The sequence below is a fragment of the Monodon monoceros genome, unplaced genomic scaffold, assembly GCF_005190385.1.
Source record: "Monodon monoceros isolate NGI ecotype Baffin Bay Population unplaced genomic scaffold, NGI_Narwhal_1 Super_Scaffold_7, whole genome shotgun sequence".
Lineage (NCBI taxonomy): Eukaryota > Metazoa > Chordata > Mammalia > Artiodactyla > Monodontidae > Monodon > Monodon monoceros.
In genome coordinates this window covers 30,496,274-30,618,169 of record NW_021703784.1, presented here as the reverse complement: position 1 = coordinate 30,618,169, position 121,896 = coordinate 30,496,274, and the positions used below count along the sequence as shown (strand labels likewise).

At 37.7% G+C, this 121,896-nt stretch overlaps 1 protein-coding gene across 8 annotated transcripts; it reads left to right on the top strand.

The window, feature by feature from the left end:
• The first annotated feature begins 2,002 nt into the window (after positions 1–2,002).
• YAP1 (Yes associated protein 1) lies at positions 2,003–107,129 on the top strand. Of its 8 annotated transcripts, none has more exons than XM_029207871.1 (9): positions 2,003–2,873; positions 5,699–5,949; positions 51,662–51,777; positions 72,336–72,455; positions 87,642–87,823; positions 90,701–90,748; positions 100,654–100,784; positions 104,182–104,294; positions 106,136–107,129. In XM_029207871.1, the coding sequence occupies exons 1-9, from the start codon at positions 2,550–2,552 to the stop codon at positions 106,372–106,374; spliced, it is 1,524 nt and encodes a 507-aa protein (XP_029063704.1). In that variant the 5' UTR covers positions 2,003–2,549; the 3' UTR covers positions 106,375–107,129. The 8 variants fall into 8 exon arrangements, with proteins under 8 accessions (XP_029063704.1, XP_029063702.1, XP_029063708.1 ...); XM_029207869.1 differs by having other exon boundaries at positions 87,642–87,835; XM_029207872.1 differs by having other exon boundaries at positions 2,244–2,873; positions 72,336–72,449; positions 106,136–106,886.
• Positions 107,130–121,896: the final 14,767 nt, after the last annotated feature.

The following is a 121,896-nucleotide window of genomic DNA, read 5'->3' as shown; positions in this document are numbered from 1 at the left end:
CTCTAGTGAAGGGACAGCTTCCATTACAATCCCAGGTTTTCAATAACTTTGGTTCTTAAAAAATTTTTTTTTCAGTTGGAAATTTTAATGCATAGTTTCTGCCCAAAGGCTTTGTGTGGATTGATTATTAGATGTGACAGGAAGGGACTGCCAACAGGGTCCCTGAGGGGGACTGCTGCAAAGGAGAGGCCATGTCACTACATGTGAAGTAATCTGTGAACACGGCAAAACAACGATAGCTGACGTTTATGTGGATCTCACCACACACCCAAAACTGCACTAAGTACTTGCTTTATGTCCACTGACTCATTTATCTCAACATATGAAGTAGGTGTCATTACCTGACCCCAATATTAAAGAAATTAAAGAATAGGAAATAAGTAACTTGTCCGATGTCACAGAGCTAGTAAATTGTGGAACTGGGATCTGAACTCAGATCTCTGGAACTCCAGAACCTATAAATTTGTGGTTAAACGCACTTGACATTTGGAGATGGGGGTGGGGATAAATATAAAAAGCAGTCATGGGCATCATGGAGGCAGATCCCTTTCTTCAGATGAAAGTGTAATCCAGAGCAGTTGATTAGAATCTTGCCGTAAAATCTTGAGGCTCTTTCCCTGGCCTGCCCCACCACACCGAGTGATACAGATACCTCTTCAGATTTATCCAGGGCATGTCCTGGCTGGAGGAAGAGTTTATTTTTTTGCTCAGGGGACCTTTCCTTGTTTAATCCTGTTTACACATCTGTTTCACTAGCGTTGCAGACAAAATCATTAAAACAGGAAGCTAGTTTTCTTTAGAATGAACTAGTGGATTTAAAATCAGAGTGATGTTGCATAACCCTTTTAATATACGAAAAATACTGGGTTGCGTGAATGGCCGCATTGTATGGTATGGAATTATATCTCAGTAAAGCTGCTTTTTAAAAAATCAGAATTAAATTAAAAAACAAATTTTGGGGAATTCCCTGGCGGTCCAGTGGTTAGGACTCCGTGCTTCCACTGCAGGGGGCACGGGTTCGCAAGAGGCGTCAAACAAATAAACAAAAAAAACCCCAACAAATTTTCATTGCTTTTGCGTGATTTCAAGTGAACTCCTTGCATATATGACACCACAAAGAGAACCAGGTGCCTGGGGTGAGCTCCTCACCCGTTCATTTCTTATTCGGTCAACTTTAAGAGAATCCACCCTTGTGCCAGGCACAGGGATAACAAAGGGAGGTAGGCTCCCATCCCCTCAAGGATGAAAGACAGGTACACCGAGGAATGCTTGCAACCGAAGATAAACACTGAGTTTTTCCGTTGAGATTTTCAAGACTGTGTTTCAAGTCTGAGCACTAAAAAAGTTTTCACTTTTAAAAAAGGCAGTTTTTGGTTATTTAGTAAATCACACTGAGTCACAGATCTAGTCTTAAAGCTTCAAATTACAGAAATCGTTTATCCCTTTCAAGTGGGTTTTGAATATTGAGTGGAAAAAAAATCAAGTTAATGTTAAGAAAAAATGGACCCTTATTAAAATCAATGTCTGTTACGGGTACCATTTTAAATCCAACCTAGTTTGAGGATTTGAGCCCACACTGACACTCCAGTTGGTCAAGTCGGGCTAACGCGGGGAGGGCTTAAGGGGATTTATACGTCCCCTCCCAACTTCTTTCGGCCTTGGCTGTTTCGCATCTCGGGGCGAGCTGGAAACCTTTCAGCCTTTCCCGAGAACTGGCGGGGAAGGGGCCGGGCTGGGAGGGAGGACTTCCTGCGGCCAAGGGCGGCTGCGTTCGCCGCAGAGATCAGAGCTCCGACCCAGACCAGACCCAACGTTGGTCGTCGGGCCGGCCGCCCTCCCGGCGCGGATTGCCGGGCGCGCTCCCCGCCGCGGCCGCCCCCAGGCCCCAGCCCCATGAAGCACTGTGGAGGCCCGGCCCGCTGGCGGGCTGGTCACGTGCGGCCGGGAGGGGCGTTGGAGGCCGGGAGTCTGCAGGAATGTAGTTAACTTGCAGGGGAAAGTTTCCCTCCGCGGCCGGCCGCGGATCCTGTGCGGGCGGGCGCGCAGAGGAAGGAAGAGCCGGGAGGAGGCGGAGCCGCAAGCGGCTCGGGCGGGCGGTTCTCTCAACTTTAGTTTTGGCGTCTGAGGCGAGTTTCTGTCTCAGTCGGGCGCAGCCGCCGCCGGGGAAAAGAAAGGGAGGAAGGAAGGAACAAGAAGAGGAAATAGAGAAAGGGGGAGGGGAAAGGCAACTAGCTGTCCGGCATCCGTCAAGGGCGTGAAGGAAAAAAGTTCTCGGGCGCGCAGGTCCGGGTCTCTCGCAGCCCCTCCCGAAGCGCAGCCGCCAGACCAGTGGAGCCGGGGCGCAGGGCGGGGGCGGAGGCGCCGGGGCGGGGATGCGGGGCCGCGGCGCAGCCCCCCGGCGCTGAGAGCAAGGCGAGCGCCGCTCCCGCCGCCCAGCGCCGCCGGCCCGCCACCCTCGCCGGTTCTCCCATCTCGGCCCGTCGAGCCGGGGCGCCCGGGCGGAGCCCTTGCCCGCCTGGTCGGGCTGCGCGTCGGGGGAGGGAGAAACCATGGATCCCGGGCAGCAGCAGCCGCCGCCTCAGCCAGCCCCCCAGGGCCAAGGGCAGCCGCCCGCGCAGCCCCCCCAGGGGCAGGGGCCGCCGTCCGGGCCCGGGCAGACGGCACCCCCGGGGTCCCAGGCGGCACCGCAGGCCCCCCCCGCCGGGCACCAGATCGTGCACGTCCGGGGGGACTCGGAGACCGACCTGGAGGCGCTTTTCAACGCCGTCATGAACCCCAAGACGGCCAACGTGCCCCAGACTGTGCCCATGAGGCTCCGGAAGCTGCCTGACTCATTCTTCAAGCCTCCAGAGCCCAAGTCCCACTCCCGACAGGTAACCTGGCCGCCCCTCTCCCCACTTTCCCGTCGGGCGGGCCCCAGGCCCGGGGGCGCTCGGGAGCGGCGGCCGCGAGCCCTGGCCGCGGAGGGGGGTTCCGGGAGCGCTAGAGAGGTGGGGATGGGGGCTCGCGGAGAGGCGGGGGGACTGGAGGCGCCCGCCGGCCGCGGCTACGGGCTCCCCACTCCTCCCGGAGTCCGGGGCCGAGATTTGTTTTTCCCCTTGTAGTTTCTCTCTGCGGTTGCAGCCCCGGGGGGCGTGCTTTTCCCTGCCCTTTCTTTCTTCCTGGGGTTCCCGGGAGGTTGGCGGGAGTGGCAGGGGAGGTGGGGAGGAAGGAAGGGGGTGGGGAGAGTCGGGCCCGGGCCGCGGTGGGCTTGCACAATGCGCGCGCCGCCGCGCTCCGCACCTTCGCTCCCTCCGCCGCCGCCGCCGCGGGGCCGGGGAGGGGGAGGGGGGCCTCTGGCATCTGTGTGTGGGTGAGCTGCCAGCGGCGGCCGAGTTTGTGAAGTTGAGCCCTGGGCCCCCTTTCCTTCGGGGCCTCTCGGTCCACTTCAGTCTCCTAGGGAGTCAAATAATTGTTCTCTTGTTTTCCAGTGTTGATTAGGGGTGGGGGTTGAACCAGTCCATTTAGTTTCTCGCTCTTTCTCCCCCTCCCCCTCCCAAAAGCATTTATTTTCTTCGCGGCCCCGGCGCTTTCTGAATACAGGATCCAGACTTTCCTGGAAGTTGTTTATGGAGTTAGTGCTTTCACCCCTGCCCTTACCTAGCGCCTTGGAAGTCGGGCAGGCTTACTCTTATCAAACTTAGTTGGTTCACGTGTTGGCTTCCCCGTTGGAGACTATTATTTACAGTTTGCCGAAATGCTTTTAAATTAGCCACATCTACACGTTGCGCAGGACCTGAGTTGAGCTTTACCGTGCTTTGGTTTTAACAGAAGCCTTTGATAACGCACTGCAGGTTGACTCATAGGCCGAGTCCTGCCTAGTTCAACTGTGATTAGAAGTTAATGTTTGGGAAGTGATGACTAATTCGAGGCTCGCCATTGCTCTTTAATTCTTATTGAGGATATGAACATGGCTGTTCTACATACACAACGTTCGATTACTTTGTCAACGTGATCCAACATTAAAGTGAAACTATTATGAAAGTGTTAACATTCTGACCTGTCCCAGAAGATTTGTTTAGTGTAGGTTTTTCTTCCTTTCCTTACTTTTTTAAAAAGAGCTTGCTTCAGGCTAAACTTCAGCATAGGAACTTTGTCCAGAAGTTAATTGGTTTTCCAAATACTGCGATGTAGTTAGTCCATTCGGCTGTAACTTGAGTGAGAAGAACAGTTATCGCCCTACTCCCATTGCCCCTCCTATTTGCAGCAGGCCTGTGGTGTGTTCTCCTGCCTCAGACCAAGGGGTTTTGGAACTCAGAAAAACTCACTTAACCTGCTGACAAAAACCTGGGTTAAGGAAGAGGAAGGAAAAACAATTTAGCAGCTTGCCCCAAATAACTTCAATTTGTAAGAAGTAGACTTAGGTATGCTTTTTTCTCTTACCCCTGGAAATGAGTTTCTGGACTCATTATGGGTAAAAATGTGTTGGCATTGCACCCCACAGTCTACACGAGTATGCTGTTAGTTAATATGTTTTGAAAGTATAATACCCATAGGAGACTGAATTCCCCATTTTGTGGCATCTATAAGCCGTAAAGAATTGCAACTAAAAGTTGCAATACTTATTTTTCTAGTAAATAATTGCACAGTAATTTATATCAGCAGTTTATGGATTCATACTATTCATAATCTATTGTAGTTTTGCTTGTTTTAATGCCTTTTTTAACCAAGTGTCGTGCATCTATAAATTTGACTTTTTATTTCTGCTAATGAGTCCTAATTCATTCTGATTGGAAACTCAGAATGTACATGATTTAACATCAAGGCATAGATGCATCTGCTGATTGCTTTTAGTCTTCCTTACTTGCCTATATGAATCTAGGAAATTCTAATTTTTTGATAATCAAACCCTAACTCTTCAGTTAAGGAATTTAAATGTACTAGATTATGAATACTACAAATGTGGGTTGTAAATACTATTGTTCACAAATTATTGGATATAAATTCATATACTCATTTTTCCATCATGAAAAAAAGCTATTTAACAAATGAGAAAACTTGAGGCTCAGAGATTATGATATTGTTCAGTGTCACACTAGACAGCTTGGACTGGGACCCAGAACTTTAGGGTCTGAGTTTAGGATTTTTTCTGCTACTACACAGTTGTAAATATGTTTGTAAATTCTTAAGTTATATTGTAATGGAATTGTTGGCATCTTTATCATCTAGGTACAAATATATGGCTGGGTTTTTATTTCATTCATTAGGAGGCTTTTAAGAATATTCGGATGTTTCTGGATCTTTTGTATTCCTTAAAAGTTGTATAAATTTTGATGGTTGCTTTATTGATGACATTTGTCCATGGTGAGAAAAAAATGACAACTGTTGTGTGTTTAGGGCTTGGCTTGGAAAAAACATTCACTATGTAAAACCTAGTTTAAAAAAAAGAAAGAAAAAGAATCCATAGCTATATTCCTTGGGTTTTGTTTATACCTAGAACATTTTAGAACTTGGAAAAGCACCCACACTGCCTTGGCCTTCACGTAAACATTTAAAAGTATCCATCTGCAAACCTGTATTCCTCTGTGTCAAATATTAAATGTTGAAATGTGCCTTTGGATTTAGAATTTCATTGCAACCAAATATCTATCTAAGAAATCTAAAGGGACTCTCTTTGAAAACAAATTTTAAGAAATCTTTGTTTTAATATTCCTAATAGGCCAGTACTGATGCAGGCACTGCAGGGGCCCTGACTCCACAGCATGTTCGAGCTCATTCCTCTCCAGCTTCCCTGCAGCTGGGAGCCGTATCTCCTGGGACATTGACACCCACGGGAGTAGTCTCTGGCCCAGCAGCTACACCCACTGCTCAACACCTTAGACAGTCTTCTTTTGAGATACCTGATGACGTACCTCTGCCAGCGGGCTGGGAGATGGCAAAGACATCTTCTGGTCAGAGATACTTCTTAAAGTAAGTGAAAATAATGGTAGGAGATAATTTTCTGGTACAAAGATATAAAACGTCATTTATTTTTATATTGTACTTAGTATTTATGTCAAGCTCAGTTATATCTTCCATAATTTTTTTTTCAGTTCAGTATGAGCTAAATACCCTCTTTAGGTAATGTTTTGAAAGCTTTATGGATTCCTGGTTCATAACCTTTTAATAATCTTTTATTTTGTGGCAATTTGGATGTTCTCCTTTTGAGTTTGTGCCAAACCTATTAACTAGCCTAGCTCAAAACTGAAAGGATACCATGAAGAATTTCAAATTGTGAGAGTTTTGGGGCTGGCATAGGTTTATGAATATGTGCAGTACTACTTACCTTTTTCTACCATTTTACTGGTAGAAAAGAACTATAAAAATAAGGAGGAATTCCCTAGGAGTCTAATATTATAGTACTTTAGGTTGTGAGATGACAGACCCTTTAGCTGCAGTTTGATGTGATTTATCAGTTTGTTTTTCCCTCAAAGGGTAAACAGAAATATGAATTTCCCCGCTTGATATACAAGCTCAGTGTCAAACTTCTTCGAGCTAGCAGGCCTTCAAAACAGAATCTCTCTTCTCTGGGAAAACAAAAACAAAGCCATTGGGTTATTTGTTTTTATCAGCCTTATTTTTTGTGTGTTTAAAAAAAGTGGCAAAATTTCATTGAAGCTGAAAAGATCAAAATAGAATTTCGTCCCTTCTTGTTTTGAAATTATAGGTAGGACCTTAATATTTTTATTTGGTGTGTTTGGAATAAGTATATACAAAATGTTTCCTAAAAGTAATTATTATAGACTGAAATTGATGTTTTCAAAAAGTTGCTTACTTAGTATTGTTTAATCATGTTGAGATAATAAAGTAAAAAACAGTCCAAGTTTTGATTGTGATCTGTCCTGACAGTCTTCTCCTAAGGGAAATGTAACATTTATTCATTAGATCAGATAATACAACAATGATATTGTTTTGCTGTGTGTCTTATTATTTTATATTGATTGTCTTTTGGGGCAGATTGTTACTTTGCAGTGTAAGATACAGTTTTGTGACAAGCTTATTTAGAAGAGCAGAGGAAAAAGTTTGATCTTAAAAAGTTTCTGCAGTTTTTTGCCCCTTTTCCTCCAACTTTTTTCTTATATTTTAAATTCGTTTTCTGGTGTCCTGGTATCCATTTCAAAGGGTCAGGTTTCAACCAGAACAATAAAGGGCCTGAGACTGGAAAGTACACACAAGTCTGGCAGACTCATCTGCATGAGCAAGATTATTTGTTCTCAAGCAGACATCCAGAGTAAATGATTGAAAGAGCTACTAGCTGTGAGGGATGTGTCTTGAAGGGAAAGGAGTGGAAACAAACCAGGTTGTTAGGAAAAAGAAAGGCTGTACTTTTTTGAACCTCTCCCTGCTGGGTCACATGCTGACCTGGGGAGATTTTTAAACAGCTTAATAGCTGGCTTGCCTCTCTTCTTTGGTTGATGTTATAGCTAAAAGTCTGTGATTAAAGAGCAACATTTATGCTCCTCTTTTAGTCTTTTGTATCTTGTAATAATTGCTTTTAGGTAACATGGGCCTACATTTTTATTATTTTGAATGATCTTTTTGTTTTGACCTGAAATGTTCTATACTTTATTTTTTAGTTTCCAATGGTTCTTCCTTTGAGAAGTGTTTCTCTCAAAGATGGATTAATGAAGGGTATACACACACACACCCCACACCACCCCAAGCACCCCGCTCAAGTGAGCCTGTAGCAAAGGTAAACCAGGACAAAATGATACGAAAATTATGCCATATGGGTAATGGTTACCATGGAAATGAAAAACTGGGAAGAAGAGAAATAAACATTATTCTTTAAGATTTTTGAGGGATTCTCACGTGGAAGTAAAAGTAGATTTATTATATGAGAAACATGAAGATTTTTGACACCATGGAATAATTTTCTCATATCAAACCTTCAGGAATAGAAATGTTTTCCCTGTTAGATGTGTCTTGGTCAGTAAAAGCAGGCAAAATCATTGATTATTTGGTACATGTCAGGAAATGTAGGGAAACAACTAGTTGTTGTCTTGCGACCTTAGATGAATGACTTTGAAGTCAGTTGGCCCATCCTATTGTTTCAAGGCAGCATAATTACTGAAGGATTATAGGTAGGCAACTATTGGGATTTTTAAAGCCCTGCCTAGGTCAGTGAGATTTTCCGAGGAAGACTTGTACCTTAGGTTGGCAAGTGATAAGGAGGAAGTATGGTACTGGCTACATTTATCAATGACACATATTCAAGTTCTGGTATGATTGTGAAGTATTTTTAAAAAGCTTAGTCTGTATATTGGGTATATTTGTTCTACTGAATTTACTGTTTAAAACTAATTTCTTCAACATTGTGTATTGAGCTTTATTTTAAAAGAATTCTTTTATTGCTCTGAGAATTATTGCTTTCTTCATCTGTCTTATAGTTTTCCTACAGGAAATAGTTCTTCAAGTAGTTGGTCAACAACTTCCTATTTCTTTATAAGCTGCTGAATAACTTCCTGAATTAGTATTCTATAATATTTCTTGTTACAAGGAATGCTCTTACTTCTCAGATTTATTTTATTGACGCCTTGCAACTATTACCACATACAAAGAACTTCTTGTGTAAAATGTACCATATAGGACCTTATAATTTGATTTTAGAAATCTCATCCAGTAATTTTAGAAGTGTGGAGATTTGCATTGTTTTAATAATCTTCTAATTTTTAAGAAGTCATTTTTGTTTCATTTCTACTATCTATCATTTTCTGAATAACTGGCCTCAGTGTTTTTAATCCTTGAAGATTCAAGGTTTCTTGTGGCTGGGACTTTATTAAAATTAATGAGTATCTTGATTCACAGTTTAAAAAGGTATTTTTTTCAGAGATTTTTTTGCATTCCGCAACATATAACTCAGCCAATATTCCAACATTAAATGAACTTACCTTGCAGGTGTTATTAATTGCTACAAATGGTTTGATTCTTTTTCTATTGACCATGTATCTTGTTTCAGAAGTGAATGCTCCACTGCCCTAATTAAAGCTACTTCAGACATGTATCAGTTAAAGGAGATGAATTAAACTGTTTCTTGTTATCGTAATTTGGTCTTGCTTCTTCTCCCAAACACTTGCCCAGCAGAAGACTATGAACACATACAGTGTATACATTGTTACCGTAATAAAGATTAGATGTTTTAAAAAGGAACAGTTTCATTGAGAGTAAGGCTGTTCTTTTTTTGGTTTCTTGTTATATCAAATGTAACCCAAATGATTTCCCTTTAAGAATGAAACGCTTGTAATATTGCCCTTAACTGTTGATTAAGCTGCCAAAAGAAAAAAATAACCATAAACAGTTGAAATTGCAATCACAAAACATTTCCCTAATATAATAAGTCAGTTATACTTCAGTTTTAAAAATCCGAAAGCAGAGTATTTCCCTATTTGAGGGAAGGACTGTCCCTGCCCATTTATCTTGCTGATTGAGGCTGAGTGGAGAAAGAAGATAAAAGTATGCCCTCAGCTCTCAGAAAAAATGCTTGCTTCTGCTCGGTGGGTGGGCACTCCGGGGAAGAATGGCCCATGGTGCCACAGTGATTTAGGTAGAAAAAACGCTGGTGAAACTGTTGGATACGGTGGTAGAAAAAAAACAAAACAAAACAGTTGGAAGATAGTGGATGTGACAGTAAATAGAACATAGAGATTAGTTTATTTACTGGGGGAAATAATGAGTATTTTTAGAGTGAACTAAAAAAGTACTTAACCTTTACCAAACTAGATGTTTAATTTCAGCAAACTCAATTAGCTGCAAGATGGTAGGCAAATTTTCTTTAAAAAGTAACATTGAAAGCATATTTCTCCCCCAAAGCTTCATGTTAACTATAAAGAAAAAAGCCTAGGTAATATTCAAATAGTTGAAACTTTAAAAAGTTTTTGAAACCCTGAGATCAGTCTTCATTAGTAATGTAGAAAAATGTTTTACATTATGGTTGGAAAAATAATGTAAATTAGCATCCCCAAATAGTAATGCTAGTATGACTCTGAAATGTATTTTACCTTAAGACTTTTGGGAAGAGGTAAACTCTAAATCTAACCTTTTAGTTGTCAAAATATTTAGTGAAGTTTAGGCTTAGGGCAAATCAAAGTGAAGTTGTTTTAAAAATCAGTTAAGATTATTCAAACTTAATTTGCTACCTTCAGTAATAGCATAATTTAGGCATTAATTATGACTTGAAAGTTTAATAGTAGTTGAGTAGCATTGTATAAAGGAGGGTCTTAAAGAGCTGTGTGGTTCAATAACTATGGTTACTAAGTGATGCACTTTTTACAAGAAAGGCTTCTGATTCGAGGATTGATCGGAACTTCAAGCCACGAAAGGGACGTTGCTGTTTTTATGAAGAATTGCTTCGTGGTTCTGCTCAAGTACTGTAGCACCAAGTTTCCTGGGAACAAGTACTGCTACTGTGGAAGCACTTCTATTTGCGTAGGGCTTCACCCCTTCTAAAAGCAAACAAAAGAAGTTTGGTATAAATCACAATGGTCTTTTTTTATTCCCTTCTCTTTAATATTTTACACAAAAGTGGTCAGTAGTTTAATCCTTATTTGGCTTTTAGCATGAGAAGCATCATAATCTTTAACACATCAAATAATAAGATGTTGTTTCTCTGAATAATGTTGCAAATTAACAAAATAATGCAAATAGGCGTATCTATTTAAAATATTGCTGTTTTCTTCCACCAGATATTTTCAGTGCTTTATTTGTGGTTAGTGCTGTTACTTACCTATTTTCACTTTAGTGTGCTTCTTTTTTTCTTCACAGGATAGTGTTAGTCAATAGACTTTTCAGATTTTTCAGCTGGGTCTTGCTTTGCGGGTGGTGAGGGTACATTTTGTTAAAAGCTCCTTTCTTCCTCTTGCAATTTCTTACTTAACCCAAGGTGAGGAGATTTTTGATTATTTTTAAAGTAAGGTCTTTCTTTATCCAGTAAATATACGTTTTAGAGAATGAGCTTTTTGATACATGCATGAAAACTTACTATAGACTAGTTGATCTGGGCTTCAGAGTAAAAATGGCTTTCTTCAGAGTGCTACTTTGTGCTTTCACACAATTGAATTTGGATTTACGAAGTTCTTTGAAATGTAACTTCTCACATATCCTGAAGTGACTGTAGTATGAAGCAGGGTTTTGGGAAGGAGCTAAACCCTATCTAGGAGGTGGGGGTAAGAGGTGGATTTTTTTTTCTGTACAAGCATGAATGTGGGGTTCTTCTGTTTTATATTTATAAAAGTTCTTCCTTCCTTCGCTTCTTTCCCCATGTATCTGATTTTGTGGATTTTTAATAAGGTGTATTTTTTTAATTACAAAAGTAACACATGTTCATTAGAGAGAATTGGAAAATTCAGGAAAGGAGAAAGTTTGGGAGGAAGCACCAGATTCTTCTGCCAAGGAGAGATGGTTGAATATACTTGTTTATATAGTCTTATCTATAAACATATATTTTGAAATTTAATTTTAGGGGAGTAACATATACATAGATTCAGAAAATCCCTTAGTGCTATTAGGGTTATAATGAAAAAGAGCAGTTTTAACTCACTTTTCTTTATCTATGGCTTGCATTCTCCAGAGGCAAACATTTCCAACTCCTTTGAGATTTTCCCCCCTTTTAAAAATTCCATATTTATAGAACATGTTACACTACCATTTAAATTTTTTTTTTTTTTTTTTTTTTTTTTTTTTTGCGGTACGCGGGCCTCTCACTGTTGTGGCCTCTCCCGTTGCGGAGCACAGGCTCCGGACGCACAGGCTCAGCGGCCATGGCTCACGGGCCCAGCCGCTCCGCGGCATGTGGGATCTTCCCAGACCGGGGCACGAACCTGTGTCCCCTGCATTGGCAGGCGGACTCTCAACCACTGCGCCACCAGGGAAGCCCTAAAATTCATTGTAAAGATTACATTGTTTGGAAACTCAGTCTTCAGTGTGAGTGGTGCCCTTTAAAGTTTTGCAGTATAGTTGCCCTAACTGTCCTTTGGTCCTAGGAAAGATTTCTTTTATTAGTTCCCAGATAATTTCTTCCAGTCTTTTTAATGTTTTCGCTGTTTCTGGAATTCCTGCTTGTAAGAATAACTCTTGAATTTTCTTATCTTTCCCGCCTTTTGTTATGCTTTCTGGGAGATTCCTTCAACTTTAGCTTTTAATTTTTCAGTTTTTTTCCACCCCAAAAAGGTATTTATCGTTCTTAATTTCCAGGGAATCTTTTCTGAGTTCATTGTTCCTTTGTTATTTTTAATAACATGCTGTTCTTATTTCATGGATGTAGTAATATAATATCTCTCTAAGGATATTATAGTGGGTGTTTCTTTTTAAATTTTTTCTGCTTTCAATGTCTTAAGTAGGCTTCACTGGAGAGTAATGTAACAGGAACCAACCAGGCCCTGAAGTTGTGGGAGGCCCTAAATGTCATTATCTTTGTTAGGTTCTCTTGTAGTGGTCAGTTTCTCCAGATAAAAATCTGTCAGTCCCCTCTCTAGAGAGCATTGCTGGTGGTAATGGGTGTTAAGATGGAGAGCCAGTGTTTTAGGGTTGGGAGTGTGGGGTTTCATCCTTGCTCTTGGCTGTGCCAGGTATGTGAATCCAGATCCTCTTAGTCTACTTCTCTGGAACATAAATTTCCCATTTCCTGCTTAGGCCAGGGAGGGGGTGTGCAATAGATTTTTAAAAGTTCTATGTAGGCTTGATTTTTGTGAATACAATTTTGCAATTAGGTTGACTCTACAAAGTTGCCAGTTTTCTAAGCCCCGAACAGTAACTACTGCCAATTTCGTATTCTTTGACTTAAATATTACAGGATCACTTTTTTTAACTAGTTTTTTTTTAAAAACATATTTATTCTTTGTTTGTTTATATATTTGGCTGCGCTGGGTCTTAGTTGTGGCGTGTGAACTCTTAGTTGCAGCGTGCCAACTCTTAGTAGAGGCATGTGGGATCTAGTTTCCTGACCAGGGATCAAACCCTGGGCCCCCTGCATTGGGGGAGCACAGAGTCTTAGCCAGTGGATCACCAGGGAAGTCCCTACAGGATCACTTTTAAATCAGTACTTAAATAAATGCTTTTACCAGGCAAATGATTACTTCAATGACATTGGTCTTCAGCATCGGTTTTGCTGCTTTAAATCTTCATATGTTAGATTTTCTTAAAGGGGGGAACTGTGTACTTTGACACCGGGGTGCTTGGCATCCAGCAGTGTATGAATTTGTTCAGAGGGTTTGGATTCTGAAATAGTGTGAAGGGGCAGAGAGACTGGAGACTTAATTCCTATTTGTACATAGAATAATGGAGCTGATCCTATCTGTTTTTATGTCATTTTCAAGTTTTTTGTCTAGTATACACAACTTAAAAAAGTTGGGCTTTAAAGTAAAATAGCCTTATGAAATCAGTGCATCTGTTTTCTTTCATTCCTTCCTTTCAGCTGGTTTTCATCAATATAGATGGTAGGATAAAGAAAATATTTATGCATATCTAAGTTCATTAAATAGTTATTGGTATACTTATGTAGGTTAGCCCCCAGAGGTGTATAACTTCGTTTTATCTTAGTTTAGGTTGTTGCTTTCCCTAGCAAGTGCTCTTTTGATTGCTCAGAAAAGTAGCCTGTGCTGTCTTCAGTAGGCCATTGTAGATGTCATAGAGTAATAGTAATAGAGTATTTTTTACATATAAACTAACCATGGAGATGTAAGTAGTTAGAATTTTATGAAAACTGGGTTTAGGTTAAAATGGATTCACTATAGGTAGTAACAGAGTTGTGTTAGGACCCTTTGTTGTTGATCTCAAGTGAAATTTCTTCAGATCCACTTTTCCAGCAATCTCTTCCTTGAGTAGTTAAAAAGCAGTTACATATGGACATTTTTTTATAGAAGAGGAGGAAGCAAACCTTTTAAAATCTGCATAAAATCTTAATTGACCAATGCAAAATCAGACCAGAACACTCTAACATCAGAGAAGAGTGCTAAATGATACTGAAAAGGCGGATACCTGGGGGTTGTAAAAGGTATTAAGTTGAATGGGGTAGAGGAATGGAACAGAATTAACACAACTTAGTTAAACAAGAAGTGTGTTAAAATAGCAAAGTACTAATGTTAGAAATGAGCTAAATGAGATTTCTGAGACCTTGCCTGGAACTAATCCTTACTAGTGATAGGGTCACAGTTAAAATTTACCAAGCTCTCCTGGCTAATTTTTTTTTTCTAAGGTGGAAAAAAAAAAATCTGTGGAAGAGTTGGCCAAAATACAGATGTTTCTGTTTTTCCTCTACACATGTTCGGACTGATACAGGTTATGTTTCTGAAATCGTGTAGTCTGGATGAGCTCCAGATGATGTAATAGGATCACTGTTAACCCCTCACAGCCGGAGGGTGTGCAGACTTTCCTGTTAAGACTGGTACAAATCTCTTCTTGTGGGTGATACAATAATCACTGTTTCTAGACAATGATATGTGAAATTAATATTATTGTCCTCAAACACAATATTGTCCTTCAAACACAGAAGACAAAGCATGCCCTTTGTGTACCTGTCTATTCTTCAGTTTTCAGGTAATACCCATCACACTACAGATAAGAATTTGCCCAGCTCCCTCTACTCCCTCAAACACAGGGTGATTTTGCTCAAAAAAGACCCACTTGGTTCTGGGTGGTGTGTGTTGGGTCACTTACATTAACGTGGCTGTGGTTTCTTTCACCCTGCTTATTCTTAGTTAGCTTCTTTGAATTCAGTATGTGTGCTTAGTGGTCTCTTCATTTCATAAACACTTAACCTCTTGGTTTTATGTAGCAGGCATTGTTTAAGGGTTCACTGAGTTCCCCTCTGTAGAGTTGGGACAATATTAATAATATATCAGTCTTGATAGACCAGGTGGGTCTCAAGACACCATTCATTGCAAGTCATCTTGTTTACCTTTTCATTGCTATCTCTCAATGGAGAAGCTGTGGAGGCTAACTAACTATAAGCTCAATAAAGATAGATTTTGTCTTCTCTGTTCAGCCTTGTGTATGTAGCTCTTGATATATTTATTGGTAGATGATGTCCCTTAGGCTGCTCATTTATTTCAGTCTATTGGTTGATAGTCACCCTGATTAATGCCTATAGTCCCTGCTTAATTATTATTGCTGTGTAACTCCATGCTAAAAAGATGCTAGAGTATTTACTTGTGTATTTTTAAAGTTAATTTTGTAAGTTTGAGATTATTCTTAAACTCAAATAACTACAACTATTAAAAAAGATAATTGTGGGACTTCCCTGGTGGCGCAGTGGTTAAGAATCCGCCTGCCAGTGCAGGGGACACGGGTTCGATCCCTGGTCGGAGAAGATCCCACATGCTGCAGAGCGACTAAGCCCGTGTGCCACAACTACTGAGCCTACACTCTGGAGCCAGTGAGCCACAACTACTTAGCCCGCGTGCTGCAACTACTGAAGCCCGCGTGCCTAGAGCCCGTGCTCCACAACAAGAGAAGCCACCGGAATGAGAAGCCCTCGCATCGCAACGAAGAGTAGCCCCCACTTGCCACAACTAGAGAAAGCCTGCACGCAGCAACAAAGACCCAATGCAGCCAAAAATAAATAAATTAATTAATTTTTAAAAAAAGAAAGATAATTGCTTATTTTCAGGGTATAAATGAATAATAGTTCTACTTTAGGGTTACAGATTTGTTCCATGGACAGGGAATATTTGACTGCTTTAGAATTAAATGAATAAGAAATAAAATTATGTACGTGTAAAAATGATACCAGTGAGTAGATTACTATGGGAATTCAGGGGAGAAGTAATGAGGTGGTGGCATTGGGACCTCGAAGAGACAGTACTCAAGTTATGCTTATAGAATTAGCATTTTCAGCTCAATGAATGTGGGGGCATAGGAGGTGGGGAAACAAAAGACAGCTGCAAAAAGATTTTCTGGTAACAGCCAAAGTGCTTGCCCTTCCCGCTTTGAATTATGTTTGCATCTAACATATTATGTAATGTTAATGTATTCTAATATAATATATTATACAGTATATAAATTATATTTGCATTTACTTTCATCAAAATTAAGTTATTAATTGTGGTTAAATCTGCACTCTGACCTTGGGCATTTAAAAAAAACAATTCTAATATCAAAACACTTGAAAAACCACTAAATGGCATGGTTTTATTCACTGCTTGGGAAAAAACAAAGTTTTAAAAGTGAAGACCATCTATTACAGACCATCATTACATGAACATTGTCAAATATAGTTGTATCCCGTATGCATTTTTTAACTTTATTTTCATGTTACAGCCTATTTAAGATTTTTTTTTTTTTTGCTAATTTTTGACTATTATTTGTCAGGAAATGCTAGTTAAAAGGGATTGTTTTCATTTTTCTGGTACTTTTAAGTTTAGCTTAATGTTTATCTGTTTACCAAGTAAACTTTATTAGAATTCGCAAAATGAATATAAACCCTTTTCATTCCTTGATATTATTGCTGGACAAATTGAATTAATAGTAAAATATGCTGTAAAAAGGTACAATTTTTACTTTTTAAAGTTGGTAGGAAAGCTGCTGACTGAAACATTTCAGAGATTTAAAGAATTTTTTAAATTAAGCTTTAGAATTTGTTTTAGACAGGCAGAATCAGATAATTTAGTCCATTGTACATTACCAAAACCAAATGAACATTTGAGTGCATATTAATTTTATTAAAATAAATTGTAAAACAAATCTAATATTCTGCCTATCACTATTATAAGCTAAATTGTGTCTTTTAAAACACTCCTATTTTAAATTTATTAATAAAACTTCTATGGGACACAGAGCAGCCAGAATTCTTTACCTAAAACTCAGTTTAACATGGTTTTGGAAGGATGTTGGGAGTTTCAGGAATGCTAGTAATTAAGAATTGAGTATATTTGACAGCAACATATTAGGCCATCAGGATTTCAGCTGTTTTATATTAAGCCACATGGAGGTCATTTGCTCTCGCTGGTTGACTTACTAAACTGGGCTGCCATACAAAAAACCACGGACTGGGTTGCTCAAACTACCACCTAGTGCTTCTCACAGTTGTGGAGGCTGTGGAGTCTAAGATCAAGGTAGGTTTCATTCTGAGGCTTGTCCTCTTGGCTTGTAGGTGGTTGCCCAGTTGGGCACAGAGGTTTCCTTACGTGTTGGTGGGAGCCTTCTAGGGGGATGAAGGCAGAAGCTGCAAAGCCTTCTGAGGCCATTACATAATGTCACTTCTCCTACATTCTGTTGGTTGAAGCTAGTGACAAGGTCAGGTCAGATTCAAGGGCTTGGGAAGTAGACTGCCTCTTGATGGGAGGTACTGCAAAATATGGTGGCCATGTTTTTCAGCCTACCACACTTGGATTGGAAGTTTTTAAAAAATAATGTTCAAGATTGGTGAGTTATCACCTGAGGCCTGAAAATCTCAGGGTAAAGCATGTCACCGGAAAACAGTTTATACCGTTAACATGTAAAATCTCATTTTTGGTGAATAATATAAGTTGGTAAGTGTTTCCTCTTGAGATGCCATCAAATCAGTCAAGTTATTTATAAACCATTCAGTAAGTTAGACAGAATATGGGCTTTTTGATTACATGTCAGCATTTATATTTAAGACCATGAATTCTAATTGACATCTAATTGTAACTCTCTTCTAAAACTTGACTCTGGTATTTTATTTTTAAAAACTGCCTTGTTTAAATTAACTTAGGCATGAACTCACATGGAAAATTGTAGCAGAAATGGAACCTGGATTTCCTGGTACCTACTTGTGTTTGATTTAAACACTACATTGCTGCTTTCTTTCCCTACCTGAATTCAAGTAAGAGCAATCTTCATTGTTATTGCAAATAGATTTGAGTTTGTTAATTGATCATTGAATTTTTGTTGATTTACAGACTAGTAAGTTATTTGAATTATCAAGTTACATATATGTAAATATCTATAAACATAAGTAGTGCAGGAGGTATGAGTGCTCACAGTTACCTTAGAAGTTTATATTTATGGGGTTGCTGCTTCCCCAAAGTGTTTTCTGTGACCACACCACAAGTGTCTAGGTTTCCAGGTTGCTTATGAATGGATATGAAAGAGCACTTCTCCGCTGGGAGTTAATAAAGACATTCTCAAACATTTAATTTCAAACTTAGTATATATCCCTTTTTCTAAAGGCCTATAAAAACAACAGTTCTTTTTCCTTTTCATGAAATTGCATGATTATAAAAACTGACTTAATCCCTTGTAATTTTTGTTACCTAAAAGTTGAATTTAAACAGTGGATCAGATTTCAGCACTGTGATTCATACTCCCAAAATGAGTAACCTGGTTAGCAGGATATTCCTACTTGTTCTCTTGAGGGTTGTTTTTTTTTTAAATGTCCATGGTTACTCCTCCATTTTTGGTAGTGGAGTTCTATTGGGTCTTTGAAGAGGCTTTACAAGAAAAAAGAGCAGCTATTTATGGAGCATTTCCTCAGGCCTGCAATTTGAAGCCATTACAGCAAAGTTGCTGAGCAAGTCAGTGATGACATGCCAGCAGTCACTAAGGCCCCCACCCTGCAGCCTGGGCAGAGTAAGAGTTCAGGACTGCTGCCGTGCGGAGTTTGCCCTCTTCAATTATTGTCAATTGCTTACTTTTTAAAGAGCAGGAAGGTTTCAAGCATTCTCAACCTACTTTCTTAACAGATTATTAAGGGACTATAGAACAGAAGCTAGTTTTTAAGTTTTCAGGAAATAGTTCAACATCCAAGAATAGAGTGACTCCTCCATCCCCCACTCCCTTTTAGTTAGTTAAAATCAGGTCACCTTATCAAATGCAGAACTTGTCCAGCAGTTTTGCTTAAGCTCACAGAAACAGATAACTATTACAGGAATTCCACGATAATGTATATAGCCTTTAGATCTGGAGTCTATGTTTGAGAGGAGTTTGATTTTCAAAGTTTAGGTAACTTTGTTGCCTACCTAACAACATTTCTCTATAGAGTTTTGTTTTTTTAATAGTGATAGAAAATAAAATGGTCTCATTGTGGGTTTTTGTCATCAAGGGATGAAATTGGATTGTCTAATTGTGGTTGGAAATTATGTTTGATTAGTTAACAGCAAATGATTAATTGAAAATCACTAAGCTTCAATCCACTCAGAGGAAAATTAGTAGCCATTTTATCTTAAACAGGACACTTCTAATATGTGAATTTTGCAAACTTTCCACTCTTTGATGTCAAACTTAAAACTTAGTAGCTTGTCTGTATTATAGTCTGATGTCTTAAAATATTTAGACGTTGTTACACAATTGTCTTCATCTTTTTAACAAAAAAAATGTATTTTCCACTGTTCTGGATTCAATTTCAGGAAAATTTTAAATGAGAAAAATCATTTTTAGCAATACCTATAATTTTAAGAAAGCATCAGTTGATAAAATCAGGAATTATGTTATAAGAATTGAAATCTGCTTTTAATTGAAATTCTTTAAAAGTACTGACATTTGGAACTATGATAATCTAGGACAGTGGACCCCAACCTTTTTGGCACCAGGGACCAGTTTCATGGAAGACAGTTTTTCCACGGATGGGGTTGGGGGGATGGTTCAGGCAGTAATGTGAGCGATGGGGAGCAATGAATGGGGAGCGGCAGATGAAGCTTCGCTTGCTCACTTGTCACTCGCCTCCTGCTGTGCGGCCTGGTTCATGACAGGCCACAGACCAGTACCAGTACCTAGAGATTGGGGACCCCTGATCTAGGATATTTGAAATGGTTTTCTAGTCACAGACATTATCTATAAAAGGTGAGTTATTTCCTAACTTACTATGTCTCTACAACTCCCCTCAACCCCAACCCCTCCGCAAAACAACCCATGATAGTCAACAACATAGACTAAAAGGAAAAAGAGAACAGTACCGTTATAAGGTGACCTCCAAATTACTAGGCCTTTTAAAAATGGCACCCTAATCGCTGAATAATCCTCTTGAATTTCACAATTAGATTGAGTGAAATAATGAGTTTCTTAATTGTGGTAGTTAAAATTGAGAGGAATTTCCTAGTTCTGTGACCTAAGTTGAGTTTTAGGACATTTCTATATTTTACTGAATGGTAGCTTTTGGGAAACTGCTTTCTGTATTTCTTTGCCCTCCGACCCCCTAGCCCTTTTCAAGGAATTTTATTTATTATTTATTTAAATATTGCCACACATTCCTTTTTATTGATTGATTGATTGATTGGCTGCATCAGGTCTTAGTTACCGCACACGGGATCTTCTGTTGCGGTGCGCGGGCTTCTCTCTAGCTGTGGCATGCAGGCTCAGTAGTTGCTGCATGCAGGCTTAGTTGCCCTGCGACATGCGGGATCTTAGTTCCCTGACCAGGGATCAAACTGGCATCCCCTGCATTGCAAGATGGATTCTTAACCAATGGACCACCAGGGAAGTCCCCCAAGAACTATTTAAATGAAATACAAATTCCTTCAAGGTTCAGCTCAAGATGTTAATTAATTCCCCTAGAGTGTCTTCCTAGATTTTTCCTAGCCCCAAGTCTGCCTTGGAGTCCCCTCTTCTGGCCTCCCATGAACCTTTTTGCATCAGGAGTATGTTTTCACTTACAACCTGTTGATATTGTATCCCCCTGCACCTAGCATAGTGCCAGCACATACATACTAACTGCTCACCAGAAAATGTTGAGAATTGCTTTTCAGTGTCGTTCCCAGTCATTTTGGAAGCACTGACTTATTTTCATCTGTTTTGATGCCTTCAGAAAGCTTCAGCACCGTGCTTGGAGCTACGGAACATACGGATTGAGAACCAATTGGTCCCTGTCTCATTTAGGAGGCAAGGTGTGTGAAATAAAAATGGTACAAGGAAATGTGTAGTTGACTGCTAAGCAATATGGTAGGCCCTGGGTAGTCTAGATTAGTAACCCAGAAAAAGAAGAGATTGTTGTGCTGAGTTGTTAGAGGTTTGTAGAAGAGTTTGGTCTTTGGTTGTATTTGAAGGATTGCATGGATAGGATTAGATAGAAGAGGATTTTATTCTGTACTGAATATTGAGTCATTTTTTGACTTTGCTTTATTTGTGAATGGTTTTGTAACTTGACAACATGTGGTTTTAGTAAAATCCTATGTCTGGTAAAAAAAATTTCCCTCTTGAATTTTAGTTACCTCGTTACTTGTCTCCCCCACTGGATATTACAAGGCCCAGTCGGTTCACCATTATGTCTCAAGCATTTAGCTTAGTGTCTGGCATATAATAAATGTTTAGTAATATGGCTGGGTGGCTAATTACCTACTCGGGAGCCTTGGTTTCCTCTGCTGTAAAATTACTGGATTGGAATATATGATTTCTAAGAACTTTTCCATTTCTAAGATGCTGTGAAAATCAATGAAAAAATTCCCATAAATTCCCAATCTATATATAAATGTCAAATTAACTTCCTGATGTGATGTTGTATTTACAGTGCTTTACATTTAGCATAAAGTATACTAAGTTTAATATATAAATACCACCATTAAGCAAAAACAGTAATGTTGGCAATAGGAGGGGTATATTTAAAGGAGGGATTTTTGTTATTGTGACTTAACTGTAAAGGAAAGTGAAAAGTAAAAGAGCTCTAACAGTGACGTTAAGGGATGTAGGTAGAAATTTAAGATGGAATTGGTATTTTGGGCCAAAGGAGTTAGAAAAGAATTAGAAAAGAGAGGGCTGACCTTTCTAGATAAAGAATCAGTGATTAGTTTGGGGGTATGGTTTTGTTAAGAACACAAACTGATTCTAAGAAATATTTTGTATGAGAAAATACTAACATATCACTAATTGTTTATTATCTATTAAACTTAAATATTAGAAAAAAATTCGAGATTTAAATCAGCTCTTTCTCATTTGTAACTACTCTGTAGCACAAAAACTGAGAGGCAGTCACTGTCTCTTAGAGCCAAAAAAAAAAAGGCTTTAGCCTCTGAGAGAAGAGCCAATTTGTTTGTCAGAGTCACAGCATAGTAGTCCCAGACACTTGCCATATTTTCAGAATCTTTTCTTTATGGTCACTTTTAATTTTCGACTTTTTTTTTTCAATTAATTAATTTTTTTTGGCTGTGTTGGGTCTTCGTTTCCGTGTGAGGGCTTTCTCTAGTTGCGGCGAGAGGGGGCCACTCTTCATCGCGGTGCGCGGGCCTCTCACTGTTGCGGCCTCTCTTGTTATGGAGCACAGGCTCCAGACGCGCAGGCTCAGTAGTTGTGGCTCACGGGCCTAGTTGCCCCGCGACATGTGGGGCCTTCCCAGACCAGGGCTCGAACCCGTGTCCCCTGCATTGGCAGGCAGACTCTCAACCGCTGCGCCACCAGGGAAGACCCGGACTGTCTTGATTGTCAAATACAACTTAAAAATTTTTTTTTTTAGCCCATCGTCAGCAGTGTTTTGATTTATTTGTTCCACTGTATGGAAGGATGTTAATATTTTGTGAGTAGGTTAGTGATCTATATTTATATTAAATTTCAAAGAAGAACAGTTACAGAAACTTCCTTTTGAGCATGCAAATATTTTTTATATACTACATTTGATATTAGTGCTTTAAAGTTACATGCCTTCAGTACTTGCTGTGTGAATACTTAACAATGAATACTTACCATACTTTATCTCATTTAGTCCTCTCCATAATCCTGTAGATGTTTCCTATTTTATAGATTGGGCCTATGCCTTGAAGAGGTGAATTAACTTACAGATTCACCTCTCGAGGCCTGTGTCATTCCATTGCGTGAGCTCTTTCTATTAAATCTCTTTACGATCATAAACTTTTTTTGTTTTTGTCCTACAATTTTATTTTTGTAGACTGAGCTAAATCTACACTGTATTTATCACAGAGTTTCATTCAATATTTTATACTCATTTGGTGATCAGTAAACAACACTTGTTGAATTAAACTAGGATGTTTTAATTTCTTTACCATGTTCCTTAAAAGAAATGACACCAGAATGGATGAATTATCTACTCTTTCAAAAGCTTCCAGAGCGATTCTGATATATGATTCTACTTATTAAATAGTTGTTGAATTAATTGAAAAGACTTTTCAGACTGAACGTATTCTTAAACACGTACAGTTGACCCTTCACATCCACAGGTTCCAGCATCCGAGGAATGAAAATTTTCAGAAAAAAATTTTCCAGAAAGTTGCAAAAACCAAATCTTGAATTTGCCATGCATCAGCAACTATTTACCTAGCATTTACATTGTGCTAGGTATTAATACGCAATCTAGAGATGACTTAAAGTATACAGGAGGATGTGTGTAGGTTATATGCAAATATGATGCCATTTTAAATGAGACTTGAGCCTCCTCAGATTTTGGTATCTGAGGGTGTTCTGGAACCAGTCTGCTGAGGATACTGAGGGAGACTGTACTCTTTCATATCATTAAATACATACATCAGTGTGTGAAATGAGTGGATCCTCATTTTACAGATGTTGAAGTTTAGCCACACTTCCCCCCCACCCCCCAGCTGCTGCTGATTTAAGGTCCCTTTATTAGTTTATGTGTTTGTGATAATGCATGCAAGAGTACTGCATAAACTGTAAAGGACCTTATAAATGTTGTCTTTTATTACCCAGCTTTGTTTATTGCTAAGAGCAGGTCACATGCTATAGATACTAAGGGAGAAGAGGTTACCTAGACACCTTGCGTTATCTGAAAAACAGTGTTTTAGTTGAACAAATTACATGTTAGTACTTACACATTGGATTAGAATTTGGTAAGGATTTGAGTTAGGCTCATGTTCCTTTGCCTTCATGTAATAACTGTGAAAAGAGTAGCAAATTCAAATTGACACTCATTTATTATAACTTTCTTAATGGAATTGTCCTAGTTGGAATTTCCCACATCTAGGGATGTTAAGCAATAGGATTCATTTCTTTTATAGTACCTGATTAAGATAAAGTGGCCTTTATTATAAAGACGTTTAAAGAATAAGCAAGTGTGTGATAGAGGGCATTCCAGCATTGGCAACCCAGTGTGAGAAGAGGCACGATGACCTTATGGATGCCTTTTGGCTCCAGACCTGTGATCAAGAGTTCATAACTAAAGCTGTTTGAATGCTGAAAATAATGATACCAGACAAACCTATTTAAATGAAAACTGAAAATTCATGGCATTATAAAAAATTATTTACACTCACACACATAGATAATTTTTTCCCAACTATGTGCAAAATTAGTTCAAGTTATATAGTTTTATCCTAGGGCTGAATTATTTACCTGGGAGTAAAATATTTGATTACATAATTTTAAGTAGGGGGAAAAATAGTTTTATTTAGGAAATTTACCTTGTGCCATATTAGGACCTCTAATCTTTAGATTAAGACACCTGGTGTATGAATTTTAAGTAAGGCTTATTGATTTTACTGGGATGCCTTTTTTTTTTTTTTTTTGCTGTACGTGGGCCTCTCCCGTTGCGGAGCAAAGGCTCCGGACGCGAAGGCTCAGCGGCCGTGGCTCATGGGCCCAGCCGCTCCGCCGCATGTGGAATCTTCCCGGACCGGGGCACGAACCCGCATCCCCGGCATCGGCACGCGGACTCTCAACCACTGCGCCACCAGGGAAGCCCTGGGATGCCTATTTTTAAAGTACAGAATAAGTTTCTGCTCTCAGGAATACAGCCTAGTGTTTCAAATGAGAGCTCATGTATTGCAACATTATTTATCTATTTTTGTAAAGGGCTGTTAATCACTTGGTGCCACCCTGTCTCAGTTGTGTGCTTGTGGATTGTCTACATGAAATAACTTGATACGGCCTCTCATTTCTGCAAAAGTTTTTCCTATATTTTTAGCCCACAACCCTAGTATAAATCTAAATTATTTAATAGAAATATTTAAAGACCAGAAGCTTACTTTTAATAAAATTTTTATTGCAGATGTTGCCCTACCCTTTTTGGAACAGGGCAGTGTTAAAAGCAAATGTCAATATAGTTATGAAATATAATTCATTTATCCTACCTTTGACCAAAACACACGTACACACTCCCTCCCTCCCGTCCTCCCTCCCTCTCTCTCCTTTCCCTTTCTACTATTTCTAAGTTACAGTCTTTTGCTTAAAAGAAAGATTAGTGTGTTCATTTTATTTCCATATTACATTTCTAGATTTGAAGTTTTACTGGATACTTGGTTTTTGATGGAACTGTCATTTTGTTTAATCCCTCTTGAATTATTCTGCAGTAGTGTTAGCACGAGTTGTAAACTGGAGTTCTTATTTGAAACGTGAGACTGTGACCTCTTGATCCAGAGGCCAGGAGTGTTGCCAACTGAACCAAACCCTGCTGTTTCCTAAGAATAGAAGTACTCTGCTTAATGATTGGAGTAGGACTCAGCGCTTACGGTGTTTTCCTATAATTGGTCAGAATCCCAGATACACATGTTGGTTTTGTATGTCTTTTGAGTGGACAAGCAAGTATTTCTTTGTAGGGAGGAGGAGAGGGAAAATGTGAGTAATTTCTTCAAAGAGTTCGGGAAGGAGTTCTAGTGTACCAGAAACATCACTGATACCTAAGACCTGTCTCAGCCGGGACCCCATAGAAGTTGTCTTCAAATGTGGAACAAAGTGTCCATTTTTATGTTAAATATAACCAACTTGAAAAGAAACATGTAATAGATGTATAATCTGAGTCTTTCACCTTGGAAAGTTAAGCCCTAGAAACCATAAATATTGAACTGAGAAAAAAAATTGAAGGTAAAGAAAGATTATTAGGAAGCATGAAGAAATAGGTTCATCTGTGAGTCATGAAATATTTGTAAACTGTTGACCATATTTGTTTGAACTGTTCAAAATCAAAGCACAGCAAGCCTTACAGGTCTTCAGTTGGTGGACAAGATTAATACTTCATAAATTCAGGGTTCTTACTCTCATGTCCAAGCTGCCTTATATGTATTTCTACTTTTCCTATTCTCCTGCTTACTCCTCTTGTTCTTTATGCTTTTCAAAATTTGTGGTGTTTTGATGCCTGAATATTTGGGAGTCTTTCAGGACAAAAGTGGTTGTGCAAAGCCATGGTCCACCAGAGAGACAGAGAAGAGAAGCCCTTTTCCCTGACCCAGGTAGTTAAGATAGGTCACTTAATCAAAAGTCAGTTAAGTTGAGTTAGTTGAGTCAGGTATGTCAAGGAATTAGTTTGGTTAGTTAAATTAGTTAAGTCACATATAAGTAATGCCCTTGTACAAATCAGTGGAACCACCAGCCTAGAGGTTAAGATTCATAGCCTGGCCCCAGATCTGCTTTCTAGACTCATCTCTACCTACCACCTCTTCTGCTCACCCTCTCCCCCACCCATCACGCACCACCAATCAGTAGCACTGCAGAGACCATGCTTGTTCATGCATTTGTAACTTTGCATGGCATGTTGCCACTATTTGGGCTACTTACCCTTCTGGTCTCCCCAGCTTCTCCTAATTACTATTTTATCATTTAAGACTCGGCTCCAGCTCAGATACTGGTGCAAATTTTTTGGTGTAGCTTGCATTGACAATATTTGAACCTTCCCATCTAAACTTCTGTAGCATTAACTTCACTCATTTTTATTCGTGTAGCATTCTTCAATTCTAGTATGTATATTTTTCACATTTTAACCTCTGAAATTAGGGTACTTCTTATAATTCATGGGATCCTAGGTTTGATTAAGTAAGGTGCTTGTGTTCTGTTACATATTACAGAGAATTGAGGTTCTGTGGTTGCCTCCGTTCTGAAACTTGTACCCTTTGTTGGGGCTGTATCTTTCATTTCTCTTCCAGTATAACACCCAATAGTTTATGTTCAAATATTGTTCAATGAAATTGGCTTTTATCCATTCATTTGGTTTTTAATGTATTTTGGTGAATTTCAAGGCCATGATTTGTTCTAAATTATATCAACAATAGTAACCGTAATGACTAGCATTTGTTGAGTGTTTATTATGTGCCAGGCATTGGTTGAAATCCTTTATATGGAGTAATTCAATGAATTCTCACAACAACTCTTATTATCCCCATTTTATTAATGAGGAAACTAAGGCACACTTCAAGCAAGATTATATAGCTAATGGCTGTGTCAGCATTATAGCTCTGTCAGTCTGACACCAAAGGCCATACTCTTAACCATTACCCTATACTGAAATATAATCGAGTATTTAGCCAGGCACTATATGCTACGTGCTTTAGCTGCATTTCTTATATAATCCTCAACACAGACCCGTGAGGATTTATAATGTAATATAGCAGAACACTCTGTCTAGTCATCTCTAGATGTAAATTCTAGTCCCTGTTTTGGCACTGTAGAGAGAGAAACAAGACAAAGTGATTTCTTACTGTTAAGGAGTGTACATACTAGAGTACTGGCGTTAATAAAATGATCTCTCTAGGTCTCTTCACCTTTTGAAATTATTAAATTGCTGAAATAAATCCAGACCTGAAAGGAAATGAACTAACATTGAACACCTGCTACACTTAAAGAAGGTGGGCAACATTCCTACTTTACAAATGAAGAAAATAAGGTTCAAAGAGATTAAGTAACTTGACCAACTGATTGAATAAGAAATACAGGCAGGGCTTCCCTGGTGGCGCAGTGGTTGAGAGTCCGCCTGCCGATGCAGGGGACACGGGTTCGTGCCCCGGTCTGGGAGGATCCCACGTGCCGCAGAGCGGCTGGGCCCGTGAGCCATGGCCACTGAGCCTGCGCATCCGGAGCCTGTGCTCTGCAATGGGAGAGGCCACGACAGTGAGAGGCCTGCGTACCGCAAAAAAAAAAGAAATACAGGCAGAATTCAATTTTAGCATTGGATCTCTGACTCTGAGAATGACTTCTGAACAGGCAGAACATCTGTGGTGGTGTTTTATTTTTATTTTTCAGGTTTTTAGGAAGCTCTTTTTTCTCCACCATCCTTTTATTCCACCAAAGAATTATCCTAAAACTCGCTTAACAGCTATTACCAAAAATTTTATAACCTGTATTTATATTTAATATTAGCCACATAGTATCTCTGCCAGCCATACCATGGACTTTAAAAACTGATTATTAAAAAAACAAAAAAACAACTTAGAATGATAGTCATGAAAAGGAGAAGGAAAACATTTATGTTTTAGAAATTACGTGAGAATATTGTGGAATTTCAGCAAAATAAAGCTTTAGAAAAGTCTTATAAAAGCTTTTAAAGCATTCTTGTGAATCTTATAAGTCTGTACTAACTTTGGCTACCCTTGATTATTTAGAATAATTAAAATACCGTTCAGTCTGTATTGGGAAAAAATGAATTTTGAATGTTTTTAGTGTGTTTTAAACTCTAGCCCATTTCATAACATCTGAAAATAATAGAGCATGCTTAAACTTGGGAATCTTAGTATTTCTTAGTTGACTCCTAAGAGAGTACAGCTTTGATCTCTAAAACTGCAAGTAATGTCTGACTTATCTGTAAATACCTGGTTTCAGGACTTTCTGGGGGCCTAAGAAGGCCGTTGGTTTCAAAGCTGACATAAGTGTACATTTATGACAGCCTGTGTTTCTGCAAAAGGAGAATAGGTTTAGATTTAATTTCTCTCTCTGAAAGAACTTGTATAATAGAAAAGAACTGAAAAAACAAGACCTGCAACTAAGACATGGTTTAGCAGTGGTTTATTCAGTTCAGTAAATCCCGTGCGCTCCCTGTGTACCACACACTGGCGATTTTAGGATGGCATTAATGTGCCAGGTTTAAGGATCCCATAAGAGTTAATGGTACCTACTCATTGTTGGTGTCAATTTTGGGATAGCTGTGCAACACTAGAACCATTTTAGAGTATTTAGTATTTGATATGCTTTTAAAAATACTATCTTACTAAATGTCTTTACTCATCTTCTGCCAGTTCCTGATCATTGTATAAATCCACTTTTAAAAACAAAAACAAATTACATTTTTTATTGCACAGGTAGTGGAGCTGTTTTGGAGTCAGAATTTGAAGGTGCTATAGGATGATAGAAAGAAGAGGCATGGTTTGTACAGAGAGATGGAATAAGACGAGCATGACCTGTGTGTGTGCTGGATAAGAAATTGACATTATATCTTCAAGAGAGAAAAGAAGCTGATGAAATATTGCCAGGGTGGGTTGTCAAATTAAGGGTTAAGCCAAGGGATAATGAAAGGGGAAGCCAGGTTTATTGTTGTAAAGGAAGGGGAGAGAACAGATATGAATTGTGTTTAAGGGAAGCTGGCCTAGCAACTTGTATGGAAGGTGACCTGTGAGGCAGGGAGTCAAGTCTAAGTCTTTTAATTAAGATGGATGTGAAATGATTGGCCAAACTTGTTATTGCTGAGTATAGGAGGTTAAAAAGGGGGGCGGGGGCATGTAAATATTTAATATTGCTTTTGAGATCATGGAAAAGTGGGAAGAATTTGTTCGGGGAAGTTAAAATGATTGCTTTTGTTTGCAGTTATATAAAACATTAAATTTATTTCCTTCCTAACCCTTATTCTGTTGAGTATTAGGACTCTGGTTGGGGACTGAATCTCCCTTGTTCTGTACCCTATGTCACTCCCACATGACGGCTTTGCCTGTAATTGGTGCTCAGGAACCTTCATTGTCTAATTGCACAAATGAAAGAATGTATTTTACTGGGAGATATTGCAACACCAGGACAATCCTGTGGAGGGACATGAGGCTATCACTGCATACAACTTCTCAAGGCTAAATAAATAGGAAAAGCTGTCAGAAATGATGTAAGAAAATGGCCACGGGGCCAGCTGATCAGTGCCAGGGAGAACTCATGAATCTTGACACAATGAGACTGGAGAACACAAACTAGCTTTCTTTACATTTCAGTTTTTTAACTCCTGCTATTATTTGCTAAGAAAGAGATTGCAAGCAGTGTGCTCACTTCTTTCCAGAGAAATTAGAAGTGTCATTTTAGTGTCTTTTGTCTGTCATACAAGAAGTCTCAGGATGTTTTGATCTTTGGCCAACTGAAGTATTGCCAACCAGTATTTTGGGAACTTTAAAAATGATGGCTTAGTGCTCAATTATCTGTGTTGCAAATTGTTGAGATATAAAATTTAATGACAGATAACTTTAGTTATCAAGTTAAGCCAGAGTTAAACAATGTATTTGGTTATTTAATAGTTTCATCCAACTCTCTTTCTTCCTTTAGATAACTCTTTCTCCCTTTAGATAACTCTTTCTCCCTTTAGATGACATCCTCAAGAGAGCAGAAGTTCTATCTTGTGGTATTTATTTTGTAGTTCCCACAGTGTCTATAGTTGTGCATGGCCTGCAGTAATTGAAAATACCTGTATACTGTATACTGGTCTGATGTATGCTTTAATCCTTGAAAAATTCTTACACATGCGTATTTTTTGTCCACGCTTCCTTATGAAAACATGTCTAAACAGTAGTTGTAATCATAGTGTGAAATTTTGTTTTCTTTATTTTGATGAAATTATCAAACCATTTTTTCAATCTACATAGAGTATATTTATCACTTTTAATGGCTTTAGGATTCTATTAAGAGATGCTTATTACTTGATTTTGATGATTGTGTGGGAGTGTCACAGAATTATGTACCCAGTCTTTCACCCTGTACAGCTTAATATTCTACTTTGTCTTGTGCCCAAATCCACTGTTTTCAGAGTCAATTAAAATTATGCCTCTTGGGTATGAAACGAGCCTGAAACCTTTACCTGAAGGGAGCATATCTCATTGTTGATTGTCCACAAGGCTGGTCTTTCTGGTTTTGTGTCTACTTTTCTATTTGTGTCTATTTTGTGGCTAGATAGAGCTCATTGTTTATAGCTCTACTTTAGTTCATCAAGAATTTCTGATGCCTTACTTGCTTGTCATACTTGTTTGTAGCTGTCAAAGGCTACTACCAATGCCAGTGGTATCGAGTGGATTTATGAAGTCAATAGAGATTGCATAGAGATCTTGTTTTTCATGAATTTTTCCCTGTTTGCAAGTTTACTGAACTTCCTTTGAGGCAGTTCTTGGTAGACAGGATTGGAACTGTGGTTCATTACTACATTTAGAAGAATTTCACCAGGCCTTAGGTTGTGAAGGAAAAAGAAACGGCAAATAGTCTGCATGATTAATTTTTTACCTTAAAAATGTTTTTTTATAATTGTGGTATGTAACATACATACCATAAAATTTACCATTTTTAAGTACACAGTTCAGTGGTGTTTAAGTGCATTCACAATGTTATGCAGCCATCATCAATATCCATTTCCAGAATTTGTTCATCATCCCAAATAGAAACTCTGTACCTATTATGTTAAACAGTAGCTCTCCATTCTCCCCATGGTGGGTGGGAGTGCAGGAACCTTTACTCTGCATTCTGTCTCTATGAACTTGCCTTATAAGTAGACTAATACAGTATTTGTCCTTTATTTTTTTTTGTATGTTATGGCTGAATAATATTCCACTGTACGCGTACATCACATTTTGTTTATCCATTCATGTGTTGATGGACACTTGGGTTGTTTCTACCTTTTGGCTGTTGTGAATAATGCTGCTTATGAACATTGATACACACATGTCTGCTTGAGTCCCTCCTTCAGTTCTTTTGGGTGTATATCCAGAAGTGGAACTGCTGGATCATACGGTAATTTTATGTTTAATTGTTTTTTGAGGAGCTGCCAAATGTTTTCACAGTGGTTGCACCAGTTTTACATTCACATCAGCAATGCACAAGGGTTCCTAATTGTTCCACATCCCTGCCAATACTTGTTTGCTGTTTTCTTGATAATAAGCATCATAATGGGTGTAAGGTAGTATTTCATTGTTGTTTGGGTTTGTATTTTCCTAATGGCTATGATAATGATGATGTTGAACATCTTTTCATGTGCTTATTGACCATTTGTATTTTTTCTTTGGAGAAATGTCTATTCATGTCCTTCCTTATCTTTTAAATTAAAGATAGTGTTCATAGTGAAAATTTTTGAACACTTATTTTATGTGTGTGTCATATGAGTTTAGAGCCCATAAAGATTCTTCAGGAAGTACATACTCTCATGTCTCAAACATCTGAATGGACATGTAGATACTAGCAGCGCTTTTTTGTATTTTGTATTGGGACAGGCTAGGTTATGCTGGGTAACGAATGACCCAAAAAATCTCAGTGTCTAAGGGCTTTATTTCTCACTCACAAGATATTTTTTGATTTGGTGCTTTCCAGGGTGCTTCCTTCTTAGCGGTGATTCAGGCATCCCAATATGTATCTCTCTTGTGACTGCCATTATGACGCATTGCCTTCATTGTTATCACACAAAGGGCAGAGAAACATGGAAAATTCATACATATTGCTCTATGCTTTGGCCTGAAACACGGAACTTAGCATAGCCTACTGGCAAGAACAAGTTACTAGATTGCTCCTCATTGTAAGGGGCATAGAAGTGTGGGGGAGCATTTGGGGATTTTTTTTGGTGATCAATAAATGTTTCTGCCACGTAGAGTTAATAGGGACTTATAAGTATTAAGATCATTAGTGTTTTCTAATAATCTCTCCTGCAGTAGAAATTGAACCATATCTGTTCTTATTAATAATATAGATGTTCTGTGTATATTCTAGAGGTATATAGCCATCCTTATCCTGGTGATTCATGTATTCCTAGATCTATTTTTAAAATTCTTCCATGTTTATGTATATATGTGTATATGTGTATATACATGCACATATATGTATATATTTATATCCATTAGCCTAGTATTTGTTAAATGATAACATTTTAATATAACGGGTACAAAAAAGCTTGGCTGAATCAACATTATTGAACATATAAGGGACTCTTAGGAACTAGAGGTACTACAAAGTTGAATTGAACATGATCTTTATTCTTAAGTCTAGAGCAGTACTTCTCAACCAGGATAGGTTTTATCCCCTCTCTCCCATGGGGCATTTAGTAATGTCTGGAGACATATTTGATTGCTAGAGTCATGTTAAATCTTTTTCAGCCAGAGCAGTTTAACCAAAATCTACTCCAGCTCTCTTATTTAAGTGGACAAAAACCACACTTATGTGATTTAGCCTGTGTTTCCCCCCTCTTTGTGGAATGCTTTTCCAGCCTCATCAACAAGCTAGTTTTATAGATTTTTCAGCACTCAGGTGAGAGGTTATCTCCTCTGTGTGTCCTCTGTATCCCTAGGTTGGACCAAGAACCTTTCCACAAACACCATGAGCCTCCCTTTCTATCATTTTTTATTAAAATTTTATCTTAGTGGATCTTCCCCACTGAAAGGAGACGTTTCCAGGTCAGGGACCATGTCCTGTTCATTTGATGTCAGCAGTACCTTGACTTAGTAGTGTTCAGTAGGTGTTTCAAATGAACTGTAGTCCAGGCAGTATTGTTTGGCTTGGGTTTAGGTTTTGTTTGTTTGTTTTTGTTTTGTTTTGTTTTGTGGTATGAGAGAGGGTTGGGGTTGTGGAGAGAAAAGTTGCTTGACAGGAGACTTGAATTCTAGTTCTGCCTTTACCACCCACTTAGTGCCATGATCTCAGGCAGGTGGTTGAATGACCATCAGGAGTCTCAATTTTGTCATTTACAAAGTGAGGGAAAATTGGACTTACAAGAAGATCAAGATAGTGCTCAACCTGTAAGCAGTGTATCACAGCCCACTTACCTGGAGGCCAGACAGCTGTGTGTCCAGGAGTAAACAGAAGAGGCCTTAGTGTAACTTCCAGACATTTTCCCTGTAATTTAAGGTAGGGGATTATAAATAGTAGTTAATAGTAAATTAATACCCAAAACTGAGAGTCCAAGTAAAGAGGGCCTTGCACTTATCTGTGAAGTAACTTTTAGGGTACGCTTTCTTCTTTATCACTGACCTGGATAAGGGAAGTGTATTATACTCAATCTGGTCACATTCAGTCTTCAGTAAGCACCTGGCTAATGAAGAACTCATAAGATGCTGTTGAAATGGCTTTGTCCTGAATTGTTTTTCATCTTCTGAGTCATAGGCACCAAAGCAGTTGTAGATGCTTCTGCCAGTGACCTGGATGTTAGCAGTTGTTTTACAGGTAAGGCAGTGCCCATGTACCTTTCCACTCTGGCCTCTCTAGGCCAAGCTCCTTGATTTAAGAGATCAGTCTGGGTGTTGCCAAAGGAAACTATACTACTCTGTGAGTTAGAAAATCTGTGTAATAGTGCCGTTGCACGCATTGAGTTAAATGACTCTTATCTGTCCATTTCCTCATCTATAAAATTAAACAAATTGGTCAGATGGGGCTTCCCTGGTGGCGCAGTGGTTGAGAGTCCGCCTGCCGATGCAGGGGACGCGGGTTCGTGCCCCGGTCCGGGAAGATCCCACATGCAGCGGAGCAGCTGGGCCCATGAGCCATGGCCGCTGAGCCTGCGTGTCCGGAGCCTGTGCTCCGCAACAGGAGAGGCCACAACAGTGAGAGGCCCGCGTACCGAAAAAAAAAAAAAAAATTGGTCAGATGGTCCTCAAGTTTCCTTTTAGTTCTAACATTGTCCTGTTCTATGTAAGTTTGCCCTTTGATTTCAGCAGTTCTTTTATTTGTATTGACTTAATCACCAATTTAGTGATTCAAAAGATTCTAGTTATGCCTAGAACATGACTGAATGATCTGAATATAAGTCAGGGTTTGCTTCAATAAGTAGAAGCAAGTTGTGCTGTCTTTGGGTAATTAAAAGGAAATTTTAGCCAGTCTTGGTGTGTGTGTGTGTGTGTGTGTGTGTGTGTGTGTGTGTGTATAAAATGAATATTCTGGATTTCTTTCCTCCCAATCAGTAACTTGAGTTTGTTATTCTCTGCCTTGCTGTAGTGTACAAGAAAGGAAAATAAATGATTTGTTTATGAACAATAAGCAAACAATTGTAAACATTTTAAACATCATCTAGTTGCTGAGTTAAAACATAACCAAACACACAACCTATAGTAGACATAGAATCCCTCAGAACCATGAAACATTTCTATTCATCTATGTTTACCCTGCACCTACTACCATGCTTAGTGTTAAGAAGTTGAATGTTTAAATGATTGGATGATAAGTAACACGCTATAACTACTGTAACAATTTTGGAAAATAAAATATCATTAAGAGCTGAAGTAATTAAGAAGGTTTTATGAGACAGAGCAGACCTAAACAGGTTATTGAAAGAACAAAAGATTTGGGATTTTCCTCCCCAGTTTTATTGAGATATAATTGACATGCAGCACTGTGTAAGTTTAAGGTGTCAGCATAATGATTGGACTTGTATATATTGTGAAATAATTACCACAATAAGTTTACTTAACGTCCATCATCTTATATAGATACGAAAAGAAAAAGAAAAACTTTTTTTCCTTATGATGAGAACTCTCAGGATTTACTCTCTTAACATTCATATGTGTCATCCAGTAGTGTTAACTGTAGTCACCATGTTGTACATTACGTCCCTAGTACTTATCTTATAACTGCAAGTTTGTACCTTTTGACCAACTTCATCCAATTCTCCCCCCCCACCTCTGATAACCACAAGCTGATGTAATTTTCTGTGACTTTTTTTTCCCCTTAAGATTCCACATATAAGTGAGATCATAACAATATTTGTTTTTCTCTGTCTGAGTTATTTCACTTAGCATTATGCTCTTAGGGTTCATCCATGTTGTTGCAAATGGCAGGATTTCCTTTCACACACACACACCACACCTTCTTTATTTGTTCACCCATCAGTGGACACCTAGGTTGTTTCCATATTTTGGTTATTATAAATAATGCTGCTATAAATATGGGAGTACATATATCTTTCTGAGTTAGCGTTTTTGCTTTCTTTGGATAAATACCCAGAAGTGGAATTGCCTGATCATATGGTAGTTATACTTTTAATGTTTTGAGGAACCTCCATAGTGTTCTGCATAGTGTCTGTATCAATTTACAATCCCACCAGCAGTGCACAAGGGTTCCCTTTTCTCCATATCCTCTCCAGCATTCTCTTGTCTTTTTAATGCTTGCCATTCTCACAGGCATGAGGTGATATCTCATCATGGTTTTGATTTGCATTTCCCTAATGTTTAGTGATGCTGAGCATCTTTTCATGTACCTTTGTATATCTTCTTTGGACAAATGTCTATTAAGGTCCTTTGCCCATTTTTATTTAGATTATGTAGGTGTTTTTTGCTATTGAGTTTTATATTTTGGACAGTAACCCCTTATCAGATATATATGGTTTGCAAATATTTTTTCCCATTCCATAGGTGTCTTTTCATTTTGTTGCTTGTGTCTTTTGCTGTGCAGATTTGGGATCTTTTATGCTGCCTAATGTTGATGGTTTTTGCAAGGCTTTTACATGGTTTTGAAGATTGCTTGAGCTAGCAGCATTTCTTTCTTTTCCTTTTTCTCTCCTTTTCTCTTTTCTTTTCTTCCTTTTGTTTGCCATTTTCCTCATCTGTAATATGAGTCTGTTGGATTAAGTAATTCTGAGATCTTGAGGAACTCTTCTAGACAAGTACTGGGTCTTCTGGCTGATGCCACTTGGTTGATCACATAAAAACTCTTGATACAGGTGTGTTTCCACTTCAATTTATGCATCTGAAATGTTCATATAATAGAATGAGAGTTTGGCCTAATGCTAATAAAACTAAACTCTTAGACTCTTAGATGTTTTCTCTGCCTTAATATAATATTTGTTATGGTGGTTTACTACTTTTTCAAAAAAAATAATGCCTCACACTTCATAGGGCTTCATAAATGTACAAAATTCCATGTATGTCCTCTTTTGTTCCTTAAAACATTTATGAATGTATATTACAGTGGAGATTGAAGAACATGTACACATAATAACCCCTCTGATCAGTATAGTAGTAATTCTAAAGAAATTTCCATGAAGGCAGGAGGGGGCAGTTAGACCTGTTAAGGGGTCGAGTGGAGGCAGAGCGAGCCCAGGGAAACCTTCCTAGGAGCTGACATTTGAGCCAGCTCAAAGGCCTTTGACAGGAGAGGAGTGGGGGAGAAAAAGGAATTGAAGGCCAAGGTACTATATGAACAAAGGCATGGAGGCATGAAATAGTGATTGGTGGCTGAAATTTTCCTTTAGGTGTGAAGTGTTTTTCATATTTTGAGAACTTTGGAATTTTCCTTTCCATTTGTGATTTTAATCATATCTCCACTTGGACTTCGTCTTTATAGACTGAAGCATTCCAAATAGGCCTAGTCTGTTTCATCCTTTAAACCATTTTAATAATTTGTCTTTGTCCAACAGCTCCGTTTTGTCAGTCTTAAGCAATAGTGACAAAAACTTTCCACAATTTCACAGATATAAGTGATTCATAATATGCAGACATTATAGCCCATTCTACCACTCAACTGCTGCTCCTTCCCAAACTTGTAGTGGACAAAATGTTTTATGAAAACTCTTGTATAGAGGTGGAGTTTTTTTGTTTTTGTTTTTAAGATACAAAGAAACCTTTATTTTATACTTCAGGTATTTCAGTCTTACTGTAAAATCCAATAGTATGTTCTGATATTGTGTTAAAGAATCAGTTATTTTCTATATGTCCATTATATGTGAATTAGAAGTTTAACAAAATGAGTTCCACAGATAACCAAATTAAGTTCCTGCTTTGGGGACCTTTTTTCAGTTATTAATCATTTTAGTTATTGAAGGAGAATTTCAGTAAAACTCCCAATCTAGTAAGTAGTCTCTTCATTAACTTTTTAGATTCCTAGACCTTGGATTTTTTCTCAGTAAGCTGGTGGGCATTTCTCATCTTAATCAGAGCAGAGGGAGTACATAGGAACTCTCAAAGAAAAGAACAAAACAAACAAACAAAAAATACCTAAAAACTAGATACCTAAGAAACTACTCTTTGGGCATGTTTCATGAAAACGAGGATTCGATCTACGGGCATGGCTCAGATTGAGACAGTCCCTAAGTGACCATGTTACTTAGTGTTTACAGTATAACCTTTTTGTTAATTTCCTTTTAATGACTATGACTGTAACATCTTCTACAAATATCCATAAAAATCCGCTTCAAAAAGGTATTAATATATTTCATAGTTTAATTGAATTTCATAGTCATTTAACTTGGAAGGTTCAAAGAAGAAAACTGTATTTGCACTGACAGGATCACATTTCAGTTGCAACTTAGAAAAACCAAGTTGAATCCCAGTTTTCAGCCTGAGCAAAAATGTTCTGATTCTGGTGAACTAGGCAATTTATAAAGTAGGTTTTTTTTTTCTTCTTTTAGTAAGCCCAGAGGAGACAGAAAGGAGACATTTAATCTGTATTTATAAATTTAGTATAGATAGACTACTGAGTATTCTATGTAAGTCAGCTCTACCTAATAAGGTAAACCTGGGTTGGATGACTGTCTAGCATTTATTTTCTTTAATTAAAAAAAAAAATTAGCAGCATGGCATGACCATATAAAGAGAATTTACTGGATGCAAGAAAGGTTGGGTGTCTACTTGGCCGTGAATGAAAGAGTCCTACTTCCCTTTTGCCACATTTAAAATACACAGGCCTGGCAAACCACCTTATTATTAGTACCTGCAAAAGTCCTTCACGTAAAATTTATTCATTTATTTATTATTAGTTTTACCAGTAACCTTAATGTAGCTAAGTGGTTCTATCACTCCATTCAAGATAATTTTTCCAAGTTTGCCATCAGATATTTATTTACTTTGAAAATGGTCATATGGATAAAATGCTTGGTTTTTGTACAGTAGGTGTTCAAAAAGTGAAGTATTGGTTCTTATTAAATGGAGGCCTGTCATATATCACAGCTACTGAAGGTGAGGTCCAGAAAAGTTGAATGACTTGACTGAGATTGGGTACCTTAAGTCTCAAGTTAAATAATAAATGTAGCACTTTTCCACCAGTGTCCTGCTTTCTGTTCTGAGAAACCCCTTGTGAAACCCCTGAAGGCATTACTAAAATTTCAGTTATCCGAGCAACCAGCATGCCCTAAAATGACATCTTGCAATTAAATAACAAGACATGAAATTAAAAGGTTTTATATAAGATTTAATGAAATGCAGTTAAGACTAAGACTCTATGCTTACTATTTATTTGTATAGAAACCATCTCTCATTGTTCAACGTGCATTATATGTATTCATTCTGAAAATGGGGTGTAGAGTATATAAATTTAACTGCTTTAGATTTTGGGGTCCTTCCCCAAGTTATTTTGCTAATTTCAGTAAGATCCTTTTTAGATGATTGAAGACATTCTACAGTGTTATCCAACTATTGTTTAAAGCAATTTGTGATTAAAAGAAAATACATATATAAGAATAAAATATATATATAAGATTCTTTCATTGTATCATTTCCATCAAAATGGTGGTGGTAGGAGGTCCTGGGGTTTATGTTAAAAGTCGTGCCATTTGCCTGCTTTGCTTAAAAGCGTTTATTGTGGATATTGTTAACTGCTTTCCTGCTGATTTACCACTTGGGAAATGTTTCCTAGGCTGTTAGACTCATCCTTTGTTAATGTTTTGGGTGGCTGAAACCCTGTTCTGTTGATAACAGTTGAAAACTTGAATGTAGCCATAAATATGCAATGAATATGGTTCCAGCTTTGTAACTTAATGTGATTTCCTCACGGTAGACACATGAGCCAACAGACTGAACAGATCCTTATTTGGAAGCCAACTGCGTCTGATGAGATGCAGAAGGCTGATTATAGCTTTGTTTGACTGCCTAAACCTGTCTTCCTTGGTCCCTGGTTGAGGGCCTTAGGCCTATGTCATGTCGTGGTAGATGAGGTCAGAGTTGGTACTCAACAGATTTGTTTCCTTACCTTCACAGGGTTTTGTTTTGTTTTTTTTTTACCCCTAGACTGGCAATTATAAAATGAAAGGATGATACTGCCAAGGTCTTTAACATGTATAAGAAAGTTACTTCTTTTTGACATCTGACATATAGTTTCATTTGAAACAGTATTTGCTGAGGAATATCACTTTAAGGATAACAGTGGAATGTGAGAAAATTATCATCCATCTTTAGAAGAGATTGTATTCCTCATCTAGTTCTTATGGTAAATAAATGTCTTATTGTATGTAAGGATCTCGGATTATGAAAGAATATGTAAAGATGTTAGATAAATTATTCTCCAATCTTATTGTGCTTAAAAATACTGAGGAGCCAATAAGTCTTCCACGTAATTGTAATGCAATTGGTTTCAGGACTGTATTTTGAATAATGTTTATAGATTTTCTGTGTCTTAATATTTCTTAGAGTTTTGTTTTTAATTTTTGGTCATAGTTCTGCCATTCAGCCATTTCTTTTTTCCTTTCTTTTTTTAAGATGACTCTTATGAAAGAATCTAGGTAGACCTTATAATTGAGAATCAAGAGACTTGAATTCTGGTCTTTGTTCTATTAACAAAATTATGAGCCTCAATTCATACTGTGATGACATCTGTCATTTTCTATAACATGAAATAAGGACGAACACTTTTTTTTGAACTTTTGGGGAGAGTGTTCTCAGTCATTATTGAAAGAATGTTGCTGAACGTAACTACAGATAAAAGCCATGTGGGATCAAGATTGAAAGAACTGTGTGTGTTTTAAGAAGCCTCCACTATAGCTTTGGCATTATTCTCATAACTGCTCCATCCTATCCCTTCCTTAGGGAATAATTTCCAAGGGGAGATGTATATAAGCATGTCACTCTTATATGGCAACATGGTTAAGTTTGTGTTTAAATTGATTTCATACTTGTGAGCAAATACTAATTTTATTCAACCTAAGGCTATAGGGTCAGATTGCAGTGTGGTTATACAATTTGTAGAGTGGAGTATAATCAATTGTCACGTTTGCTTTTATGTGTTTCTCCCTACACTTGTTCATAATTTTAACCCATCTTTAAGCCTTTAGTGATAGTCCAGTTATTTAAAGTTCAATATAAGATACTGATTTCCAGTAATTATAAAAACTGTTGTCATAGAAGCAAAGTGTGTAAGTTTTCTCATCCTTATCAAGAAATTATAGTATGTACATATCTCTTAACTTTTTAGGGTTCTAAAAATAGTTCATGGTAGACATATACAAATATAAAAAGCATATGGTTGTGGCTTAGGAACTGTAGCTCATAGAAGGATTAGCTTGAATAATGTATCATTGTTCCTAGGGTCAATTAAGCGTGTAGGTTTGGCTAGCTTGGGAACAGCCTCTAGCATGTGACTCTATAAATAACACTTGCACAACAAACATGGGCTTGATAAGTGAGCAATAAATCTGGGCTGACTGCCCATGCTTCTAAATTTTAGAACCAGTCCTGCCATCATAGTATTTAGAGGGCATGACAGCAGTAACAGAAGTTTTTAAATGAAAACATTTTTCATATCTATTTTGTGTTATTCCTGGTTATCCAGTTTTATTCTTATTTTTTGTTGTTTCCTAAAAGTCAGCTTTGCTCGATAAAAAGAATTCTTTAGTTTGGTCACTTGGCTTCTCATTAGATACTTAGGTTTTGTGGTCTTACATATACTTCAGTACAAATGTTCTCACCTTCTTGAGGAATGGTGGTGATTTGGTTGCCCAGTTTTCTATAAGCATAAAAACAGGGCACACTTCTATCATTTCATCTTTGTTTAGCTTTATTGGGAAGAATTAGGAACTTCTCACAGTTCCCACAATTACAGGCCCAAGCAGCAAAAGATAAGTTCACAAAGATGCATTTTGTCAAAGGATCTATCTAAGCAAGCACTATTGCCAAAAAAAAATTTTTTTAATTTTGGTTTTCCCCTATTGCAACACAAGGTCTGAAAGGTGTGTTAGGGATTAAACATTTGTCAGATGTAATTTTTTAAAGTTTCTGTTGGTTTAGTTTGTAAATTATGTTAAATTCTTATGACCAGCTTGTGCCATCTGATGTCACAGAATCTTGGCAGAGTTGGAAAGAACCAATTTGTTAGGTAACTGTGAAGTACAAACAATTTAGGACTACGTTGTTGGGATTTTGTGAAAAGTAGGTTTTACAGTTTAGAAGAAAAACATTTTCAAAAGTGGATTATGAAAAGGGAATAAACCATACATATTGACTCCATTTAGGGTTTAGGTCACAGTATTCCTTGGTGGTTAAAGAATAACCCAGTAGAATAAGCTTTCAATTCATCAGACAGGTTATTGAGCATTTATGCAAAGCACTGTGTTCATGTATGAAATGTAGAAAGGGAGGCTGAGATCGTTTACCCTCCAGAAATTTATGATCTGATGGGAAAGACATCTTCGACTTATGATATAAAAATGCTCTCTATTTATATTGATAGTTTATGGTCTCTTAATGCAGTAGCTCTTATCCCTGTCAGTCTCATCAGCCTCTTTTAGTAATAAATATTTGGGAAAGTATCCTAAAATGAAATTCATAAGTAACAATTTAACTACATACATAATTTTTAAAAGTCAACATTATATCAGAATTATGCAATATGGAGGAGAAATAAAGTAATTTATGATTAAAATAACATGTATATTAATTTATAAATGCTTTGGGTATTCTATATTTGAAGCTATAATAAAGTAGTCAGGTACCTGCATCTGTACCTAAAATTGCCATGAACGTGACAGTTTTGAATAAAGATCAAGTGTGTTGAGTTGGTAACTAAAACACCAAGAGGGCATTGCTGTGATAATGTGGTTATCCAAAAAGTATATACTGTTAACAGATTTCCCAACAAAACTAAGTGTAATTGATTGCCTTCCAGAAAAATTTGGTATATAACTAAAATTGTGCAAAACATACTTTGTCTATGTATAAAATGGAGTTCTGTGTAAAATTTGGCTTTTTAGAATGTGTGGCATGACATTCAAAGTTGTGGAAGACCATCTACTGCATTGCAGGAAACCTAGCATCCAATACCCTCTCCCCATTGTATATTTGTAAGACTGTGATAACGAAAAATGCCCTTCCCCCAATTTCTAAATTGAGAACTGTTGCTTTAAATAAAAATTATCAGTACAATACCAAATCAGTTTTTGAAAAGCTGCAGTGCTTTTTGTTTTGTTTTAAATTCAGAGTAGGCATGAAAGAGTAGAGAACTATCACCAGTGATGTAACAGTGAGAATGCTATTTCCTTGTGATATAAATGAATACACTTACAGTGCTACAGTCAGTGGCTAGTAGATTTCAGTGTACCCTTCTGCAGTAATGATGCAAATTAAACTTTGAATTTTTACCACAGGTTATTGGTTTTGCTTTAACTGTAATATCTACACCATGTAGTTCTTCATATACATATACAGAATATTTACCCTCCAGGCATTAGTCATACTTAAAACACAGCATAGGTGATCAAGTAGTGTCTAAGGCAGTGTTTCTCAAACTTTTAATGTGCATACAGATCTCTTATGGATCTTGTTAAGCTACAGATTCTTAATCAGTGTGTTGGGTGGAGCCTGAGGAGACCCTGGCTTTTTTTTTTTTTTTTTTTTTTCTTGCGGTACGCGAGCCTCTCACTGTTGTGGCCTCTCCCGCCGCGGAGCACAGGCTCCAGGCGCGCAGGCCCAGCGGCCACGGCCCACAGGCCCAGCCACTCCGCGGCATGCGGGATCCTCCCGGACCAGGGCACGAACCCATGTCCTCTGCATCGGCAGGCGGACTCTCAACCACTGCGCCACCAGGGAAGCCCCGACCCTGACATTTTTAACGGGCTTCCTCACAGGTTTTGTCAGTTCTGCTGGCTCAAGGCCCACACGCTTTAAGGAGTAGGGATGTAAGGGAAATTGTTAGTTATCCATTCCTTGAGGTGTGTAAACTTTGTCAGTATCAATGTTAATCACTAAAATTATTTTACTAAAACTACATTAATTCTCTAATACGTTCACTAATGAGTAGCATAAGGTTATCCTAAATTTTGAGGGTAGAGATAAAGTCATCAGTAGTTTTCTATCACTACAAAACTCATTTCCCATTATGTTGCTCTGTATCCCTTAAGTAAGGGTTATGGATTTAGTATTTGATAGATGAAGCATACAACAAAGAATTTGAAGAGCACCTTAGCATTTGTTGGGATGTGCTTTGCCTGGTTCATAAGAAGTGTAGCTTTTTCTTTGCCTTGGTTTAGACGGATAGAGTTGACCATTTTATGGCTTAAGTAAAAAAAAAAAAAATTGTATGGAGTGATTTTTCACAATGAATATTTTAAGACATTTGGTTATATGAATGAGATTATTCTTTTACTCCCAAATTATTTTGCTGCTCTTTTCCTGGGAGCCAGTATGGTCGTACTTGCATGGTTCCTTCTTATTCTAAGCTGATGGCCTTGTGCAAGTTGAACTAATGGTCCGGAAACATTGTTTCCTACCCTGAAACCTATAGTGTCTACTGCATCTCTTCATCATCTATCAGGGGAAACCAGACTCTTTTTCAGAGCTCTTAAAGCCCCAGACCTGTCATTCTCACTTAACTGAAGTCATCTCATTCTTAAACATTTTCTTGACTTAACCTGTCTACCATGAAGTTTTTCCTATTTTAAATACTATTGGACTAGCAGAGGAATGAAGTCTGGAGAAATATTTGAGAGCCTTTTGTGTACTGGGAGCCACAGTACTAGTTGCTTTTGTGTATGCTATTGAATTTAATTCTCAAAACCCCGGGAAGTAAGTAAATAAATCAGTCTTATTTTAACGAAGATGAAACCGTTTGTCTAAACGACCTTCCTGTACACCCCAGTTTATCGTTGGCAAATTTGAGACTAGGATTTGAATCCATGTCTGCTTTCTTACTATTCCAAAGACTTCTGAAAGGAGGGATCTGGGTCTTGAAAAGGTAAGGTAGAAATTAGGTGTTTTATGGGCCAGCTGGGGAAAAGATTACCTGAGGAAGAACAGTAGTCTCAAGAAATGTAGCAGATATTTCAAAAGAATCAGATATTCATATTAAGCTTATATAGCTGTTGATTATAGCGTTGATAACACTTGATTTGCATAAAGGTTTTTTTTTTTTAAGTAATACATTATCTAAGCCATCTCCCCATGACCCACTTCCAAAGTGGGTTCACTGCTTTCTTAAAATGTTTATGTGCCATTGTGACAATATCTATTGAAGTTAATAGTAGGGAGAGTTACTTTTATTAGATTCTGAGGAATTACTTTCTTAGGAGATTAGACACTACATTATAACAGGAAGACAATGCCTGGATAGGGAAGCAACTTGCAGATTATCATATCTGTATATTAATTTATACCGGTGCCAATAATCTTGTTTCTAAAGTAAGAAACGAAGTAGGAAGGAGAAAAACCAGTGTAACTTTAGAGCTGCAGTCCACCAATTTAAGTGAGTAGAAATGGTAGGCATAATATCCCCATAACCAATTTGTCTCTTTACGAGTGCCATCAGGTAACTGATCATTAACACCTCTAATGATTGTGCATTTTTATAATAAAGGCAACTTTCTGTTCTGATGGTAGAGCTCATTTGCTAGTCTTGGAATAGTCTTAATTGTTAGCGAATTAAACAAGGAAGCATTTAAAAGGATTCTGATTCTCTTTTTGAATTACATTCCCTGAAAAAATTTTATTCTGCTAATGGCAGATTATCATTTTAGAAAATCTTTTCCTCTTTAGAGACCAATAAGGTAAAGTGAAAAGAACACTGAGCCAGAAGGTAAAAAACATTTATTTTAATCCTGGCTGTGTGTGACTGGGTGTTTGGTCTACTGAGTGTTGTTGCAGAGGAGATTTTTGTCTCCTTGTACTTCATTATTGTAGGGATTAGAGGCAGGTAAGTAGTGATGTAGAGGTTAGTCTTAAGAAATCTAAACAACATCCAAAATACTCTCACAGCATAAAAGGAAGTCTGATATAGTACAAAGAGTGCAGATTTTTGCATCAGTTCTCATTCCTGAGTTTAAATCCCATTTCTGCTGCATACTATTCGGCTGCTCTTGGGCATATCACTTAATCTTAACAAATTGTAGGAAGGGACTTCCCTGGTGGCGCAGTGGTTAAGAGTCCTCCTGCCAATGAAGGGGACACAGTTTCGTGCCCTGGTCGGGGAAGATCCCACATGCCACGGAGCAACTAAGCCCGTGCGCCACAACTGCTGAGCCTGCTCTCTAGAGCCCGCGACCACGACTACTGAAGCCTGAGCGCCTAGAGCCCATGCTCTGTAACAAGAGAAGGCACCGCAATGAGAAGCCTGCGCACCGCAACGAAGAGTAGCCCCTGTTCGCTGCAACTAGAGAAAGCCCAGGCACAGCAATGAAGACCCAGCGTGGCCAAAAACAAATAAATAAATTTTAAAAAAATAAAAATAAATTGTAGTAAGTGATTATTTTGTTCAACCTCTGTGAGAGACTCATGAAACAATGGCATGGTATCATCTTCCTGTTGAACACTGGTCCTGGAGAGATGAGATCTTTGGGTCTCCCCATTGTAGCTTCTTCAGATAGCATTTCATGATCTTATGGATTTCCCCATAATTTGAAGATGTGACAGTAATATTGTTATTCTTTATAAGATCAGAATTCCTTATATTCCCTGCCCACGTTTGAGTTTCATAAGGTTCACATCTCACAGGAGGATATAAAGCGCTTCAAATAGTTCTATATACTGTAGCCTCAATTAACTTTTGTGGGATTATGCAAAACGTCAGTTTACTAATGATTCACTTTAGCTTTCTGCCCCTTTTTTGGTTCTACATGGATTCTGCTAAGTCATCCAATATGTAAGGCCAGATTCTGCAGTATAAAGTAAAAGACAAAAGCCAACAGGAGAGGTGGCTCTGTATACGCAGGAGAGACTGCTGCTGGACGTGGACCTTGGTCAAAGTACAGCTGCTTATGTTTCATCAGTCTAAACTTTGAAAGGTTCATTGTTTCCCAGTCTTAGCTGCTCCAGAGTAAGATCATAGGGTTTATCTTGGTCATAAATCCAATCACCTTTTCTTTTCCAAAGTAATAGGAAAGAATAATTTATTTACATATCTTGAAGGGGCTGGAGAATTTCACATTTATCTATTTTCCTGTAGTAAGTTCAGCAGCTAGACTATTCTTAGGAACAAGATAAACTAAATTTTAAATTATTTTCTATGTTATATATAACCACTCATACTTTTAACTCTGAAAATACTGTTTTAGGAGTTTTGCTTAATTTTAACTCCTTGGTTTGTATATTTTGATTCTGTTATTTATAATTTGACCTTTTTTAGAATCTGTAGTTTAAGTGAAAATTCTTTTCAGCCCATTCTCTGATTAGCATTTATGTGAACTCTTAATCACCTACATTCTTAAATAATGCACACTGCTCTAATATTCATTGCATTTACTATTTATTGAGCCCTACTATGTACCAGGCACTCTCCCAGGTACACCTTCTTCAAGGAGCTTATATTCTAGTAGTAATAGAAACTCTGTTTTGTAATATTTTGTAAATTCTTTTATTGAATCTTCAATACCATGCCTTTTTATTATACTCCCTCTTTAGTATTTATGCAGTTATTTGTTATTCAATGTATATTACAAAGAATTTACATTTTTGAATATTGTCCTTTTCATGTGTATGTCTAGTACAGAAATTGTTTTCAGAATTCCTGGGTACCAGATGTATTCTTGTTGTGTACTGGATATGTGACCTTGTGCAAGTCCCTCAGTTTTTCATAGTGGAGGTACCAATAATGCCAGCCTCCTTAATCCTCTTAATGCTGTATCTCTCGATAAGAGAGTAGAAGTCCTCACACCAAAATGCGATCAACTTTGAGCAACCAGTGAAATTATTTGCTTCTACCCTATCCTTTCTTCCTCACCTCCTTACAGTGGAAGCAGTGTCTACATTCTGTTCCTTCTCACTCTCTAATGGATGATTATAACTCTTCATTGATCCTTTAGCACATCTTCAGCTACTCTGTTTTCATTCACATTTAAACACTTGAGTTTCTTCCTCCGGAAAAAAACAAAAATTCTTTTCCATCCATTTGTGGTTTTGTACACAACTAAATCTGTCTGTTTTCTTACCTCCTATGCACTGTACCCCCATCATGCCACTGAAGCTGCTCTTGCCAGTGTCACCAATAATCTCCTTATTACTATTTCTAGTGGGTCTATAATCCTTGCCTGCAATTACATTTTTGGAAAAGAAGGTGGGTATTGATAAAGTCAGTAAGGCGACAAGGACTTTGGGAGAATGTTTGATGTTCTTAGGACAAAAAGAAAACAGCTTTCTTTTCATTAATTCATTGACAAATACTTATCAAGCACTTTATTAATCACTGAAGATACAGTAGTTAATAAAATGGATAAAAGTCCCTTTTTCCCTGGAGCTTGTTAGTTTGAGGAAATAGACAAACTAAGTAAATTATGTGTCAGATAATGATAAAGGATTATCAAACAAAAATAAAGCAAAGAAGAGGGAGTAGACGTTTAAATAGGGTGGATTTTAGATGACATGGCCACGGAAGGCCTCACTAAGAGTAAGACATTTGAGCAAAGACCAGGAGATGAGGAAAGGTCTGGTGCAAATATCTGGGGGAAGAGTAGGCCTAGCAAACTATTTATTTTGTCTAAGCAAAAATAGTTCTTTGTCCTATGAAATGTTTTTATAAAGATTTTTATTATGATAAGGAAGACTGGATATTTTGGGGTATACTTCTGCAAATTGACTTTTTAGGATAAAACAGTATTCATGATTTAATCTTATAGAAAAAGTGAAGACAAAAACTCTAAAGCTAATTTTATTTCACATTCCCTTTAGCATCTAAATGGTTGCATGCTTTTAGAGTTGGGACAGTTTAAATAATGGCATATTTATTCCTTAAAAAAATGTAGATCTATTTTGAGTAAGTGGAACATTAGCTGAAGTAACATAGGACAGCTTTATAGGGCTCTAAACTAACTTACTGAGGTTCAACAGAAGCCTTTTCAGGAGGAGAAATTTTAGCATTTGTACACTTAGTAGTATTTCAGCAAAATAATCACTTTTTTGAGAGCAGTAAAACTATACATTCTCTGCATTATATTCAAAACACTAATTTATTTAAAGGAGAAAGAAGCCTTAAGAACAGACTTACAGATTGGCTCCACTATTTGGGAAGATTCATGTGCTTGTTATTGGAATATGGTCATTTAGTCATCAGAATGGGGTCCTAAACCCTCAAGTGGACTGCAAGCTAGTTTTAAATGGATTAATATGATTTACATAATTGGTTAGTTTTCAGAGAAACCTGTTAGATATTTAGAAAACCTTCAACAGTCAGAATCCAGAACTTGCTTCTCTCTTCTCTTTTACCCCTCACAAAGGTAACAGATTTTAAGAAGTACTGGAGGGCTTACCTGGTGGCGCAGTGGTTGAGAGTCCGCCTGCCGATGCAGGGGACACGGGTTCGTGCCCCGGTCCGGGAAGATCCCACATGCCGCAGAGCAGCTGGGCCCGTGAGCCGTGGCCGCTGAGCCTGCGCGTCCGGAGCCTGTGCTCCGCAACGGGAGAGGCCACAACAGTGAGAGGCCTGCATACCGAAAAAAAAAAAAAAAAAGAAGTACTGGAGACAAGGAGTAGGCAGGTGGCACACAATTTCATTCATATTTAAGAGCCAGTAATAATGAATCACTGGCCATTTTTCCTGGTTTCTTAACATTGTAACAGGCAGTGAGAAACAGAAACATTTCCCTAAATTTTGGTTGTCTTACAGGTTTCAAGTTTCTTTCCTTCAGTATGACTATTAATTATCGTGTATTGCTTTATATCTGTAAGCATGAGAAGCACTGAATATCTAGGAAACATTTTAGGGTTTAATTTGGTCATTGGCTCACATGGAGGATGGAAAAGGAATAAACTCTTAACTGAGCTTGATAAGGATGTGATCTTTTAGAATGAGGTGTTTACATATACACTTGTACAAGGTTTTGCCTGTATTGTCTAGACCTGAGCAGTGCTAGTGCAACTGCTAAAAAGCATATATGACTGGTAAAGAAGTGCTGATAAGGTGATATTTGAGAGACTATATACTCTACTAAATAAATATTCTCTCTTAGCATTTTTAGTTGGTCTGTGATAGCCTTCAATTGTCAAGTACTATTGTCATTCCCAAGTGTACAAATCTTCCACATTTTTTACCCCCCTGTTTTCATCTTCTTTCTGCTTGCTTGGGAAAAAGAATTCTCCCATCTCTAGTAGATAATATTTAAGGTCCATTCTAGCCAGAGTCTAAGATCCTTTTTTACTGTGTTATTGATATGGTAACATTGATGAGAGAGCATTCTGGTTCCATTTCAGGAAAATTAACGACAGGATGTCATTTCCTTTACTATTTACATGGGTATTTATCATGGGATGATTCAGGAAGAGAGAAATCAGATTTGAAGATTAAACAACCATAGAGAAAATGATTTGAGGGTTGTTTTTTTTTTTTGCGGTATGTGGGCCTCTCACTGTTGTGGCCTCTCCCGTTGCGGAGCACAGGCTCCGGACGCGCAGGCTCAGCGGCCATGGCTCAACGGGCCCAGCCGCTCCGCGGCATGTGGGATCTTCCCAGATCGGGGCACGAACCCGCGTCCCCTGCATGGGCAGGCGGACTCTCAACCACTGCGCCACCAGGGAAACCCTTGAGGTTTTTTTTTAAGAACTTATTTCTAATGCCCTCCCTCCCCCATTTCAAAGATAATGAGTTCATGATTGTCTTTCTAGGTTTTCCTGTTACTAAACAGTTCTGTAATTTTGCCATCTAAACACTTAAAACATTTTGATGTCTATCCTTCCCATGTGTTTTCAGTACACACACGTTTAAACAATTAGCCTCAATTGTTTTACAATCTACTTTAAAAGCTGTATTATGAATATTTTCTATGCTATTAAATATTATTCTAAAATATTTCCAATAGCTGCAATATAGTACGTTATATGTAACAAGATTTAATTAGTCCCTCTGGTTAGATGTTGTTATCTGCTTTTAGATTTTTGCTTTTATTAATTATACAGAAGAGAACTTTGTATAAATCTTTGAATACTTCCCTGGCTATTTCTTCAAGATAAATTTTCAGGTGGTTTCATGGGTATAATATTTTTAGTTTTTGTTTCAGCGAAACAATTACTCTTTGCTGGAGGAAGAAAACTATTTTTTGAATGCTCATATGCCAAATACTGTGCAAGATGCCTTGTAGTCTCATATTTCATATAATTTTAAGCTGTTTTCATCCCCATTTTTATAGATGAAGACATCTATATGCATGTGTGTAAGATATTTTGCAGTACGTTAACAGTATGTAGAAAATGTTTAAATGTTTTGTTTAGCAAATAACAAAGGCCTTCAGCGGTCACAGGAAACAATCAAGTTTGTAATTCTGTTTTGGCTTTGGAATATGTACTATAATAAGACTTCATCTTTTCATGTTTTATTGTTCAGTGTAAAGGGTTTTAGGTCTTAAAATTATATGTTAATTGGCATTTATAGCTCTAGGAGGAAAAAAGTGGGTGATTCCCCTTATGAATTTTGGGTTTTGCTCATATGACTACTGTTATAGATGATTAATTTATAAATCACATTTTATCTTTAAATTAGAAGCAGATAATAATTGTCTGCTAGGTGAAAATGGTTTCCCTTCACTTAAAACTCCAGACATAACTTTTTCAAATTTTGCACTTGCAAGATCTAAGAGGGGAAAGTTCAGCGATATAAGGATGACAGAAGGTTGCAGAGGAAGGGTGAGAGCAGTGAGGTGACAAGACTGTATGCTTTTACAGAGCTAATTTAGAATCCTTTGCCTACTACTTCATAGAGCTACCCTATGTTGATAAGTGAGGTTGTTGTTTTTAGGGCCTCGTATTTGTTATCTAATGCAGTGGATGTTTTGTCTCAGTCACATAGATCAAACAACAACATGGCAGGACCCCAGGAAGGCCATGCTCTCCCAGATGAACGTTACATCCCCTACCAGTCCACCAGTGCAGCAGAACATGATGAATTCAGCCTCAGGTGAGTGAAATGCTGTAATTAGAGCACACCAGGTAATGCTCGTGCATTGATAAAACTTTCTGTGGAAAATAGTCGTTATTCTTTTAAGGAAGCTGGAGCATGGATGATGGTTATTTTCTATCCACTTTCATAAGGGAAACTTATCTTATTTCAAATAACCTGCTGAAAGCCAACAGATTTTAAAGTTTCAGTTCTGAAGTGAATATCTCAAATTCCTAGTTTGGTTAACTTTGACATGCTTGTGTTTTATTGTGCCGCTTTCTTGTGTCTCTTAGAGTTGAAGCTTCCCCCTTCCTTTTGTGGTTTGGATGGGAAGCCAAGCTGTGGTGTTCTTATCTCACCTCTTAAAGTGGATGTTTGTTCTATCTTGAGAGTAACTGGAAGGTAGCAACTTATAAAGCTCAAAGCATCTTTCTTAGGGCCGGTACATGTTATTTAACACATTTCCACCTTTTTCACGGAAGATAAACCTGAGTATAAATTTTTTTTCTGTCTCCTGTTTGGCAGTTTACTTAAATCTGCCGTTTTTCTCATCTATATAATGGGTAGTGGTCATGCCCCTTATTATAGAGAGGAAGATATTAAAGGAAATCATATAATACATATAAAGCTTTTATATTACAGTTCTAGTACGGAGTAGATACTAAGTAAATCTTTAGTTCCTTCTTCCCTAGGTCAGTTAGATATTGTCTGGCTTCTTCTTTGTTACATGGGCCCAAGGCCATAGCTACCCATTAGGCATCTTTGTGCATATTAGGAAAAGGTACCCCTTCCTCTGGGAAGATGCAGCCCTATGCCTGGCATCCAGGATTGAGCATTTGGGCTGGATTTCTGACCACTCCCCTACCTCACCCAAACACACACAAACACACTTTATCCCCTTTACTGAGTGTCCTGGGTCAGGGCACAGATGGCAACTGTAATTGGCAGCCCTAGTGGCCTTAATGGCTTCCTCCTTCACAGCCCATCCATCTTCCCTACCCAACAAACTGATCAACATGATACTATTGGAAGCTGCACTGTAGATTTTCTTAAACAGCAGCCTTTGGAAAGGGGCTGGTAGAGTTGGAGAGGGTGGTACAGTTCATTGTCACAAGGATTCCTTGACCAGGAAAGGTCACAAAATTTGAAATGTCCTTCTGCCCCTAAAGATGGTGACAATGTGTGAGAATGTTTTTGCTGTTGCATTAACTCTATGTTCTTGCCTTTGGTGGGTTGAACACTTGAAAGGATTCAAGAAAATGAAAGTCAAGGCAAGATTCGTGACTGAGCTTCTCTTGTCATAAAGTTTCTGTATATAAACTCTTGAAGAGTTTATATAATCTTCCATTTTATCTTCCATTTTAGCTAATTTTAATATCAGTACATTTACTTATCCTCAGAACCTGTTTTATATGTGACACTTGAGTTAAAATTTTTCAAAAGCAAAAAATTATGCAAGTATTTATTGACTGATATTTTTATTTGACAACCATTTTTTTAATTATCAAATTTCCAAATAAAAGTTCTGAAAGCTGCTTCGTATTTATAATCCGAAGAAGATGACGCACATTTTTTATTTTGTCATAATCCATCAAAAACTATACCTGGGAAAGTAGTAACAAATAACTCATTAATTTAAATTTTATTTTGAAAGATTAGGCATTTTGCATCTAAAAGGTTGATTATGATTCTTTTAGAACAGTGGTTTGTTTATGTTTTTCCTATTAAAATTTCTAATAGTAATGGTCTAAGGAAATGGGGAGAATTTGTGTTCAGATTTATGTTTAAAACCAAAAGTATATATCAAATTGGTTTTAATAGATTTTAGAATATTTGTGTATCTTTTATTTCAGCTCTGCGTTTTATAAAATATGAAATGTGTTTTTATATACTGCATATAAATTAATAGACATGCTTACTGCTGTATATTAATAAAAGAGGTGACTGGCAGGAACAGTTTGAGTAAAGTGGCAAGAAGCACGATTGTAGTGGGTGGGTAGCGGAGTGGGGGGGGCATTGCACGAGACAGAGAGGGTTGGAGGGAGGACCTGAAATGGGAAAAGCCACCCCCAAAGAGACCTGAGCATGTTTAAATGGTAGTAGAAGGTATTAAATAATAATAGGAAGCCCTGTTTATATGTCAGGCTTCCTGATGAGGTCATTTTGTACAATCTCATTCAATTCTCATAATGGTCATTTAAGTTAGGTGCTGTTATTAGTCTCACTTCACATCTGAGAAACATTGAGTGACTATTTAAAAACAAATAGAAGACTTCTACATGGTGTTGAAATGCTTGGGAATGAATGTCATGGGAACTATAATCTTGATAACCTCATGTTCACATAAAGTTATAGCCATAATGTCATTTTAATAAGGGTTCAACCCAGGGTCTTCTCCTTATCCATCTGTAACAAACCCATGGAGTTTGGCGGCTGTGCATTCTCCACAGAGGTTACACAGCATGATTTCTCAAATAGCTTTAAGAGAAAATGATCTTATCTCTCAGTCAAGGATTTCTCCTTGAGAAAAGCAGCAAAATTGATGCTCCTCTGTGCTTGGAAAATAATCTTCTGAGTTTTTAGAGCCTGGAGCCAGTGAGCAAGAATTGTGAGGGTATATAAATAAATTTCCAGGGTATTTACTGTAACAAAGCAGCAAGGCTGTTTCCAGTTAAGCAGGGTATCTACAGACAATTTTCACCCTAAAGGGAATGCCTTCTGAACCTGGTAATCTGAAGCCTTTGAATAAAAGAGGAAGCTACACAGCTCACAGCTCTTTTGAAGCACTTTACTGGGTTAATCAAGCTAAATGCAGCTTGATTTACATTTTTATCATTAATTATTTTAACAAGAACTTTCTAGTGTTAGTCTTTTTAAAAAACTCTCCTCATTCAAATATTTGAGTCCAGCTTTGTGTTCTGTTCTAATTATTTCTAATCAGACCACTTTCCTTTAAAATACTGTATTTTCTCCAGACTCTCCAGTTTTCTGCATAATTTTTAATGGAACTGAATAATATTTTAAGATTTCCTCCAGTTTTAAGATTTTATGAAATCCAATTTCACTCAGATTTGGTTTAGCAAAAATGATTAGTTTACTTTTGCTTTTTATAAGTCCTTTTTCAAAATATGAGGTTGAAATGATGAATTTCATTGCTAGACTGGAGATGTTTGATTTGTAATTGGCCAAATTTCTAAATATATGTAATTGAGAAATCACTTAAAACAAAGCTGCACCTGGAAAGGGTTCCTTACTTGATCCTAGGAAGAAATTTATATTCTTTAACTGTCCATTTAATTGGCAAGACAGTGAACTTTGTGAAAGGAATTTGAAAAGTGAGGAAAAGAAAACTATAAAATTAAAGGAAATTTGAATAATTTAGTAAGATAATAGTTCTACTTTACATTAAAATATATAATATTATATACACACATATAAAAGTATACACAAACCCTATTCTGTTAAATTACTTGATGTTGCCCTTTACAAGTTATATTAAAAATGTATTATGCTTATAGCACATTAGTAGCCTTTTGATGCATGCTTGGGATCTATATAAAATAGTTCTTCTGCATGCTAAGAGTTGGGTAAACAGTAGTGGTTTTTGTTTTAGACATTAGAAGATAAGGACTTGGGGAGAGAAAAGTGGTAATTCTCCTTTAACCAGCTCTATTTATATGAAGATGTTAAGTTTTTTATTAGTAGCTTGTTAACAGTGACCCACAAGATTGCTGAATCTTAAAGCAGCATTAAAGTCAAGAAAATATACCCTGTGATAATCCAGAAATAACTTGGTGCCAAAGGACTGGTGACTGTTTAGGACCATTAAAAATTGTGTAAACATTGATTTAAATTATACAAAATCAATGAGCCCAGTTGTCTGCTTTTTTAAAATTTATCTTTGATAACAATCCAAAGTCAGATGTCTTGTTACAGGTACATTTTAAGGGATTCATTATTTTCATGTTTTAAGTCTGGCATTTATTTTTGACTAATGCCCAGATCTACCAATGCAGCACTTTCTGATTTCCCCATTATGAAAACCTGCATGGAATTCCTAGGAAATATATCAAGATGGGTGGAGAAAATGCCCTCTTGATCATGGAAGGTGATGTGTGTTGGAAGAATTTGCTAAGCACCTCCATTGCAGTGGGGAAAATATTCAGAAGCAAGCAGAGTGGGTAGTACAGAGCTTCCTTGATATTTGCCTGCTGTATTACTTCTGCTTTGTGTAATCTGTGTCAGAGGACCAAAGACCAAATGGGAAAGAGAGATTGTTACCAAGGAAAATATGACATAGGACAGATGTGAAATGTGAAAATAACAGGTAGAAAGTTGATATGAGTTTCTTAGCTTTAAAAAGCACAGAAGAGGTAAGGATGTATGGGAAGTTGCAAAGCTGACCACAGGTTTTAGGAGTTGATAATTCTTACTTCATGTGTTGTAGTTCACAAACTTCTAAGTTCTACTTTTCACCTTTGGAGTGAACTGAGAAGGAATTTAGAATAGGGGTTAAGATCAAGGGCTCCGGGGTCAGGTGGACATGGGTTTGAATCCCAGCTCTGTCACTTAACTGACTATGAGGTCTTGGATAAGTGAGTATATCTACCTGTGCCTCATGTCTTCACTTGGAAAATGGGGTGACAATAATAATAGTAACACTGAATTTATAGGGCTATTGTGAAGATTAAATGACACAATCTATATAAAGTGATGGGTACATAGAAATTAGTATTAACAATATACCGTGCTTGGTATAATATATTGAATATATAAAAGTAAATGTGATCTGACCTGATATTTTACAGTGTAATCAGTTTACATTGCCTGGTAATTACTGTTACTTCATTTAAAATAAGTTTTTAAATCTGTTACCACACTATTTTTTAGGGTTATGTTTATCTCTGTAAGCTTTTTATCATCAAATATGCATCATTGATTCTTACGCAAGTCATGCGCTGTCTTCTGGCTTTTAGTTTCACATAGATTCTCCAAGCGTGAGAGTGTTGATAAGAGTGTTAAATATAAATATGGCTTTCTTCTCATGGGTCAAACCTTTTCTGATTCTTAAAGTTTTTTATTATTGTAAGATGGAAATTGTTTGTCAGTCTGAAATCGTAATATATGGAACAACACTTAAGTATACCAAACAGGAATAAAACTGTAATAAAGCCCAAAGTCAAAGCAATGAATGAAGTATGAGACGGAGGCAGTGTACTTTATTACTCTCAATCTCTTATCCCAAATAATCTTTTTTAAACCAGAATTAGTGCTTGCTTTTTTCTCATCTGCAAATTTTGGTAAATTAAGAAAAGATGGCCACAGGAAAAGGGAAAATAGTAAAAAGCAAAAGCATAATCCAAATGAATATAATCCTTAAGAAACTGTTTTATTTAGTTTGTATCTTGATTTACTTGTTAAGTTCCTGAAAAAATGGTTAGTAATATGGAAACAAGAACCACTTTTCCTGTTTAAAAATATGGACCAGTCCATTTCATTTTAATAAAAGTTATCAGTAAACAATATATAGGGATTATGAAGGTAAAAATATTTATTTGTGAAATAGAAAAAATAATTCAATGAGAATGTCCAAGCAAGTTGCAGATGACATAGCTTGCAATTATCGTATCTTCAGTATATAGGAGTTCTTCTGAAGTCTTTGTTAAACCCCGTGATGGCCTACACATGGCATTTTAAAATCTTGATGGCTTCATGACTTTGCTGCTTGATGAAACATGCCACTTGTGTCCGAGCAGCTAATGGCCTCTACTTTACTCTGATGGCGAGAGCTTTTCGCTCCCTCTATACTGGGAATCAGTCTTTTTTTTTCTTTTTTTTTTTTTGGGGGGCTGCATTGGATCTTTGTTGCTGCACACGGGCTTTCTCTAGTTGCGGCGAGCGGGGGCTGGTCTTCAGTTGCGGTGCGTGGGCTTCTCATTGCGGTAGCTTCTCATTGTGGAGCACGAGCTCTAGGTGCATGGGCTTCAATAGTTGCAGCACGCAGGATCAGTAATTGTGGCTCGCGGGCTCTAGAGTGCAGGCTCAGTAGTTGTGGCGCACAGGCTTAGTTGTGACGTGGCATGTGGGATCTTCCTGGACCAGGGATCAAACCCACGTCCCCTGCATTGGCAGGTGGACCCTTTACCACTGCGCCACCAGGGAGGTCCCCCTGGATCACTCTTGATATTAACTGATTCCAGTCATGATTTTTAACTTAAAAGTATTTTCTAAATAATATTAAAACTCAGAATACCTGGGCAAGGCAGCAACATTTAGCAAATGGAACAATAGATGTTGGCTGATAGATTATCATTCTTTATTCTGATTCTACCCAGCTACACTTCTAAAATGACTCCCAGAGCAAGACACCCACCCTTCACCCCAAATATATCAGCAGAACTTTAAATTCAGTTATTCTGGAATCGAGGTGTGTGTTTATGTATTACTTAAGGTATTGGCATGTACGATATAGAACTGTTTTTAAAGTAGTACTCATTTCTTCATTCCTTTATTAAAGAAGCCCAAAATAATCATGTTGAAAAGTGGACATATAGTTACTTGGTTTTTCAGTACCTTCAGAACAGTATTTTTTATAGTGTCAACATTTTCCTAAGATTGTGTCCACTTGAGAATTGTGATATCCCAAATAATTATCTAAATCTCAAGTGTGTTAGGCAGTACCGTATTCACACATTTAGTTATATGCCCTATTATTTCAGACAAGGTAATTCCTTTCTGTCTTTGCTTTACTTTAGGGGTTTTCTTCTAAAGCAAAGGGAGATATATAGAAACTCAAGATTGTTGATGTCCCTTGACCTGATCTTAGAGCATGAATAACAAATATTTTAAAAAATCTATTCGAAGTCTCAAGTAATCATTTGGGAAAGTAAAGTTCATTTGAATTCTGAAAGTTACTGAGATTTTATTGTAAATACTGAACCTAATGAAGAAGAAAAGGATATAAGCGTATTTCTGTTATGTTAACCAAGAGACTAACTTAGAAGAGTAGGATAATATTGTAAAGAGTATAAAGAAAAAAATTTGATACGTATCCTTGCCACCAGCTTTCTTAGTATAATGAGTTATTAGATAGTGGTGTTTAAAAATATAGGTGTCCATGTTCAACTTTTCTCCAGTGATTATTTGTAGTGATTATTTGGAAACTTTGCTCAGCTTTGGAGTAGAAAGGATGAGAAAGAGATTAAATTATTTACATTTAAGAACCAAATAAATGCCTGTTTTTTCTCTTGATAAGTGTTAGAATATTATTTTTGTCTTTCCTACTGATTTCTAAATCCTTCTGGCTACTCTCTTGCTACAATAATTTTATGACTCATAAGAGAAATATTTGTGTGAAAGATTAAGATGCTAATTCTTTAAAAATGATATCCATAGACTACCATATATAGGCAGCATCAGTGAAATGAAAAAAATCCTGCAACAATAGAGTTTTCCAAAATAATATTTTCTTTTGATGTCAATAAGGTAAAGAGGTGATAAAACTTTAGGTTAAAATTTTACCAAAAGGTCATTGCTTTATCTGAACATGTCTGAAGTCTAAATGAACTTTATAGAAAGCTAATCTTTTATAAATTTACATACTAAAACTCTGTAAGCTATTAAGTTAAAATCTAAAACACTCAAGTTACGCTGAAGAAAATCTGAAGAGTTGCATATTAGAAAGTTCTCTGAACTTATACTTGGCCTTTTCCTCTAGGAAGTTCATCTAGCTATAACAGACAAAGAGACAGATGATTTTTAACAGTCTTATTATTCACCTTGAGACAATTGAATTGTTCTCTTTCCACATCATTCATTCAACAAATATCAAATGCTCTACTTTGTACTAGACATCATTGTAATGGCCACTCAGATTATGGAGTCAAGGTAAAACAATTTTTTTCCCATATAATTATAACAATAAATGTTATGGGAGACATGCACCAAGTGCTGAGAAAGTGGAGGAGGAACAAGTGAATAAGTGGTCGGGAGGGTAGAGCAGACATCTTTAAGGAGCCAGAGATTTGTTCGTTCCCTCAACAAAAATTGAAAATATGTGCAGGACACGATTCTAAATCATGAGAGTACAGAATAGAAACAAGTACACAATGTGTCAGATAGTTACAAATGGAAAGAGAAAAGAAAAGTAAACCAGTTAAGGGCCAGAGAGTGACTGACTGGGGGATGGAGGAGGGAAATGATCATTTTAGATAGTTTCTCCAGTGTAGGCCTCTATAATTGATGATTTTTGAGCAAAGATCTGAATGAACTGAGAGCCATGAAGATATCTGAGGAAAAGGGGAGGAATGTTCCATGCATAACACAACAGCTGATTTAGAGTTGCTGAGGCACATTTGAGGCACAGTAAGAATGCCATTGCAACTGGAACAGTCACTGAAAGGTAGCACGGAAGCCCTATTATATAGGGACTTGTGGGTTTTGAACAGAGGAGTGATACGATCTGAGTAAGTTTTTTAAAAGTACGGAGATTAGTTAGGGGGGCAATTGCAATAACTCAGGGGAAACAGTGAACCAAGGTGGTGGAAGGGAAGTGGTGAGAAGTGGTTGAATTTAGAACCTGAATTTTAGTAGATGAGTGGGAGTTAAGTTTACGGAAGAAAAGGGAAGATAAAGATAGCATTATGTGAGAGATTACTGAGCCTGACACCCCCCAGCACCATATAAGTAGTGATGGAATGGTGGGGAGATGAGACTAAAGACATCTAAAGAAGGCCTTGGTGTGATCAACTAAGAAGTTTGAGCTTTATCCTGAAAAATTCGGGAGCCCATTAAAAATGACTCCTCTCTAGGGTTCTTCCACTATCTAAGGGAAAACCTTCTATGGGTTCCCTGTTGTTGTTATTCAGTCATTTCCTCTTTGAGATCCAGGTTTATTTTCTCATAAACCTATCTCAATATTATACACAAGTTTTCATAAGTTAAATATATTGTTAGAACAAAATGGCAAAACTTCCAGGAAAGAGTAGGGAACGACTTTTTTTTATAAGTACCTACTATAAGCCCTTCCCTTTGTCAAGCACTTTCTCCTTTAATCCTTTCAACAATTAATTGAGAAGGTCTTTGTCTCCATTTTCTGGATAAAGAAAGTGAGCATCAAGCAGATTAGTAACTTGCCCAAGGTTAGAAGGCTAATAATTAAATATTGGATTCAGGATTTGAAACCAGGTCTGTCTGAATCTAAACCTTTCACAGTTTTCTTTAAAGTATGCTGTCTCTAGAGTTTAATTTCATTTATAATGCATCAAAGATGATTGGTTTTTGTTTTTTTAACCAAGTAACACATCAAATGGTACTTTTGCTATACTGGTAAAATTTGGGTTAGTGGTAGGTAGTTCTATAAAAGAGCTTTAAAGTAAGCATTGTTAGTTTTCCGTATTTTAAATCAGTGGTTCTCAATTTGTAATGTGTAAAGGAATCGCCTGGGGATTTTTTTTCAATGCAGATTCTGATTCCATAGGTCAGGGGTGAGATGTAAAATTCTGCATTTCTAACAGATTTGCAGGAGGTGCTATAATGCTGGTTCATGGACTACACAGATAGAAGACTCTAGAATGGTGAACTTAAAACCATAGAAATGTTATTAAAGATCCACTTTGTTATTCCTTGTTTTATTTTATTAATATTTCTATTTTCAGTTGGGAAAAGACCTTTACTAAGTGCCTAATACAAATGGATGACTCCACCATTTCATATGAGAGCTCATTTAATATAAAAATGCTGCAGGGGCTTCCCTGGTGGCACAGTGGTTGAGAGTCTGCCTGCCGATGCAGGGGACATGGGTTCGTGCCCCGGTCTGAGAAGATCCCACATGCCGTGGAGCGGCTGGGCCCGTGAGCCATGGCCGCTGAGCCTGCGCGTCCGGAGCCTGTGCTCCGCAACGGGAGAGGCCACAACAGTGAGAGGCCCATGTGCTGCAAAAAAAAAAAAAAAAAAAAAATGCTGCAAAACGTTACCAACTTATAAAAAAAGTCTATCATCTGTAAAAGCACAAACTAAGGATCGGAGAGACTGACTTGACCAAGATCAATCAATCCTTCTTTTCACAGATAAGTTCTTAATCATTTCAGCTCAACAAACTTCGGTTGTATTTGGTGGTAGTGCTAAGCTCTACGGATATAAAGAGCAAAAAAATCAAGGTGATTCCTTCAAGACTTAGAGCTTGATGGGGAGAAATGTCAGGATGTAGGCAAATGAGTAGAGTTCAGTGAGGCATCTGCTAAAACAGGACATGAGCATAGTGCTTGGGGACACAGTATATGCTAGTGAGTAGAATACAGATAAGTAACATTGCCAGAATTCCAATCTAAGCCTGCAGATGTATGGGCCAGAGTTTCATCTTACACTGCATTGTGATCTACAGGGGGTTTGGGCTCATCAGTATGTTCTAGTAGTTGGGCAGAAGAATCTTCTAGCTACTTATGACATAGGAGAACACCTGAACTCGAGGGGGAAAAAAAAGAAATGGCTTGGCTACCACTCTTGCATTTATTTGCCTGAAGCAGATTTTCATCAGTATATTTATCATCTTTTTACTCTCCAGCCTCTAGGTCAGTACACAAAAATGACAAAACCTGAGCTCATAACTTAGAGCTGCACACTTTAAATCAGTTTTCACCCTGAGAATAAAACAGTTACTTTGGAAGCCAGAAGAGAAATCATTTTTTTTTACCAAGCCTTGATTTTATAAACTGCATTTTCTTCAACAAATGCATTTATACACGCTTGTCCCGTGTTTTGCTTATTGAAGCCACAAAAAAAGTTAGTGACAGTGATATTATAGTGTTTATTATACACGACAACCTTTTCCAAAATTTTAGTAGTGTGGACAGAATTTTGTTAAGGATTGTTTAGGACTTATGAGGTCAAGCATATGAATTTCAGATGTTAGTGGTTATGAAAGACTCCCTTGGAAGCAAAACTGCAGAAGAGTCAGGGGTGCATATATTTTAGTTCTCAAATACTTTAAAAACCACACATCTGCAAGATCAAAGAATCACAGTCTAACCTGGTGGTAGTTTCTGATGAATGATGCCATCCTTGTCCTGAGCAACCTTGCAAAATTGAACATACCCACTCAAAAAAAAAAAAAGGAAAACTCTTTTTCTGTATTCTAGGGCAGAATGATAAATTCTGAATTAAACTCAGTGTAAAAGAACAAATACAAGACAATCTTCAGTGAGCATCCAAGAGATCAAAAACAAGTGCAATTTCAGTTCACAGGTGGGGAGGACTCTTACTAGTGGGATAGGAATTGAGAAAAGCTTTGCAAAGATACAGCATGAAAATGGAGTGGAATTTCAGTGGGTAAAAATAGTGGAGGCTAGGAGGAGACAGGCTGGGGTGTGTGCATTGGGGATATATGTGGAGGTGAAAAGTGCATGACCCTGCTAAGTACTGGAAAGACAGGCCATGCAGCAGGAGGACTAACTTTGAATGGATTACTAAATTACTAATGTGATAGGATCATCTTACCAAAGAGAGAGCACCTGGTGCAATAGTAGAGGAAACTACTGTATATGTAAGCAAAGCCCTCTTGAGGAAGGGGCATTCACATTGGGGAGGGCCGAGTAAGGCGTTAGCTAAGCAAGGAGGGCAGGGAGAAAGGTGCCTGCAGGGTGGTCCTGGAGAGAGGAGAGGAGGAAGAGTTTGAAGGACTGAAAGAAGACTGGATGAGGAGAGGTATGAACGGTAGTGGTGATGCTTTCAGAACCTGTGCACTGTGCTATGTAATGCGTGACAACAGAGGACCTTGAATAACCAATTAAGATTTGAGAAATTTTCCTGTGGGCTTTAGGGAGCCCTGAGCCATAGAGCTACTTCCCCAGAGAAGGTGTGAGGCAAGATGCTCTTAAGGTACATATAATGTTTAATGTTGCAGTTGATTAAAACCAATGGGTAGGGCTTCCCTGGTGGCGCAGTGGTTGAGAGTCCGCCTGCCGATGCAGGGGACACGGGTTCGTGCCCTGGTCTGGGAGGATCCCACATGCCGCGGAGCGGCTGGGCCCGTGAGCCATGGCCGCTGAGCCTGCGCGTCCGGAGCCTGTGCTCCGCAACGGGAGAGGCCACAACAGTGAGAGGCCCGCGTACCGCAAAAAAAAAGAAAAAGAAAAAACCAATTGGTAGGCTACTGCTAAAGTTTAGTCATGGAAATACGAAAGTCTACAGTGAAGTTTGATTTGAGGAACAGGGGCAATTGAATTTTAAAGTAACGTCAACTCAAAATATGAGGACATGTTTTGTGAAGTGTTGGTGTCCAATTGGTGGAGAAGAAAGACTAGTGTTGACCTTGTGAGAAGCATTAAAGATGTAGGAGCCATCTATATGAATATGACTGAAGCAATGGGATTTCATGAAAGTTCTAGGAAAAGAAATTTTAAAAAACACTACTTTTCATTAATGTTTGTCGTATTTGCAGTGTAGTACTTAAGAGCATGAGTTCTGGAGAGCTAGAACTATCTGGGTTTGAATCCAGGCTCTGCCAGTTACTAGTCTGGGCTAAGTGATCTGAGGCAATAGTTTCCTCATCTGTAAAGTGGGAATAATAATAGGACCTATGCCATGGGACTGTTAAATGAGTTAATTTGCTTGCAAAAAAACTTAGAACAATGCCTTACGTATAATAATACAGTTTGTGATTCATCATAAGTGTAAGAGACCAGAATTTCAAAACAAATTCTTCAAAGTTAGATTCCTTTGAAAGACGTATTGCATCTACTTCTCCAGCTACTCCTCTTACATTCTAAGGAAACTACTTCTTGATAGCCCTGTACTTTGAACCATGATAGGGGTGTGTTTAGTAAACTTTCAGTGTCCTGGGTGACATCTTTATTCCTGAATTGTGGGGCAGGTGAGAGGGAGAGGTTGTTCATCTTGTGGCATAATCAAGACTTTCTGGCTTGATTAGACATTGCAAATGGTTTGTTAGTCATTACTAATGCAAGAAGGTCCTTAGGCAAGAGCAGGAAGTTGATGTTGAGTCACCTTCAGTATTATGACATAGAGTATTTTATTTGTTTTCAAAACATTGCAGGAAGTTAGTATTTGTTATAGTAGTTATCGTTCAACCAGTAGTAGTAAATCCTACATAAAAATTTATTTCCCCCAAGGGTAAGTAATTCTAATTTATGAATTACTTTAATTATAGCCTACCGCTCTCTCTTGCTTGTCCTAATTCAAATTTCTCACCCTCTTTACATCTTATTAAAATGATGACCTCTTTCTGTTTACCTTCTTGATCCAGGGCTTATTTTTTATCCCCTCCTTTTTCCAAAAGACTTTGATGTGGTGGTTAGGCATGATAGCCCAGCCTTGGAAAACTCCCATATCTTTCCCATGTCAAAGGGCCTACCTCTAGTGTATGTAAGCATAATCTGGGATGAAAATGTTTATTGCCCACTCTCACATGTTTAGAGGTTGTCCATGAGTTTGGAGACATTGTTATTATCCTTTAGTATTGGTGGTCCCCTTTAGGTATAACCCATTCAACTATTTACTGGTTAAAATGCTGAGAGGTTTTCTGATCAAGTCTGGATCATAAAAACAAAGTGAATCACCATACCTCATTCCTTGCTTATTCTACCCCCTTCATACTGGCCTCCTCGCTGTTTCCCCGACTGGAATGCTCATGCCCCACATCACCACACGCTGGCTTGCATTGTGTTCGAGTCTCAGCTTTAAGGTCACTTTCTCAGTTTGGCCCTTCTTAGTCCACATTTTAAAAACACCATTTCCAGGTTTTTGTTTTTGTTGTTTTGTTTGTTTTGGTTTTGGTTTTGCACTCATGCTGGTTTGTTTTTTGTTGTTGTTTTTTTTGCACTCATTTTGTTTTTTGGTTTTTTTTCACTGCACTTACTGTTAGCCAACATTGTACTATACATATCTGCCTGTCTTCCTGGCTAGAACATAAATTCCATGAAACAGGAACTGTTTTGCTTATCTCTGTATGTCCAGGGGTCTAGATTAGAGCCTGAATATAGTAGGGACTCAATAAATACTTAACTGAATAAAAGAATTTGCTATATCCCTGTGCCTTCAATTTAAGTGATACCAAATAATGGAGAAATTGAACTTACGTGGAGAGGATGAAACAGGATATTTTTCTCTTACAAGCATAAATAAAGAATTTTAATTGAATTTTGTTTTGATTACATTAATGTCAGCCAACATGTAAATTCCTGCCCTTGCTGAGTAGTAGGCATCCTACTTGACAGTAAAATAGAAAAATGCAAAATATACACTCCTGTGTTCGGTATTTCACAGTCTAGCCTGGAAGAAAATGCATATAAACAAATAATACTGTGTGATAAGTTTTATGGCATTAGATAATAAAGAAAATATTTTGCCAGCACAGAGAGATGACTCTTCATTTGAATTGAGAAAGTGAAGAGTTCTCAGCTAAAAATGGTTTAAAGCTAAGTTACGAGTTAGTAGTTCCCATGGATCACGTCAGTTTACTTGCCTCCAGAGTCCTACTCTTCATTTCCATCTGGTCATTAGAGGACAAACAAGATAATGTATTTTGGTCTACTTCTCCATGATAGTTGCTTGAGCCATTTCAGTTTTTTAAAAAAAGAAGCATCGCCCTTCTTATGACTTTATTTATCCTGATAGATGTTGAGCCATTTGCCTCATCTTATTCTAGCAGATGTGGCTGTGTGCCATTCTCAGACATGCAGTGCTTGATAGTTCGGCCTCTGAACTGCCCATGATGCCTAACAGTGAATAATTATAGTTTTATACAAGTTACATAAATTCAAGAAACAGTTCTATACCAGCCAAAGAATTCTAAGTAGTTATTTTTAGGTCAGTGTTTGTCAAAAGTATGTTCCTTGGACCAGCAGCATCAGCATCATCTGGGAATTTTCAGGCCCAGCCCCAAACCTACTGAGTCAGAAATTCTAGGGGTGGGGCTCAGCTTGTATTTATCTTAAGTAAATAAAATATTGCTACTTCTGTTTGCTTCATTTTATATACTCCTTGGAGAAGTTAGAATATTTATGACACTAAAATCAAGATGTAAATTGAACTCAGAGGTATTCTACATTTATTTTGATCTGTCCCTGTAGTCTCCTGTTATTATAAATCTAGTTTTGTGAGAAGCCTAGATTTCCCCTTAGACTTACTGACCTTACTCCATTCCAACTCTAGCCCAAACAGATGCTTGCATCAAACTTTCAGTAGCCTGTGCAGCTTGATGATTCAGAAAATACATCACTCTTGCTTTCTCACCTTCTTATGGTTATTCGGCAGTTAGCTTAGTTTAACCATAATGACATAGAAACCTTGCATTATCAGGTCACCAAATTTCTTCTAAAGAGAGAGCATTTAACTGAAAATTCTTTTTGTGGGTGAATAAAGCCCAGGTCGATTGTTGTTTATTTAGTTCACATTGAAGATTTGTTTATTTTCAGTTTTCTTTTTTCTATTACTAAGAATTCGATTGTGGTGCAAAGCTGTTTAAAGGTAATCTTTCCTCCTCTACTCCTTTGCCTTTATCAGTAGTAGCTTTCTTTTTTTATAAAGCGGACATCCTATTTTAGACAGTCTCTTTACACACAACATTAAATTTTTATCCAATGTTAAATGAACAACATAAGTGAATATAAAAGCATTCTTTTGTGTTTAGTATGTATATTTGGTATCAATTTGAGTGCTTATAAAATTAATTATATAGTAATTATTCTATTTCATATGTACATTATTTAATTCTTTAATTAGAAATATGATGAGAAAATAGGCAGAAATCACTACGCTCTTTATTTGTATACCAGGCTTGTCTCTCCTTTATATCCTCATGTCTAAAATTAGTTAGAGCTTTGTTTTTGATTGTTTGCAAATTTAATGTATGGAAACACCTGCATAAGTTTTGGGGAATGTATTTATATCTTTGGGAAGCGGTGTGTTGTATGGTTTAAAAGCAGAAGCTCTGAAGTCAGACTGCCTGGGTTTAAATCTTTACCTTAGGGAAGTTTACTTTATTGTTTACCTTGGGCAAGTGATCTGTCTGAATGTAACTGTGTTTCATCTGTATGATATGGCTAAGAACATGGTGTGTGATGGTACTAATGGAGCTAGTTAGTGGTAGAGGTTTTGCTGCCATTGCTGCCCCCCAGAGGTTGTGCATTGCACTATTATTTATAACAGCAAAAAAATTTACAAAGAACTCTGATATGTAACACTGGGAAAAGGGATAAATGAATTCTAATATATCTGTGCAGTAAGATCTGTGAAGCCATTAAAAAGAATGAGAGAGACTTATGTGTTGTGTTAAGAAAAGATGTCTATAATATATATTAAGTGAATACAGCAAGTATGGTTCAGGTAGAGCATGACATCAGTGGTTATGCATGTGTGTCACAAACTGTGCACAAGAAAAAAATCGAGAACATATCACAAAACTAAAGTTGTTCAGTTTTTCCCCCAGGGAATAGATTACAAGAAACTTTCACTTTTCCATTATGCATTTCTACAAATCTTAAACATTTTTTAAATTCAGATGAACTGTAAAAGTGAAATACACTTATGAACAAAAGGTTTAAGGTGCAAAAAACACTGCATTAATAACGTCATTCACATATTCTGCTTATAAGCTTATTAATTGAAAAAAAGTTGTTTTGGGTTTTTCCGTAACATCTTGTGCCATATTTAATTCTTTTTTTTCCCTTTTTACTTAATCTAATGTTAGTGAAATTTGTCTTATGTAAAGGATATTTCAGGGAAATATTTTAAGAAATCTATTTAGAGTCTCTTTAACACAGTGTCCCATTGAAATTTTAATTTTTAGAGAAGTTATGAATCACTATATCAAGAATCAGATTGGAATGACAATGAAGCCTTTATTAGGCCACGACATTAAAAGTATATATTGCTTTACTGCCTTCATTACCAGTATTACATAAATGCATGTATCAGAAACTTCACAGAAATTACATGACAACTCTTGTAGCTAAGAAAGTGATTCTGAGGTGTACATTTGTCTTGCCTTTTTAATTTTTTTTTTTTTTTTTTTTTGGCTGTGTTGTGTCTTCGTTGCTGTGCGTGGGCTTTCTCTAGTTGTGGTGAGCGGGGCTACTCTTTGTTGTGGTGCATGGGCTTCTCGTTGCGGTAGCTTCTCTTGTTGCGGAGCACAGGCTCTAGGTACATGGGCTTCAGTAGTTGTGGCACGTAGGCTCAGTAGTTTTGGCTCGCGGGTTCTAGAGCACAGGCTCAGTAGTTGTGGCCCACAGGCTTAGTTGCTCCACAGCACGTGGGACCTTCCCAGACCAGGGCTCGAACCCCTGTCCCCTGCATTGGCAGGCAGATTCTTAACCACTGAGCCACCAGGGAAGCCCACCTTTTAAAATTTATAAACCTGCCCTAAAAGGAGATGCATATCTGGGAAACTGAACTGTCTTTATGCAGTTTAGCTTTCATGTACATAAAATATGCCGTTGATTTTATTGGGGGAGAAATTCCATCCAAAAATGTTGCCTACAGCTATGAGTTAAGAGTGTCTGTACAGTGTGTAGCTTTTATTTTTTAAAATCACAGATAGGGCATGTATATGAATTATAAATATATAAATACGATTTTGTATTAAAAGTTTTATAGTTTATGACAAAATCTGGTTCTGTGATAGGCTAATGAGTACAGTCGCTGTGAAGGAACGTTTGTGGCTCATGTCAGTGTGTGAATGCATAGACAATTTGAAGTTTTTGATATATTTGTGATATTTATCTTCTGTATACATCTTACGGGAAAACCCAAACGAACTTCTTGGCCAACCCCATATATGTACTATATGATTTTAAGCTTGTTTATAGAAAGTTCAAAGTATTAGAAGGCAGGATGTTCATTCTTCCATTAAATATCTAGTGAGCAATTACTCAGATACTGGACACGAGTTAAAAGATAAGTGGCCTGGTCATTGTCAGGAAGGCAGACATGTAAGCAAATAAATACAGCTCTATCTGTTAAAACATTAATACAGAGTAGAAGAGGAAGTTAATGATTTTATGTGGGGTAATCAGGGAAGGCTGAATCAAAGGGGTGACATCTGAGCTTTCTCTTTTAAGGTGAATAAGAGTTTATAAGAGATGGGGCAGAAGGCTGTCTGTGATAGCACGAATAGTACATATAAGGAGATGGCATGATTTTGTGAAAACTTGGGGAAGTAGAGTGAGGGTTGGGTGTGTGAGGAAGACTTATTAAGAAATGAGTCCAGCTGGCATTTTCCTTTTGATGGTAGAGAGCAAGGGAAACGTTTTTAAAATCAGTGAGTAACATATAAATGTTGATTGGGTAGTATTTTAAGAAGAAAACCCTGGTGGCTGTTTGATAGGAGACACTGGAATGAGGAGAGGAAACAAGAAGTCAGACACCAAGGAGCAAAGATCTGTAGTGGTTAAGAAAAAGAGCTGAAAATTATTGATGGTTGAATTCTTAGAGACGGGCTGCAACAGATCAGTCAGAGTGTTAAGTGGAGTCTACAGCATGGAGTGGGTGGAGCAGAAAGGGAAAGTTGATTTGTATCCAAGATACTGTTCTTGGTTCTAACTCAGACAACAAAGGTAGAGAGTGATATTGTTTAAAAAAAAAAAAAGTAGGGAATCCATTTACTCAGGAGGCATGTTTGGAGGCTATAATGAGGTCTGTTAGGGCCACTGGGTTGATGCTTCCAAAGGCATCCAGTGACTTCTGTTGACTTGTTCATCATCATGATATCTTAGGAAGTTAGAATTTTAATTACTTGTTTTTCAGAAGTATTTTACAATTGAGCCATCTTCGCAATTAAAGTCAGTAACAAACCCTTAATATTCAGTTCTGGAGGTTCTGTCTTCCTAGTGGGGAAATAGAACCCAAAGTGACACTGAAGGCTGCTGAGAAAAGTGGTTTGTTTGATTTACATGTGTTAAACAGATCTGCTTCCCATTCACTTTTTAGTAAACACAGGATTTCTGCAGCAAAGTTCAACTCTGGACATGGTTAACATTGTGTGCAGAGTTCCATATTCAGGACTGGAGAAGGTTCTTCCCGCTGTGGCCTGTCTAGGAGTACAGAACACTCCAGTTCCACATGCCTGCATTCCCTAACAGGATTTTGACCCCATCAAAGTAGATCTTTGATAATACTATAGGAGCAAATTGGCCTGTTCCTAATACAAATGAAACTGGCCTAGAATTAGGGCCTTGGGTCCCATGGGCCTGTGTGAGTGGTCTGTTTAACCCAAGTTACTCTTTCAGCATTACTCTTAAGGCTGTGTTGGACTGCCAGTATAGAAAGAAGGAACTTGTTCCATTTTTGCACAGGAAACATACTTAGTCTCTGATCTTGGATGTGGGAGGTGAATAAAAAGAAGTGTTATGAGAAAAATGTCTCAGGAATTAGGCGCTAAGTTTATCATCTCTGACACTAGCTTTGTGATGTACCGACTAAACCACTCTGTGCCTCAGTTTCCCCATTAGAATGGAGATAGTACTACTGCTTATGTCCTTGGTCATTGTAAGGATTAAACGAGTTAATGTACCTAATATACTTAGCACAGGGACTGGCACACAGTAAGCAGTCAATTCGTGTTGGTCCACAGATGGAAAATTTTAGGCATTTGCTCAGACTCTCCCAATTTACCTTTGCCTTTTCTGATTCCTGGTGGGAGTAGGAAGTGGAAGCCGGGGAGTGGGAGAGACAAGGAGGATATATGCCTGAATTTAGTGGTTTATACTGGGCCTCTCTTTTCATTGCTATTACCTCTTAAAAGCAACTGTCTAGCCTCCCTACCCTCATAAAGATACAATAATCTTCTTATGCTTTCTATATTCTTTAGCCCTATCTCCCAGGTATTACTTCCTCACTCTGTAGCTTTGAAATTTGTACCTTTTCTCTTTTTCTTCCTGAGAACTTTGCCTTCCGGCAGTTGTGGTGTTTACTCTGCCCCCTTCCCAAGTCTCTGACAAACTTAAACTTCTAGCCACAATCCCCACCTCCTAGCAACTTCCAGGCTGCTTAAGAATAAGCTTTTTTGAACCATGTTTTCTCTATTACAGTTTTCTTGGTGTGAGTCAGTCACATAAATAATGGAAATAAATGGTACTTGGCAGTCTTAGCTAAACTGTGCTTTATATTAAGCAGAATGTTTATGATACTGTAGGTACTCTGAGAACACTTGCATATATTCCTTATTAAAGAACCTTTTGGGGTCTCTAGGAAGGTACTGTCCCAAAACTGACTGGATTGGGGGATGGTCCCTGAGCTGCAGCACTCCATGTCTTATATTAACACTAATAACAGTTATTTGGGTCATGACTTCCAGAGCATTTTCTAAAAATCTGACCTTTTTTACATCTGTGTCTTTGGGGGTGTAGATTTTATTATTGGGTAATTTCCTTTTAGTGGAGAAGAATCAAGTATACAGGTTTACCTTTCTTCTCTGAGCACATTGTTAATTCTGCATTAATGAGTTGTTTTATGTCAGAATGTGTTTTCTTTTTAAATTAGCACCCCTCCCACTTTTTTTTTTTTTTTTTTTTTTAGATGCACCAAGTTAAAAACCAACCGTGATTTTTTTTCTGTATTTATAGGTCCTCTTCCTGATGGATGGGAACAAGCCATGACTCAGGATGGAGAAATATACTATATAAACCATAAGAACAAGACCACCTCTTGGCTAGACCCCAGGCTTGACCCTCGTTTTGGTAAAGGTTCATCTCAGAATCTTTTTAGATATTTTTGATGACTGTTTTTTGGTATGTGAATTTGGGAAGGTACATTTAAATTAAATTGCACTGCTTCATAATTTTAAAAAATGACTGCCCATCCAACTTATCCAAGTACTGTTTTTATACCTTTCACTTTAAACTTGAGAAATTCAGGTCTAAATCGGCCTTTTAGCTTGGACTTCTTGGGATGGGGTTGGAGGAATGTTGTGGTGGTTTACTAACCAGACTCACTGTTCCTTTCACATTTTGGGGAAACACAGTGATCGTGTTTAAAATGATCTTTCTAGCTACAGAAATAATCAGTCTGTCGCTTCATCTAAAACCTGGGATATCAACTTTTGTCAGTAACGTGGTGTCTGCTTATGCTTAACTTAAGAGAGCAATGAGTACCATCCTGTGCCTGGGTATTATAATGTTTTCTATCCTAGGGGGGGTGGTGGGTACCCTGTCACCCTAGAGATAGACCAGTGAAAGCCTTTTTTTCCTTCTCTTCGCTTCTGCCCCCCCCCTTTTTTAAGTAAAGGGGGTTTTTCCTTTGTTTTTCATTTAGGAAACAAACCCAAAATAAGCCATATTTCCCTCCAAATCAAATGACAAAAATCACCATTTGCACAAAGAAATACTCGCCTCCCAAATGTGCATATTTTGATAATAGTATACATTTTTTTTAGGGCCTTTTTACACATATCTTTTCACTGTTTTCAGTTTCTTCATTTGGGTTTCTGAGACATTTTTCCAAAGCCATGGAAAAATATATTTTAAAAGGAGCAGATCATTGTGGTTTTAAAGCTTTCGTCTTGGACTGGATGCAGCTAAATGAAAACAATGTGCAGATCACTGAGTAGGTCAGACTGAGGGAACTCGGAACCTTTGAAGCTTTACAGGGGTTGACCTAACAACAACTGTGGGGCCCTTATGGGAAAGAGGAATTAACTCTGTGAATGCCATCAAAACACAGTCCTGGGGGAAAAAGAGAAAGAAAAACTCTACCCAGAGCTGGTTGGGTAAAATAACTTCCCCATCAGGAACGTTCTGAGCAGTTCTCCTATATCTATATGTATACCTTTTTAAACCCCCAACATTTGGGTTTGCCCCAAGCTTACTGATTGGCCAGCTTTATGAACTGATTGAATCCCCTATTCAAGTCAAGTCAAAGGTGGGATCAGGGCAGAGACTGTCATTTTGACAGGTATCCGGTTTGGCTTAAATGCTAGCCTTTTGAGTTTCAAGACCTATTTGAGTGTTAAAAAAGTAATGTGGCATGTTAACAATTTGCAACTTCAGATTCTATTTAATGCTTGAATAAGCCCTTGTGGTTGAAACAGGAAACCAAGTAAGGTAGAGAATTTAATAAATGTTGCCATTTGTATGGACTAGAATGATAACAGACATGTTTCCTTAAATCATCTTTAATGAAATGAATTCTGCTTGTCCATGTTTTGGAAATTTTAAAAAATGGTACTGTGGGATTTTTTTCCCTCTACACGAGATTATGAGAAATGATGATTAACCCTTAGCTAACTGTAGAAATCAGCAATTGGAACAAAGCTTTTTTTTTTTTCTAAGTATTTTCAGTTAATAAAAAGTGAAATAAAACAACTTGGCTGTGAGCTTAAGTAGATTCATTAATTACACACACAGCTTGGTCTTTATTTTTAAATGGGAGAAAGTACCAAAAAAAATAATGATAATCTCCCTCCCACCTTCACCACGTATGTACACACAGCGTACAGTTAGCTATGCCAAGAAAAGTTTTCATAAAATACTCTTACTGCGTTTAGTTTCCCTTTTTGGGCCCACTGTGTATGTGTATTCCAGACAGGCTTGACAACATGCCAAAGCTTTTTATTTTGTGGCCCGACTTTTAATCTGTTCCAGACCTTTTCAGTCAGAGAGCTCAAGTGTAACTGAAGGGGAGCAGGAAAGGGAAAAAAAAAAAGTGTGGGTTTCTGTGATCCAGAGTGACAGCAAATAGAGACAAGCTGTTAGCTGCTGAATTTGAAGGAGTTTTCCTTGAAATCTGAAGTTCTATGGTGGATTGCATTTTATCTGCCAAAAAAATATAGACTATCCCCTTTCTGACCCTTTGAACCATGCAGACACCAACAAATGATAGGTTATTGCTTTCATGGTTGTGAAATTTGTTTTCCTATATTCCCCAAATCTATATGAAAGTATTTACCATTTTTTACCTTAAGTCAAGTTGACCTATGTCTTTTGACATTTTAGAGTAGAAGATACACCTTACATCTGATAAGCTTGACTTTATCACTCACCTCCTTCAAACACCAGCCTCTTTTATATTTCTGTTCTTTATCAGATGCTTTAGAATAATTATATTTAGAATAATTAACATCCCACATGAAGTTAATAAATTATCCATGTAACATAAATTCAGGAAATTAAATAATTAGTTATGCATTGTTTCTTTTTATCTGATTTTTTATTCTTTAACATTTAAAAACTATGTATCTTTTAAAAATTTTTATTGAAGTTTTTATTTTACGTTGACTTACAATATTAGTTTCAGGTGTATAGCAGTGATTCAACATTTTTAAAGCTTATACTCCATTTAAAGTTATTATATGATAATGACTATTTCCCTGTGCTGTACAATGTATTCTTGTTGTTTATTTGTTTTATACATAGTAGTTTGTATCTCTTAATCCCATACCCTTATCTTGCCCCTCCCTAAAAACTATATATCGTTGACATATTATTTTACAGCATTGATTAGTAATTTGTAACAAATCATGAAGTGACATCCAGTGCCAATAAGAATTAGCTGATATTTACTGACTTCGAAAAAAGGAGGGCTTTTGTTTGTTTTTAAGGAATCATATTAGGAATGTTTTCACACTGTATTAAAGAAAGTTGATGCTTAAGTATTATGCAGGTCATTAAATTATTTCTTATTAACACTCTTTTTCCTAGAGATTTTATACTTGCAAACATGAAGAGTCTCAGGTTTAAATATTTTCTTGTATGTTGTAAAATTATTTACTGTTTTATATAATAATAGCCATTTGAATATTTTCCAGTAAAAGCCCTAATGAAAACATACACAAAAATTATAATTCCTGTTTTTCAGAATGAAAACTCTATTCCAGAATACTAATGGTCAATGAACTGATCTTTTATGTAATGTTGTTGTCCCTGTTTATATAAAAGGACATAATAAGTAGTGTTAGAATCTGTGTTTCTGGAAATAAGTGCTGATGGGACCACTGGGATTAAAAACACGTTGGGTGTAAATAAAATAACTGGAACTAGAGATTTGGATTAAAAGGTGTATCTTTTGAGACTTAAAGAAGGTAATAAACAACCTAGTTGGCGAATTCAGAATATCCTTTATAATTACTATCAACAATTCTGTGCATAGAAATTCTGTGCATGGAAATGTCACAGCTAATTAAAACCTAGGTGTTGATTTTGGTCCTTGGTTTCAAAGTTTCCCAAAACTTGCTATTAAGTCAAAAGCCAAAAGTTATTCACATCTTTCTTATCAAAGTTAAATATTTTGCATCAATAATTAAAGGTCTGTTAAATTTTTTAACTGTTTAGACATTCATTAACCTTTTTCCTTGAAGACTAAATATTTCTGATAGCTGTTATAAGTAATATTTTACTTTTGATGAAAATGTACCTAAATGTACCTAAGTCTGTTCTAGTAGAGGTAGGAAAAAACACTAAAGGCTGTAGAAACTAAATCTGTAACTCCATTAATGGAGTCTTGGGTAGCTAGAATACCAACATCAAATCATTTGAATTTTATTGAAGCAAGTCTCTTTATATTCGTGCATTAAAAACAAGTTCTTTGTTTTTTTGTTTTGTTTTCCTTACCCTCTTTTTTTTTTTTTTTTTTTTTTTTGCGGTACGCGGGCCTCTACTGTTGTGGCCTCTCCCGCAGGTTCAGCGGCCATGGCTCACGGGCCCAGCCGCTCCGCGGCATGTGGGATCTTCCCGAACCGGGGCACGAACCCGTGTGCCCTGCCTCGCCAGGCGGACTCTCAACCACTGCGCCACCAGGGAAGCCCTCCTTACCCTCTTTTAAATCTTGCCTGGTGATCCTAAAACGTCAGTATTTGGTTGTGAATTATATTATTAACTACTTAGGGTAGGGAGGAAAAGATGTCTCAGTGTGTTTTAGGTAAATAGAGCTGTTGCTAACTAAAACTTCTTAAAACAAATAAATCTCATAAAATTTGGCCCTGAAAAGAAATTTGTAATTCTTCTAATCAACATTTCTCAAAGGAGGAGGGAGGGTGTATCCTGGGCACTGAAGAACGTTCAACATCCCTGACGGTTGCCCACTAAATGCCGTAGTGCCACCCAGTCCTTGTGACTCCCCAAGCCACCAACATATATTTTTTAAAAAATAACTGGTAGAGGGCTTCCCTGGTGGCGCAGTGGTTGAGAGTCCACCTGCCGATGCAGGGGACACAGGTTCGTGCCCTGGTCCAGGAAGATCCCACGTGCCGCGGAGCGGCCACAACAGTGAGAGGTCCGCGTACCGTAAATAAATAAATGAATGAATGAATGAATGAATGAATGAATGACTACCCACGGTTATATAGTTGAGTGACAGAACTAGAATCTGGACTTGATCTTTTGACACCCAGAATTTTAAAGAAATTTAGATTACATGCAGTTAATCTTTTCAAAAGCACACCTAAGTCACCAATACTAACACATGGAAATTTCAGAGGGAGGAAGATGACAATGGTTGAAGCATTTACTTATATACTGTATTGTGACTCATCTTGAGGAAATTACCCAAAGGTAATGAGTTTCCAATTACAGAAGTGAAGCCATCTAGATGAATTATCATGCCTGCCTCACCTCTACCATATCCTTAAGAGATTACCTTCCAACCTCACCTTTGACCTTTCCCTTTCCCTTGACTAGGAACTTACCCCGTTACAAGGCAGTCCATTCTATTTAAGGAAGGTTCTAATGACCAGAAAATATGTGTCCCTTTATTACTCAGAAATTTACTTCCCTTCAAATTTGTGAATACATTTCTAATCCCAGTGTTCTCTTTTAACTGTGGTTTCTCCAGTTTTTTTACGCATTAAGAGTTCTGAGTTTTGTTTTTTTTTATGCATTAAGACTTCCCTTCTCTGGATGCCTCTTTAAATGTGATACTCAATGTAGTTTTTAAATGCACATTATCCAGTGAGAAAAATAGTTATGACATTGCTCTGACCTGACATTTTATATGCCCTCCAAAAATCCATTAGTAGAAGTTAGCTAGCATCCTCTTTTCTACATGTGAATTCAAATGAATTAAATTGTGTCATAGAAAAATTTACCTACTCAATTGGGAATCAAGAGACCCAAGTTCTTCTGGTATCAACAGTGTAACCAACTCATTCAGAAAGATACCTGACTTCTCTTGACTTAATTGGACTCATATACTAGATGCTTTTAAGAATATTTCCAGTCCTTAATTAATTTAATATAATATGCTAGATTATGAATTCTTCAGTGACTGCTTTGGATCCTTGCTTAAGGTTACTTCTCAATAGCTTTATGGATTTGAGTGCACTGAGGTTTCAGAGATATTTTTGAACTATTTATTGCACCACTTAAGTTTAGCTTTTGGCCCTCTGGTCACAGCTGGGAATTACTTTTGAAGAGGAGACCAGGAAATCTTTCAACCTTTAAAGATAAGCCTTATCACATGGTGGGTATGCCCAGGCAAACAAATCTGATGGGGGATGGGCAGCGCTAGATGGAATAGTTAAGTTTTGTCCACGCTATCAGCTCTGACATATATAGGAGTTTAAACTGCCTTAAAGATGATGCATTTTTAGTATGCTTTGTTTCTAAAATTTAGAACTCTCATAAAGTTACCATGTTAGGAGCCTGATGTAAGCTGATTTGAAGTATACTTCTAGGCCATGTGCTTAGTGAAGTCCTATTTAAAACATACTGATGGAGATTGTTACTAATTGTTGCCCTCACTACATTATTTTTTTGTTTTACTTAAAAAACAAACACTAGCCGAAATGAACATTTTAATACGTAAGGTTATAGAATATCAAAATTAGTTCAGTATTAGAGGTTTGCAGTTTTAGGGGTTTTTTTTTAACGTTACAGTCAGGAGGATGGTGTCAAAATAGTTTATCAATCATGGTAAGCAGTCTCTCTTACTTGCCAAGGGTGAATAGACATACGTTAATGAAGTTAAATTAATATGTAGTTTCTACTTGATGATGGTTCAATGATACAAATAATTATACAGTGAAGAAATATTTTTCTTTGTTTACATAATGAGTTTTTCATGTAGAATTTTTAAACTTAAAGTCACTGAATGATAATTTAAATTAATGGTTTATTTGTGTTACTAAAGCCCCTCACGTCAAACACAAGAAAACTTAATTCATTTTTAAAAGAAAACTATGTTTCAAGTCGTATTTGTATCAACTCTGCATTAATAGCAAATATCTTATAAAATGTGCTGGAGAAGAGAGCCATTTGGTGATGTCACTTTTTGTGACAACCCAGAGACTCAGTTATAAGAAACAGAAAAAGAGATTATAGACGTCTTGAGGGAAAAGTCAAATAAATAGATTTCTGCTGAAATAAATTGGAATGATTTAGAAGAGGAGTGGTTCATATTCTTTGCTTTGTTTTATACTCATGTTGTTCTGCTACCTTGGTTGCTGAGGTTGCTTCAGAACTCATTCTGGACTTGCTTCAGCTTGGAGATTCTCCTGTGTATTACTAATTAGCATCCTACTAACTAGGGATAGAAACTATTTGAGTATTTATTTACTCATTCAACTGATGAATGCCAGTTATGTACCAGGTACTATGCTAGCAGGCGGGCAGGGGGTTGTCAGCTACAAAATAAATAGTTATTACAAAATGTGTTAAGTACAACAAGGAATCATAAATAAGGTGCTGTGAGGGACATTAAAAGGTAAGAAGAAGCCAGTCAAGCTCTACACTATATAAAAGGGCCAGTTTTTGTGCTTATCAGTCAGAACTCGGATTCATCTCTTCTAAATTATAAATTCCCCTAGTGAAAGAGGATTTATAGTAATACATTATATGTAATTAGGAATAAAGCTATTAATGGAACTGTTTGCTCATTAACATGAATTCATGATGGCAGGTAGATTTTAAAATGTTATTCCCCTTCTCTTTAGACTAATAGTTTCATTATCTGTACTTTCTCTCCAAACTAGCCTTTAAACTTTATTTTCATAGTAGAGGGAAAAAACACAGTTATATCCAGGGGACAGAGAGAGCCGAAGGCTAGTTAGACCGCTTTCTCCCTTCTCCTCACCTCATTTAGCAACTCCTGTGTCCTGCCCCAAACTGCTTAATGAGGTGATGAGGAGAAAATGTTCTGTTGAATGTTTTTTAAGCTCCATTCTCAATTGTATTGTTTGAAAAATACCATTATAATAAATTTTCATGCCAGACTTTTGATAGGTGGCTGAAGGAAGACAGTGTCGAATTGACCTAAAAAAAGGTGTTATTGGTATTTTTGAACAGTTTAAAGATTAAAATACTTTAACCCAGGTTGGGGGGCCTGGAAGTTGACGTTTGGTAAGGGAGAGAAGTACAGAGTATGGGAGGGAGAGATTATTTTGCCTATGGTAAGACCTGGGGTAGAGTTTTAGGGGAGGTTAACTGTAACCACATCATACAAAGCAAAACCACAATGAGATGCCACTTTATTCTCAGTAAGATGGCTAAAATGAAAGACAGGCATTAACAAGTGTTGACCAGAATATGGAGCAGTTGGAACCCTCATACATTGCTGATGTGATTGAAAAATGATGCAGCCACTTTAGAAAACAGTTTGGCAGTTCCTCAAAAAGTTAAACATATAGTTACCATATGACCTAGCAATTCCATTCCTAGATATATATTGCCCAAAAAAGGAAACCACATGTCCACACAAAAACCTGCACATTTGTATGTTTGTAGCCACATGATTCATAATAAACAAAAAGTGAAAATAACACAGATATCCATCAGTTGATTAACAGACTAACAAAATGTAGTATATCTGTACAGTGGAATATTATTTGGCAATAAAAAGGAATAAAATGCTGATACATACTGTAACATGGATGAATCTGGAAAATATATTAAGTGAAACAAGCCAGTCACAAAATTGATTCCATATATATGACATGTCATATATATTCCATATATATGACAAATCCAAAGAAACAAAGTAGATTAATGGTTACCAGGGACTGGGGGAGGGGCAATAGGACGTGTACTGCTAAAGGATACAGGGTTTCTTTTGGGGATGATGAAAGTGTTCTGAAATTAGATAGTGGTGATGGTTATACAATTCTATGAATATATTAAAATTACTAAAGGGGTGAAATATCTCAGTATAACTTTTTTTAAAAAGTCATTCCTGGGCATGGTGTTATCATTTAGGTATAGCTTAATTGAGTGTTGGGAGATGTCTTTTGCATATTGATAATAAAATGTTATATTCAGTCATTAGATAAGGACCCTGGCCTTTTGCTCCTTTTGTAAGAGACAGATTTTCAGTGTGAATCAAATAGTAAGTAATTTTCACTGAAAAAACCATCATTTTGTATTTAAATACATAAATTTTTGTGCCAGTTAGTAGCAGCTTTTTGTAGACAATTCAATCCCCTAGGTCATATTGAAAGACTTAGCTAGCAGTGGGTGTTTTGTGTTTTGTTTTTAACTGTTTTAAGACTGACAGAGTTGGCCTGTTAGTTTGTGTTTTTAGAAAAGCATTCATTTCTTTTAATTTTACAGTCTTAAGTACCCTTGTAGGTATGGGGGAAAAACCTAAAATTTGTTCCTAAATGTTATAAGCAAACTAATATAGCCATTCTAACATGTAACCATGTAATATCTGAAACTTGATAAAATATTAGACAAAGTAAAAAGGTGCTTTCTTGTGTTGTGGGAGATTTGATGTGAGTTATTATTTTAAAAGCTCAAAATAATTTTCTAATTTTAAATTTACACTTAATGAGGTTACTAGGATTGAATTTATTATCTCGAAGTCTACGATTGATTACCACATCTGTAGTACTTTGTAATATTCCAAGATTGAAGATACAAATTATGCAAATCTAAAATTTGTCTGAAGTTTGAAAATTCAGATGTTCAGAATAAAATCTGGAAAGAACCCGTGGTGATGACCTCCTTTGTTTTTGAGAAGGTCGTCTCTTCTTTTTCAGTAATTGCTGAGTGTATGATTTGCTACCATAAACCTGTCAGGACGGATTGGTTAAGAAAAACTTGAAACAGTTACTATTTCATAGTTCAGGCAGCAAAGGCTGAATTTAAAATGTAGCATTTTTTTAAAAAATTTGTCATATTTTAGGGATTTGTTTTCTCCTTTACCTTTTAGAAATTTTGTTAAAACTGGAAACATTGGGATTTTGGTAGTTGGTCATGGAGGGGAAGAAGGTGGTAATGCAGTTCTTTTCTTTTTTAGCTGCCCTGCCCCCTTCCCCCAAGAAACAAAGCTTGTTTTGTTTCTTGCCTGCTTGTGAGGTCTCTGCTGCACCCCATGTGGGTGCACTGCTCTGTGCTTTGTTGAAATGCTTGAGATAGTCAGAAGGTAAAGAACAGGATGCTTCTGAAGAGAAGAAATCCCAGCTTCTGTAGATAAACTTGGTTGTTTGAATTGGTCATTTAAGTGAGCTCTTTATATGGAAGCTTGTAGCACTGCTTGTATCCATAGGTAACAGCATTTAGGTAAACAACCAAAAGTGCTCACCATTGTTAGCCAGAGAGACTATTTCTATTGCGTATTTTGTGCAAATTTCTGTTTAATTCTGTGGAGTTCTTACTCCATCTTTTGATACCCTTATTTTTCCCTTGCTGTGGTTTTTAATAGTCAGATAAGCTTAGATTTGAAAAAGACTTTCCCAACCAATTGAGTGTGCCATCAGCAGTGGTCACTGTCATTAATGATTACTGCTAATGGTATCTAATTCTGAGAAACTGGTGGGAAGCAGAGGATATTTACCTGTTTATTTTCATACAATACTGTTATTGTCCAATTAGTTTTCACAAGGAATATTTACATTAACTTGTTAAATGCTATATTAATAAAAATCCAGTATGGAAAGCTCAAGAGCTTTTTAAAAAATGTTTCTTAATAGATGAAATATTTAACACTGTATAGCTCTAGAATCTGTTTTGAAATCAATCATATTTTATCATTTCAACACTTACTAATGGGTTATTTCCTAGCAGTTTTTAAATTTTTTTAATTTATTTAACTGCTTGGAATGGAAAACATTTTTTCCCCAGTAGTTGTTTGCACTAGGCCTCAGTTTGTGAGATGTTCACCATATGTGATAGATACTCAGATCAGTCCCCCAATTCATATTTAACTCGTATGATTGAACCTGACATAGCACAATGTAAGAAAACATCTCTTTGGGAAAATAAATATGTTGAGTGAGTGCCCTATGGGAATGCCAAGAACATGTTCACCAAAAGAGAAGGATCCCTAGGGAGGTTAAGCTAAGGCTCAAACTCCCCCATCTATTTTTTTCTGTTTAGATCTTACAGGAAAGATAAATATGCATATCTTTATGAATCATAGAATACTTAGAAACAGTGAGTGGCATGGTGAAGTAGAATGACAGGGGAGGGAAGGTATGGGAATTCAAGCCAAGATGATTATCTGCAGGACTGGTAATCTTAAAGTTTAGAAAGAACTATTCGGAAAAGGGAGGAGGCTAACATTTTTGGAGCTCTGTTGTATTCCAGGACTATAATAGATGCTTTACATATTACTTATAAGCCCCACAGTGATCCAAAAGGGTGATGTTAATGTCCGCAGGTATAGCTGAGGAAACTGAGGATTAGATGAACCACGAACTGGTGTGCCCAACTCTAATCATGGTTTGTTTGACTCTAAAGGCCATATTTTTTATATCATACTATGAGGCCTGTCAATTGTGCATCTAATAATGTTGGTGACAGGAAAATATAAGCAATTGTATTAAATGAGGTTATTGATTGGCAAATCTTAGCCATTAAAATTTTTTGGCTTTTTTTCTATCCATTCCCCTGTAAAATACTAACTATAAACCGTAATTATTAAGGTTTTAGCCATTCTTTGTAAAGACATTTTATAAATGTGGGGTTTTTTTGTTTTTGTTTTTGGTCATAAAAGAGATTAATAAGGCTTTGAACAATATGAAGCAGCGAGTCATGTTTTTTTTGACATCCCTTCTCTGCTATGCCAGACAAAACATTTAAAGGAGATAACCAGAAAGACTTAACTGAGATCATAAATTTTTAAAAAGTCTCTGCTGGTCAGAAAACAAAACCACACAAAGCAGTGAGCAAGGGCAGTGCTAGGGACCAGTCAGCCAGTCAGGATATCAGGAACTCAAAGTGTTAAGAACAAAGACAGAGATACATGAAACACTCTCAATGGTGAAAGCCAGGCGTGTAGCCGTCTGCCCCTGACCTGGTACAAAAGCAAGGACTGACCACATGTCAAGTCACAAATTTCAAGAATCAGTATACAGACCAGATTCTTTTAACCACAAAGCAATAAAATTAGATCCCAATAATAAAAAGTTAGCTTCAAAAAAATATGGCTTGCTCTACCAGCTGTTAAACATATAGGTTATAATTAAAACTGTGGTACCTAATAGGAAATTAGTTGAATGAAATACTATGCTATTTTTAAAAGAAAATGGCGGGGGGGGGAACCTCTATATACTGCTTTGGAGTAGTCTCAAGGATATGTTATTAGCAAAAAGGCAAAATGAAGTTAAGTATTAAGAATATGCCACCATATATCTAAGAAGTATGCTACCATATCTGTGTGTTTGCTTTGATTTTTAAAAACGGAATAAACAAACTGCTAGGAGCAGTGGGGAGTGACAAGTAAAGCCAGTGTCTGAAATTCAGAAGCACATCGCCACAAGTGAGCCTGTATATTGAGTTGGCCGAGTCACACAGAGAAGAATTATTTCAGATGACACTTAACCACAGTGATTTGGCTGGATACACCTAATGAAATGTCTTAAGGACCAAACTTTTAATAATCATTTTGTTGATCATAACTTTAATAATTGGTCGTATGTTATTTTGAAATACTTGCATATGTATAGAAGGATAGTACATATTAATGTTATTGGAAGCAAATTTTTCAGCATTAGACAGAAAATACAGTTATAAGATCTAAGAATCTAAGCAAAAACCCAAATGATACATATTGTGATTATTTATGGATGAAATGCTGTATTATTTGCTTGAAAATAATTGAGGGAAAAGTCGATGAGAATAGATGTAAAACAAAATTGGTTATGTATTGATCATTGGGAACCCGGATGATGACTACATGAGGATTCATCATCTATATTATTTTTTCTGCTTCTCTATTTGTTTATGGAAATTATTTTTAAAAATTTAAATGTATGCTTGAGAGCATAAAAGTGTACTCCTAAGTAACTCATGAGTTAAATGGAAATCACAATAGAAATTACAGATATTTGGGGTAGAACAATCATGAATTTTACGTACTATTTCAACTGTATGACATGCAGGAAATACTGTACTTAAAGGTAAATTTATTGACTTAAATGCTCTAAGAAAAGACTTTAAGTAAGTTCAACTCAAGAAGTTAGAAAAAGAAATACAGAAAAAATTGAGGGGAAGAGTAAGAACAAAAATACCATCACCTTATATAAATATCTCAGTAGGTTGAATTGAACCAAGGCATGCTAGGAGAGAGTTGGTCTGTAATTTTCCTCTCTTCTAATATCCTTGGTTCTATATCAATGTTATGCAGTCTCATGGAAGAGCTGGTCAGTCTAAGGGGAAATTGGTAGGATTTCTATATTATCATATATTAAATAGTTAAATATGTGCCTCCGTGCATACTTAACTGACTTAGAAACATTACAGTGTTTTTTTTCAGCACAAGTTTTGTGCAAAGATGCTGGACTAGGCACTGAGAATATATACACAATTAGGATACTCTCCCCACTCCTGTGGCACTCCAGTCTAAGAGAAGATACAAATTTGTAAATGAAAAATTACAGTCGTGTGAGAATTGTCAGTAAACAAATGTCCCAGGGCAGTGCCCTGAAGGAAGATGATTCTTAATGTACATGGCAGACTCTGGGGAAGGCTGGGGAGGTTTGGTCAAGTAGCCTCCAAGAAGAGTTGGCATTTACCAAGCAGCCTCTGTGCCTTCAACAGAGGAGGACACGTGAAAAATCACCGGAAGGAGTTTGCCACTTGGCTGGGAGCCAGTATGTCATGAGAGCTGTCAGTGAATGTCATTTCAGATTTTGGTAGCAAGGTTCATTAGAGAATGTGATCTGTAATTTTTCTTTGTTTTAATGTCCTTGTAAGGTATTAGGGTTATGCTGGTCTCAAAGGTGTTGTGGAGTTTCCTTCTTTGCTGTTCTCTGGAAAAGGTTTTATAAGATTAGTAGTATTTCTTCCTCGAGTGTTTGTGAAGTCATTTGGGCCAGAGGTTTTCTTTGGTCAGTATGTATTAAACATTTAGTAGAAACAGTGGCCTGAAATTTCACCTTAAAATGTTGAATATGTGCCTGAAAAGGTGATACATCATTCTTATTGCCATTTTCACATAATAAAACTTCCATCTGTTCACCAAGGTTACCACAATCCACAGTTTGGTCAATGTTGTATCAGTGACAGAAATTCACTAGTGTAGGAATCCAGTCTGTTTCTAATTGTCAAATGGTGTATTATATGTTCAACTAAAAAAATAACAATGACTACCTGAGCTGTTGAATGAGACCAATCTATGCCATCCAGATTCTTTTTTTTTAAATAAATTTGTTTGTTTATTTGTTTATTTTTGGCTGCATTGGGTCTTCCTTGCTGTGTGCAGGCTTTCTCTAGTTGCAGTGAGCAGGGGCTACTCTTCATTGCAGTGCGCAGGCTTCTCATTGCGGTGGCTTCTCTTGTTGCAGAACACAGGCTCAAGACGCGCGAGATTCAGTAGTTGTGGCTCGCGGGCTGTAGAGCGCAGGCTCAGTAGTTGTGGCGCATGGGCTTAGTTACTCCACAGCATGTGGGATCTTCCCGGACCAGGGATCAAACCCATGTTCCTGCATTGTCAGGCCGATTCTTTTTTTTTTTTTTTTTTTAATTTATTGATTGATTGATTGCTGCATTGGGTCCTCGTTGCTGTGCTCAGGCTTTCTCTAGCTGCGGCGAGCGGGGGCTACTCTTCGTTGTGGTGCACAGACATCTCCTTGCAGTGGCTTCTCTTGCTGCAGAGCATGGGCTCTAGGCACGTGGCTTCAGCAGTTGTGGCTCACGGGCTCAGTAGTTGTGGCTCGTGGGCTCTAGAGCACAGGCTCAGTAGTTGTGGCACACGGGCTTAGTTGCTCTGCGGCATGTGGGATCTTCCCGGACCAGGGCTCGAACCTGTGTTCCCTGCATTGGCAGGCGGATTCTTAACCACTGCGCCACCAGAGAAGTCAGCAGGCGGATTCTTAACCACTGCACCATCAGGGAAGCCCCATCCAGATTCTTGTAGGCTTAATTTATTATGAGCATGCATCAGATCATTTAATCTACTTGATTTATTAGAGTTATATTTAAAGATTAATAATCTTGATGAGCTTTAATGCTTAGAATGCTTTGTCTCAGTTACTTTGAGAGATTTATTTTTAATTAAATATATATTATATTTTATAATAAGCAATATATTCACATTATTCAAACTTGAAAAGTTATAAAAAATGTCTCTCTTGAACTCGGTCCTCTAGTCATCTAGTTCCCCAGGTCCAGAACCAACAGATTTTAATTGCTTCTTGGCTGTCCTTCAGTTCAGATTCTCTGGATATGCATGTAATATATGTTCCACCTGCCCCCTTTTTTTTTTAATACTATCTATTCTGTACTATGCTTTTAACTTAGTATGTCTTAGACTGTTCCATGTCACTGCCTATTAGAGTTACTTGTTTCTTTTCTCTTATGGCTGCCTTGCATCCTAGGATAATGACAAAGATGACTACAATAATAATAAATTAATGTAACCATTGTACTATTGGTGGATTTTTAGGTTATTTCTAGTCTTACTACAGAAAAGGCTGTGTTGAATATCCCCAGTTGCTTTTGAATAACTAAATATCCTTTATCTTGCTAGTTTTTTAGGATAGATCTTCTGTTTCATTTCAGCCATGAACCAGAGAATCAGTCAGAGTGCTCCAGTGAAACAACCACCACCCCTGGCCCCCCAGAGCCCTCAGGGAGGAGTCATGGGTGGTGGCAATTCCAACCAGCAGCAACAGATGCGGCTGCAGCAGTTGCAGATGGAGAAAGAGAGACTGCGACTGAAGCAGCAAGAACTGCTTCGGCAGGTGAGGCCACAGGTTAGAGACCAGCCTTCCACTCTTGGGGTTTTGTTTTCCTACATAAAGTTGGGTGTGTTTCATTTTGACATTTATTAGTTACAGAAGAATGTTGTTTCTCTGAAACTAGAGTGACACAGAAACATTCTGTCCAGCTTTCATCTTAGTTTCTAGTTTCTTAACTGGCCTTTGATCACATAGGCTATAACTTTTAAACCTGTATCACAAAGAGATGTTTTGGTCGTATTCATTGCAGTCAAGCAAAAATCGGAGGAAGCAAGGGTGCTTTTCCTCAAATATACAGGCATACCTCGGAGATATTGCCGGTCAGTTCCAGACCACCACAATAAAGCAAGTCTTACAATAAAGTGAATCACATGAATTTTTTGGTTTCCCGTTGCATATGAAAGTTAATGTTTACACCGTACTGTAGTCTATTAAGTGTGCAATAGCATTGTCTTAAAATAAACAATGTAAATTGTTTATTGTAAAATTTAATGTAAATTTAAATAAATTTAATGTAAAATTAAATACCTTAATTTTAAAATACTTGATTGTTAAACAATATTAACCATCATGTGAGCCTTCAGTGAGTCATCTTTTTGTAATAGTAACATCAAAGATCACTGATCACAGATCACCATAACAAATATAATAACAATGAAAAAGACTGAAATATTGTGAGAATTACCAAAATGTGACACCGAGGCATGAAGTGAGCAAATGTTGTTGGAAAAATGGCTCTGATAGACTTGCTAGACACAGGGTTGCCACAAACCTTCAGTATGTTTAAAAACAAAAATTGCAGTGTCTGCAAAGTGCAATAAGATGAGGTATGTCTGTACATGGAATTGCAGACTACTATATATCTGAGGATTTCACTAAGGGGGAAACTCTGGGACATCACTTGGGGAGGAACATCTTTTACTTTAAATGAATTATTTGTCTAGGGGAATACACAATATGATATTTCTCAAATGATAAATGTTTCAGTATTGCTGAATCTAAGATGTTTTATTTAAAACAATACAGGCTATCCCAAGTTTAGAAGATCCCACAGTGCTTTAAAATTATCTACTTATGGATATTTTTTCATGTTGGGATGGGTAGTTTCTAACGTTAGAGAGCTGGAAAACTTTACGACCATTTTTCAGTTTTCTTTCAGAAATACTGTTGGTCTTTATGTGCCATAAGAGTATATAATCCCTCATCTCAAAATGAATTTTTACTTTATCTTATTTCAGAGTGATAAAATCTAAGTTCAGATTTTGGGAGTGTGATCTTCTCAAAGCAGTATATTTTAAAATTTTTATGTAAATATTTTGGATAATAAACATGATGTGATTTTGAAAGTGACAAAAGGTAAACGTACAGTGAAAATGAAATCTCCTTTTCCATTTCTCTAGTTCTCTTTTCTGGTTGTAAGTAGCTATCAGTTTCTTATATTTTTTCCCCCCCCAGAGACATTCTCTCTGTTTGCGAACGTGAAATATACATATCTGTACTATTTTTCCTCACCTAAGTCATAGCATACTAAGTATAGGCATTAAAAATATCATTATACTCTCCATTTTTGTAGTCAGGATGTAGACATTTGAACAAGGCACTTTTTTTTCATGAGTGTTATATTTTAATAGTGTCACGTGTTAATGGAAATACATGAACTTGATACAGTCTTTGAACTCAGATTTGGGATTTGAAGAACTAGTACCTAAGAATTAAACTAAGCCATGGAATCCCAGACAGGCACACCTTTAAACTGTTTGTGCTATCAGTAACCTGCCAGTGTAATTCTAGTGTGGTTGGCACCAAAGTGAGTAAGAAAGATGATGCCAGCATATGATGTCAAGAAGTGGTCTTGAAAGAAATATTCCCTCATCCGCCTTTAAGAAGGTAGAGAAAGGAAGCACATTAACAAGATTAATGTATCTCTGATGGACTTTTTAACATATTACTATAAAGGAAAGATATTTTTCACTTAAATAAAACTTTATCATCGGAACAAGGTAGCACCATCAAAATTATAGTTATATAGCTCTTAGAAGAAATAAAGCAATTTAAGGGTATGTTTTACACAGACTGTTTTCATTTTGTTGTTACTGAGTACTAGATGGCGTATGCGTATATAATTTCACATATGAATTAAAGACTACCAAAAAAAAGGAAACCTTATTAATAAGAAAGGTTAAAGTCTGGGAATGGGCCATCCATCATTTTGTTGTTGCCGTAGATCAGCTCTCCCCCACCCGCTTCCCGCCCAATGGGCAAAATGCTGCTACTTATAAAATTCTTCATTCTAAAGAATTTTTCTGAATCTTATGCTCACTCTTACTCTGGGTGATGGTTCCTAGACAGAATAGTTTCCTTTAAAGGTAACTTCTTTATTTCTTCTTTACCACCTACTGTGTTGTCTTTTCTTTCGTTGAAGTGACAGACCTGCTCTATTCTTATACTAATGGTGTGTTTTCTAAGATTTTTTGGTTTTGTTTTTTAGCAATCAGTGTAAATTCAGTATATCTTAAGCCTTTTGGCTTCCTGTGAACTTCTTCCATTGATAGTTTCTCTTATCACTGAAGCATCAAATTATATTTTTCCTGCTTCATCTAATATTCAGAAGTAAAGAACCTACCTGACCAATATCCAGTTTTATTTGAACCCTGACACCTAAAGTCTTACTGTCCTATCCTCAATGCTGTTTAACACTTCTGAGGTTTCCGTTTGTTATGTGGTGACTCCGTTGGCTCCTGTCCTCAGTCTGCTGCTTCTTGGGCTAGCTTGGGAATTCTGTGCTATGGTGATATGTCTGGATACAATTTGTAAGTCAGCCTACACAGCCAAACCATGTGGCTTAAAGTAATTTTTATCCATCTTATTTTTCACTCTTAGGCAATGCGGAATATCAATCCCAGCACAGCAAATTCTCCAAAATGTCAGGTAGGCTCTTATCTGATGTTTTAGCATTGAAAACAGATATTAAATTAGGAAAGAGAAAAACTTGTGCTCCAGGGGCCTGTCCTTACTGAAGATTAGCCCAGAGTAAATTTGAGGCATCTTTCTACCATGATACTTAAGTTAACATTGCTGTTCCCAGAAAGTTTACGCTATCTGCTCCCTCCCCACTTCTCCCAGAGTAGTATTCAAAACTCCGTCGAGGTCTTTTTTTCCCCCACATTTGATATGTAGTGTATACACCCTGTCAGCTTGAAGTGTGCCTGATTTTTTATTTGCATAGCCTAAAATAGTACTTACAATGATTTATAGAGATTAATAATTTGAACAGTAACAAAGGTAGTACAGGTTATTTACTTGGGTAGGCTACTTTAGGAAATCTTATTAAGAATTATAATCATACTACTAGGAAAGGAAAAGGTTCTTTTAGTGAACACTCCAAAGAAAGAATATTAAAATTATCAGAAGAGCAAAGGATCTACCTGAGTACTGTTTTGGGTTTCTTTGTTGGCTTTTATCAGCATTCCTCCCTGGTGAACCCAAAGGAACACTGGTTGTGAAGGTACCTTATTTAGATGGAAAGATTGTGGCCATTTTTTCCTTCTATAACATAGGCACTTATCTGACTCATGGAAAGAATCTCATTCTTGAAACCAAAGAGATTCTCCTTGTTCAGGGTTCACAGATTTGAAGGAATTAGGAGCTGGGGGATTATTGCACTTTTCTCAGATTGCCAGAAGCAACCATGAAACACCTCATATTCTGTGGAGCTCTTCTGCACTAGGCTAACAAGTGCGTTGTGTTAGAATGAGCTGTGGAAGTGTGGGAATTGGCAGAACTCCACTCATTTTAGATACTGTTAACTGGTCCATTTGGAGCACCAGATAGAATCTTCATAGAGACCAGTTTACTTTGTGAGAGGAAAAACTCTTCATTGTCTCTCTCATAAATGCCTCCTTTAATCAAGAAATCCAGGGAATAACTAATGAACGTCATCTTTGCTAAAGCAGAGCAGACATTCTTACAATGAGGACCTCTAATACCACATTTGACTGGGAAGAGCACTGTAGCATTGGATCTTTATATAAAGTGAAGACATTTTTCCTCGCTTTTTCTCTGAAGTATTTCTTTTATTTGTAATAAATGAAGTAGAAACATAGGAGCAAAAATTAATTCAAATGAGATTCGGAATCAAGCAAAAGGTTCTCCATGTTAAAGTGTTTTGAAATTGTTTCCTTTTTATTTTTTCCTACTAAGATCTTAAACTTTAAATTTGATAAGTAATTAAATACCTTCAGGTCTTTATTTCTTACTCAGTATAAGTGTAAACAGTTGCTCATTAAAATTATCAGGAGTTTTTAGATACTTCTTTTAGTAGTAAAGCTTCAGAAAAGTTAAGGTTTGTAAATTGCATTTCTATTAAATTTGTATGGTATTAAAATTACAGAGTTGATTCCTTAGATTTTTCTAAGCCAGAGCAGGAAACCTGAAAGAGATAGGTTTTATAAAAGGTTTTTTTAATTTAACTTTGCATATATGGATAATAAAATACTGCCTTGTCATATAAGATTCAGTTGTCAATGTATTTACCTGGCACAATTGTGAAAATGTATGAAATTCCAGTATAGGGCTAAATTTGGAGTTGCTCAAATACCCAGAATATGGTTGTATTTGTATCAAGCAAGTATCTGTGTTTTTCTCATCCTACATATTTTCTAGATTATCTTAAGGTAGGTGCCAGGAAAGATTCCACAAAGAAGGGTCATATCTTAAGTGAAGATGCCTCTAAATAAGGTTACCAGGATAATCAAGAAAGCCAGAAAGAGCTTTCCAGTCTCAAAAAACAGGAATAATGAAGAAAAAGGGATGGATCCATTCAATACTTGAGCACAAGGCACTCCTGTTCAGTGCTGTGGGGGGTTTGGGTTCTGTTTGTTGTTTGTTTTTACTTTTCTAATAGAAATCAGTGCAGATAAGTTAACAAGCAACATGAAACCAGTGGCATTGTTTTGTAATTATATATTTGCTGTGGGAAGGTACCAGACTTCAGAATGTTCACAAATTACTTGTTTCAAAAGCTATCCTTAAGTACTTCTGCATAGGATTAACAAAACCTGTCTATTGTAGAATTTCCTGGTCTTATAAACTACTGTCAGTATGGATGAGGTTAATACAAAATTCTGGAAAATTGAGACAACTTTAAAGGGGTTAGTATATTTTCTTAGTTAAAAATGGAAATTATTGCCTTAATTTGTTAGGGTTTGTTGGCAGAATTTTGGGAAAATTTGTCCTCATAGAGCTTTAAATTTTTAAATTTCATTTTGATTATTCACTATTTTTCTTTCTAAAGCAATTTCTGGTCTCAGAAAAAAAAAAAACTTTTTAAAAGTATAAACATCGTCTTTGCTCCATGAGATTGAACATGTATGGAATGCTCAGTTTTCTCTGTATAACTCTTACTAATACATCAGTTTCTCCTCTGTGACTGGAGGGAGACCTTTGAGAGAGTGGGTTAGGAATGCATCCCAGCTTCTGTTTCAAAACGTTTTGAAACTAACACTTTGAGGAAAGATAGTTCCCCCTGAGTGTGAATGTTTTTACCTTCTCTTATGCTTAAGAATGTGGTTCTTAGTACCTGCGTTTCCCTAATACCTATGAGATCAAGCATAAACTCTGCAACCTAGCTCATTTGTGGTCTGTGGTCAGTAGCCTTCTTTCTCTCTCTCAATTCTGGTTAAGCCAATTACCTTCCTTCAGCCAAGTGCACTCCTCTGTCTTGTTGCCATGATTCCACTCATGAGCTTTTCCCCATAAGGAGTACCTGACTTTTCCCCTTCCCTTTTACTGATTAAGATTCTCCATTTCCTTCGTAAGGCCTAGGTCAAAACGCATCCCCAAGTGCCCTCATCAGAATGCTTGAAACGACCCAGAAAATAGAAACAAGACTGCTGTGTATAGATAGCTTATCTCTGAGCAAATAATTGCTTTACTCTTCATAGACATTATAGCTATAAATTTTTTGCAACTAATGAATATTGTGTAGTCGCCATTCCTTATGGATAGTAATAAATGCACACCAGGGTCAGTTACTGGGTTAATGCTGGATAAAACCCACAGTATTAATGTTGAGGATGTTGTACTACACTGTTAGCCCGAAATGGTGAAGAGATTCAGATGTCCATAGTTTTAGTCAAATAGAGCAAAATAGTACAGGACCCCTGTTCAGAGCCATGTGAAAATAATCACCACAGGTTTTTTTTTTTCTGAATTTAATAATAGCAAAGTTTTGGCTTTTTTTTCCCCTCCAAACTCTCTTTTATGTTAGCAGATACTAGAAAAGCTTTTTCAGAATCCAATTAATACCTTTTCCAAGTTTATCTCGCTTCTTTTTGAAGTCCTAATATTGAATAAATCATAGATTCTAATGATTCTGTGAATCATTCTATGAATTTGAATCATGGATACACATCTTTTTAGTCAAAAAGGTTGTTCTGAAGTTGAAGATACTTTGGTAAATGGCACAAATATTAAAAAACAAAAAGCATTCTAAACATTGGCTAAATGTTTTAATAACTTCCAACATAATTAAATATTCTGTGAATGTTTAAAGCTGTGTTGGAAAATGAGGTATGGCAAGACCTATCTTGAACAGTTGGAAGAAATGGCTTTTTGTTTGTTTGTTTTTAAAATTGTTGACATAAACTGCTATTACTAAGACAAACTGTTTAAAAGATGTGTATTTTCAGAGTTATTCTTCATTTCTAAATTTGGATTTCTAGTTCGCTAAACTAACCTACCTTAAATAAATTGATTAGGTTGGAGAGGGGGGACCTTCATTTGTGTGCCGTATATTATCCAGAAATGAAACACTCTTACATGGTATTTGCTGAAGATAAAATTGCTTTAAGAAAGTAAAGTTGACATTAGCTTTACAGAATTTTCTATAAATGGAATCATAACTTTTTCACCTTAGCATGATTATTTTGAGATTCATTCATGTTGTATTTATAGTTCGTTCCTTTTTATTGCTAAGTAGTATTCCATTGTAGGGATATACTACAATTGTTTATCTGTTCACCTACTGATAGATATTTGACTTGTTTCTAAATTTTGACTTGTGTAGACATATGCTTCCATGTCTCTTGGATACTCTAAAGAATTTAATAACCTAGAGATATTCTAAATGTTTCCAGACTACTGACTTCTTCTACTGCCTTTCTCCTTATTTTTCTAAATGATGTGAACCAAAGCATCAGTTTTATATGGAGCCAAAATACTTTACTGCCAGATATATATTATCTTAAAGTATCTTTTTTACCCTATGAGAAATGATACTCCTATTTAAATGAGAGAAGGGAAATACAAAAAGGGCCAATGGCTCATGGCTGGATCCTGAGTCCATAAAAGTCCACTATGTGAACCAGGCAAATCATGTTTTCCTTTATAAACCATCCTGGAAAGTTCCCTCCAGACCAAGCTGGGACCATCAGTTTTACTTATAGTTGCAGATAGCTCTGACTCCACATGCGTCCCAGATTAGCTAAGATTTACAAGCTCAATGGGAAAAGCCACCACATTTTTGTATTATTACAGAAGAAAATGAGCTAAAAATATTTGCTTCCTTTAGAAAAAGTCAAATACTCTAAAAGAACTGTTTGACCTTTGAAATACAGAAGCATGATAAATTTTGGCTGAATTTCCTGTAACTTGCTTACTTCTCCATTTTTGAAAGTCTGTCAGACTGTTTATTCTGACTACCTTTGGGAAAAAGAGAAGCTTAACGAACTTGTATTTTTAGCTCAGTATTCTAATATTAGACATTTGTTCAGGATAAAAAACTCCTTAGAGATAGACATAACTTTCAACATGAAGTGTTTCAACTGAAATCAGTTTTTGTAGACAATCCAGTTATGTCCCAAGGCTGATTTTTAAAACAGCTATGCCAGATTTACTCAACTACAAAATGATGTTCATATTCATCCAAAATGTGTTTTGACAAAATTAATTTATTGCAACAGAATGGGTTTATTCTACATAGGTACATGTAGATATATACAGGATTTTTTTTTTTTTTTGTGGTACATGGGCCTCTCACCGTTGTGGCCTCTTCCGTTGCGGAGCGCAGGCTCACCTGCCATGGCTCACGGGCCTAGCCGCTCCGCGGCATGTGGGATCTTCCCGGACCAGGGCACGAACCCGTGTCCCCTGCATCGGCAGGCGGACACTCACCCACTGCGCCACCAGGGAAGCCCAGGAATTATTTTTAAATGCATATAATGGAGAAAGTTTATATGAAATATTTTTGATTAAAAAATTCAGATTATTTAACTTCATTTCGTACTTATCCATATTAATTATTTTTCTCTAAAATCACTGGCCAAAAGTCTGTACAACTCTGAAACAAATTTTAAATATTTTACTTCTAAAATTATTAATTTTATGCAGTGTGTTCACTTTCACATTTATAATCCTTGGCTAAGGATACAAGGAATTACAAAGCTTACTCACAATGAAACCCATGATTTAACTATTCCTCACTGGCAGCAGGACAGCTTAGGGAGGAGCTCTTTCAGTTAGTTCTGACTCCACATTCACTCTCCTTCAAAGTCTGACTAGGTAAAGCATGGAGTAGATACTTCCGCAGATTTCCACATCTCTGTGTGGGGGTGTGTGTGCATGCATGCATGTGTGTGTGTTTATGTGGATGTGGATGTTACTGTTTTTATATTCAGTTGAACTCTGAACTTATTGATATATGTTAAGGGGAGGGGGAAGTTGGCCTGTTTTCCTACAAAATACATATGGTTTTCCTCCCCAATTTTTGACAATTTCCTTAAAATATCACCAGAAATGTTTCATCTTATTGAACCCAGTGAAATAAATTACGTTCACAGATGAAAATATTAACAAAAGAATTAATTGGGATTGACATATATACACTGATGTGTATAAAATGGATGACTAATAAGAAAAGAAAGGAAGGAAGGAAAGAAAGAAGGAAAGAAGAGGAAGGGAAGGAGGAAGGAAGGGAGGGAGGGAGGGAGGGAGGAAGAAGAAAGGAAGGAAGGAAGGACGAACGAACGAATGCCCTGGGGAGGGGGCTACCAAGTAGTCAAGTTTAGTTAAAGTAATTTTGTTTCTAGCAAATACTGAGCTATGTAAGAATATATACCCATTTTTGGATGATGTATGTGTAAGTTATTATATATCAATTATACCTCAATAATACTTTAAAAATTACTTCTAATCAACCCTGTTTGGTTGGTGTTGGGGTTTTGTTTGTTTGTTTTCCCTGTAACTAGAAGTTTCAAACCTGAGCTGAATATCCATACCTGGTATATGGGTTCTATAATCTATGTATATGTTATTTATATCATTGGCCTTACCGCATTACGTTTGTTTTCATGCCGTATTCTTCACTATTTGGTTGATAATGCTAACACCGTCCTACCACCACCACCAGTAAATAAAGTGGCATTTTTTTCCCCTTGTTCCTTTCGAGTTCAGTTTACATGAATCCCTAGGTTAGTTACTCTTAGTCCTGGCTCAAATATGGATTTGATGAGAAGTATTTCCATAGCCTTTCAGGGGGTTGGATGTCTTCTCAGGCAACTTGTAAACATTGGCCTTCTTATTCACATCTCTAAATTACCTTTCACTGTAAATGTGGGTAGTTGGTTCTTTAGTGTCTGCTGACAGTAGAAATTCAGTTGTTAAACGCAGCAAAAAGTAAAAATCTGATAGCTTCAAACAAGCAATGTGGCAGAATTCCAAGTAGCGAGAACATGGAGATTTTGCACATAACAATTAGCTTTAACTTCATAAAACCTTGAAAAAGTGGAAACCATCAAAAGGGGTAAAATAAAAGTTGTAAAAACAATATGAAAATTATAGCCAATTTATTAAGTTATTTCAGTAATGATGTATTTGCTTTGTGCTGCAAGGTTCAAAACTAGGTACACAGAAACGTGAGTATGCCTTCCCTAGGCATCAGCCTCATCCAGAGCCTATAATTTTATTCACTTTAAAATTTATTGCTTTTGGGGCTGCCTTGGTGGATAGGACTCCGTGCTCCCAATGCAGGGGACCTGAGTTTGATCCCTGGTCAGGGAACTAGATCCCACACGCATGCCACAACTAAGACCCAGCACAACCAACCAACCAACCAAATAAATAAATATTTTAAAGTAAAATAAAATTTATTGCTTTTAACATCCTTATATTTTAATAGCAACATAAATTCTTCAAAGTATTTAGAAGCTCTTGTTTTATGCTCCAAAATAGTCATTCATTTATTCATTTTGTGCCCTTAAGGGGCAGAGAAGAAATAATTACAATATCATGTGGTAAGTGCTAAGATCATGTTACATATATATGCCCAGGGTGTGAAAGACATATTGTCTATCTGTCTAATCTAATCCAATCCGAAGATGGAAATGGGATCATTCTGGAGAATTAACCTAGAGAAGGTAACTGTGTCTTAAATAATAAGAAAGAAAAGTGTTCTAGTCAAGAGTATATGGAAAGACATGGTACCAAGAGAAAACATTTCATATTAAAGACCTGCAGGGAGTACACTTTGTTTTAAAGTCACTTCTCACTTTGTAAGGTGAAAATGGGGGCAAGGGGCACATCAAAGATAGAAGATAGAGAAAACAAGTAAAATGGATCCCCAGAAGCTGCTAGGAGTGTGGGTTGGCCTAGAACGGGAGACAGCAGGAGGGAATCCATTTTCTGAGACTGGAAGAAAAGTTACAAAGGTGATGAATGAAGATGGCTTTGGGGGAGCAGGAAGAGATGACAGGAGGATCCAGAAAACCACAGATTGTTCCTGATGACCTCAGTGTTCTTATTTAAATGCGAGAGAGCTTGAAAAAGGAAAAGCACTTAAGTGAACAGGGTCTTGAGAGAGTGTGCCAGATTTGGAGTAGTAATCATGAGAATGTGAGAAAAAAGTAACCAAGGACCCAAGAAAAAACAAAAAAACAATGAGTGGTACTAAGGAGGGCCCAGCCAAGGCCAAAGACTATTAGTTTATAACAGTCTGGATAGTTGTATGATTTTTCTGTAGCATTTCTTAGCAGTCTCAGTATAGAAATGAAGCAAGCACATTTTTAATATTGATTCATGGTTGGAATTTGCTGTGTTGAAATAAAATTATGTGTGTATCAGGAATCTGAAAGGTAATCATGTGTATTTAAAATGATCAGCCCTGCATTTAAACTTGTAGGGAAGGAGAGCCAATAGATTGGAATAGTAGGAGGTAGAAGAAACTGGATGGAAAGAAAAAATACGGTTCCAGAAAGCGGGATGAGTACATGTAAGATTTCTGGGGAAGAAGTTTCTAAACCAGCTCAGGGTGTGACCAAGGAAGTTAATGACTGAAATACAATGGTAAAGTGGTCAATATCATTGCAATTTAGAGAGCCAGGAATTTCAGCATTAGATTACTGTATAGATTTTGTGCATGGATGTTGACAGTTCCCGGGTGGTAGATGCAGTTGCAATGAAGTGAAACAATGATCATTGTCCCAAACATGAGTAAAGATTGTAGAGGTAGGTTTGGTTTTGGAATAACAAGGTCTTGGCTGTGTAAGTGGGTGATTGAGGTAGGTAGGGATGAAGATCACTGGAATACAGAAATTCAAGGAACTCATGTCGAGTGAATCATCTATGTAATGTATAAGTAATGAGATATAGTGGCATGTCTTAAAATTAATATAATATTGAAATACTAATGAATATAAATGGTATTTTGATACATTTGCAACAACTAGAGCATGATATGAAAATGTTTTCTATTGATGAAAAGTCAAAGGTATAGTAAATACTACTGTTTGTTGCCTATATTTATAATTGAAGAAAATGCTAGATTTTAGTTATAGGTTAATGAAAATAAAGATGTAAATTTTTTTCTCCATCCAAGTTCACATACCCTCTGCATTCTGTCATGACCCTCTGGTTAAGAAACCCATTTAAAGGATGGGGTATCTAGGAGGCAGAAACCTGAGTAAAAAGAAGTGGTTGTTGCGTAGTCTAGAAGTGGTGGTGCAGAGCTCAGAGAATATCTCCACTGCTTCTGGACCCAGTGGTGACTGGGAGTGAGGATGCTGGAGATGGTGTGTGCCTCAGCGAGCAGGCTTGGCTCAGGAAGGCTGCAGGGGGTGAGGTATAAAGGTGTAAGAGTTGGCCAGAGTGAGGTGAACTAGCCTTGAAGCCCCAGGCAAATATAAAGCTGAGGCCTGGAATGTTTGGAAGCACGTTGAGGCAGCCCTTCTGAAATGAGATCAGGGTAGTAATGGCCCATAGCTTTTGCTCAGTTTCCAGGTAGAATCTTGCTGAGAAATTGTTGGATGCCCCCGAAGACAGTTCAAGATTGAAAAACCTGAAGTCAGAATGAGTTACTTGATACCAAATTGTAAAACAATGCAGGAGGGCAGTGAGGAGTGTTGGTGTCTTGGTAAATCACCAAATTTTGTTCTTTTGACTTTATTTTTATTACTGGTGCCAAACATATAAAACCATATGAGGGTTGGTGAGTAAAAATAAACTGTAAGAAGAATTCTCTTTTGTAAAGATCAGACTTGCCATCCTACCCCAAAGGAGGGATTTAGGAGTGTCTGCCAGAAAAGGAAAATACCAAAAGGAAGCTAAGTAGTTAAGTATATATGTTTTGGGGTTAATAAGACTAATTAAACTTTCAGTTTATATAATTTAATGTTTAATCACTTGAAATGGATAGAAGAACCTGGTCCTTCTGATTGGGAAACTCATTAACTTTTAGATGTTAATACTTCAGCTTTATATGTACAAGTTTATTACTTTAAACCTAACGATAACTTTGTTAGTCAATAGATTGATTCTGTTTATTTGTGTTGATTTTTTTCTAGGAATTAGCTCTCCGTAGCCAGTTACCAACACTGGAGCAGGATGGTGGGACTCAAAATCCAGTATCTTCTCCTGGGATGTCTCAGGAATTGAGAACAATGACGACCAATAGCTCAGATCCCTTTCTTAACAGGTTGGTAAGAGTTGCTACTGGCCAACATCTGAAAAAGATCATAGTTTTAAGGTGATTCTCCTTAGTACTTGTAATAAGCTGTTTGAACATCTTTGTGGGCCAAAAACCATAGCTGTAAATGAATCTCTCCATAAATGGCTAGTACAATAAAACTTGAGGATTAAAAGCTGGCTCGTGTGAGAGGAAATGAGCTGTTCAGACTTGTAGAGGGGATACTTATTCACAGTCACGTGTTTGCTTGTGCCTATACTGTTGAAAAACAGTTACTTGCAGAATCATGAAGGAACATGTGAATGCCTTTCTATAAAAGCAAATGAACTGCATCTTAAGCCTACTTAGGGCTGCATTGTAAGGATCATTAGAAGGAATTTTCCACGTAAGTGTTCAGCCTGAGAAGTTTCACTGCAGGAGCACTGTAAGGCCTCATGTTCTTAAGGGCTATAGGTCAAGGAGATAAAAAGTAAGGTTGTGCCTCTTTCAAATAATGTATTAATATTAAAGAGTATTGAAAATAACATAGTTTAAGGATGATTTTTAGTGAGTTATCACAAATCTTGGGTTTCAGGCATATTGCAAAGATGTTATTATATGTAGGGAGGGCTATGTTGAAAACTGCAAGCTGAGACAGAACATATTCTTTGCCTAGAAGGCCGTTTAAAATTAAGATTTGACTACAATTCTTTCTTCTAGATTGTCAAATATTTATGGAGTTTCAGCTTTTAAAGTAAGGAACAAATGCTTTCTGGTCTTTGCTTTTGTTTTTTTTAACCAATTTTAAACAGTGTACTTTTTAAAACATTTAAAGGTATTTTTGTTTAAGAAGGCTATAATGCTACCCTTTCAGTTCTCACCAATTGAATTGAAAACATCCTGATCCTAAGATAAACAAAACACCTTGTCATACCAAAATATTTAGTACAATAGAATTGTCTGTCATTTGCTCTGTCTTAAGGTTAGTTAGTGCTGGTGCCCTAATTGGTAAGTTTGGTTTCAAAGGCCATCTAAAGGGTACTTAAGTTTGTATTTACTCTTCTGATATATGCAGTTTAAAGTTCTGCCAAAAATTGAGTATATTTATATAAGACTGTAGTTCTAAGCTTAAACTGAGGTTAATTAGGAAAGGTCATAGCCACAGAACTTTCTTTTCCACAAAGGAAATTTCAGATCAATATAATTCCAGTACCCGTCTTATTGAAGTCCTGTATTGATCCAGGGATGAAATTAGACCATTTGGAAAAAAATGGATAGACTGCATATCCTCCTGATAGTCATTTGTGCAGATTGTTTCTTAAAACTTTTGATAAGACCTGAGCTACAGTTTAAGATTCTATTTTCTGGTAAAGATCACAGAATGGAACATTACCCGTGTTGTTAGTCTCAGGGCAAAATTCCATGTCTACTCTCTGTAGTACCCCCAGGTTCTAAAACATACATCTGACTATAACATTTTTCTTTTCAGAAACTCTTGATGGTTTCCCCACTGCCCATCATTCGATTTATACATATTCCTTAAGCTCTAAACACTTGTTCCCCTAACTTGCCATGGAGTTGACTCTTAGTAGTGGTGGAACATCCCCTCATCTCCCTTTTACTCTGAGGTCTTTCAAGGCCAGCTCCCACATTCCCTTCCATGAAACCTTTCCCCTGTACGTTTCAAGCTTACTCCTCTTTGTTCTGAAAGCACTTTGCTCACGTTGCCCTTGTATATGATTCATTAACGTATTTGTTCACCTCCCTCCCTGAAGTTGTGAGCCTCTCAGAAAGCATCAGTTGTAGATTTTTGTTGTATCCTCAGACTATTCTAATCCCTATCACGTAGTAGCAGATGCTCAGTGAATGTTTATTGAAGGGAGGTTGGGGGGCTGCAGGGAGCAGTCCCTGACCAGGGAAATGGCCTTGTGAACTCTGTCTTCAGGAGTGCCCATGTGCTTCCCCTGGGGCTTGGAAAGAACTCTGAACAACTGTGTACATTCAGCTATTCTGTAACAGAGTCTTGAGTGTCTTGATATGTGCTCCGTTCTCAGCAGTGGGAATAGAGTGATGACTAGGACCAGGCCCTTGTCCCAGATCAAGACAGGCAAAATAAAAACAAACCACATCCTGAGACCTTCTCCAAAGTAGCTGCATTGTATACAAATGGTCTCAGAGGCAAATTTGTGTTTTCTTGGATCTGTGTGAGGCTTTTGAATCTTGCCAAAGTCTGACAGAAGCATTAAACTAGTGGTTGCAATATACAGAGTGAAGGGGAGGGAGAACAAGGCAAGTGCATTGAGTAATTTAGGAAAGAAATTTAGGGGACTGAGCTTTCGACCTTGAGCAACTATTAAATCTTGTTTTTAAAGCTTAGTTATTTTTTGTTTAACTTTTGTGTAAGCTAAACAGCTGTTTAAGTGTCCAAGCTGTGGAGAAAGTTAGAGTTTGCCCTGTAGTCAGAGACCATTACGAACAATTGCCTTTATTTCACACTTTGCCATAGTTTTTCTACAATTAGCAGAACCCCCAATTCTACAGGCGATGCCACCTGGTGTCTGCGTGCTACTAGGTTAGGAGAGTGTCGTATTTATGAAAGTAATAGTCTAAGGATATTTACCATACTTGTATGTAAATCTGTGATACTTTTCATTTAGCCTAAAGTAAAAATCTGTCTTGGCTCATAGTTTTCTGTTTTTCTCAAGGTATGTGCCTTGTAGTTTTTTTGTTTTTTGTTTTTAATCTTTCCTTCATCTGGAACTCTCAGGGCTCCTATCTCATGCTAAGGTGTTTGTTTGCAGCTCCCCGCCTTTCCCAAACAGAAACAAGGAGATCAAGCTAGGGAGTTCAGTTCTTATCGGCAGTGACTCATGTTTTGGCCCAGTCAAAAAAGAAATTCTGGTTCTTTATTTTGGTTTGATTTTTCTGGCTTAAACTCTCTGCATGAGAGCTAGGAATTTAGCATGAATCTAGTGCAGACCTGTCTCACCACCCACCTGGAGGTTGTGTTTTGACCTATGCCTGTGACCACTGCCACTTGGGGAATTGAGACCTTGAAACAAATGAACCATGTGGAGCCCCTAGATTCAAATGATACTAGAGAATATCTACACAGAGAATTTTCTGTCACCTAGGAAAACTGGAAATATCTTTCTTTTCCCTTATTGCCACCAAGCCCAGAACCTTAGGAAAATTTTGGCCCCCTAAAGTTGCCAGTTTCAATTAGGATTAACTTGTCTGTTTCACCTCATAGCAAAAGAGCTTTGTATGGGCCCTGAAGGAGGGTGCTTGTTTCAGATGCTGCAGGGCAAGAATTTTCACTAATCCTCTTTGAGAATCATGTTGGTACTCAGCAGGTGTTTATATTTTTACCTTGAAATCATTTCTTAAATTTTTTGTGTTGGTCTTTAACTCTCATTCTTTGTAGTGGCACCTATCACTCTCGAGATGAGAGCACAGACAGCGGACTAAGCATGAGCAGCTACAGTGTCCCTCGGACCCCAGACGACTTCTTGAACAGTGTTGATGAAATGGATACAGGTTGGTATTCTTTATTCCTCTAGCTTTCGGTGAGAAGTAGTCATTGTATTACCAGGTCTAATTAAACTATTGTGAGCAAAGATTATTCAGAAGAAAACCAATTGAGATCCTGTAAACTTCAATTCAAATTAAGTTTGCTTTGTGGGGTTTTTTTGTTTGTTTTGTTGGCATCTTGTAATTTCAGTCTTTTCCCAGTTTTTAAATGTCATGAATATCTCAGCTCTATTTGACATGACTTATTTTATATTTTAGCATTTAAAACATTGAGTTAATTGACAGAGCAGTTGAGGACCCTATTAGAAGTCTCTGTTATATGGATTTGTATTCTTTTTTCTTTTTTTTTTAAATAAATTTATTTTATTTTATTTTATTTGGCTGTGTTGGATCTTTATTGCTGCTCGCGGGCTTTCTCTAGTTGCAGCGAGCGGGGGCTACTCTTCGTTGCAGTGCACAGGCTTCTGATTGTGGTGGCTTTTCTTGTTGCGGAACATGGGCTTCAGTAGTTGTGGCTTGCAGGCCTCTAGAGTGCAGGCTCAGTAGTTGTGGTGCACGGGTTTAGTTGCTCCGTGGCATGTGGGATCTTCCCGAGCCAGGGCTCGAACCCGTGTCCCCTGCATTGTCAGGAGGATTCTTAACCACTGCACCACCAGGGAAGCCCCTGGATTTGTGTTCTTAATTTTGGAGAAGATCTCTATATGTGATTCATATGTCTCTATATGTGATTCATTGTCTGCTTCCCTCTTTTTTGTGAGGGTCTTTGGTCCAACTTAGGTGATATGGGGCTCAGGAAGCCAGGTAGGAAAGGCTAGGTGGTGGGGCTTACCTACTTTATTGTTAGAATAGTTTCAGGGATCTTGCAGAAGCTAAGAAATACCTGCGTCACAGGGGTAATTATAGAACCCTTTTTCCTGTGGATTAACCGGTGACCCTGGCCTTGGCAGCTATCAGAGGGCACGAATTGGCGGGGAAATGAAGCAGTTCTCCAGCTAGCTAGTTCTTTAGCCGGCAGCTTCTAAAAGTGTTTGGCAAGTCTTCTGTACCTGTGCTCATCCAGTTTATGGCTTTGATGCTTCTGGGAATCCACAGCGCCCTCTCTTCATCTAAATCTTAAATCATCCATAGGAGTTGCTTCAAACCCATCTCATTCATAACACCTTTCCTGACTCCTCTGTCCCCCCATTTCTCTCTTTAACACTTAATGGTTTATATTAGTTTTTCTGAAAGCATGTTCCATTGAAGTGTTAAGGAATGTTAACATTGTCATGGACAAAAAGGTTTCTTGGCAAGGTAAGTTTGGGAAACCTAGAAGCAAAGCTAGGAAGACTTACCTATCCAAGGACTTTTTGGGAGGCTTGTTTTTACTGTTGTGAATGTGAATCTCCTAAGGGTGGAATAGTTTTGTGCAGTTCTTTTATTCTGTTCCCCAGTGTGTACTTCAGAGAAAGACAGGTCTATACCATTCATTTTTATATTTTATCTTATTATGGTGGTGCATACCTGGAAGAGAGTCAAGTAGTGATGCTGTTGTGTCATACTTGTTCTTTCTTTCTTGCTGTATATAATTTTTTAAGGAATTTTTTTTCAGGACCCCCTTTACTGCTCAGCACATAGTAGTAAGCAATCAAGCTTGTTCAATATCTGAACAATTTTGAAGCAAAAGGAAACTTGCGTTGTTACTTTGCTATCTGTGAGTTGTTTGACCTTAAGTAAACTGTGGGCCAGTGGAGGAGGTCGGTCAGGAATGCGTTTCTTTCCCTGTGCATTTATGTATACTCACATGATACGGCTCTGATGTTAGCTTTTCAAAAAGGACCTATTCTCTTTCTCACTGTTCCATCTAGGTGACACTATCAACCAAAGCACCCTACCCTCACAGCAGAACCGTTTCCCAGACTATCTTGAAGCCATTCCTGGGACAAATGTGGACCTTGGAACACTGGAAGGAGATGGAATGAACATAGAAGGAGAGGAGTTGATGCCAAGTCTACAAGAAGCTTTGAGTTCTGACATCCTTAATGACATGGAGTCTGTTTTGGCCGCCACCAAGCTAGATAAAGAAAGCTTTCTTACATGGTTATAGAGCCCTCAGGTAGACTGAATTCTAAATCTGTGAAGGATCTAAGGAGATATACCTGAAATTTCCAAATAAGCCGGTTGTGATCTTCTGGCTAATACAGAAAAAGATGAACAAACGTCCAGCAAGATTCTTTCATCCACTATTTTGCTCTTCCTTGTCCATTGCTGCTGTTAATATATTGCTGACCTCTTCCATGTTTGGCTCTAAAGAATCAAAAAAAACTTTTTTTGTTTCTTTTGCTATTATAACTACTGTTTGTTTTGGGGGCTGGGGGAAGTGAGCCTGTTTGGATGATGGATGCCATTCCTTTTGCCCAGTTAGACGTTCACCAGTCATTTTAACTAAATACTCAGACTTGGAAGTCAAATGCTTCACGTCACAGCATTTAGTTTGTTCAAGCAATTGTTTCTTCAGCTGCCTTTGGCCAGTGGAAAAACATGACTTACTGGTCTGACAAGCCAAAAATGTTGTATCTGATATTAAGTACTTATGCTGATTTGAAGAGATAGCTGAAACCAAGGCTGAAGACTGTTTTACTTTCAGTGGGTTTTTTTTCCTCCTAGTGCTATCATTAGTCACATAGTGACGTTGATTTTATTTTAGGAGCTTATAAGGCTTGAGATAATTTCCATAGAAATATATTAATTATTGCCACATACTCTAGTATAGGTTTTGGTGGGTTTTATTGTGGCTTTTTGTTGTTGTTGTTTTTGGTTTCTTTTTTGTTTGTTTTTTGTCTTGGTTGGGGTTTTTATTGTTTTGGGGTTTCTTTTTTTTCTTTTTCTTTTTTTTTTTTTTTTTTTGTTGTTGTTGTTGTTGTTGTTTCTCAGAACTTAGGCAAATTACCATTATAGTGAATCTGTTTATACTTGTAGCTTGGGACAGTTATTGTAGTTCCTTTGGTAAATCTACATGTCCTGGTTTTTTTTACCATCTTATTTAAATCTTGGTAATCTGCTCTCTCTATATATACCCACACACACACTTATAATGTTTATGATAGTGTGATAGCAGAATGTATCTTTTTTTTTTTTTAAGTTTTCCCTACTTTCCAATTTATTTTAAAATGGTAGCTTTGAATGTATGCATTTAGAATACATGACTAGTAGTTTATATTTCACAGGTAGTTTAAATCTGGTTGGGGCAGTCTGCAAATGTTGGTGGTAGTTTAGTGTTCTAGAAAGGGCTGTTATTATGGGTAGTGCCTAGAGGAGTCCTGTATGCCCTCTGGGCACACAATGGATATTATCTGATGAATTTGAAAGAAGCAAACAAGAAATGGCTTTATTATCCCCTGGTTAGTCCCTCAGACTAATTTTACGTCCTGATGGGAAATCACTGAGTTAGGTTCATAGTGTACATGACAGAAGTAAGCTTTATATAGTGGTTTACCTTCCTTTAGCTTTGAAAGTTTACCTTTGCCTTAGTTTTGGAAGTAAATTCTAGTACTTTAGTTCTCTTTTGTAATGAACACATTAAGGACTACATTGAAATATTACCTACAAAATCGTTCTTCTAAGACTTGCTTCTGCTTCTGTATGCTGAGAATTGACCCTGGATAGTATATAGAATACTGTAAGGTCATAAGTTAGCTGGTAAAGTGATCAGATTAATGTATATTGGTAGTTGAATTTAGCAAAGAAATAGAGATAATCATGATTATACTTTTATTTTTACTGGAAGAGATATAACTAGAGTATGTGTCTACAGGAGTAATAATGTTTTCCAAAGAGTATTTTTAAAGGAACAAAATGAGCATGAATCAAACCTTCAGTATAAGCTATGAAGTAATACTTGGTTGTGAATTATAGTGGTACCAGCTAGCACCTCTATGATTAAGGGTCTTTCAGTGTTTCTAGAGTAAGCCCTTATTTTCAAGGGTTTATAAGACATAAAATCTCTTTTCCTGGCTAAAACTGCTATGAAAAGCCTCAGCTTAGGAAGACAAGTGTTTTTTTTTTTTTTTCTTTCTGATTACAGAATCTAAGCATTTTGACCCTTCAATTTAGAGGAGTGCAAAAGTTGGAAGTAAGAAGTTTTATATTAAGTAATTTCAGTGCTCAAAATGCAATCACTGTGTTGTATATAATGATTCATAGGTTGATCATTCATAATAATTGACTCTAAGGCTATTATTAAGAAAACAGAAGAAAGATTAAATCTTGAATTAAGTCTGGGGGGAAATGGCCACTGTGCAGATGTATTGATTTTTTTAGAGGAATAATGAAATTCTGCCTAGAATGCATAATTGAGTTTATGGATGGATGATACAGCATGTTGGCTTTTTTATGTGCAGAAGATCAAAGCTACTTGGAAGGAGTGCTTACAATTTGCCATTAAGCCACAAATTAAGATCGCATTTTATATATCAGCAGAGTAGCTTTAGATTAGGGGAGAGGGTGGGAAGGTGGGAGGGGAGTTGTGAAGACTTAGTGGGACCTTGATAGAGAACTTTATAAGCTTCTTTTTCTTCAATAAAGACTTGTCTTGCATCTTGCTGTCATTAAAGTCAGTTGTTCCTAAAATTTTAATCACTCAAGTACACCCACAAAACAAAAATATGGAGTTCTTCATTTCCTCTCACCTTTAATTTACCCAGTTATACCTCAGTGTTGAAGCAGCACCGTGGTACCTAACAGACATGGTGCTTTGATCTTATCGTACCCTCTGTACTGATCTGAAGGAGACCTAAGCCTTTCTCTTTCTGAGTTTGAATCACAGCCTTGACGTGCTCTTCCTTGTTTTATGTCCTTATTCCTAATGTAACGTGTTTAACTGCTTCTTGGTTGTATTGGGTGGCATTGGGATAAGATTTTAACTGGGTATTCTTGAATTGCTTTTACAATAAACCAATTTTATAATCTTTAAATTTATCAGCTTTTTACAGTCGTGTTCTTTTTAGTTAGTGCTTCTTAGATCTACTTATGGTTGATGGAGCACATTGATTTGGAGTTTCAGATTTTCCAGAGCACTATTTGTTATAATTACTATTTTCTAAATATAGTGCCTTTTTAAAAAAAGGAAAAAATATAAGGAAGTGACTTTTATACAAACGATGTTGCTGTTTTAAGTATTCATACTAAATAGATGCATTCTATATGGAACCTTGGCAGAAACACTGAAAAACTACTTAATTGTGTAATTCATACCAGTCAGTGTTGAAATTCAAACAGTGCAAAAGTGGGAGGCAATATCAAATGATTTACAATTTCAGAGCTTCTGCACATCTGAGAAGGAATGCTCGGATCAATTTTATCTTCCATAAGCACGGTTTTAAAAGAGTTGTGGGTGTGCCTATCTTAACAATTGTTTTCTGTATCTTGAAAAAGTATTCTCCACATTTTAAATGTTTTATATTAGAGAATTCTTTAATGCACACTTGTCAAATATATATATATAGTACCAATGTTACCTTTTTATTTTTTGTTTTAGATGTTAAGAGCATGCTCATATGTTAGGTACTTACATAAATTGTTACATTATTTTTTCTTATTGTAATACCTTTTTGTTTATATGGTTCAAATATATTCTTTCTTTAAACTGTTCTTTGTTGTTTTTAACGATTAATATATTTAAAACTTTTTTGGCTTCTTAATGGTCTTCCAATAGAACAAGTATTAGTAATAAAAGGTGATTACAGTGGTAACTGGTAGACAGATTAAACTTAAGGTTGGTTTGGCATTTGGAACTTTTGTAGTATGGATATAATTCTTTGAACTTTATGTTCCGTACTCTTCCTGTAGACCATCCTCATCAATAATAGTGTGTGTGTGTAAGCTGAATTGTATCAGCTTCATTCTTAAATGATTTTACTTCATGTAACAGCACAGAAGAAACTGCGGTTTCTTTCAAAATAGCCTTTGGTTTTATTTCTCCAAAATATTCTCTTAATGATCTCCAAAATATAATATATTAGTGAAAATTATCAGTTATTATTTTATAAATAAAAACACAAATTTAAATGGTAGGTCCTAAACTTTGAATAAGAGGTAGATTTGATTGTCTTTGAAAATGGTTTACTTCTGTGTTTGTGTATATAATATCTTCAGTTATTGACACATCATTTTTGGTGAGGCAAATCTGAAAACAGTGTTTTATTATGTATAATTTCTTTATGATAGTAGAACACTAATTTTGTGGAGCTTGAAATTTATCGTTCCCCTTGTGCAAAATGTAGTGGTTGTAGATTTTAGCTCAAAACCATACCTTGTATCTATAGACATTGCACCTCTTACTAGGGAGTTGCTCTAAGAGGTGGTGTGCTTTATGTTGGATGACTTGAAGTCATTCTGGAGCCTGTGAACCAGAATTGTACAACCTTTTAGGTAACTGATTTAGTCAGTCTGTGTCAGTAAAATACTCAGGAGAAATAGCCTCTAGAGAGAACAAGGACTGGTAACAAAAGGAAACATTGGTGATAACTGCAGGGGGTGGTCAGCAGACCAGTGAGTTACATTTAATCTCCCTTGATTTCCATCTTGTCAGCTGAGGTTGTAAAAGAAGAGCAGCCCTAAGGACACCCATCACATTTTCTTACCTCCTGTAATGGCAACTAGACCATCCCTGGTCCTGGCAACTGTCAATTATATTGAAAATCTGGCTTTATTTGGTATTTATGGCTAAATTCACATACTGCTTTCCCCTGGGCTTCAGGGTTGCATGTGCACTAGTGCTTCTGGAATCAACCATGTCTTTGGCAGGGTGTCTCCATGTTGTCCCTATCCTGCTTTAAACTGTTGGCATTTAATTGCTTTATTTAAGTAATCCTGAAAAACTTGATAAACAGCCTTCTTCAATTAAAAATTTACTGAATTAGATATCAGATGAGAATTCTGTGACATTTAGTACTACAGTTTTTCCAAATCAAACATGGAATATTTTTTCCAATATTTGGATACAAAAAGCTCTGATATAAGTAAAATTAATATTTTTCTAACCATAAACATAGCCTTAAGCTGGCAAACTTAATACTACCACAAATGAAAACAGTTGCAGAATCAAGACACTAGCAAACAAGATGATATTGAAAAGATACTCTGAATTTTTTAATCTGTCATATTTTAACCAAAAACAAAATTCCTGAACTAGGTGACTTGACATCTAAGCTGTGAGGACCCTGTTAGAAGTTCGAAACAAAACTGGATCTGTGTGTGTGCTATTTGGAGATAATCTGAGCAAAGAGTCTAATTATGTAAAATTCCTAAACAGCTAACCTGGCACTTGGAATTTTTTTTTTTAAGTGAAACTATTAAATACTAGAGTTACTGTAACTTTGTGAAGTTGATACTGGTTTATATGCAAAGTAAATGAATGGACAGTGCTTAATTCTTACTAAAGGAAACCTCTCTAAGAAACAACAAAAGAAAAAAATAGCATGTAAATCAGGAAGATGTCCTGTTACTTAACGTGACTTTTAAGGCTGTTAAATTATTTCTTAGGGTTAGGACACAACTTTACCCATATTTCCTTATGTCTCAAGTATATTTTATGTTGAGACTATAGTTCCTATGACCTTCACAGAGTCCCTATAAAGTAGTCTATGAGCTAAACATCACCTTTTTTTTTTTTTTTTTTCCTCTTGGTACGCGGGCCTCTCACTGTTGTGGCCTCTCCCGCTGCGGAGCACAGGCTCCGGACGCGCAGACTCAGCGGCCATGGCTCACGGGCCCAGCCGCTCCGCGGCATGTGGGATCTTCCCGGACCGGGGCACGAACCCGTGTCCCCTGCATCGGCAGGCGGACTCTCAACCACTGCGCCACCAGGGAGGCCCCTAAACATCACCCTTTGAGTATAATTTTCATTGTAGGATATTATTAGAAATCACACCTCAGTTCCATTTAAGGATGTTTTTATTAGTTACAAATCAAGTTCTTTTGTATAGTGGATTTACACAGGATTAAAATGATGCTCTATGTAGCCAGTTAGAAGAGAAATTCATTTTCTCAAAGCTGTGGATTAAGTGGCAGAATCTGAGGAAAAAGCACTGCTGCATTTCAATAGTATCTCTATGAGCTACCAAAGCCAATATAGTGATAAATGGACTAGGAAACTGGGCTGAAGATCATTTCTCCTAAAGTGAGCTTTGTAGCAACTTGTTTTAAGCACCACTTTCCACCAATTAAGAGGTAAGCGTATCTATAGCCGGGGTTCAACAGAGGCATCTCATTGGCTCAGTGATGAAGATCTGAATGATGATCAGAATATCACAGCTGTATGAGATTCCAATCACTGGGGTGACCATGAATCAGGACCTTAGATTTTATGAAAGATACAAAGAATCACATTCATGAACTGCCAGCCTACTGAGTAGCTTGAAGTCACACTGTGCAAAGCTACATGTGCAGTATCTTCTGAAGGAGGCCATCTGCTGAAGTGTTTCTTCTGGACACCAACAAGTCTCTTGAGCCCTATAATATAACCTCAACAAGACTGGCCAGAGTAGAATATGGACTTGAGATTTAGTTGTCTTTTACAATCCAAACCTTACACAGCATGAGCCCATGTACTGTCCAATCGAAAAACAGCTGATGCCTCATGGGACATGTGTATGTTAAACAGCTCCGAACTCCCCTTTGAGGGCACATCTTTGATCTGGAATGGAGTGGAAAGCCCTGGCTACATCTGGAATGTTGTTTAGGAAATTTAACATTGATTTGAACTAAAAATTAGCTATTGACCGAATCCCGATCAGTCTTCTAAAATCAAAGTTCTCAAGGCCTGAACATTTCCAACAGTTTCATCGTTGTACCGTGCTAAATATGGCAAGTTTCAAAAGCAGGTTCTTCCCCATCAAGCTGACATCCCACTGCCATCACTTACTGTGGGGCTTGAAGACTCTGAAACTTTTGCTATCAAGGGTAAAGTGAAAATACTGTAATTTATACAGCCTCTGACACTGGTTATACGGACCAAAACAAAATGTTATAGGGATAACTGGTAAACTATTGACATTCTTTAAAAGCAATATTGTTTTTCAACATGAATACGATCTTTCTCATCATCTTGTTTAGATGGCAACAACAATACGTTATTGGATAATTCAAAATGGTCCTTCAAACTTAAGTCAGTCTACTCAGGGTACTTGCATAGGTGCATGAACCTCTCTGCCTGCTCTCGTTAGTATACACAGCAAGTAACCTACCCCTTCCCATTTTTATGTAAGTATGCTGTTTGTTTTCAACAATAATGAAGAATATTCTATAATAATTATCAAAACATTTGTACATGTTACCTTATTTGATCACTCCAAGTCCTATAGGATATGTTATAGGTATTACTGCTATTCCTAATTAAGTGCCTCAAACCTAGGTCCAAATCCCACACTATGTGAAGTGACTGGTAGAAGTTGAGGGCATAGCCCATAACTGGGAAACTGTGTACAGGCTAACCATACTCATGGGGCCTCTTCCCTATCCCTTGCCCCACTGCAGGCGGGACTGTGCCTTCCACACAGAGGTAATCCTAGAAAGATTGCCACAACAATGGCAATGCTCTAATAGGTTATTAAGTCTTCTGTCCATTTTTAAGAATCATGTGTACATAGATTCTGCAAACACACTACCAGGTAATATTCTAGTCTTGAGCAATAAATGGTATGGTAACTTCCTCAAGTTGCTCACAAAATTAGAAGAGATAAGACTGCTAAGTGCTGAAGAGTAGTTCACACAATGTACCATGAGAGTATTGTCTAGGGAAAGATTACTTCCTCCTGGGACTACACTCTTATGGTAGACACAAATCCCTGCCGTCATGGAGTTTACCACACTCCATGGCCAGGACCAGAAGATAATAGTATGTATTGAGTGCTCACTGTAGGCCAAGCACTTTCCATGTATTAACTCATTTAATCCTAGCAACAACCCAGTGAGGTAGGTCCTATCCTAGTTCTGCAGATAAGAAAACTAGCACAGAGTTCCCACACCTTTGAGTAGAGGATTTGGGCAGTCTGGCTCCAAAACCTGACCTCTTACCACCATGTGCTGTGTATGGTTTGAGTTCCTGGGTGAAAATTTTTAATATTCAATGAACAATGGAGGCCTTTGAAGGTCTTACGGTACCATGAAAAATTATTTAAAGTACAGGCTATCCAATCATAATTTAAGGACATTATGATTGAACTTATCCAAAGGGTAACAAAATGGGCTGAACACAAGAGAGAAAAAAATACAGATACCTGCATATACAGTCCCAGAGATTAACAGTGAACTCAGGGTACCTTTGATCCACTCCCATAATACTATGGGTCAGTTTTTTTCTACATGGCAAATGGAAGACAGGAGGGGAAGTCATTTCAAAGGCAACTGAATTAGTTTCTCCAATGGTATAATCAGACTTTGCTCAGACAGTGAAGTACTGTAGATGGTAATAATTCTATTTATCATACAGAGATAGAAATTAGGAAATCTGGTGTCTGAGCAGATTCCTAACTTGTGAAACTTACCTCAAGCAAAGAAAAACTATGGAAAATCTAACCTCATGAGTCCACCAAGAGTAGCTACTCATAGGCTAAAAGGCCATGACCCCATTGTGGCAGGGGGAGGGGGGTGGGTCTTTGAACAGAAATGGACCAACTAAAAGGCCTGAAGAAAACTGAAGTCACAGACTTACTGTCAACAAGAGGCAGTAGTGCTTCCATATGTGCTAAAGCAAAAATCCAGTCGAAACTCTTCGGCACTGCCCATGAGTTGAGATACGATGTCGGCACTTCAGTGACGGCACAAGCATCTCAGCTGGTGTGCAGCAATCACAAGCCAGTATGAGCAGAGATGACACTTGAAAAGTATCTTAAAGTACTACCTCAGTTTAACCTCATTTCTGTGTGCCTCCCTGAAGACCCGTGGCAATAGACGAGTGCAGCTGTGCCACCAGAGAACAGGTGATGGGTGATAGGTGGTTCCAGAAGCTCTCAAAGGTGGCTGCCTATAAGAGGAGTCACAACAAGACCTCGGTGGCTCGGTGTTGATGAGTTCCTAGTACCCTTCACAGTTCACTCCTCCAGAGAGGGATAAGTCCTGAAGGAATTGTCTCCGGCCTTTCCATTCAAGAGAAGACTGAATCGTGTCCAGGAAAAAGATAAATGAATTTGTAGAGTAAAACAAATGCCAGAGTAAGCAACCCACATAGGAGAAACTATTCAGTCAATGTATAGAGAGAGCACCTGCTAGGTGATGAACAGGGCAACATCCCTGCGCTCATGGAGCTGACCATCTCAAGGGAGAGGCCGACCTGAATTTCACAGTTAATCTAACTATGATTGTGATCGTTGTTAACCCATAAAGATTTGGGGAGCCATGAGAGATGTGTTGGCTAAATGGAGATAAAAAATAGAGGTTGCTGCTCTGTTAATCCTGTTTTGTCATGAAGAACAACTGATTTAGGTGATGAATTTAATGGGCAACTCTAGAGTGTGTTTGATCTCATTAAACTCTAACATGACACCCAGGAAACTCCACAAATAAGCTCAATCCACAACCCCTTTAAAATCAAGAGCAAAACCGAAAGAAACACGAACTAACATACAACAGTTCCAAATGCACAACATGGATCTAAAAGATTTGTCACTTCACAGTTTTTAAGTTCAGGTCAAATCCCGTTAGAACATATCTGTACATAGTTAAAATAAAAATCCCTGGTCCTACCCAAAGCCTCTCATTTAGAATTTTAAGTACAACAAGAGAATGTTGGCAATTCTGTTATTTCATCCCTAACAGGAATTGACCTCATTTCTCCAATTGGCTTTGTGTATTTTAAAATTGACCAGAATGCCATGTGTGTTTGATTAGCACTTCACACCTTGTTTACAGTGTATGGCGTTTGGGGGGGTGGGAGGGCTGCTGTTGGCATCTGTCCAGCTGTTGGCCTGATGAGGCCACCAGGCTGAGAAACCTCCCTTGATCGGGACAAGTAGGGCAAAGGCCAAGCTGACTGAGTAAAACATCAAATGGTCCTGTTTTTCCCTTTTTCTTTTTTAAAGAAATGCCCTAAAGCCTGAGCTGGACTCCTAGAGCTCTCTTTATTCCCCAGAACCAGCATCTAGGAAAGAAGAGACTTGTTTATGGTACTGCCCTTTCCCCTTGGCCACAGCAGAGTGTTTTTCCTTTGGGCTAAAGGTGTAAATGGCAACTGGTTTCCAAGACTATTCAACTCACATGGCTGCTGAACTAGTCAGGACTGATACGAACAACTTCCCTTGCACCACCCCAGGCGTGGGGAGGCCTCGTGGGGCATTGGTGGGGAGAGAGCCTTGCCGGGCAAGGGGGCAGGGTAGCCGGGAGTGAGGTCAACACAGTCATGACTGGGGAGCCTGGTACATCAGACTCACAGAGGCAGACAAGATGGTATAAGACAGGGTTCATCCAGGTTTCAAAATCAGAGAATGGAGGAACTTGGGAGAGAAGAACAAGGCCCAGAAGTTCGGAGAAACTTGCTCAAAGCCATACAGCTAATAAGTGGCAGAGCCAGGAACAGAACCTTAGACTTTTGACTCCCAATGAATTTATCCTGTTAACTACATTGGTAAAAATCACATAGAGTCAAAATTACCCTCAAAAACTCCTTAAATTGCCCATATATAGGACAACAAGATGCTCATTTGGAAAGCAGGCACTCAGGACTACGACCGAGGGAAGGAAAAGCCGGCCCAGATCACCAGTTGCATGATTACTCTAGCACCTATTTTTATAGAGTGGAAGGGTCCATGGAATCACCCAGCCTTCTAAAACATTATTTTTTTCGTGCTCTCTTCTCTTTGTCTTCAGAATATATAGTCTGTGTGAGTTCAGTACGTGGTAAGGTGCCCACTATGCCTCAGGAACCCTACTGGCCAGTGAGGAGTTACTGCTACTGCTACTGCCAGTGTTACTGCTGATAATAATAATAATATAACCAAGCTATTAAGAGCTGAGTATATGCCAGCACTATTCTAAGAGATTTATTAACTCCTCTAATACCATTGATGAATAAGCAAGTGCCCGCTTTCAAAGAACTCATTGTTTAGGGAAGTGGTTGAATATTAGAATCCCTTGGGGAGCTTTGAGAACACCCTAATGTGTGGGCTCTAGCTCCAGAGATTGATTGACATTGGATAGGGGGATAGCCTGAGCACCAGGATTTTTTGAAGCTCTCCAGAAAATTCTAATGTGCAGCCACGATTGAGAACCACCGAGCCAAGGTAAAGCACACAGATGTGTAAGCCTGCAGTGACAGGTGAGTGTGCCACAGTCTAGGTCATCCCTGTGTGTTAAGAGAGCCCATAGGTGGGACACCTGACCCAGATACCGAGAGTCAGGAAGAGATTCCCAGAGGAAGTGAAATGTGAGAGAGCATCACTCCAGGCTTATCTCACCAAGGTGTGTCCAAGGGGAGTCTGTTCCCATCATGCGGCTTCCACTCACAGCTACCCAGTTGGCCCTGTCCCAGATGGAACCTTTTAGTTTTAAAGAGCCTGAGCCAGTTAAGGTCAAACCAGCACTTGTGAGGGTAAGAGATCCCCCCACAAAGCCAGGTGCTGGCTTTCACACCGACAGGAGGTGCCTATCTTCTGCCTGTGTTTGTCAGCAGCAGAGCCTCTGTGCCCAGGAGCGACTGAACAGGACTGGGCATCTGGCTTGTTTGAGGAACTTCCCTTCTTGGCGTAACCCGAGTTGGGGTCTTGACCACAGAACTCCTGATTAATATTACAGCCGCACTATAAATGAGATGGATTTTATGTGCTAATTTAGGGACTGAGAACCATTCATAACATTGCTTTTGATGGGTAAACATTCTAGTTCCAAACAATCAACAGGCAAAGAATTCTTAGACTATGTTCTAGCTACGGAAATTGAGTCTGTATGGTATACATTACATTCCGAGATATTAATCAGAACTGATAAAGTGGGTATAAGATGTAAAATATTGTATTTTATTTTATTTTTTGGTCCCACCGCGAGGCTTGCGGGATCTTCGTTCCCCGACCAGGGTTTGAACCCAGGCCCTCAGCGGTGAAAGCACAGAGTCCTAACCACTGGGCCACCAGGGAATTCCCAAAATATTGTATTTAAAAATCCACATTTGGCCTAACTGCATCAATGTGCCATACACCAAATTGTTTAACACGTAGAACAAAACGGGAGGCTGGTTAAAAATTTACTTGAAAACATTTTGCAAATTGACTAAAACTTTAAAATTTTCATACTTTCTGTTGATACCTTTTGAATATTTTGAAAGCAAGTTATACACAAATGACAATGGATGAAATGAAACCTCCTGGCCTTACTGTAAGTGACCTTCAGTCCTGGAGGTGAGAGACATGGGACGTGCAGATCTTCTCCGAGGCAGTGGTGTGTGTGAGCAGGCCGTTCATCTGCATCACCGCAGGGAACTCAGCAGCCCAGGGGCCCAGGGGACAAAGATGAGTGATGGGAGATCCGATTTGAAGTTGTCGAACAAGATTACCAGTAGTTTCTGCTTCTAGCACCTTATCCCAAGAAAAGAATTGAAGATGTGTGTAAAGATTTAGCAAAACAAGAGCAAAAACTCTGGGAATAATTTAGTTTTCCAAAATGGGAGATTTGTAATTACAAATTTGTGATTACAGAATTAATTATGTAATATCCATAAAATAAAATACTATGCAACCATCAGGAACGATGTTAAAGAAGCATATTGATTGACATGAAAAGATGTTTATAATATTGAATACTCTGACGAAAAGACAGGGTACAAAGTTATATTCCTAGGACCAACCTCATGACTAACACAAAGCAGTATTGAGTAGCGAAACAATAATATTAAACATTTATATCCATTTTTGTTAAAAAAAAGCTAAATACATTTTTAAAAGAGAATTATAGACATTAAAGTATTTACAGAGATTATCTCTGAGTGGTAGGATTATATGTCATTTTTATTCCTTTTTATTTATCTCTATTTGCTCATTTTTCTACAATGAGTGTGTATTACTTTTGTTAAGTTAAAAAATAAAAATAAAAAAGCTTCAGATTTGTGACTTATACATCTCTATGTCTGTCTTTGAGTAGATGATATTCCTTCAGGGGATTTATATTTCTGAAGACCTTGTAAAGTGATGCATCTCCAATCTGAAACTTTGCTCATCACTTGCTTTAAATAAGTACAGTTACTACATGTGATTTATATCTCATAAAGCCGTTTTTAAAATGTTACCTCTAGATTTTTAGGGTACGAATTCTGTATGATACTGTAATGGTGCATACATGACACTGCACTTCACTTGTCAAAACCCATATAACTTTACAACACGAAGAGTTATCCTTAAAGTATGCAAATATTTAGAAGATCGTTTAGGAGGTAAGGGATGCCGGGATGGAATACAGAAAGTGACAAAGAATCTAAAAGTGTTACAAGTCTATGAAACAACCTCACTGAAAGGAATGGGGAAAATGTTGCTGACCTATGTAACCTTGGAAATGAAGGGAGTCTGTAAGACTAAAGGAAAAAGTAACTGCACACAAAACTTGTAGTCTGATTGATAAAGTTGTTTCCCACAGTGGTACGTGTTAACAATTCTGATACCACCATGAATGTCTGCTGAAACTAAATCATTAACTAAATTGATGAGGGACCGTGAGAGCCAGGTTTCTCACTGTTAGAGCAGGGGTTACAGAGAAGCAAGGGGAGGAGGCTAAAGTGACCCACGTGGTAATGGGTTAGAATTGGAGACACTGGTATGAACTCATGTTTAGTTTAATTTAGACACAAGTGATTATGTATTAAAATATTTATAGATATGTGTATATACATGGGTGAGTATACACACATGTATTTCCTTGCTCTGTCAGCTAAGAGGGGTTTTAAGCCCTCTTAAGCAACAGCAACAAATATTCTTAATCCCCCTCACCTTACTTACACAAATAGTAGCATACTATACACACTGCTCTGCACCTTGCTTTTTCATTTAATATATCCTACATATCTCCTATATCAATATATAAAACTCACAATTTTTTTCACAGCTGCACAGAATTGGGTTGTGTGGATATAACATAACAGCTTCCTATCAGTAACGTATTATTTCCAATCTTTTGCCATTTCAAATAATGCTGCAATAAATCCCCTCATACATGCATCATTTTGTACATACACAAGTATATCTATAGGTTAGAGTCCTAGAAGTGAGAATGCTGAATTAAAGGAAGTGTACAAGCATTTGTAATTTGATGAATGAATACAAACAAATTTTAGAGCTTAGAGGTTGTTCCATTTTCATACTCCCGCCAGTAAATTATAAGAGTGCCAGTTCTACCTTACCAACAGAGTGCGATGTCCTGCTTTTGGCATTTTGCCAATTCAACCGGTAAGCAATGATACCTCTGCACGTTTAATTTGCATGTCACTTATTATAAGTCAAACTGAGCATCTTTCATAAATTTAAGGCTCATTGGTATCTCTTTTAATTTTCCATTCAGGTCATTTTCCCATTTTATTCTTGAGTTGCTGGATTTTTTTCTCATGAATACGAAACAGTTCTTTATGGGAAATTTGTTCTTAATCTGTGATACAAGATGTAGAAACGTTTCCCAGTTTGTCCCTAGTCTTTTGACTTTGCTTAAGACATTATGTTGGCTGGGAATTCCCTAAGATGGCGGAAGACTAAGACGCGGAGATCAGCTTCCTCCCCACAGATACACCAGAAATACATCTACACGTGGAACAACTCCTACAGAACACCCACTGAACGCTGGCAGAAGACCTCAGACCTCCCAAAAGGCAAGAAACTCCCCAGGTACCTGGGTAGGGCAAAAGAAAAAGGAATAAACAGAGACAAAAGAATAGGGACGGACCCTGCACCAGTGGGAGGGAGCTGTGAAGGAGGAAAGGTTTCCACACCCTAGGAAGCCGCTTCGCGGGCGGAGACTGTGGGTGGCGGAGGGGGGAAGCTTTGGAGCCATGGAAAAGAGCGCAGCAACAGGGGTGCAGAGGGCAAAGCGGGGAGATTCCCGCACAGAGGATCGGTGCCGACCGGCACTCACCAGCCCGAGAGGCTTGTCTGCGCACCCGCCGGGGTGGGCGGGGCTGGGAGCTGAGGCTTGGGCTTCGGTCGGAGCACAGGGAGAGGACTGGGGTTCAGGCATGAACACAGCCTGAAGGGGTTAGTGCACCACCGCTACCCGGGAGAGAGTCCGGGGAAAAGTCTGGACCTGCCGAAGAGGCAAGAGACTTATTCTTCCCTCTTTGTTTCCTGGTGCGCGAGGAGAGGGGATTAAGAGCGCTGCTTAAAGGAGTGCCAGAGACGGGCACGAGCCGTGGCTAAAAGTGCGGACCCCAGAGACGGGCATGAGACGCTAAGGCTGCTGCTGCCGCCACCAAGAAGGCTGTGTGCGAGCACAGGTCACTATCCACACCCCGCTTCCGCGGAGCCTGTGCAGCCCACCACTGCCAGGGTCCCGGGATCCACGGACAACTTACCCAGGAGAACGCACGGTGCGCCTCAGGCTGGTGCAACGTCCTGCCAGCCTCTGCCGCTGCAGCCTCACCCCACATCGTGCCCCTCCCTCCCCCCGGCCT

Excerpts from the sequence above, each read along its gene's own strand:
- YAP1 (XM_029207869.1), top strand. The coding sequence starts at position 2,550 with ATGGATCCCGGGCAGCAGCAGCCGCCGCCTCAGCCAGCCCCCCAGGGC. Across the intron at positions 51,778-72,335 it reads CATGATGAATTCAGCCTCAG|GTCCTCTTCCTGATGGATGG; the intron begins GTGAGTGAAATG and ends CTGTATTTATAG. Across the intron at positions 104,295-106,135 it reads TGTTGATGAAATGGATACAG|GTGACACTATCAACCAAAGC; the intron begins GTTGGTATTCTT and ends TGTTCCATCTAG.